General features: G+C 45.1%; 2 protein-coding genes and 4 long non-coding RNA genes across 17 annotated transcripts; 4 read left to right on the top strand and 2 right to left on the bottom strand.

Moving 5' to 3' along the window:
• Positions 1 to 1,731: 1,731 nt before the first annotated feature.
• Positions 1,732 to 31,272, top strand: OTULINL (OTU deubiquitinase with linear linkage specificity like). 2 transcript variants are annotated; one of them, XM_081520840.1, is made up of 9 exons: positions 2,155 to 3,851; positions 15,127 to 15,390; positions 22,751 to 22,910; positions 22,993 to 23,024; positions 23,124 to 23,215; positions 24,146 to 24,295; positions 26,386 to 26,514; positions 27,401 to 27,670; positions 29,469 to 31,272. In XM_081520840.1, the coding sequence occupies exons 2-9, from the start codon at positions 15,240 to 15,242 to the stop codon at positions 29,640 to 29,642; spliced, it is 1,158 nt and encodes a 385-aa protein (XP_081376966.1). In that variant the 5' UTR covers positions 2,155 to 3,851; positions 15,127 to 15,239; the 3' UTR covers positions 29,643 to 31,272. The 2 variants fall into 2 exon arrangements, with proteins under 2 accessions (XP_081376967.1, XP_081376966.1); XM_081520841.1 differs by lacking the exons at positions 2,155 to 3,851; positions 15,127 to 15,390 and adding an exon at positions 1,732 to 1,896.
• LOC145517722 (uncharacterized) lies at positions 30,266 to 60,220 on the bottom strand. Its single transcript, XR_014062288.1, has 2 exons — positions 60,001 to 60,220; positions 30,266 to 32,961 (listed from the first exon to the last, which is right to left on the bottom strand). It is a non-coding gene; the product is annotated as an uncharacterized LOC145517722 (long non-coding RNA).
• Positions 33,730 to 38,121, top strand: LOC145517723 (uncharacterized). The gene is made up of 2 exons (XR_014062289.1): positions 33,730 to 34,566; positions 35,143 to 38,121. It is a non-coding gene; the product is annotated as an uncharacterized LOC145517723 (long non-coding RNA).
• Positions 60,221 to 60,237: 17 nt separating the features above from the next.
• LOC145517721 (uncharacterized) lies at positions 60,238 to 61,659 on the top strand. Its single transcript, XR_014062287.1, has 2 exons — positions 60,238 to 60,459; positions 61,450 to 61,659. It is a non-coding gene; the product is annotated as an uncharacterized LOC145517721 (long non-coding RNA).
• On the bottom strand, positions 61,013 to 71,186 carry LOC145517720 (uncharacterized). Its single transcript, XR_014062286.1, has 3 exons — positions 70,777 to 71,186; positions 62,449 to 62,537; positions 61,013 to 61,883 (listed from the first exon to the last, which is right to left on the bottom strand). It is a non-coding gene; the product is annotated as an uncharacterized LOC145517720 (long non-coding RNA).
• Positions 71,187 to 71,375: 189 nt separating this feature from the next.
• On the top strand, positions 71,376 to 105,598 carry OTULIN (OTU deubiquitinase with linear linkage specificity). 11 transcript variants are annotated; one of them, XR_014062285.1, is made up of 10 exons: positions 71,376 to 71,671; positions 79,629 to 79,893; positions 80,051 to 80,127; positions 85,756 to 85,850; positions 87,981 to 88,124; positions 94,284 to 94,409; positions 97,273 to 97,542; positions 102,078 to 103,151; positions 104,617 to 104,688; positions 104,811 to 105,452. XR_014062285.1 is itself a non-coding variant. In XM_081520839.1 (9 exons), exons 4-9 carry the CDS (start codon positions 80,061 to 80,063, stop codon positions 102,270 to 102,272), a joined length of 897 nt encoding a protein of 298 aa, XP_081376965.1. In that variant the 5' UTR covers positions 71,376 to 71,671; positions 71,947 to 72,121; positions 78,908 to 79,893; positions 80,051 to 80,060; the 3' UTR covers positions 102,273 to 105,598. The 11 variants fall into 11 exon arrangements, 6 of the variants coding, with proteins under 6 accessions (XP_081376965.1, XP_081376964.1, XP_081376961.1 ...); XR_014062284.1 differs by lacking the exon at positions 79,629 to 79,893 and adding an exon at positions 71,947 to 72,121; XR_014062283.1 differs by lacking the exon at positions 79,629 to 79,893.
• The last annotated feature ends 2,487 nt before the right edge of the window (positions 105,599 to 108,085 follow it).

Here is a 108,085-nt window from a genome sequence, read left to right as displayed (position 1 = left end):
TCATAACTTTAATTACACACAACAATTTTAAGTCCTTTAATTTGTATGAGTAACAAGGCTCTATACACATAAGTCATGGTTTATGGCTGTAGAAAGCTACCCCTCTAGGTTAAAATCTCATTTGGATAGAAGGAGGGTTTTTTTTGTTTTTTTTTTCTTTCCCTAAACATGCAGCAGAATTTGGGAACATTTTTATTATCTTCTGTGAATCATGGGTTGCAGAATGGTGGGGCAGTGGAGAGATCAGGCCTAGGTTTAAACTCTGCACTAGCATTTACTGAGCCTCAGTTTCCTTATGTTTAAACTGGAGATAACAAGAGCATCTACCTCACGGGAATGTGAGGATTAGATCAAATAATATGTAAAATGATACATAAAAGGATTACCAAAGTGCCTGGCCTGATGTCAGCTATTGGTAAATGTCCAGCACTACATTAATTGCTGTTGCTCTGATTCAGAATTTTCCTGGAGTTACCAAAGACCAGAGAACAGGGGGAAAGTGGTTACTTGCAGACGTTGCCCTAAGTATACTGGAGCCACCTAAAATGCCAGGGTGTTTTCCACTTCGTTCTTTAGTTACGGAATTTTTCAAAAGGTGCCAAACCATGTCACATGCAAGCCTGTTTGTCTCTGGAATTGTGTGTATTGGAGAAAGAGGAAGTGTTCACCAGGATTTTAATTTTCTTCCTTTTTCTCTGGAAAAAAAAGCCACTAAGTTATCAGGGGTAAAAGATCCTTGTTGTGAGTGCCTCTCTATTGTTGGACTCTTTATTTTTAGTATTTGCTACTCCTTTATTTTTTCCTTTACTGTTAAATCGCTTTAAGAGATGATCAGTTTTGTCAATAACCTCTCCTAAAGTAAACTAAAGGAAATCAGTCCTGAATATTCATTGGAAGGACTGATGCTGAAGCTGAAACTCCAATACTTTGGCCACCTGATGCGAAGAACTGACTCATTGGAAAAGACCCTGATGCTGGGAAAGATCGAAGGTGGGAGGAGAAGGGGACGACAGAGGATGAGACGGTTGCATGGCATCACCGACTCAATGGACATGAGTTTGAGTAAACTCTAGGAGTTGGTGATGGACAGGGAGGCCTGGCGTGCTGCAGTCCGTGGGGGTCGCAAAGAGTCGTACACGACTGAGCGACGGAACTGAAAGTAAACGAGTTCTAAGTAAGCACATCGCCATTCCACTAAGTCAGGGGAAATAAAGATCAGAAAAAACAGCCCAATCTGGTGGGTCAGGCCCCGGGTCGACAGCTGGATTCCAGTCTCGCCCTCCCATCGCCGTGACCGATTCGCGGCTTAACGTTTGCGCCCGGGAAAGAATCCTGCAACCTTGCCACTGAGGTAACACTCTCTCCCACATCATCCCACTCAGCAGGCTTCTTTCCTTCCCACTCAATGGGCCTCCGATATAAAGCGCCAGGGAGGTCGAGGATCCCTCCAGGTGGCACTGCTAGGTTAGTTCCTGAGACAAGGGCCTGCATCCCAGCAGTAGCTGCCCGCATCCCAGCGGAGCACGCAGCGGCTCTCCGCGGCTGGGGCTGGGGAATCCAGAAAGGGGCGGAGGCCCCGCCCACTTCTCCAGACCCCGCCCACTTGGGCCCGCGGCGCCCCCCCCCGTCGTTGCGCGGCCTCCCATTGGCGCTCCGGCGCGTCCGTCGACCCCCCCGGGGCGCCCGGGGGCGGGAGCGCAGACCGCGTTCCCCGCCCCGCGCCTGCAGCGCACACCAGCCAGGCGCCGGGGAGCGAGCCGCGGGCGACGGCCGGCGGCCGCCGCGTCCGTCAGACCCAGCGGGCGAGGTTCCTCGCCCGTCGGCAGCGCGCGGCCGGCATGGCGGCGCGGAAGAGCCCCGCGCAGGAGCGGGAGCGGCCTCGCGACCACGCCTCAGGTGGGCCCCGGGCCCGCGGGGCGGGCAGCCAGGGGCGCGCTCTCCTGGTCGGCGCAGCCTTTGGCGTCAGGAGGCTCGGGACCGGCGGCCCGACGGTTGGGGAGTCCCGAGGGGTGGGGAGGGGAACCGGCTGCAGGGTTGGGGTGGCCGTCGGGGGGCGCATCTCTGTCAGGAGCTGCGCTCTCCCGGGAGGCAAGGCTGGTGTGGGTCTCGAGGCGGTGAGCGACCCGCTGAGGGGGCGCTGGCCGGTTCCCGGACGGAGAGAGCGCGGGCTCTCTCTGGGGTGCGGTGTAACGGAGTTTGGGGGGGCGCCCCGGCGCCGACGAGCGGCGGAGTCCCCTCCGAGCTCTCTTTCTCTGGGTCGTTGTCGGAGGGAAGTGGACGGGTTTCGCGCTTTGCTGGCAGAGGATGTGGTCCACACCTTCGCGGCAGTCGAGACCCGATGAGTGAACGCAGAAAACTCCCGGTTTTTGAAACGAAAACAAACAAACCCAAAAAATGTCACCGGGGGCAGGAGCAGCAGCTGGGTAGGGCCCCAGGTCGCCCGGGTCTCCGCCTTCGCCGGATGAGGGGAGGGGGTTGTCCCTCTCTCCTTTGAGCCCCAAGTTTGGGGAAGGGGAGCTGCCTCTCAGCTTGGAGCACGTTCCCGTTTGCGTGTTTCCCTGGAGGCCACCCCAGGGGTGAGAACCCACCCACCGGTGCATTTGGGGAGACCGCGCGCCTGTTGCAGCGTCGATGGGAAATTGTTAGGACAGTTTCTTAATTGGGGGTTCTTGATCCGGGCAGGAGCTTTTAACTCACACAGCAGACTGTTGGATGTGGTGGGAAAACAGCAGGGTTCTCAGTTAGGACAGGAGTTCTGGACATCTTTCCACCCAGGACCGTGTGCCTAGACGTCTACCATTCCGGTCTTCTGGGTCCTGGTCCCTTAAAACGAAGGCGCTTGGCTAAGCTGATCCATCAAGCCTCTCCCAGTTTAGAATTCTGGTGATTGACGTACCTCCCACTCCCAGAAGTTTGGAGAACGATCTCATTTTTCAACCTTTCTGCACCTTGGATTGTTATAGAATTAGCCAAATATTTCCTGTGGGTGTATTCATCTGAACTTTTTATTATGTGATTTTTCTTCCCTTCTCCATGGCTTATTTTGGCAGAGAGAGCAAAGATGGAAGTGGAGGTAGGGGTACAGCTGGAGAAAGCTACCTGGGGGGGTGGAAAGATGTCTTACTCTGGGCTTAATGGAGTTGCCAGGAATTTTCCCTGCCAACGCACGAAGTTCAGGGTGTGCCAACGCTATGAGCGCAAAGAGAATTCTTTCCTCGGCCCCAGCCCATGGAGACGGCAGTCCGTGTGTCAGTGGAAGAGTGTGATTCAAAGATCAGGTTATGGAAAACTTTCTCCAGAACATAACCTCCACGGACTTAAGATCATATTTTCCCTTCTTTGCTGGTCACGTTTGGGGGTGGGGAACGGGGGACCGACAAAGTTTTAAAACCAGTTGCCAAAGCTAAGGTGGAGACAGGTTTTTTGGCTTTCGATTTTTTTACCTACCATTAAGACTTTTGGTAAGAGACCAAGATTCACTTTTGAGATAATAGTGAATGTTAACAAGTATTATTTGACAGTAATAAAACAGACAACAGCAGAAGAAAACCCACTGAACAGATAGGGATGGAAGGGTTTTTTGGTAGCCATTTTTAACTATTTCTTTTTAAATATTTGGATACTGAGAATCATGAACTAAACATGCGCAGTATTATGGGAAAGACACTGTCAGCAGCAGAATATTAGACCAGGAAGAGGCAGCATGGGTCATTTGCAAGAGAAGATAGGAAGAAGCAGGGAAGCAGACTAAGCTCACCAGTCCCAGCTTCCCCAGGCCGGTCTGGCATTTGAGCAGGGGCTGTGTGCCTGCCACTCCCCGGGACTCCTCTAGCTTCTGGCCACCCTGCAAGGTATTTTAATTTCCTGTTGTTTCGGGCACTGGGGTTTCTGACCGAGGCCCATCTCCATTTGTTTAGCACAAAGGACAGGGGATAAATGAGTTTTCAACCGTGTACTCAGAAGCCACAGGGCTCCCTGTGGTCCCTGGGGGTTGACCTGGGGGACATGAATGTCTGGTGTGGGATGGAGGGGGCCCCAAAAGCAAAGTCCCTTCACTCTAGCTCCACATGAGCCACCTGTGTTTCTTTTCTTGTTTTATATGCTACTCTGGGTAATATTTTGTTTGGCAAAAAGAGTCCAGTGCTAAACAAAGAGTTTAGAAATAATGGTAATGGCTACTGTGTTTGAGTGCTGCTTGTGTGTTTATTATGTATGAAGGGCCTAGAGCCATGCTTGGCCCTAATAAGCTCTCAAAGGTTAGCTGCTATTACAGTGATCATTATACTAGAAGGTAGTTGTTATTTTTATTCTCATTGTATGAAACTGTGTCCCGCACAAACTCGTACAAGATTCCCCCACTTTCCCATTTAACTAACTTTCCTGTTCGTTAAAATGTGTATTCCTCAATATCATGGATTCCGTTATTCCAGAGCCATTCAGGGGTGACCTACTTTATGTTTGAAGCAGGTACATTTTCTGCCCTACACAGTCTTCGGCCTGGTCCCTGGGGTCATCACAGGTACCAGCCTGGGCAGGCAGGCGAGTTTACCTGCAGAGCATCTCTGTGTTTTACGCGAGAGGGCAAATCAGAAGAGCCGGTGACACGACGGCAGGCGGAGGCTGAGGGTGGTGGGCACACCCAGCCGCTCCTCCTAGCGCACTGCAGAGGGGAGCTGAGAACCGGCAGCTTGTTCCACTGCCCATGCCTTCAAGGCCTTTGCTTTCAGGACCAGAACCTCGCACAGAGGACCCTGGGAGGGACCGTGGTGGCAGGGAGCAGAGGAGTGATTGGCTCCTATGCTCTGTGTGGTGCTTGTAACCTTGAAAAGAAAGGTTTCCCTTCCTTAAAAAAACAGTTTGAAGGCTGAGGAAAAAGAAAACAAACACTGCAATTGAAAACATACGCCCACAACAGAAGCCCACAACAGAATGCTTAAAGTGGTCCACAGCTGCTGTTGCTGTCAGCCTGTTTGTGTCCTACTTTTATTCTTCTACTCTTCCGTGTCTCTGTGTGTGTGAGTGTGTTCGTCACTTAGTTGCGTCCGACTCTCTATGACCCCATGGACTGCAGCCCGCCAGGCTCCTCTGTCCATGGAATTCTCCAGACAAGAATACTGGAGTGGGTTGCCATTTCCTTCTCCAGTGTGAATTTTAGTAGTAGTAGTTTAGTCGCTGAGTTGTGTCCGATTCTTGCGACCCCACAGACTGTAGCCTGTCAGGTTCTGCTGTCCATGGGATTCTCCAGGCAAGAATACTGGAGTGGGTTACCATTTCCTTCTTCACCTGGGTTTGCGAGATGGACTAAATACCAAATAATATGTAAACTGTGGTACCATGTGTTTTAGCTGAGTAGAAACTCTTGATTGGCACAATTACTGAATTTGAAAGTGACATTTTTTCCCTGGCTCTCGTGAGTGGGTGGGTGCAGTCTCCACCCCTCAGGCTGTCCCTGCCACAGTAACAGCGGGTATGGTGCTGGGCTCGGAGACACTGCTCATAGAGAGTGTTATGTAATCTTTACAACCACCACCCTGTGACGCCCAGGATGGTCACGGAATTTCCTCAGAGTTTCCAGCTAGTAAATGGTGGCCAGGATTCAAACCGGGCAGCCCGGCCCCTCCCACAACAGATTCTTAACCATCCGCCTGCTTCTGTCTCCTGAAACAGTCAGACTGATACCTGGGAGCACTCTGGTTTCTGAGGCTTGTTGTTGTTGCTCTGTTGCTAAGTCATGTCCAACTCTTTGTGACCCCATGGGCTGCAGCATGCCAGGCTTCCTGATGGGCCTTCACTGTCTCCCGGAGTTTGCTCAAATTCATGTCCACTGAGTTGATGATCCCATCCAACCTCTCATCCTCTGTCATCCCCTTCTTCTCCTGCTCTCAATCTTTCCCAGCATTGGGGACTTTTCCAGTGAGTTGGCGTGAGGTGGCCAAAATATTGGAGCTTCAACTTCAACATCAGTCCTTCCAATGAACATTCAGGACTGACTTCCTTTAGGATTGACTGGTTGGATCTCCTTGCAGTCCAAGGGACTCTCAAGAGTCTTCTCCAGCGCCATAGTTTGAAAGCATCAATTCTTTGGCACTCAGCCTTCTTTATGGTCCGAGTCTCACATCCATACATAGCTATTGGAAAAACCATAACTTCCAAGGTTACCTCATACCAGTTAAGCTGTTCTAAAGTAAAGTTGGGTTCTCATTTTCATACCATTGTTGTTCAAGGAAACTCACAGGTCTGTGTACAGAAGAAGATTATGAATAAGTCACCATTATCGAGCTAAAACTTCCTACGCGTGTGTTTCTTTATACACAGCTTTGAAGTCTCTATGTACCTTTTAAAGGAGTTAATGGACTGGTGTGTTTGACCTTTCTCTCCTGTCCCCTCGAATCCTCTGGTAAATGTTCAGTTACTTAGGACAGTCTGTTCTCAAAACAGAGGCTGTATATACATTTATTGATTTGTAATTAAGTTAATGGAAAAACATTTAAATGTCACTTTACCTTAAGTCAACAGGGAAAAATTCTTGTGTATGTACTCATTTTTCCAGTGACCTTTTATACGAGTCACACTCTTTTTCTACTTTTTCATTTAATCTAGCCAGAATAGACAGGTGCCGTCATGTTTAAAATAAGAGGATAATAAAACGTTTATGTTCATTTCTAGAAGACTGAGGACCATTGTCTGTTAGTACTGTTGCTGAGATTCCCAGGTAATAACAATCCCAGAAACTGTAGCACGTAAAACACTACACTCAATAAATCTCTGATTTAAGAATTTAATAGTAAGTCTTATTGTTGATTTAACCAGGTGACTCTGACTTTGAGTGTATGTGGAATTGTTAGATGCATAGTCATTTAAAACACCTTATTAGCTCTTTCTCTGGCGATGGCACCCCACTCCAGTACTCTTGCCTGGAAAATCCCATGGATGGAGGAGCCTGGTGGGCTGCAGTCCATGGGGTCGAGAAGAGTCAGACATGACTGAGTGACTTCACTTTCACTTTTCACTTTCATGCATTGGAGAAGGAAATGGCAACCCACTCCAGTGTTCTTGCCTGGAGAATCCCAGGGACAGGGAGCCTGGTGGGCTGCCGTCTATGGGGTCGCACAGAGTCGGACATGACTGAAGTGACTTAGCAGCAGCAGCAGCTGCTTACACTGTAACTGATTTTTTTTTTTTTACCCGGGTTATTTTTTTAAAAGTCTTTATTGAATTTGTTGCAATATTGCTTCTGTTTTACATTTCAGTTTTTTGGTGGTGAGGCATATGGGATCCTAGCTCCCCGACCAAGAATGCAACCTGTACCCCCTGCATTGGAAGGCGAAGTCTTAACCACTGGCCGCCAGGGAAGTCCCCTTGTTACTTATTTTTTATTGAATATTAGTTAGGGTTAGTCTTCCTGCGGATTTCCCAGGTGGCACTAGTGGTAAAGAATCTGCCTGCCGGTGCAGCAGACATAAGAGACACGGGTTGATCCCCGGGTCAGGAAGATCCCCAGGAAAAGGGCATGGCAACTCATTCCAGTATTCTCGCCTGGAGAATCCCATAGACAGAGGAGCCTGGTGGGCTACAGTCCATGGGGTCGCAAAGAGTCGAACACAACTGAAGTGACTTAGCACGCACACACAGTGTTCCAGTAGATGGAGAAATAATGTAATTGGAAGTCAGTTTCTCAGGAGAGTCCTCTCTCAATTCAGAGAGAGGCAGAATCCCAGCCCCTCCCCCGAGCACCAGCAGCCGCCCGGATGCCTGGGTTTGGCCTCCTGGGTGGGGTCTCAGTGTCTGCAGCCTTCAGAGCCATCAGGAGCCTTCCCAGCCTGGCCTGGCCCCTGCCTGCAGGGCTCAGGCACCCCAGGTGGACACTGTGCCTTGGGCCCCACCTCAAAGGTCAAGGTGGACATCAGGTGTCAAGCCCAGGCGGCTGTAAGGGACCCAACACACTGGGAGTCTCAGTCTCAGGCCTATCAGACAGGCTGTCCTGGAGGCGCTGCCCTGATTGTAGGGGGTGGGGCGCGGGTGGGGGGCAGGAGCCCCACCCATTTTTGTAAATCTTGTTAACTGTGCATCAAATACAGCTGTCTTAAAAGCCATAGAGCCATGTGTCCTGCATCCTGCCTTCTCGTGTGCCCCTTACGGTGGCCCTGCACTCCTGTTCCCACCACGCCTCGTGGGCAGAGGCCGGGTCCCCAGGGTCTCAGGAGGGGAGGTGGGCGGGGACACAGGCTGTGAACCACGTGTAAACCTGCCTCTAAGCCAGGGCAGAGAGGGTTCCCCGGAGCATTTGATCTCTCAGGTTGAAGAGAAGTGAACTGAACTTCTTCCCAGTTCCTAGAGTAACACCAGGCACACTGGGGGTATATTTCCTGACCTGTGGTTGGTTGCTGAGTTGCTAAGTCACGTCTGACTCTTACGACCCCATGGATTGTAGCCCGCTGGGCTCCTCTGTCCATGGGATTCTCTAGGCAAGAATACTGGAGTGGGTTGCCATTTCCTTCTCCAGGGGCTCTTTCTCACCCAGGAATCGAATCCAGGTCTCCTGCCTTGAGGTGAATTCTTGGGAATCCCATAGGAAGGCCTCAACTATTTTTTTCTTTGCTAAGTTATTTTTGTTTTAATTTGGCTGCACTGGGTCTTAGTTGCGGCCCCTGGGATCTTCAGTCTTCACTGTGGCATGCAGGATCTTTAGTTACGGCAGGCGAGGTCTTTCAGGAGCAGCATTCAAACCTGTCCTTGCAGTGCGTGAAGTCTAGTTCCCTGACCAGCGCTGAAACCTGGGCCCCCTCCTCGGGAGTGCGGAGGCTCACCCACTGGATGGCCAGGGAGGAGGTCCCAGGAGGGCCTCAGCTTTGCTGTGAGAGCTCTGAAGTGCCAGGAAACCTGGGTGCTCTGTGTCCTCCAGGTTGGCTGCCAGGACAGGTGAGAGGACGGGGGAAGTGGGAGAGGTGGCCAGGCAGGCCAGCCTGCTGAGGATCGTCAGTCAGCAACCAGATGTGAAGCGAAGGCATCTTGAAATGCAAATATAGCCAATGGAATTGTTCGTATCAATGTGGCGTCCCTCAGTTTTTGCACCTGAAGCCCTGCAAGACTCGGCTCTATTGATTCCTTCCTCTGAAATCTGAAGTAGAGAGAAAAATCACTTGACCTGAGAGCGAGTTTATTAGATGGGCTCTATCTATGGTGTATCCCTCTGTTTTGTTCCCTAAACAGTGGTTAAATCCCCTTTGGGGTGCTCAGCTGACTGTCATGAAAAGGACTAGTACAGACACCGCTTATACACCTACCTAGTACTGCCCTGTTCCTTGTGCTTTGATATTCCAGCGTCCCTCCCACATAGACCTCATTGATGCATTCAAAGTTTGGGCCCATAACATGTGCAGCTCCAGACCACTCACCCCTGCCCCAGGCTCCTCAAGCTTACTCTTTTGTTTCTTGCTGTGTTTGAGAAACTGGTCACCTCCATGGAGGCCTTTGTGGGAAAGGCTCTGCTCTCAGGTCAGCGTGGAACAGAACTGCAGACCTAGGCGCGTGCGCCTCAGGGCGGAGTGTGTACTGGCATTTGTCAAGGGCTCTTGTGTCTTCTGTCCACGCTCAGGGCATCTTGCCTGTGGTGCAAGTTTTGAGTAATGCTTTGAGTCTAGTTTTTTTTTTTTTAATTAAAAAAAAAAACTTTTATATTTGGAATTAGCCAGCTGGACTCAGTTTAGATGATCCAGTCTTGTTGGCGACATCCAAAGCATCACAGTCAGGAGCCAGTCGAACACAGGCCGTCTTCTGTCCATCAGGCCTGATCTGGGTGTTGACCTTAGCCACGTCAGTGTTGCAGCCTGTTGAACTGGGTGCTTGTTGACCCTGACATCCACAGCGAACACGTGGGTTGTTCTCTTCTGGTTTCTTCACGACTGACTCAGTGGTGAAGAGGGAGTTTGATGATGGCCTAGTGGGCAAGTTTGTTTCTCCTAGGGGTGCTCTCTCGAGGATATTTGGGCCTCCTCCTGAGCTGCAGTGTTCTGGGCTGCCGGAAGGTGGGTGACGTCCGGGTCTTCTTTATCTTGTGGCTGTGGACGCCTCTCAACATGCTTTCTTGGCCTCAAAGCCTTTGCTTTGGCTTCAGCTTTGGGAGGGGCAGGGTCTGCCTTCTTCACCATCAGTGCCTCCTTTCATGAATTAAAAAAAAAAACAAACTCAAGTCTAGCTTAACTTCAGTTGTTTCACAGCTTCTTAAAATCCTGTGCCTTGTGCCGCCGACAGTTCTGCCAGCATAACTCTGAAACACGTTAACATGAAGAGACCTTTGGAGGATGACGGGGAATGGCGGTAACTGGCCTGGCCTCCTTGTGTCTGTAGGGGAGGGAGCTGAGTTCCAGGTTGCTCAGCCGTCTAGGACCAGACCCAGTCAAGTTCCTCACTCCCTGGGGCCTGCCCATTCCTCTGCCTTGACGCCATCCCACTAGGTGACGGCTTCACAGCCTCATTTCCTGTTTTATATTTACATGAGTGTAATTAAGGAAAGGGAAAACAGACTGGTGGCTCACCGTTTCTGGCATGCATGTTACAAGTCAGAAGGCATGGGCAAGATAAAGACAGTTAGGATCAGGTATGGTGGAATAACAGAGCAACCCCGAATAAGTGAATCAAGTTTACTTCTCTCATGGCAGAGCTAGAATAGGCTCCATAATGTCAGAGGCTGAGGCTGCTTCCACTTGGTTTCCACCCTGCGTGGCTTTTATACCTACAGCTCCTTCTTGATCCAATATGGCGGCTGAATGTCATTCATCACATCTACATTCCAGCTGGTAGGGAGGAGAAAGGGCTGGGAGTACATACCCCTCTTTACATGGCTAGACCCACCACGTCGGGAGGGTGGAATGTAGTCTTTATTCTGAGTAGCTGCGTATCCAGCCAAAGTCAAGATTCTGTTTCTGTGGAAGAAGAGAGAACACTTCTGGGGCCGGCTGGCAGTCTGTCCTAGAGACACACGGACTGGATTCTGACTCCACTGATTCATTTTATTTATTCAACAAATATTTATGAACTGTCTACTATGTTTCTAGGGACCTAGAAAGCAGAGCAAAAACAGAAACAATCCCAGTCCTTAAGACATGTACCTACACGGGGAGACAGACCCTAATCAAACACAAACACAGTTGTGTAAACTGTGATGAGTGCCATGAAGGAGGAGGACATTGCGTGCTGTGAGAGAGCGGAGCCCGGGGCTGGGATGGGGTCGGAGAAGCTAGGCCCCGGGAAGTGACCTCTGAGCTGAGAGCTGGAGAGTGAGTAGAGTAAAGAGCATCCCAGACAGGGACGAGCGCATCCCAACGGTGGGTGCGGAGGCAGGGGTGAGCACTGATGGAGGAGCTGAGGGCGGCCAGTCATCTTGGAGCAAAGAGCTTTGAAGAGACGAGAGAGCAGGGAGGAATCAGGGTCAGACCCGGTGGGCCCGGGGGCGGGGAGAGCACCCACCCTGGCTTACCTGGGACCCTGGGCATCCTCGGACGAGGAACTCTCAGCAGTAAGACTGGGGAGGCCCCGGGCAAGCCAGGAGGAGTGGGTCACCCTCCCTGGAGGTCACATTATTATACAGTTGGGCTCCTTTGTTATTAATCACAGCAAAGTTCCTTTTTCGGTCAGCGTAGCTCCCAGCCTTGGAAAAACAGCCCTTGACTGGTAAAAGTAGCCCCTCGCCTTGACCAAAGGGAAAGAGGCACAAAGCACAGGGGGCACTTAAACTTGTTGGATGACATGACCAGTGAGACTTTTTTACCTGTGCAGTTTCCCCTAAGGGTAATTTTGGAGATTAACTGGTAGGTGATGATATATTTGAGCTAACAGAAATAGGCAAGGATGGAGGAAGCCCCGACTCCAGTGTTTCTCAGCACCAGTGATGCATTGGAGTCATCTGGGAGTTGTTTTTTTTTTAAAAGAATAACGCACTGGGACTCCAGCCAATAGATCAGATTCTCCACAGGTAGGGCCAGGGGCAGGGTGACTCCCTGCTCCGTGGCAGCACCTCTGAGGCTTCGGTGAACACATGACTTGCTGGGAATATTGTAGATCACAGATTCTGCCTCCATGGGGCCCGAGGATTATATTTCTGAATGCCCAGGTGATAAGGATGTTGCTGGTCAATAGACTTTGTGTTGTTGTTCATTCGCAAAGTCGTGTCCAACTCTTTGTGACCCATGGACTGCAGCACGCCAGCCTCCCCTGTCCTTCACCAGCTCCTGGAGTTTGCTCAGACTCATGTCCATTGAGTCAGTGATCCCATCCAACCATCTCATCCTCTGCCATCCCCTTCTCCTCCTGCCTTCAGTCTTTCCCAGCATCAAGGTCTTTTCCAATGAGTTGGCTGCACGTGACCAAAGTATTGGAGCAACAGCATCAGTCCTTTGAATGAGTATTCAGGGTTGATTTCCTTTAGGGTTGACTGGTTTGATCATCTTGCGCTCCAAGGGACTCTTAAGAGTCTTCTCCAACACCACAGTTCAAAAGCATCAATTCCTCAGCGCTCAGCCTTCTTTATGGTCCAACTCTCGCGTCCATACATGACTACTAGAAAAACCATAGCTTTGACTACATGGACCTTTGTCGGCAAAGACTTTTGAGTACAATGCTCTGTAATGTTTGATGTTTGTTCTGAAGCCTCTGCTTTCTTTTTAGGAGAGCAGATCTGAAGGACCACGTTAAGGTAGAGGGTTCTTGAGAGGCGAGAGGAGGAGGACAGGGAGGCCCCCGCCCTGAGCTCACGTCACTCGTGGGCCCAGCCCTACTTCTCAGTCGGTTCCAGTGGTGCTTGGGGTCACGTGGTAAGGCCGGTTCCTGGTTCCAGGAGAACCAGCTCTCGGAGGCCTCTGGCTGGGATGGTGCAGTACGCGATGCCTCATTGCCTTCTAACTTGTTTAGAGGCCTTTCCAGCTGACCCCACTGGCTGCCAGGATGTGGGTCTTTCCTATAACTAAGAAAAGCCTGAAAGATTTTTTAAAAATGACATGTCCATTGTGGAAAAAAAAAAATCAAACCAACAAAAGACACACACCACCGACTTCAGGCTGGAAAATGGTGTTGGAGAAAGGAAGCCAATTAGAAGGATTAGTAATCATTAGTGACAGAGGCCAAATGGTTCTGAGGAATGGAAAAATCACTGCAGGGGGGAAGTGGCTTGTCTCAGAGTGTCCCTGTAGTTCTCCCTGGGTCATGTGTTCGTGAACGATGTGTGCTGGGATGTGGAAGACAAGCTTGATCTTTAAAGGTCTAAGAATTGAGAGGGGGACAGGGCATCACAGAAGCTGAGTGGGAGCAGTGAGCTGAGTCCAGTGATGTGAAGTTTAGCAGGGATGTGTGTCAGCTCCTGGGGCTTGGAGAGCTTGCCCCGTGATGTGGATAAGCCCTTGCTTCCCTCCCCAGGTTCTGAACTTACGAAAAGGTGGACACGGGAGTCAGGGATTTTTTTTTTTTTTTAATGTCAGCTGAGTGGTAAAATCCTATGTCTTAGGTGGTGTGGCCAGACGGGCTTGTGGGCAGTGTTGGCCTGAGTTGCAACCAGTGTTGCGGGCCTGAGGTGTGCTCACCCCTCAGAGGTCAGGCCTCTCTCCCAGAGAGATGGCCTCCCCCGGGACCCCTCTCTGCAGGCAGGCAGTAGTGGGTTGAGCTGAGTGGAGGGTCTTAACACCTACTGTCAGATAGGTCTCCTGCCTTCGAGAAAGAGCAAGGGGAGAGGGGCAGAGGCCAGTACCAGATCTCCAGGAAAATTCTTCCACCTGGAGGTTTGGGGACGAGGGGACGAGAACACCTGCCCACCTCGCCACCTTCAGCAGACAGGGAGCAGCAGGTCTCAAGGCTTCAGGTTGATGGCAGGCTGAATACTAATACAGTCATAAGCTGCATTCATGTGAATGGATCATCAAGACCGAGTCTGGTCAACCACAGCTCATGGGCCACTCAATTTTTCTGTCGCCTGCAACCTATGAGAGGTCTTTACATTTTTTTTTTTAAAATAGTTAGGAGGGAAAAAAATCAAAAGAGGAATCCCTTTTCCTGACATGTGAAACTTACATGAAATTCAGATTTCAGCATCCATAGGAAAGTTTTCTTGGGACACCGCCCCGCTGTGTATTGTCCAATGGCTGCTTCCACTTCTCCAGGGGCCGATGTGAGCAGGTGGGACAGAGGCCAGATGGCCAGCAGTGCCTGGAATCTTCCCTCTCCGGCCCTGTAGAGAAAGCTTGCTGACTCCGATGGAGAGTGAAGCAGTGGTCACGTGGTTGATGGCTCCCCTGCCTGCGTCACACCCAGGACCGTGTGTTCCAGCCCACGGTCACACTTGAAGTTGGGGTGGGTCCCCAGAAGCGTCACAGGGATAGTGAAGAGGCCTCCCCTGCCCCCCGCCACCCTGCAGCAAACCATGTCAAGTGAGGCCTGGTGGGGAGAACCGGGTTGTCTGAGCCAGAAGAGGAAAAGGCACCGTGGGAATGACAGCTGCCTTCAGAGTTCGTGCTCGTTAACTGTTTTGAATTCTTGGAAGAGAAGTACTCAGGGAAGGCGGTTGTGTAGTTAATTTAAGGGGCCCTGACCTTGAGTCGGAACATGCGGGTTCAAGTTCAGGCTTCTGTTTGCTTTCTCCGGGCTTCAAAGATGAAGTGCGCGTGTGCACCAGTGGCCAGGTCTACAGGGAATTAAGGCTCAGCTTTCACCTCAGAGGGGCTTTCTGGCCCTTGGGGAACACAGTCATGAATACACTGACCCGGAGCCCACCTGCCGAGTGGACGGCATTGGCGGGGGGTGGGGGTACCGGTGCCGGGGGAGGGATTGGTCCTGCTGAGGGGCTGGTGTGACCCGGGCTTCGGAGAACAAGTAGGATTCCAGCCCCTCCAGCCCAGAGCATCCTGTGTCCCTGTGAAATGGTCACTAATCTGAGAGGCTGTCATGTGGAAGGGGAATTGGACACGTTCCTCGTGACCCCAGGCAGTGATGACACATGTGGTGGTGACAGGTCTGGTCACGCCAGCCTCTTGCTTCCAACCCGGTGGGCGGCTTTCCTTGCTCTTCAGCATCAGCGTCTCCCAAAGGGATGGAAAGGGGCGTCCGGCTGCAGCCTTGCTGGTCTCCCCTCAATTTCCCGTCCAGGTTCTGGGAGAGCCTCCTCCAACTGGGTCAGGTGCCTGTGGTACCTCCACCAGCGTCCTCTGCACGGCCTTGGTCATGCTCCAGACACACGAGGACGGTCTCTCCACGTGTGAATGGATGGAGAAATGGCCAGTCTTTCCAGTTCACCGTGGGAGCATCGGTACCGGGCCCACAGGAGCAGCGTCATCTGCAGTTGTAGAATAATGATAGATCTGCTCGATGGAGAAACACCCCAGAAGAGGAAATGGGCTCCCACCAGAGGGGGTGAGTTGCCACCCCTAGAGGCGTGGAGACACTGATGGTGACCACGTGGAGGGGCTCAGCCGACAGCTTACGCAGATTCACGGCCTGTGTGTTGTGAGCGTGCTGGGGCTTCCTGTGTCTCATCGCCACCCTCCCACATCACTGTTGGTCTCCGCTCTTGGGGAGACTCTTGAGGATGACTCACCTGAGGCCCTACAGCTAGAAAATGGCAGAATAAAGACTGGGACCCAGGCTTACTCCGCCAGCCTGCTGTCTCCAGCGGGGCCAGGCCAGGGAGCCTGCCTGAAGTTCTGGGATCCCTGGAGCTTAGCCCACCTACTGCTTCTGTGTTTTTGCAGTTGGGTGGGTTTTAAGCCCCCTCCAGAAGGTTAGAAAATTTGAGTGATAGGTGGCATTGAACACTCCTAATGATGCGCCCAGTACATGAGCATTCTCAGCTATGATGTTATTAAAAACATGGTACTGTCCTCTCGGTGTTGGCAAAGAGTGTTTCCTGCTGCATTTGCTGAACTCTGGGTTGGCAGGAAGGAGCCTGGGGTGGCCGTGCCTTGTCCCGTGGGATGTGGACCGTGCGCCTAGCTTGAACTCAGTTGTCTGACAGGGCTACGGTCCTGTGAGTCACTGGTCACGACTTTCAAGATAAAAAGCTTGCACGTTGGCGGTTCTCTTCCTCAGTGATACTGATCTTGTCGTTGGTTATAGAACTTTACTAAGTGGAAGACTGTTGTTTCTTAAACAGGATTAATACCTGACAAACAAAAGTGTAGAAAGTCTTTGGACCTCACGATTTCCAAGATTTGTGAAGAGGATATTTGTGCTATCTCCCCCACAACTGACACAGAAACAACCAAATAACCTGTGGTTTTGCACGAGCCTGAGGCTGTGCTGGTTGTCACAAGCCCAGGCTCTCACTCCGCTGTGCTGACGTTCTGAACATCTCCAGCCGTCTCCCAGGGCTCCAGACTATTCAGACACCTTGATGACCTAACAAGATTTGTTCCGTGTGTTAATCATTCTGTTTCCACACTGCTTCATTTATTCCTTTGGACGAACAGACTGCATTTTGCTTTATGTCTCAGAACTCAGCTCTGAGAGGGGTGACCCAGCAGGGCAGACAGCATGAGGACTGTGTTATTCTGAGTCCTGGCGGGGCCCCAACACCAGGACGTGTAACCTGGGGGCCTGGACAAGCTGGCGAGTAGCCTTTCCCAGCAACTGGGCATTGTGCCACCGGACTCTGAACTCCCTGGGGCCAGAGACTCTGTCTTTTCACTTCACTGCCTGCCAGTCCAACTCCCAGCCCAGGGTGGAAGTAGAGTAATCAAGGGGTGAGGGGCAGGAGAGGGGGGCTTCCAGTGTCCCTCCCTGTCCACTGAACCACGTAGCCTCAGTTTACTCCTCCGCTCTGCAGCACCTCCACCCCTCCACCGACCCTGCTACAGAGAGCCTGCAGGGATGTCCTGGGGTGGGAGGCCTTTCCCACCCCCTCTCCTTGGTTGCTTCCTAAACCATCAGTCTCTCTTGGCCAATCTCCTGCTAATTAACCAGAATATGGCCTTGAAGCTCATAGAAGTAGCTGTTGTATTTATTAAGTTTAAAAGTATTTTTGACCTTGAAGTTTGGAGGCTTTTAAAAATTATTTTGTATTGGGGTATCAGTTCAGTTCAGTTGCTCAGTCTTGTCCAACTCTGTGCAACCCCATAGACGGCAGCACCCCAGGCTTCCCTGTCCACCACCAACTCCTGGAGCTTGCTCAAACTCATGTCCATCGAGTCAGTGATGCCATCCAACCATCTCATCCTCTGTCATCCCCTTCTCCTCCTGCCTTCAATATTTCCCAGCATCAGGGTCTTTTCCAGTGAGTCAGTTCTTCGCATCAGCTGGCCAAAGTATTGGAGTTTCAGCTTCAGCATCAGTCCTTCCAATGAATATTCAGGACTGATTTCCTTTAGGATGGACTGGTTGGATCTCCTTGCTGTCCAAGGAACTCTCAAGAGTCTTCTCTAACACCACAGTTCAAAAGCATCAATTCTTCAGTGCTCAGGTTTCTTTATGGTCCAATTCTCACATCCATACATGACTACTGGAAAAACCATATCTTTGGCTAGATGAACCTTTGTCAGCAAAGTAATGTCTCTGCTTTTTAATACACTGTCTAGGTGTGTCATAGGTCTTCTTCCAAGGAGCAAGCATCTTTTAATTTTATAGCTGCAGTCACTATCTTCAGTGATTTTGAAGCCCAAGAAAATAAAATCTGCGACTGTTTCCATTTTTTCCCCATCTATTTGCCCTGAAGTGATGGGACTGGGTGTCATGATCTTCATTTTTTGACTGTTGAGTTTTCTTTTTTTTTTAATTAGTTTATTTATCTATTTTTTAACTTTACAATATTGTATTTGTTTTGCCATACATTGACATGAATCCACCACACACATATATATGGAATTTAGTAAATCGTTAAAGATAACCCTATATGCGAGACAACAAAAGAGACTGTTGAGTTTTAAGCCAGCTTTTTTACTCTCCTCTTTTACTTTTGGAGAAGGCGATGGCACCCCACTCCAGTACTCTTGCCTGGAAAATCCCATGGACGGAGGAGCCTGGTAGGCTGCAGTCCATGGGGTCCCTAAGAGTCGGACACGACTGAGTGACTTCACTTTCACTTTCATGCATTGGAGAAGGAAATGGCAACCCACTCCAGTGTTCTTGCCTGGAGAATCCCAGGGACGGGGGAGCCTGGGTAGGCTGCCGTCTATGGGGTCGCACAGAGTCGGACACGACTGAAGCGACTTAGCAGCAGCAACAGCAGCTTTCACTTTCATCAAGAGGCTCTTTGGTTCCTCCCGGCTTTCTGGGTTAATTGGAGTATAGCCAATTAGCAGTGTTGTGATAGTTTCAAGTGAACAGCGAAGGGACTCATATATATATACATGTGTCCATTCTCCCCTAAACTCTCCTCATCCAGGCTGCCACATAACACTGAGCCGAGTTCCATGTGCTGTTGTTGTTCAGTCGCTCAGTCATGGTCTGACTCTTTGCTCACTCATGGACTGCAGCACCAGGCTTCCCTGCCCTTCACTGTCTCCTGGAGTTTGATGTCTCCTCCATGATGATGCCATCCATAAAGCAGAGTTCCATTTGCTCTATGGCAGGACTTTGAAGTTCTTAACAAGGTGGTCTTACCATGTGATCTGTCTCAAACATCTAAATTAAACTGCCTTTTCTGTCTTGTAGCTCAGGCCTAGCTTCCGCCCCGCCAGGCCCGCTCTGTAGCCCTTGATCTGCCTCCTTTGCTTCGGGAGCTTGTCAGTGGGCCAGGCCCAGGGAGCAAAGGAGCTGAGGGCTGGGGGAGTGACGCCCCGGGGTGACCTGGGGGGAGTGGACGGGGGGTGGGGGGAGGACTGGAGGACCGGCTCAGCCCCGGGGCACCAGCGCAGGTCTCGGAGGCCAGCCAGACGCTGGGGGTCTCCAGGAGAGCGGGCCCGAACCTCAGGGCAGAAGTACTGTCAGTGTCATCACTCAGGCTTCCGGCTCTTCTGTGTCTTTTTAAGTTTTGTTTTCAGGTTTATTTTTTTTCTTTTTGGTTTCCTGTTTGAATTATTTCAGTTTTGATACATTTTAGCGAACGGAAAAAAAAAGATTTCTAAGTAGAATTTTGCCACACACAAAAAACCAGGAGCTTTTCATTTTTTCAGTCGTAGTCAGTGGTCTCAGCGGTCACAGATGGGATGCTAGTGTCAAGATGGCCACACTGTTGGCTGCAGGAGGCTCTGGCATCGTCACCCAATGAGATCACAGCTCCCTGGGTGTTCCTTCTGGGGTCTTGGCAGGTGGTAATGCTGGGGATGGCGGGGTGTGGGGACTGCGTGAGACCTAGTTCACCCACTTTCCAGCATCACAGAAATGCCCCGTGCTTTATACATTACCTCATTTTTAGCTACCACCTTGGTGGTCCAGCCCAAAAGTGTTAAAAAGAAATCTCATTTTTATCTCTTGATGAGTCTTAAAAAGGATCAAATCTGTAATTCCTAGCAGCGCTTTTCTTCACTGCCGGAAGCGCCACCCCTGCCCCCTAGTTCCCCTTGTTTCTGACCCTTGTTCTCCCTCCCCTGTTGAATATGTTGGAAGACTGACTCCCTGATGGTGGGACTTCTTTTCCTGTTAGTCCAGGGCGCACCCCTCGAAGGCCAGCTAAGGCCAGCTCGTTTGGGATGGTGCCGGGTAGTGGAGGGGAAGTGGGGCAGGCGAGTGCTGACTTCCCTCTGGCTAGCTGGCCCAGGGGGATCCCAGGAAGAGTCTGACGTGGAAGATCTTATCCCCTCTCAGCTGCTTTTGGGGAAATGAGATCTGGCTCATGAGATCATCAAAGCTGTGATCACAATAGTCTTCTGCTTGGCGCCTCACTTGTGGTGTTCTCCTCTGTGTCTGTTTGGGGTTGTAATCCTGTTATAGGAGAATTTTTTTTTAATTTTCTTTTTAAAGAGTCTAGATTCCACTTGCTGTAGCAGAGCTGATTAGGGGTCCACTCAGCTCTGTCCTTCAGAGGCAGGTAGGGGAGCGATGCGGCGTCCAGCATGACCTTGGGGGAGTCCTGCCCTCCCTGCCGGGGTTAAGGAACAGACACTTGGGGGTGTGGAGTCCCCTGCCCCATGTACAACAGGACCAGGGCAGGAGCAAATGAGACAATTCCTATAAAACACTTGCCAGAGAGTCTGGCACAAAGCTCAAATTGTAGCTCTTTTAGTTAATTTAATTAAAAACCATACTTTTTCCTACTAAAATACTGTGTTTCCTCTCCTTTCACTGAGAAACCACACTCCTGATAATGTTGGCAAATGAAGTTGTCTGAACACCTCCGGTCGTCTCTGAGCTGCAGGCCCGAGTCCTGTTGGTACCCACAGCAGCGCCCACGGTCCGCTCCCTGGCCCTTCTTGGTCTGAGTTACTGACCGACACCTGTGGGTGCTCTGGGCCAAGTGAATACAAGGACTTTAGGCGGCTGTTCCCATTTTTCCCGAGTGGGGGCTGTTTAGCCCTACCATGATTTTTTCTGATAAATTGATCAGATCGTCCTTTCTCTAAGTTTGGAGGCGGGGTTTAATTTTGAGGATTAGGGCAGGAGGCTAGGGAAGTCCATGCATGTGTGTGTGTAGGTGTGGGTGTGAGGAGACCATAGTCTGCGGTGGGTCCCCATGGAGGCCCTGGCAGCTGCTGAGAGGCCTCAGGCTCAGGAGAAACTCCCATTTCAGGGGTCTCAAATCAAATGCCCCAAGGGGATGGGCAGCACCTTTTAAGAATGCAGTAGGTTGGTTGGAGTCTGTGACCAGTGAGAGCCATGCCCAGTGGAGGCCCCAGCCCAGGACAGGCCCTCCACGTCCACAGAAGACCAGGATGACCCAGTGGGATGTAGGCAGATGCTTTTCAGGGGTCCCCAACCTCCAGGGTCTGATGCCTGAGGATCTGAGGTGGAGCTGATACAATAACAGAAATACAATGCACAGTAAATGTGCTTGAGTCATCCCCAAACCATTCCCCCTCCCCAGTCCGTGGGAAAAAATTCTTCCATGAAACCTGGTGCCAAAAAGGTTGGGGACCGCTGCTCTAAAAGGCTCTTCATGGAAGAAAAAAGGTGACTGTATTACCATGAGAAAAGCATCACCAGTCCTGGGCTTTAGGAAAATGGATGCTCCGTGTGGCGGGAGTGTTAACGGATGGTTTGCTTGAGGAGGCATTTTGGCAACATCTGTCACAGCTCGACGTGTGCACACACCTGGACCCAGAATTCCCTCTTCTAGAAATTATCCTAAAAGACATCAGGAGTCCACAGGACTGGTGGAGGGGAATGTTTGTAAGAGTGAAGAATGCGGAAACAGTGCAAACGCTCATCAACCAGTCAGAGACTATGCGCACATACACGATCTGTCTTTACACTGCGATGTTATACAGCCTTTCAGAGGACACCGTAGCGTTTTTAATAAAAATCTACCTTATAGGTGCAAATGCATTACAGCTTATATTTTTAAACAATTCATTAAAATTTTTCATAAATATCTAGGCAAGAGTAAATATATAATTAACAGCTAATCAATTGTTCTGAACAGATATGCACCCGCTCTTAAAAATGTACTTGTCCATAGTTTTCTAAGATGTTGGCATAGGGGAAACATCTTAAAGGGTACGTGAGGCACCCTTTCTTTATTGAGAATATATATATTTCCTTCTAGAGAATGTATATCAACTTGATTGAGATATCAAATATCCTTATGGTTAAAATTGTAAATTCCAAATCCATGAGGCTTTGACTCCAGTTAATCATTGGACTTTTTTTTTTTTACTAAGGGAGGGAACCCTTTCACAATGAACCCCAAGAGGTTTGGCAACTATTCAAAAGTTCTCTTCCTCATTTGTACTTCGGTATTTTACATGTTCGAACATAATACAATTTGAAATCTGTTGCACATAGTAAAATATTGCAAGTATACAGTTTGAGCTCTCCAGGCCCATGAATTATCCCTCTGGTCACATGAGGAATTGTAGTAGACGATTTAAGCTGCACACCTAGGTCCATGCATGTCTCTTCTAAGTGGCCCCCTTTCTGGAAACGACGTCCCTCTCCATGCCTGCAGTCTGAGCCTCGTCCTGAGCTCAGGCAATGCCCTGCGTCATGGCCCATCATGGCCGAGGAGCATCAGCGTGGGCAGGGTGGGGGTGGCACGGCCTGAGGTCCCCGGGTTTAGGGCTGGGTGCTGAGCAGACCCTCTTGATCATTCTTGGATTTAACAGATCTTCTACGCAGGGTGAGGTGCACTGTACTGGTTCTTAACTAATTTCATTCCCTCATTGTCCAGTGAGGTCAGTATTTTGACTCTCATTTTATAGTCAACACAATCTAGGGTAAAAGAACTGAGGGTCCCCACAGTCACACAGCTGAATAAGCAGGGGCAGATGGGTTTTATATTCAGCTCTGAGGGATTCTGAAACCCATACTCTTTATGTTCCCTATTCCTCTTGAATTTTGTAGGACAAAGATATGTATGACACTGATTACTCAATATTTAGATTGAATTTTTAAATGCTCTAAAAATGTCTATCTAAATCAATGATGACTCTTTACAGGTAAAATTATCCAGTGTATTTTCTTCCCCTTAAATAAAGCAGGCTTGTGTAATTGTAGTTCATTTTTTTTTTATTGAAGTCTCGTTGATTTACAGTGTTAATTTCTGCTGTACAGCAAAGTGACTCAGTTATACACATATATACATTCTTTTATGTATTCTTTTCCATTATGGTTTATCCCAGGATATTGAATATAGTTCCCTGTGCACTACAGTATTATTATTATTGTTGTTACATTTTTGTAGGAAATGACCAAGTTCACTCCTGGACACTAGTCACCAGCCAAGCCTTAGATACCGCGTGGAGAGTGGTGAAGGGGTCGGTGACCTTAGCAGTTTCATTTCTGGTGGCCATCCTCTGCTACTTCAGAAGGCTGCATTTGTATTTAGGGTACCGGCTGAAATGGTATGTGGCTCTGTCAATTTTGAATTTCAAAAATTGCTGTTCAGAATAGAATTTTTATGTTATTATTCCATTTATCTTTTAGGTGGATTGGATATCTGCAGAGAAGATTCAAACGTAAATATTTTCACGCCTGTGTTTCCTTATTTTAAGAGAGGGTTCAAGAAGGGGAAGGGAAGGGAAAATTCACCACCGTGTATTTTCGATTTGGTTCAGGGAACCTCAGCGTGGAGGCGGAAGTTGATTTACTCAGTTATTGTGCAAGAGAGTGGAAAGGAGAGACACCCCATGCCAAGCTGATGAGGAAGGTGTGTGTCTGTTTGTTCAGGTTGTGGTGGATGGAGAATTTGTGTGTAAAAATCAGGAAACCCGCATTCCACTATGCTTTACCAAGTATGGAGCCAGGAACAACTGTGGCTGCAGTTAAAGAGCCAGACAGCTGCGAGGCATCACCTTCAGGCCTTTCACCTAGTGCTGGGGCCTTTGCGGACTTGGGTAAATTAGGCCTGTTATTTCAGGACTCTTGAGCATTGTACCCTTTTCAGCTCTCTCCTGGCCAGGGCTATTAAAGCATCTGCAGGGGCCTTCCCTGGTGGTCCAGTGGCTAAGACTCCCAATGGAGGAGGCCTGGGTTCAATCCTTGGTCAGCGAACTTGATCCCACATGCCACAACTAAAGATCCCACATGCTGCAACTAAGAGCCGGCACAACCAAATAAATAAAGATATATTTTTAATCTGCACATGCTTTGGAGACTTCTGTCCTTGAAGGGATCAGGCACCTTGACATAAAATATTTTGAGGATTTTTTTAGAACTTTCCATCAGACCAGTCTTGGTAAATATCCCCAGCTGTGTTGTCCAACCTTGTCACTAGAAAAAGCCAAAAAAAGTCAAAAGGGAAAAAGAAAAAGTACTTTTCAATTACTCTTTAGCATGGACTTAAAAGTACGTGTAATATTGTTCACTGCAGTCAGGTTGTAGCCATCCTCTCCCCGCAATGAGGTTCCCTGACTCTTGGGCTTCCAGGAAGTTATCAACTAAAATAGCATCACATGGAATCTGTACACACAAAAGTCACTTGAAAATTACACGTGGTCGCATCCATAACCCATACTGATTCTGTTTCTGTTGTCCACTTTATTTGGGAGTAGCGCCTTGCTAAAGATGCCATGAATTAGCTTCCTTTAGTCTCTCGTCCAGTGGAATTAAAAATGGCTTTTTCTTCTGGTGCCAATAGGCTTACGAGGAGCTGTTTTGGCGGCGGCATATTAAATGTGTTCGACAAGTCAGGAGAGACAACTATGACGCCCTGAGGTCAGTGCTGTTTCAGATCTTCAGCCGGGGCCTCGCTTTCCCATCCTGGATGAAAGAAAAAGACATCGTGAAGGTATGTTAGGTCCTCACGCTGGAAATCTGGCAAAAGTCACGCTGATGGGAACTGCAGCACAGAGTCCCGGGTCTTCTGTGGGTGGTTTTGTATTGTACACAAGGTGTCAGGAGATTGAAGGTCCTTTAGCTCAGTCCTCTGTCTCTCATGCCAGTTTGCAAAGAAAGCATCTCAGATAGTCATACTCAATTTTGTTTTTAATGCCAGCATCTGTTTTTGAGAAGGGTATCTGCCTTTTGTAAGTAAAGTGGTCCCTTAATCCATGTTTCTACTCTGGCTCTTCGAGCATTGACAAGCACAGTGTGTAAGCTCCATCCCAAAGATGCCCTCATATCCCTTTTTTGTCAATCCGTCTCTCACCCCAGGCATCCACTGATACATCTTCTGTCCCTTTAGTTTTGCCTTTTCCGGAATGTCAGAGAAATGGAATGATCCATTGTGTAGACTTTTGAATCTGCCCCTTTCACTTAGCATAATGCATTTGCAGATCATCTGTGTTGTTCCATGGATTTGTAGTTTAGTGCTTTTATTGTTGAGTGGTGTTCCTTCATATGAATAGAAGACATCTTGTTTATCCATTCATGCATAAGTTGAAGGACATGTGGATTGCTTCCAGTTTTTAACAGTTATGAATAAGGCTGTTACAAATATTCCAATTCAGGATTTCGTATGAATGTAAGTTTTCATTCCTTTTGGGTAAATACCTAGGAATGAGATTGCTGGGTCACATGATAGGTTTTTCTTCAGCTTTGTAAGAACCTGCCAAGTCTTTTCCTAAGCGTCTCTGCCATTTTGCCTTCCCACCAATAATGCGTGAGTTCCAGTTGTGCTACATTCTCAGATTTTTTGTTTGCTTTTTAGCCATTCTAATAAGGATGCATTTGTATCACTGCTTTTGGTTTGCATTCCTCTAACAGATAATGATATTGAACATCTTTTCAGATGCTAATTTTGCCACCCACATTGCCTCCTTGGATAAGTCTCAGTTCAAATCCTTTGCCCAATTTTTAAAATTGAGTTTTGAGGATTCTTTATATATGCTGAATACAAGTGCTTTATCAGATACGTCATTTGCAAAGATTTTCTCCCAGCCAGTGCCTTGTTTTTTTCATTTTCTTGACAGTGCCAGGCAATATATTCTTGATGAATAACCTTAAGTTTTATTTGAATGTAATATGCCTATTACATAAGTGTGAGCAGTCTAGGAGATAGTGGATGACAGGGAAGCCTGGTGTGCTGCAGTCCATGGGGTCACAAAGAGTCAGACATGACTTAGCGACTGAACAACAACAATGATATGCCTAACCACAGATGCACATACAAGGATGGAGAAGCAAAGAAATATAAAGTATATACATATATATAACTCCACATGCTCTATTTCCTTAACATCTTTTATTTAGAGTTGTTTTATTGGTAGTTTAGTTTAATGTAGCAGTTGTCAAGTGTATGCTTTGTGCCAGCCCTGTTGCTAGTTGCTGAGGACAGAACACAGCCGAGACCCTGGGTGCCACAAGCTCAGCGGGGTGGAAGATGGATCAGATACCCACAATGGATCAGATTCTTACTCATGCTATGATCATATATAATCCAACAAGAATCCTGAAAAATGGATAGGATTGTCCTTCATTTATGGTGGAGGATGTGCTAAGAGGTAACATAACTTGTGCTAATTGAGTAACCTCTCAGCAGACCAGTGAAGAGCTAGGTTTGAACCACAGAATGCCTCCTCCTATAATCCATGTGTTCCCTGATGTATTGGGTTGGCCAATTACTCTAATGCTGTTTGGTTAAAAATAATTTCTAAATGGATATACCTAGGAAGTCTGGGAAGTGTTTTATGTAAAAAGATTGTTTCTGTAGACATAGTGTTCATTCACGTTTTCATCTGTTGTGAAATTGTGGATCAAGAAGGTGATCCAAATCAATCCACAAATCTAAAAAGAGACTATGTTTTACTTAACTGCCATTACAATCTTTTACAATGAAGACTTCTGAATGAGATAAGATTACCCGCTGTGCCATATTCCGAGCTGTGTGTCAGACATGCTGAGATACTGACCACTGTTGGCATCTACTTCCTTTTCAAGCTTCCTGAAAAACTGCTCTTTTCGCAAGGTTGTAATTGGATCCAGCAGTACAGTTTTGGTCCTGAGAAGTATACAGGTTCCAATGTCTTTGGAAAATTACGCAAATGTGTGGAATTACTGAAAACACAGGTGAGTCTCCAGGGGAAAAAGACGAGGAATAAAAGCGTGCGTCCCACACGCAGCTGCTCGCCTGCCGTGTCAGGCATGTCTCTCTGTGTCCCGTGAGAAGGACGTGCAGGCCGAAACACTCATCTTCTAACTGACCATTTCCTTTCCTGCTCTTCGTTCTCCTCCCAAGTAATGATCGAGAGCAATATTGTTCTACACGGTTAGGCCGGTTGTGGCTAACTAGCCCGCCAACCTTAACGATCACATATTTTTGTTTTTCTAGAAAAATGTGGTGTGAGGTCCAGACAAGACACTGGGAGATGCCCTTTGGAATGTACCCTGTTAGTAACTCAGGGATAGCACAGATGTTATCATTTGACTAAGAGTTTTTCCTGCCTTTTACTAGACACAGATTTTAGGTTGTTGAAATGAGTCCTTCTTGGGAAATGTCATTTCAGTGCCACGGCTTTCTGATCTGTAAAACTAATAAAATGAGTAGTCTCAACCCTGTACCATTACTATGAGGATTTAATGAGCAAATACCCATAGATTGCTTTATACTCCACCCTGGCACACAGCTAGTGGTGAAGAATACTAATTAGTACTCTTCGTCACTGGACTATCCTTTGTATAATCCAACATCTTTAGAGGTAGCTTTAGGAGGCTGACTTCTATAGTATTCTACCTAGTAGGCAGTGTATTTTTGAAAAAATATCTAAACTACTTCGTTGTTGTAAAAGTAATCAATACTCAGGGTTACAACAATCAGTGTCAAAAGATATAAAATGAAAAGTTAATGGGTCCCCTCATTAATCCCTGGTTTGTTTTACAAGTACTTTAAAGATTATGCAATGATGTGTGTATTGACCTTTCCCTTCAAAGTTTCACTAAACATCTGTGTTTTTAGTGGGCTGAATTTAGTGGAATTAAAGATTATCACAAGAGAGGAAGTATGTGCAACATCCTTTTTTCTGACGCTCTCCTGGAATATAAACTTTACGAAGCCCTGAAGTTCATCATGCTTTATCAAGTCACCGAGGTTTATGAACAAATGAAGACCAAAAAGGTCATCCCCAGTCTTTTTCGACTCCTGTTTAACCGGGAAACCTCATCTGACCCTTTGAGCTTCATGATGAATCACTTGAATTCTGTTGGCGACACGTGTGGACTGGAGCAGGTAAACGGGGCAGAAGAATCATGTGTCTGATGAAGGACAATGTTGGCAATACTTCAGCATGTAGGTGATTGCAGTTTGCTGTCAGCAGTGATAAAACCAGCTGCAAAGAGTGGCATGCGTGCTGAGTCGCTTCAGTCATGTCCGACTCTGTGCGACCCCATGGACTGTGGCCCACCAGGCTCCTCTGTCCATGGAATTCTCCAGGCAAGAATACTAGAGAGGGTTGCCATTGCCTCCTCCAGGGGATCTTCCTGGACCACGGATTGAACCTGGGTCTCCTGCCTTGGCAGGTGCATTCTTTACCACGGAGCCCCCCAGGAAGCCCACAAAGAAGTGGCGGATGGGTATTACTGCACTCCAGTCAGGAAGAGTGATACAAGCCTTCCTGCCCCACGCCAGCTGCTGTGTCTTCGCAGCTTGGTTACCAGCGAGCAGCAGTGCCAGATGCCTGTCTGACCTTCACGCTGCCTCTCAGGTGGGAATAGGCTCTCCCACTACAGAGGTTACCTGGCAGGAAGTCCAGCTGCAAAATGAGATAACATTTGTGAAACCTTGTGGTTACTTAAAGGAGAAGGCAATGGCAACCCGCTTCAGTACTCTTGCCTGGCAAATACCATGGACAGAGGAGCCTGGTAGGCTGCAGTCCATGGGGTCGTGAAGAGTCAGACACGAGTCAGCGACTTCACTTTCACTTTTCACTCTCACGCGTTGGAGAAGGAAATGGCAACCCACTCCAGTGTTCTTGCCTGGAGAATCCCAGGGATGGCGGAGCTTGGTGGGCTGCCGTCTATGGGGTCGCACCGAGTCAGACACTACTGAAGCGACTTAGCAGCAGTAGCAGTAGCAGTGGTTACTTAATGCAGGTAAACAGAAGTTATTGAAACTTTGAAAGTTCATACAATGCTTTTCTTTTCTTTTTTTTTTTTTTTTAATTTTTTTAATTTTATAAATTTATTTATTTTAGTTGGGGGCTAATTACTTTACAATATTGTAATAGTTTTTGCCATACATTGACATGAATCAGCCATGGGTTTACATGTGTTCCCCTTCCTGGACCCCCCACCCACCTCCCTCCCCATCCCATCCCTCTGGGTCATCCCATTGCCCCGGCCCTGAGCCCTTGTCTCATGCATCGAACATGGAATGGTGTTCTGTTTCACATATGATAATATACATGTTTCAATGCTATTCTCCCAGAACGTCCCACCCTCACCTTCTCCCTCAGAGTCCATAAAATTGTTCTATGCATCTGTGTCTCTTATTCTGTCTCGCATATAGGGTTATCGTTACCATCTTTCAAATTCCATATATATGCATTAGTATACTGTATTGTTGTTTTTCTATGCCCATAGCAAAGGGGCTTTGTTTTGCTTTGCTTTCCTATGAGGTACATACAATGCTTTTCTATGCCCATAGCAAAGGGGCTTTGTTTTGCTTTGCTTTCCTATGAGGTACTCAAAATTACCTGACATTTTAATTAAAAGTTAATTCATTTAAAATGATTCTTTTTTTAAAAAGTTGGAGAACAGAATACTCTTATTGCAAGCATTCCTTTATATTTTTTCCAAACAGCTTGCCTTGTGATCCCCCTACGGAGACCTTTTTCTGTTTGTTCCCTGCCTTCCACGCAGACGTCTTCCATGTCTGTCCCCAATTCCACACCCACGCACGGTTCACATGCGGGCCTGGCCACGAGCCCATCATCTCACGAGCTGTAGAACACTCTCCTCCACTGGAGGGAGGAGGCAGGCATTTGGGAATGTGCATCTGTGACCTTTCTTTCATCTCCTCCCCACAGATTGATATGTTTATACTCGGATACTCCCTAGAAGTAAAGATAAAAGTGTTCAGGCTGTTCAAGTTTAACTCCAGAGACTTTGAAGTCTGCTACCCGGAGGAGTCGCTCAGGGAGTGGCCGGAGATCTCCCTGCTGACTGAGAATGACCGCCACTACCACATTCCTGTCTTTTAAGTCAGGCCGGACTCGACACCAGCTCTCGCCAGTGACAGAAGTCACCCTTGCAAGTAATGTTTCTAGAAAACCAAAGCTGGCATTGCTGCCATGGAAGGAATCAGGACCTCCCTCTCCAGGGGCACAGGTACCCTGGACAGGGGACCCCACGGTGCCTTCCCTTTGTTCTCACTGGTTTCCTCCAGCGCAGCTGCACTAATGGATTGGTGGGTTGGTGGTTTGACCTTGTTTGTGAAGACTCTGGTCACTTCACACACAATAGGGCACAAGGACATTTAGTTTGAACAAGAACAACAACAGGAAAAAAGTGAGAAGAAAACAAGTACAGGAAAAGGACTAAAAGGAAAGAATTTCTTTGGCTATAACCTTTATGTTCTTCATTAGGAATCTTGTCTTTGACTGATTTGGGATCTTCATAAACATGGCCTTATTTGATAAGCATTATCTTCCCAGGAATCTCTGTGGTATATTGATTTTCCAGAACCCTTTGATTAACTTTAAAATTGTGCGTGTGTGTATTTATACTCACATGCATGTATACGTGTATAGTTTTATATATACATGTATAGTTTTATATATACATATCTAAACACATACATACACATAGCCACTACTTTGTAATGTTGTACAATTTGTTTTATATCTCTTTACCTTTTTTTTTAACTGTTGCATCTGGCCAGTTTAATATGTTTTGTATAGATCGAAAAGATACATTCTACAGATTAAGGCAACTGAATGACAATTATTGAACTGTCACAAAAATATTAAACTGGTGTATTTGCATGTGTATTTAATGTGTGTAGGTAGAAATCATGCCCGCCACCCCCCCCCCCCCATATCTGTATTCTAATCCCTGGAACCTGTGAATAGGTTGGGTTAAACGGCAAAGGAGAATAAGGTTGCAGGTGGAACTAAGGTACTAGTCCACTGACTGTGAAATAGAGTGGTCTGGGTTCTCCAAGTGGACCCAGCATAATCACAAGGGTCCTTAAAGTAGAAGAGGGGACTTGGGAGAGGATCAGTCAGGGGGAGATGGAGGAAGAGACAGACAGTGAGAGACCGAGGCAAGGCAGCTGCTTTTCACTGCAGCAGCTCCAAGTAGGACATTACTGCAGTTACACGAAGGAGCCACAGGCCAAAAACCATGGGTGGCCTCTGGAAGCTAGGAAAGGCCAGAGAACACGTTCTCCCCTAGAGCCTCAGGCAGCACGAGGCCCTGCCAACACTTTGATTTTTAGCCCAGTGGAACCCGTGTCAGGCCTCTAACCTAGAGACCTGTGATGATAAACCTGTTAAGTTGCTAAGTTTGTGGTTCATGTTACAGCAACCGTAGACAACTAACATACTCAGGCTCACTAACTTCTGGTCGTCTCTATTTTGGAAATACTTTTCCAGATTATTTTGGAAATACTTTTCCAGTTTATTTTGGCAGTCTTTATTTTGGAGGTACTTTGCTAGTCCTGTTTTGTATTTTGGCAAATACAAAGTAACTTTTAAAATCTTGGCTAATGGGATACTATTTCAAAGTTACAAACCCCTTCTAAGAATGACTTACTTATTAACATGTTTGACGCTAATGTTTTCTCATGTTTCCATATGTTTACTGTAAATAAAAAGGAGGTATGTTAAATGCTGCGGTTTATGAAACTAACATTTAGATTCTTCTGTAATGGGGATACTCACCTGCATGTACCACGTAAGCCAGTGTTGGGCCTGCTGCCATTTTGTTCTCTGGGTGAAGAGCTAAAGAGTATCAAGCTCAGACCCAGGGGCTTTGCAATACCTTGAGAGCCACACGAAGCAGGATCTCTACAGCCTTTCTTGATCTCTATAGCCCTTGCCTGCATCTATGGGTTTTCATAACCCTTGGGCTTCCATGGTGGCTCAGTCAGTAAAAGAATCTGCCCGCAATGCAGGAGACCTGGGTTTGATCCCTGGGATGGGAAGACCCCCTGGAGGAGGGCATAGCAACCCACTCCAGCATTCTTATCTAGAAAATCCCATGGAGAGGAGCCTGGTGGGCTACAGTCCATGGGGTCACACAGAGTCTGACATGACTGAAGCAACTGAGTATGACACTGGCAGCTTATAAGTCTTGTCATGTTATCAGCCCGTGATGTTTATCCTTAACCGTGCTGGGGGATGGCGCAGTGTGGGAAAAGAATTCTTTAAATAGAGGGGCAAGACCAAATTGTGGAAAACATTTAAATATGATAATAATGAAAGTAAAAAATAAGACTCTTCAGTAGTTGCTGTATGGAAAACATTGAAATAGAAGATTTTAGAGGACGAGGTATTGGGTGTTTTTATTTTTAATTCAGTTGTATGATGAATGTAACAAACTAATTAGAAGGAACTACATATAAATTAGCACCATTTTAAAATGCCAGATGGGTTTGATTCCTGGGTCAGGAAGATCCCCTGGAGAAGGAAATGGCAACCCACTCCAGAATTCTTGCCTGGGAAATTGCATGGACAGAGGAGTCTGACAGGCTACAGTCCATGGGGTCACAGAAGAGTCAGACATGACTTAGAGGCTAAACAACAACAGCTTATTTAAACATGGGATGTGTTCTAAGAAGCATTCCTGCAGTACAGAAATATTGTTTCCACTGAAATAGCCTTTTTGTAAACAAAGAATATTTCTTGCTTCTAACTTATAAAACCTCAGATGTAACATCTAGACAGAACCAAATACAGGTTGGTAGTTAAAACTATCAGTATAGCATTTTACTGTTCTGTTTTGCTCACCCTTGAGTTTGAAAAGGTAGAGTGAAGGTCAAACCAGTAATGCTGGGGGGTTTCATGGACAGCATACACTTGACTCCATTGCTCCTTAGCGTACATGAACACGTCTATATGGACAAACCCAAAAGCTTGAGACTTCACTGACCCCATGTTTTGTTATCACTGTCCTCCCCAAAGACAGAATCTGGGAAACAACTGGGGAACCATCTCATGTACCTGCTAGTCTCAGCTTGTGTCCACCTCTCAGCATGTCTGTGGACTTCCTTTGGGTGCTGGCCTCTCTGTTGGACCAGCTTTGTGGGAAGGGCTCCAGGGCTAGATGATGAGAAGGAGTTGGTGCAAACTGACAATGGGGCTGAAAACCTAAAAAACTGCACAAATATCCTGGAACTTTCAGTGTGTGAATCTAAGTAGACACATTTATGACTTACTTGAAGATCCCCTGGAGGAGCAAATGGCAACCCACTCCAGTATTCTTGCCTGGAATATCCCATGGACAGAGGAGCCTGGCAGGCTATAGTCCATGGGGTCGCAAGAGTTGGTCATGACTGAGCACACATACTGTATCACACTATAAATTAAAAAAAAACAGAGATGAGGTGATACTTGGTGAAAATGTTATAAAATATTCATATCTTATAGCTAAATAAGAAAGATAAATATGCGTTTCCCTCTCTCTTATGAGGAGCTGGCCTTGCCTGTAATTAAGCATGATTAAAGGAAAAGCTCAGCACTGGTGTATATTTGACCTGGGTTTAATACATTAGTCATAAAACGGTAAATGAGAGATTAATTTTCCCACTTGGTTTATATTTCACGGGGTAAGAGTGGACACTTCAGTCTGCTTGTGAGACCAGTTGTGTTATTAGTTGCATTTTTGGTTGTCCCTTCTGAGTCCCTGTCTTCTTGCAAGCACACTAAAGACACTCCATGCACTGAACAGGAAGAGGAAATATCACATGATTCTCTTTTTAAAGCAGGAAGTAAAAAGCCTTTTTCCCTTTGAACATTGTGGCAGAGCAGTGTTTGCGAAGCTTATCTGTGGTGAGTGTGATGGTGGACCCTTTTTTTAAATTTCCGATTCTTGGCAGACGGGCATTTTTGTAAAAGTAAGATGTTGCACTGAGGTCAGATCGCTATAAGAGTTTCTCAACACCTGCTCTCAGTTTCCGGACACATCCCTGCAGACAAGCAGAAAGAGCCTGCAGTGTGGCACTGGTCTATAGAACACACTGAAGCATGAGTTTCAGGCAAGAATCAATATATCCGATGTTATTTCTCAGGGAGTTTGGGGTTTTGCCAGAACGAGAGGGCAGTGCTTTTGTTTTGTTTTGCTATTGGGCCAACCAAGGCCGCTGCGTGGAGTTGTCCAGTGTCTGCCTTGCTCAGGACACCTGACTGAAGAGGTGTGTGGGGGCTGGGGTCTCTCTTCTGAGTCATGACCCTCTGCCTGGCAGAGCTCCTTGGGTCAGTCATCAGACAGTCCCAGTTACATTTGCTACTTTTTGAGAAGGCTTCCATAGGTTTCTATGTTCTCTCAACAGAAATCAGCAAGAAGCTCCTTTTGATTTCAGTTCTTTATGCTTAACAAGAATCTTCACGTTTTATTTCTTTATGGGATTTCGAGCTCCTGTGGGAAGGAGTGTGGGTCTTACATCACCGTGATTAGACCAGTGCTCACACTAATAGCAAATGAATTCCAAATCACAAGTTTATAATGAAAGCCATGTGCAGCTGTTAATCTTCTTAAAGAAGCAAAGAATCAAACTGTGATGATTTCCTTCCTTCCTTCCTTTTTTATTGATCCAAAACTTGAAGAGACCAAGTTTTTAGATGGAGTTCTGGGGAGAGAAGCTTCTTGAAGCTAGTGATACCCCAACATATTCATCAAGTCAGAGTGACCTATGAAGTGGCCACAATAGACAAAAGAGGTCAAATCAAGTATGGCTAGCATTTTATCTGCAGTGAGGTTAAAATTAACCAACATCTAGTTCACAGAGAAACAGGTTCTTAAACAAATATGGCTCATGAAAGAACATTATTTATTGGGGTCACGGACTCCTAAGAGCGAAACAGAACCTTAAGATGTCCGGAGAACACACGTCTCGTTTTCCCTCTGCTGTGGAAGAGGCCTGACCCCCGCCCGGACTCCACAGAGCCTCCAGGCAGGTCCCAGGTAGGAGGCAGCGGGTAGGGTGGGGCTGGTATGGCAAACAGGGTCCAAGGGCATAGCAGTCTGAATCCACAAAGCCGTGGCAGGTACACCAGAGCCCTGTATTTATCAAAGTCAGAAGCTGAAGGACGCACCCCTGGGTGTGCACGGCTGAAATCAGGAAAAATGAAGGCCTGGAAGCTTATCACCAGCACAGAGCAGATAACTTCTGGTGGCAAATGGGATAGGAGAGAGTTCTTAAACAACAGGTGGCTTGTAAGGTCTCTTCTCCACCAGACATATACATTTTGTGCCTTGGTTATTGAGGGTCTTCATGCATCTGAAAGACACACTGTGCTCAGCCTTCACAGGCCCCGTGCATGGTGGGCTGAAGAGGGCACAGGCTCAATGTCTGTAATAGGGAAGAGATTTGAGCACATCCGTGAATTCCAATTCTGTGTGGGGTTTTAGTGTGAATGACAAATGTTTATGAGCTTCAGTTGCTGTTTTATGATTAATATGAAATACTGCCCAAGCCTCAGTCAGTCTTGCCAGAAATGCAAGAAATATATTTCTAACATATTTTGTGTTCTGTCCCAGCTGTTTGGTGGTAAGGACAGAAAACCACTTAAGTCAGTTTGATAAGGAGAATCCCACAGATCAACAGGGCAGAAAGTACAGCCAGTCCTCCTGGAAGGCGCCTGGGGCCTGAGAGCCAAGAGTTAGTTTCCAGCTGCATCTCTCACGAGTCACGGAGAGATGGTCTCATCGTTCCAGATTTCCCGCCTCACCCTGTAAGTGATTCTCTCTTTCCCTTCTCTTTGTCCCTCTTCACCTCTGTCTCCCTCTCTCCATTCTTTGGGCACACAAGGCTGCTCCTGCCACTGAAGGAAGCTGCATCTTAGTTCACGAGTTAAAAAAATCTTGAGAAGTAGAATCTGATTGGCTCAGCCTGCGATGGCCGATGAACCACATGCACGGCTCTAGCCAATCATCTGTGACCTGGGTAGGGGGCCCGGGTGCCTGCAGCATAGATTTGATGTTTTCTGGGAATTTGGTGTGATCAGGGCATGCTTCAAACCATCAAATACACATGAAGTTTTTCACGGCTTGGGTGCATAGAAGAATCGGCATTCAGAGCACCTGGTAATTAAGGTTGGTAACAATTAGCATCTCACTAATAGAAATGTTAACGAGCTCTTTGGAGAATAAAGACAAATGTGGTATCAAAGACTAGGGTGACAATCACACAAGGTTGGCCTCATGAGGCAGTTTTCTCAGTGGTTGGAGGGAAAATAGGGAGAAAAAAAAGTAACAGGTGTCCAGAGTAATCCCTTCATGTGCAGGTTTGTTGCTATTGATCTAAATAAATAGCTGAGAAGACACACATGTGCTGCTTTAGAAATGTGACCTGAAGTCTCATGAGCTTTTCTGCAGCTTCCTGATGGAAAGAGATTGGCGGTTCTTCTTTGTCCTCTAAACCTCACCTATGTGCGTTTTTAGCGGAACTTTTCGCTTGCGGTTGGCTAGCTCTGTAAAGTACTCTGGCTCTGGTACTTGAATTCCATGCTGTAAAGGGTGAATTTGACATTGTTTGCTTCCTCCAGGTTCCATGATGACTTCCTTAATTTGTTGTTCTATTTGTGCCCTGGATAGTAAATTCTTACTGGCAGTGGAAATTGGCTCCTGCATTCTGAAGCATAAGCACCAAGGTCAACTCTGATTGCCTGGCACCCCCCAGAATTCCCAACAGCTCTACCACAGGTTAATGTTTACTGTAATGAGATATTGTTTTCCCTATGCTTCTTTTTTTAAAAAATAATTCGCTATTCGTGGTTGACTGGGTCTCCATTGCAGGGCACAGGCTCTTTGTTGCTGCATACGGGCTTCCTGTAGTTGGGGAGCGCACAGGCTTCTCATTGCAGTGCTTTTCTTGTGAAGCACGTGCTCTGGAGCCCATAGGCTTCAGTAGTTGCCGCATGGGGGCTTAGTAGCTGCAACACAAGGGCTTAGTTACCCCGACATGTGGGATCTTCCCAGACCAGGGATCGAACCCATGTCCCCTGCATTGTCAGGAGGATTCCTAACCACTAGACCACTAGGGAAGTTCTCCCCCTGCCACTGCCCCCGCCTCTTATTGCTTCTATTAAGATATTTGTTAACATACAGCCTGGAGCCAGGGGACAGCACAGAGAACCCAGGACCACAGAAGGGTAAATCTGCTGGTTGTTCTCATTGGTCAGATCATGTTTGTGGCTTCCTAGACATTAAGAAAATAAAAACAATGGGAAATCTTTGAAGAGCCTCATGGTGAATATCAGAAAAGATAGCTTGGTGTAGTAAGTGAATATCCACTAAATCTATTTCTGGACCAACCTGTGCTAGAGACATTAAACTTACCTACATTTCAAAGGTTAACAAAACAACCTAACTAAGCAAAGGTAAGTTGGGCTTAAAAACAGAGAGAGAGAGAAGAGGAAATAGTTTCTATAAGCTAATGATTGGCAAGACCTAACGGAATGGGTAATTGTATTGAAGAATGCTGTAAAAATCACAATAACAAGAGCAGTCATACTTAAAGCTTCATTTTAATAACCTCAGACACCAAGTTGAATATCCAAGTGGGAAGAAGCAAGCATCTTATAAGACAGATACTGTTGGTGCTAAACCCATAGTTACTTACCCAGCTCAGGAAGAAGTAAATATATATGGTGACATGATTTGAAATAGTTCCAAGCCATCTCCCTTACTTTACTCTTAAATCATCCCCAGATGATGAGATTTTCAAAGTCAGCTATTGTGCTGAACAAAGGGCAGTGATGAAAAATTGTAACCAAAAGCATTTTCAAATGAGTGAAACAAAATAGGCTTCTTCAAATATGACCTGGAAAGGAGTCTCTCAACATAAAACCATGTAATGACTTTTATAAATTTCAGGAATATAAGCAAAGACATGTAATGAGGGATAGCTACTTCAACAAGTGTACCAATGCCTCAGAGTTGCTATTTGTGGGCTGATGGTCCTAAGAAGATGCAGTCTTCAGTGCCACGGTATCCTAACAGGGACTGGGGAGTTGAACATCATCCATGTGGCAGACCAGAAACCTGTCAAGTCCTTGTATACAGAGAGAATCAAGTGTCACACTGAATTACTGACTTTGTGATTAATGACCCACTGTCTGACAGCCACTTGTCTTTACAGGAGATTTTTGTTTCTCAGCAGCCAGCCACACGTTTGGTCCCTCCATGCAACTGCAGGCAAACTCAATTCCATGTCCCCTCACCACAACTCTTTGGTCTCAAGCTGTATCATGTGGAGAGAGGATTTTATAACTCTCTTAGCAAGGATCTTTCAGATCAAGGTCAAGCTGTGGATCTTTCAGATTATGCCTTCAAGACACCCAGCATCTCTGGGTCTCCTCCACTCAGGAGACCCAGAGGTCACACCTGTATAACTATATGACCTTTTAGGATAAAACCAACATTTTTTTTAAAGGAGGATAGGGAAGTAAAGATACTCTATGACCTAACAACTCAACGTTCAACATCCAAAAAAAAACTTACTAGACATGCCAAAAATCAGGAAATAAGACCCCATAACCAGAAGAAGAAAAAGAATCAATAGAAAAAGACCCAGCAATGACAGAGATGGTGTAATTAGGATGCAAAGACATTGAAATAGCTATTACAAATATGCTCAACATGTTTAAGGATCTTTAAATAGTAGGAATATAGTCAGGAAAGATGGTGAAGACATAAAGAACCAAATGGAACTTCTAGAAATGAAAATTAAGATATCTAAAGGGGAAAAACACACTGGATGGGACTAACAGCAGCTTAGATGTGGGAAAAGAAAACATCAGTGAACTTGAAGATGTAGCAACACAAACGACACGATCTGAAACATCAAACAGATAAATAAGATTCAGTGATCTGGGAATAGGATCAGGTGGTTCATTACATGTTAATTAGAGTCCCAGAAAAGTGTCTGTGGGCAGGAGAGGGAGACAAAAAGATATATGAAGAAATAATGGCTGAAAAACTGCCAAATTTAATTTTAAAAAAACCCAAAAAACTATAGATTCACAAATCTAAGAACCTTAAGCAACCCCAGGTAGCATAAATGCACACGTACACACACATCAGAGCACATCAAAATTGAGTTTCTGAAAGACAGTTATAAAGAGAAAAATCTTAAAATCAGCCAGAGGAAAAAGGCACATGATGTACGAGGGAATTAAGATAAGAATGAGAGCAGATTCCATAAACGATACAAGTCATAAGACAATGGTTCAGCATCTTTAAATTGTAGAGTAAAAAAAATACTGTCAACATAGACTTCTGTATCCAGCAAGCATCTTCTTTAAAAATTTCACCTTAAGATGAAATAAAGACTTACTAAGACAAACAAAAGCTGAGAGGCTTTACCATTTAGCACCACTGTGTAAGTAATGCTAAAGACTATTCTTTAGATAGAAGAAAAATAAAACCAGATGGAAACTTGAATCTGTACAAAGGAATGAGAAGTACAAGAAATGGAAAATATGTGGGTAAATACAAAAGTATTTTTCATTTTAAAATTTCTCCTGAGAGTAATTAACTATATAAAGCAAAAATAACAAACACATTGGGTTCATAGCTTTTGCAAAAATAAAATGTATAACAATGACAGCACAAAGAATGGAAGGGGAAATGGAATTATACTGTTATAAGGGAAATGGGAGTATACATAACATTCAACATAATGGGCTAGATGAAGCACAAGCTGGAATCAAGATCGCCAAGAGAAGTATCAATAACCTCAGATATGCAGATGATACCACCCTTATGTCAGAAAGCAAAGAGGAACTGAAGACCCTCTTGATGAAAGTGAAAGAGGAGAGTGAAAAAGATGGCTTAAAACTCAATATTCACATGTAGACCCATGGCTGATTCATGTCAATGTGTGGCAAAAACTATTACAATATTGTAAAGTAATTAGCCCCCAACTAAAATAAATAAATTTATTAAAAAAAAAAAAAACAACTCAACATTCAGAAAAACTAAGATCATGGGATCCAGTCCCATCACTTCCTGGCAAATAGATGGAGAAACAATGGAAACTGTGACAGACTTTCTTTTCTTGGGCTCCACAATCACTGCAGATGGTGACTGCAGCCACGAAATTAAAAGACGCTTGCTCCTTGGAAGGAAAGCTATGACCAACCTAGACAGCATATTAAAAAGCAGAGACATCACTTTGCCAACAAAGGTCCATCTAGTCAAAGCTATGGTTTTTCCAGTAGTCATGTATGGATGTGAGAGTTGGGCCATAAAGAAAGCTGAGTGCCAAAGAATGATGCTTTTGAACTGAGGTGTGAGGAAGACTCTTGAGAGTCCTTTGAACTGCAAGGAGATCAAACCAGTCAGTCTTAAAGAAAATCAACCCTGAATGTTCATTGGAGGGACTGATGCTGAAACTGAAGCTCCAGTACTTTGACCACCTCATAAGAAGAGCCAACTCACTGGAAAAGACCCTGATGCTGGGAAAGATTGAAGGCAGGAGGAGAAGGGGATGACAGAGGATGAGATGGTTGGATGGCATCACTGATGCAATGGACATAAACTTGGGCAAGCTCCAGGAGATGGTGAAGGACAGGGAAGCCTGCTGTGCTGCAGTCTTTGGGGTTGGGAAGGGTCAGACACGACTTGGCAACTGAACAACAACATATATTAATTATTATGGGTTGGGTTTTTTTCTGATAAAGCCTCTAAAGAAACCACTAGAAAGAAACCACATTAATACATTTGGAAAAAAGATATTGTAAATATAATAAATGTTGCTGGGTGATATGAAATGATGCAGCATGTTTAAATTAAACCTCAAAGAAGATTATAGGCAGGTGGGATGTCATTAAGGAAAAGAAAAATACTAATGAAATTCTGTGCACCACAGAAGAATAGCTGTCTTGTAGATGGGCTTATAGCTGAAGAAAATCACTGAAAGAAAAGGGGTTAAGTAAGGAATCATCATGGAATGTAAATGGGAAGATTTTGCTTTTGAAAATATTTGACTTCAAGATCCGTCTCCCAGCTTCTCAGAATGACAGAGGCTCCTGTGAGTGACTGCTCAGAATGATGCAGTTTCCTCAGAAAGAGAAGTAATTCAGTAATAAAAATACCTTTCATGAAAACAAGTCATATGATTTATTTCACAAATTGTCTTAGTATATCATGCGTGTTTAATTATTCACAAGTGTTAGATAAGAAGATGAAGTTAACAGAGGCAAGTGACTTGTCTAAGATCTCATGTTGAGTGAGTGCCTGGCACATAACAATCAATATATTTTACTAAGTGGGTTAATGAAGTAGCTGATCCTTGGTATTCTGGCCAATTGCTCACAAAAACTCGGCCCCAGAGAGGGCACCCCCTACCAAACTGCAAACAGGCTCCCAGTTTCTAAGCAAAGACTGCCTGAGATCCCGGAGGGTCGACAGCCGCCGGGAGGGTCGCAGCCAGAGACCAGCTCCCCAGAACCGACACAAAGCACACCGGAGCCGGGCGTGCCCGTAAACCGAGGCGGGGACCAGGGAGGTGATAAGCCGCACCGCCCCAACAGGGGAGAGTGCGCTCGCCAAACTCCTGGCCGCCAGAGCAGCTCTGACCGGGAACGGCACAAGCCGCGGGCGAAACCGAGTCTGCGCCTTTGTGGAGTAACCGGGAGCCTGAACCTGAGCGGCTTAGACCTGGGAAGTGCACGCATCTCAGGGCCCACTCCCCGGCCCACTTCCCGGCCGAGCAACCTGAAGCCTGAGCAGGGTAGACGGGGAAAGCACACACGCCGTGAGCGGGGGCGAACCCAGTGCGGCCGAGACACTGCGAGCTCACCACACACACGCCAGGTTTGCAGTGTTCCTCCCTCCCCACAGCACGACTGAACAAGCGAACCTAAAGAGATCACCTCCACCGCTTTGTTGCAGGGCGGAAATTAGATACTGAAGAGATCTCCAAACAGAAGCCAAATAAACAGAGGGAAGCGCTTTGGAAGGGACAGGCCAACAGATTAAAATCCCTGTAGTTAATACCGACTGCATTGAAAAGGACCTATAGATCTTGAAAAGTATAAGCAGGAATAAGGATCTATCTGAAACCGAGCAGATCCCACACTGCTCACAACAGCTCCAGAGAAAGTCCGGGATATATATCTTTTTACTATTATTATTTTTTTTTTTTAATTAAAAAAAATTTTTTTTTCTCTTCTTTCCTTTTTCTTCAAGTCCTCTATTACACCTTTAACTTTCATTTTCATAACCCACTATTAACTTGCAAAAAAAAAAAAACCCTATTTTTGAAGCAAACTACATACATATATCTTATACCCTTTGTGTTTTCTTTTTTTAATGTTTTTTTTCCTGTTTTACTTTTTTTTACTGTTTCTTTTTTTACTGTTTTACTGTTTTTTTTCTTTTTACACTGTTTCCTTTTTTTCTTTTCTTTTTTTTATATTGTAAGTTTTATAAGAGTCTAACCTCTACTCTAGATTTTTAATCTTTGTTTTACATATTTGATATCAATTTTGTACATTTAAGAACCCAATCTTTAGGACCCATTTTTACTCAGGAGTGTGATCACTGGCCTGATTACTCTCTCCCCCTATTGATGCTCTTTCTTCTCCCCCAGGGAACCTCTATCTCCCACCCTCCTCCTTCTCTTCTCAACCCAATTCTGTGAATCTCTGAGGGTGTTCTGGGTACCGGAGAACACTTCAGGAACAGGATACTGCCCAGATCTCTCTCTCCCCTCTTGATTCCTCCCTTTCTACTCATGCTCACCTCTGTTACCTTCCTCCCCCCTCTCTATGTATCTCTGTGAACCACTCTGAGGGTTCCAAACTGTGGAAAGCACAGAGGGAAGTGCTTACTGGCTAGATTGCTCTCTCCACATTTGAATTCCCCTCTTCCCCTCCTGGTCACCTCAACCCCCCCCCGAACCTCATCTCTCCATGTAACTCAGTGAACCTTTCTGGGTATCCCTCACTGTGGAGAATCTTTTCACCATTAACCTAAAAGTTTTATTATTGAGGCTGTATGGAAGGAGAAGTCTTGAGGCTACTGCAAGAATAAGACTGAAAGCCAGGGGAAACATTAATCAATAAGAGACCATCCAATAGCCTCCATATATACACTGAAACCAAGCTCCACCCAAGAGCCAATAAGTTCCAGAGCAAGACATACCACGCAAATTCTCCAGCAACGCAGGAACATAGACCTGAGCATCAATATACAGGCTGCCCAGAGGCACACCAAATCCATAGACATCTCAAAAATTAATACTGGTCACTCCATTGCACTCTAGAGAGCAGAAATCCAGCTCCACTCACCAGAACACCGACACAAGCTCCCCCAACCAGGAAGCCTTGACAAGCCACCTGTCCAACCCCAACCGCAGTGAGGAACCTCCACAATAAAGAGGAACTTCATACTACCAGAATACAGAAGGGCCACGCCTAACACAGCAATCTAAACAAGATGAAAAGGCAGATAAATACTCAGCAAGTAAAGGAAAATGAGAAATGCCCACAAAGCCAAACAAAAGAGGAGGAGATAGGGAATCTATCTGAAAAAGAATTTAGAATAATGATAATAAAAATGATCCAAAATCTTGAAAGCAAAATGGAGTTACAGATAAATAGCCTGGAGACAAAGATTGAGAAGATGCAAGAAATGTTTATCAAGGACTTAGAAGAAATAAAAAGGAGTCAATATAGAATGAATAATGAAATAAAGGAGATAAAAGACACTCTGGAGGGAGCCAACAGTAGAATAACGGAGGCAGAAGATAGGATAAGTGAGGTAGAAGATAGAATGATGGAAATAAACGAAGCAGAGAGGAAAAAAAAAAAAGAATCAAAAGAAATGAAGAAAACCTCTGGGACCTCTGGGACAATATGAAACGCCCCAACATTCGAATCATAGGAGTCCCAGAAGAAGAAGATAAAAGGAAAGGCCATGAAAAAATACTCGAGGAGATAATAGTTGAAAATTTCCCTAAAATGAGGAAAGAAATAGTCACAGAAGTCCAAGAAACCCAGAGAGTTCCAAACAGGATAAACCCAAGGCGAAACACCCCAAGACACATATTAACCAAATTAACAAAGATCAAACACAAAGAACAAATATTAAAAGCAGCAAGGGAAAAACAACAAATAACACACAAGGGGATCCCCATAAGGATAACAGCTGATCTTTCAATAGAAACCCTTCAGGCTAGAAGGGAATGGCAGGACATACTTAAAGTAATGAAAGAGAATAATCTACAACCCAGATTACTGTACCCAGCAAGGATCTCATTCAGATATGAAGGAGAATTCAAAAGCTTTACAGACAAGCAAGAGCTGAGGGAATTCAGCACCACCAAACCAGCTCTCCAACAAATGCTAAAGGATCTTCTCTAAACAGGAAACACAGAAAGGATGTTTCAACACGAACTCAAAACAACAAAGTAAATGGCAACGGGATCATACTTATCAATAATTACCTTAAATGTAAATGGGTTGAATGCCCCAACCAAAAGACAAAGGCTTGCTGAATGGATACAAAAACAAGACCCCTATATATGCTGTCTACAAGAGACTCACCTCAAAACTAGGGACACACACAGGCTGAAAGTGAAGGGATGGAAAAACATATTTCATGCAAACGGAGACCAAAAGAAAGCAGGAGTCGCAATACTCATTTCAGACAAAATAGGCTTTAAAATAAAGGATGTGAAAAGGGACAAAGAAGGACACTACATAAAGATCAAAGGATCAATCCAAGAAGAAGACGTAACAATCATAAATATATATGCACCCAACATAGGAGCACCACAATATATAAGGCAAATACTAACAAGTATGAAAGGGGAAATTAACAATAACACAATAATAGTGGGAGACTTTAATACTCCACTCACGCATATGGATAGATCAACTAAACAGAAAATTAACAAGGAAACACAAACTTTAAATGATACAATAGACAAATTAGATTTAATTGATATTTACAGGACTTTCCACCCCAAAACAATCAATTTTACCTTTTTCTCAAGTGCACGTGGAACTTTCTCCAGGATAGATCACATCCTGGGCCATAAATCTAGCCTTGGTAAATTCAAAAAAATTGAAATCATCCCAGCCATCTTCTCTGACCACAATGCAGTAAGATTAGACCTCAGTTACAGGAAAAAAACTATTAAAAATTCCAACATATGGAGGCTAAACAACACGCTTCTGAATAACCAACAAATCACAGAAGAAATCAAAAAAAGAAATCAAATTATGCATAGAAACGAATGAAAATGAAAACACAACAACCCAAAACCTATGGGACACTGTAAAAGCAATACTAAGGGGAAGGTTCATAGCAATACAGGCGTACCTCAAGAAACAAGAAAAAAATCAAATAAATCAACTAACTCGACACCTAAAGCAACTAGAGAAGGAAGAAATGAAAAACCCCAGGGTCAGTAGAAGGAAAGAAATCTTAAAAATTAGGGCAGAAATAAATGCAAAAGAAACAAAAGAGACCATAGCAAAAATCAACAAAACTAAAAGCTGGTTTTTCAAGAAGATAAACAAAATTGACAAGCTATTAGCCAGACTCATCAAGAAACAAAGGGAGAAGAATCAGATCAACAAAATTAGAAATGAAAATGGAGAGATCACAACAGACTCCACAGAAATACAAAGGATCATAAGAGACTACTACCAACAGCTATATGCCAATAAAATGGACAACTTGGAAGAAATGGACAAATTCTTAGAAAAGTATAACTTTCCAAAACTGAACCAGGAAGAAATAGAAGATCTTAACAGACCCATCACAAGCACGGAAATCGAAACTGTAATCAGAAATCTTCCAGCAAACAAAAGCCCAGGACCAGACAGCTTCACAGTGGAATTCTACCAAAAATTTAGAGAAGAGCTAACACCTATCCTACTCAAACTCTTCCAGAAAATTTCAGAAGATGGTAAACTTCCAAACTCATTCTATGAGGCCACTATCACCCTAATTCCAAAACCAGACAAAGATGTCACAAAAAAGGAAAACTACAGGCCAATATCACTGATGAACATAGATGCAAAAATCCTTAATAAAATTCTAGCAAACAGAATCCAACATCATATTAAAAAGATCATACATCATGACCAAGTGGGCTTTATCCCAGGAATGCAAGGTTTTTTTAACATCCGCAAATCAATCAACGTAATACACCACATTAACAAATTGAAAGAAAAAAACCATATGGTTTTCTCAATAGATGCAGAAAAAGCCTTTGACAAAATTCAGCATCCATTTATGATAAAAACCCTCCAGAAAGCAGGAATAGAAGGAACATATCTCAACACAATAAAAGCTATATATGACAAACCCACAGCAAACATTATCCTCAATGGTGAAAAATTGAAAGCATTTCCCCTAAAGTCAGGAACAAGGCAAGGATGCCCACTTTCACCACTACTATTCAACATAGTTTTGGAAGTTTTGGCCACAGCAATCAGAGCTGAAAAAGAAATAAAAGGAATACAGATAGGAAAAGAAGAAGTAAAACTCGCACTGTTTGCAGATGACATGATCCTCTACATAGAAAACCCTAAAGACTCTACTAGAAAATTACTAGAGTTGATCAATGAATATAGTAAAGTTGCAGGATATAAAATTAACACACAGAAATCCCTTGCATTCCTATACTCCAATAATGAGAAAACAGAAAGAGAAATTAAGGAAACAATACCATTCACCATTGCAACAAAAAGAATAAAATACTTAGGAATATATCTACCTAAAGAAACAAAAGACTTATATATAGAAAACTATAAAACACTGATGAAAGAAATCAAAGAGGACACAAACAGATGGAGAAATATACCGTGTTCATGGATTGGAAGAATTAATATAGTGAAAATGAGTATACTACCCAAAGCAATCTATAGATTCAATGCAATCCCTATCAAGCTACCAATGGTATTTTTCACAGAACTAGAACAAATCATCTCACAATTTGTATGGAAATATAAGAAACCTCGAATAGCCAAAGCAATCTTGAGGAAGAAGAATGGAACTGGAGGAATCAACCTGCCTGACTTCAGGCTCTACTACAAAGCCACAGTCATCAAGACAGTATGGTACTGGCACAAAGATAGAAATATAGATCAATGGAACAAAATAGAAAGCCCAGAGATAAACCCACGCACATATGGACACCTTATCTTCGACAAAGGAGGCAAGAATATACAATGGAGAAAAGACAATCTCTTTAACAAGTGGTGCTGGGAAAACTGGTCAACCACTTGTAAAAGAATGAAACTAGAACACTTCCTAACACCGTACACAAAAATAAACTCAAAATGGATTAAAGATCTAAACGTAAGACCAGAAACTATAAAACTCCTAGAGGAAAACATAGGCAAAACACTCTCCGACATAAATCACAGCAGGATCCTCCATGACCCACCTCCCAGAATATTGGAAATAAAAGCAAAAATAAACAAATGGGACCTAATTAAAATTAAAAGCTTTTGCACAACAAAGGAAACTATAAGCAAGGTGAAAAGACAGCCTTCAGAATGGGAGAAAATAATAGCAAACGAAGCAACAGACAAACAATTAATCTCAAAAATACACAAGCAACTTCTGCAGCTGAATTCCAGAAAAATAAACAACCCAATCAGAAAATGGGCCAAAGAACTAAACAGACATTTCTCCAAAGAAGACATACAGATGGCTAACAAACACATGAAAAGATGCTCAACATCACTCATTATTAGAGAAATGCAAATCAAAACCACAATGAGGTATCATTTCATACCAGTCAGAATGGCTGCTATCCGAAAGTCTACAAGCAATAAATGCTGAAGAGGGTGTGGAGAAAAGGGAACCCTCTTACACTGTTGGTGGGAATGCAAACTAGTACAGCCACTATGGAGAACAGTGTGGAGATTCCTTAAAAAACTGGGAATAGAACTGCCGTATGACCCAGCAATCCCACTGCTGGGCATATACACCGAGGAAACCAGAATTGAAAGAGACGCGTGTACCCCAATGTTCATCGCAGCACTGTTTACAATAGCCAGGACATGGAAGCAACCTAGATGTCCATCAGCAGACGAATGGATAAGGAAGCTGTGGTACATATACACAATGGAATATTACTCAGCCATTAAAAAAAACATTTGAATCGGTTCTACTGAGATGGATGAAACTGGAGCCCATTATACAGAGTGAAGTAAGCCAGAAAGAAAAACAACAATACAGTATACTAATGCATATATATGGAATTTGAAAGATGGTAACGATAACCCTATATGTGAGACAGAATAAGAGACACAGATGCATAGAACAATTTTATGGACTCTGAGGGAGAAGGTGAGGGTGGGACATTCTGGGAGAATAGCATTGAAACATGTATATTATCATATGTGAAACAGAACACCACTCCATGTTCGATGCATGAGACAAGGGCTCAGGCCGGGGCAATGGGATGACCCAGAGGGATGGGATGGGGAGGGAGGTGGGTGGGGGGTCCAGGAAGGGGAACACATGTAAACCCATGGCTGATTCATGTCAATGTATGGCAAAAACTATTACAATATTGTAAAGTAATTAGCCCCCAACTAAAATAAATAAATTTATAAAAAAAAAATGTAAAAATAAAGGCAAGCAAAACTGCCATAATATATGGCACTGTTGAAAAGAATAAAAGGGGAGGAGAAATGTCACTTTTAGGAAACTTTTACAGGATTTTGGTAGCCTTTTGTAAGCTACCTTTGAAAAGATGGCACGTATAGGGAGCTGTCCCCGGTGCTGAACCTATTCATCATGAGGCGAATAGGTCAGAGAATTTTCTGTTATGTTTTAGTCACTAAGTTGTGTCCGACTCTTTGTGATCCCATGGACTGTAGCCCGCCAGACTCCTCTGTCCATGGGATTCTCCAGGCAAGAATCCTGGAGTGGGTTGCCATTTCCTTCTCTGGGGGATCTTCCTGAGCCAGGGACTGAACCCTCATCTCCTACATTGGCAGGCGGATTCTTTACCGCTGAGCCACCAGGCAAGCTAGGTCATAGGATGGTCTTCACCAATTTTGATATATATTTTCTTCTGGAATTCTATTACCAATTACAATACTATCAATAATTTTATTTATATTTTCCCCCTTTTTAAACATTGTAAGGAGTATTTTTTAAATTATAGCTTTGTTGTTATTTAAGGCAAATTTAATACATAAAGTGTTTAATTCAGTAGATTTTTAGTATAGTCACAAAGTTGTGGAATTATCACCACTATCTACTTTTATAATACTTTTATTACTGCCAAATAACCCCCACAAAACCCCTCTCTTAAGCCTCTGGAAAACAGGAATTTACTTCTTGTCTCTATAGATTTGCATATTCTGGAATTTTTGAAAAATGGAATTATACAACATGTGGCCATTTGTAATTGACTTTTCAAATGGCATACTGTTTTTGAGGACTCTCCATGTTGCATATGCATCAATAATTCATTACTTTTATTGACAAACAATAATCTATTGTTATGAATATACCACATTCTATTCATCAGTTAATGAACATTTAATTTATTTGTCCTCTTTAGCTATGCTGCTGTGAACATCTATGCACAAGTTTTTTGTGTGGATATACGTTTTCAGTTCTCTTGCAAATATACCTAGGAATGGACTTGCTGGGTTATATGATCTTTTTAATATTTTGTCAAGTGCTTTTTCAAAGTAGTTGCTCTATTTTACATTCCCACTCAGCAGTGTATGAGTATTCCAGATTTTCCACATCCTTATCAACAATTGTTATTGTCTGTTTTTAATTTTAGTCACCTAATGGATGTGAAATTGTATCTCATTGTGGTTGACTTGCTTTTCTGTAAAGATTGATGAAACTGAACATCTTTTCATGTACTTATTGGACATTTGTCATCTTCTTTGGAGAAATGGCCATTTCAATCTTTTGAATATTTTTTTTTAAAGTTGGGTGGTTTTTCTTTTTATGTTGAGATGAAAAAGTTGTTTTAAATATATCCTGGATACAAGTACCTGGTCAAATACATCATTTGGAAATAGTTCTTCTCACACTGTGGGTTGCCTTTTCACTTTCTTGATCGTGTAAATGACTATTTTCAACACAGTGATCTTTCTGATTCTCCCCAATCTTTCCCTCAGCAATTCTCAAGGGTTTGTTAATAGAATGTAATAAAATTCCAAGACTTAAGACATGACACCTTAACACTCCTAGAAGAGAATGTAGGCAAACATTTTCTGACATAAATTGTAGAAATGTTTAGATCAGTCTCCCAAGCCAATAGAAATAAAAGTAAAATTAAACAAATGGGACCTAATCAAATTTATAAGCTTTTACACAGCAAAGGAAACTTAAACAAAAAGATAACCCACAGACTGGGAGAAAATATTTGCAAACTATGTAACCAACAAGCAATTAATTTCTAAAATATAGAAGCAGCTATACAACTCAATAACAACAACAGCAACAAAAACAACCCAATCAAAAAACTGGCAGAAAACCTAAACAGACAATTCTCCAAAGAAGACACAGATGGCCAGCAGGCACATGAAAAGATATTTAACATCACTAATTATTAGATAAGTGGAAATCAAAACTACAATGAGATATCACCTCACACCAGTCAGAACTAACCATCATTTTAGACGTCTACAAATAATAATTGCTGGAGAGGTTATGGAGAAAAGGGAACCCTTCTACACTGTTGGTGGGAATGTAAATTGGTACAGACACTATGGAAATCAGTATGGAGTTTCCTTTAAAAGCTAAAAATATAATTACCATATGATCCAGCAATCCCATTCCTGGGCATATATCTGGAAAAGAATGAAAACTCTCATTTGAAAAGATAAATGTACCCTAATGTTCACAGCAGCACTATTTACAATAACCAAGACATGGAAGCAATCTAAGTGTCCACCAACAGAAGAACAGATAAAGATGAATGGATAAAGAAAATTCAATGGAATATTACTCAGCCATAAAAAAGAAAATAATGCCATTTGTAGCAATATTGATGGACCTAGGGATTATTGTATTAAGTGAGTAAGCCCAACAGAGAAAGACAAATATCAATCAGTTCAGTTCAGTTGCTCAGTCATGTCTGACTCTTTGCGACCCCGTGGATTGCAGCACGCCAGATCTCCTTGTCCATCACCAACTCCCAGAGTTTATTCAAACTCATGTCCATTGAGTCGGTGATGCCATCTAACCATCTCATCCTCTGTCATCCTCTTCTCCTCCTGCCTTCAATCTTTCCCAGAATCAGCATCTTTTCAAATGAGTCAGTTCTTCGTGTCAGGTGGCCAAAGTATTGGAGTTTCAGCTTCAACATCAGTCCTTCCAATGAATATTCAGGACTGATTTCCTTTAGGATGGACTGGTTGGATCTCCTTGCCGTCCAAGGGACTCTCAAGAGTCTTCTCCAACATCATAGTTCAAAAGCATCAATTCTTGGGTGCTCAACTTTCTTTATGGCCCAGCTCTCGTATCCATACATGACTACTGGAAAAACCATAGCCTTGATTAGATGGACCTTTGTTGGCAAAGTAATGTCTCTGCTTTTTAATATGCTGTCTAGGCTGGTCATAACTTTTCTTCCAAGGGGTAAGAGTCTTTTAATTTCATGCCTGCAGTCACCATCTGCAGTGATTTTGGAGCCCCCCAAAATAAAGTCAGCCACTGTTTCCACTGTTTTCCCATCTATTTGCCATGAAGTGATGGGACCGGTTGCCATGATCTTAGTTTTCTGAATGTTGAGTTTTAAGCCAACTTTTTCACTCTCCTCTTTCACTTTCATCAAGAGGCTCTTTAGGCAAATATATTATGTCACTTATATGTGGAATCTAAAATATGATACAAATGAACATATTTACAAAACAGAAATGGATTTACCAACATAGTAAACAAACCTATGGTTACCAAAGTGGAAAGGGGATGGGAGAGGGATAAATTAAGAGTGTGGGTTTAGCAGATACAAACTATCATATATAAAATAGATAAACAATAAGTATTTACAGCATAGACAAGCATATTCTTTTTCATTATGTGTATATATATATAACACATATAAATGTACAATATATGGTATATAAATATACTATATTCTATGTCTTTTAATAACCTATAATGAAAAATAATATATATAAAGCAATTATATAATATCTGAATCATTTGCTACATAGCAGAAATTTTTAAAAATGTTATAAATCAACTATACATCAAAAAAATAAAATTTAATTTTAAAAAGTTTCAAATACAGCATTTATCCAATACCTACCCCAAGTTGAAAAAATACCTTTCTTTATAACTCTGAGCTAAAAATATATCTTCCCTACATTGGCAGCTTACCATTATATGCTTCAGTTAACAAAATGTTCTTCCTTTTGCTGAAAATCAATAATTCTTATCAGTATAATTGAAGAATCATTCAAGCATTCAAAATTTAATTTGTTCACAAGGGTAAGTGATATTTATTAATACTTATGTTTCAATGCTTATTTTATTGAACAGAAGTGAGATATAATAGTTTAATTTACAAACATCTGAAATTCACCCTTAATTTATGTAGCTTTCGATATGTTTCTCCCTAGTATCTTAAAGTCATAACTGGGTCATGTGAAGTACTTTTTATATGCTATCCAAATAATTCCTATGTAGATTTATATTAAAAATAAATATTTAGAGGGAGTCAGAAGACCTGAGTTCTATTTTTGATGTCATTATGATCTCTAGAAGAGAGTAAACTGCAACTTTAATTAATTTTCCATCTTTTGAGGATGCTATCTGAATGATTAGAATTGACTTTGAACTTTTCTCTGCCAATTTCACCAGAATTACAGTGAAGCAAGAGTTTTTGTCTTATTTTGCTTTGGGTTTTTTGGTTTGGGTTTATTTCTTTAAACATTGTTCATTACTGGATTATGGACAAGTCACAGTCTACAACAAAAATCTTCATATAGAAGTCTTCTCAGTCAAGTTACCACTTCAGTCATTAACCTGCCCTACATAATGTCAGAAAGATGAGAGCCTTATGAAAACATGGGCTCTGTCAACCTCCACTCATTTGACAGACATTTCAGAGCAGGTGAACAAAAGCTCACCTGAAATTCACAGAGCTAAATTCTGGGAAGGATTCACTAGGAATTATTATGACACCTGGAGAACAAAATTTCCTATCATGTGGTGGAGCAGATAGTATCATTCTGTTGGGATGTCAGCAAGGGCCATAGTTATAAAGCCTTGGACAGTCAGGTAACAACTAGACACTCTGAAATTCTGCCAGAGCTAGCTTCTATTGAAAGAAGAAGAAAATTTAATTTTAATATTTTTTGTACTTCAAATGGACCAAACAAATATATGCTTGTTACTAACTCTGGGCTAGGAACCAGGGCAGGTGTGGGCACACAAAGAATTATGGTACAGTCTTTACCAGAAGGAGATCACATTATAATGAAGAGACTAGTGGAAAACAAATATTGATAAAGCTGTTTTATATCTATTGACATTTGGAAACATATAGATGGAGAAATTATTTCCCACTGGTAACTGAAGAGTGATAGAAGTTATAGTTTGGAAAGTAGGATGGATGAAATTGTGACTGTCACATCAATAATAGTGAATGCAAACAGTCATCTGAATTTTAAAAGAGTGACTCGGATGGAAGCGTGGAAAACGGAATGAGATGGAGGAGAGACAGCAGAGGCAGGGAGATCAATGTCTGGGCTTAATGACCAGTTGGATATAGGAGACAAAGAGGAGACAGGAATTTAATAATACTGGGGCTTCTCTGATAACTTATATAAAATAGCATATTTTGTCAATCACTATCTCTTTACTCTGCTTTGTTTGTTTCCCAGAGAGCTTGCTACTCACACTCTCTGCTTCTGTCTCTCTCTCTCTCTTTCACACACACACATACATACATACACACCTGCGTATTTTAGCTATAGTCCATTTCACCAACACAAACAAGATTCATAAGGGAAGGGACTTTGCTGTGTTTACTGTCATGTCCCCAGTGCATATCACCAAAAAGCACATTTGAAAGGATGAATTAAATGGCTAACTTAAAGAGAACAAATGGATTGCAATATCACCAACAAAGATAGGAAATATGAAGTAATGGTGAGATACGGTTTGATACATTTTGATTTTGAGGTAGAATTTTGAGGTGGAATATATGGTCTGGAACTTGGTAGGGAAGATGGGGCTGTAGACTGACATTTGGAGATCATGGGTGCTTGGTGTTGTTGTTCAGTCGCTAAGTCATGTCCAACTCTTTGTGACCCCATGGACTGCAGCACGCCAGGCTCCCCTGTCCTTCACCATCTCCTGCAGTTTGCTCAGATCATGTCCACTGAGTTGGTGATGCTATCTAACCACCTCCTCCTCTGCCACCCCCTTCTTTTGCCGTCAATCTTTCCCAGCATCAGGCTCTTCTCCAATGAGCTGGCTCTTCGTATGGGTGCTTGGGTATCAGTAAAAGAACAAATTTCTAATTGAGGAGACGTGATATACTTTGTGTGGATCTCAGAGTTCTGTGTGACTTCTGGCCATCAGAATCATCATCTTAATTTTCTGCCTCTGGTTCACGGAATTTGCAGGTAATGCTTTGTAGCTGCTGATGCCTCTGGGAATGCTGCTGCCAAGGCCACACCATCCTGGCTATCCTGTTTATTCTGTCAATGACTCCAGTTTGTTTTGGAAGTGACAACTTATATATCTGTTTTTCAATCCTTTGAAAGTTTTAATATTGTCGGCTGAGCATGCCTGCTCTTCCATAAGCCACTTGAAATAACCACTCTACTCCCTAGATACAAAACACACACAAACACACACATGTGCATGACAAGTCATGTGATAAACCTTGAATCTAACAATGAATACAACAGCAATAAGTAAATTTGAAAACTCATAAAAGATTCAATAGCAATGAAGATGTTCCACAGTTCAGTATTTAAGACTTTGGTAGGCAGTCATGACACTTCTTATTATTGAGCATCAAGTAGTAGAGCTCATATATTTTTGTTCTTTAAAATAGCAAGAGCATAGTGGCCTTGTAATAAGAATAAGCCATGTCATCTCCCAAGGCACTTTGCAATGTCACTCTAATTAAAAATTACCTGGACAAGATAAGACAGCTCTCAATTTGACTGCCATTCTGAATATATCTTGAGTTCTCACACTTTTTTCACAGCCATCTGATAAATCTCACATTTCATGAGAAAAATAAACTATAGTAGAATTTACTCCATTGGTTTTTAAACAAATCTGAAGGATACAATGTAGTAACCATTATTAACAGTTGGATATGGAGGATATCAAACTAACATTTGTTAAATGCTAAGACTCCTCTGTTCAAATTGGATGAATTATACTATTTGGTTATTAAATATTTTCATTGTGCTTAGTCACTCAGTAGTGTCTGACTCTTTGCGACCCCATGGATGTAGCCCGCTAGTCTGCTCTGTCCATGGGGATTCTCCAGGCAAGAATACTGGAGTGGATTGTCAAGCTCTCCTCTAGCGGATCTTCCCAACCCAGGGATCGAACCCAGGTCTCCCACATTGTGGGCAGATTCTTTACCATCTGAGCTACCAGGGAAGCTCTGGTGTAATATTTTTATTACACTTCATTTACAATGCATCACTGACTCAATGGCCATGAGTTTGAGCAAACTCCGGGAGATAGTGAAGGACAGGGAAGCCTGGTGTGCTGTAGTTCATGGGGTCACATGACTTAGTGACTGAAGAACAACAGTTATTTCCATGACTATCAAAATGCACTTTCTCAATGACCTTCAGCGTTGTGAGTTTCCTTCAGGAAACGTTGTGAGTTTAGGATAGCCACCTCTGTACTTAGAATAGTATAGTAGTAGTTCTGAATCTTCTACAAATGTCAATTACTGCATCAGACATCTCTGGCTGTCTCAGCTGACACTTTGCTTCTAACTCCTAGACTGCACCCCCTCCACCACCACTTTTGCTGCAGTTGTCAGGCTGGCTGGTTTGACTAAAAGGCCCAGGCCTGGTGTCTCACATGCTGTGTCCCTCCGTAACTTCTGGGCTTGGGTGAAATGCTACATCACACAGAATAGAATCTAGCCTTCCTGCATAGACTGAAAGGCTTGATGACATCCCCCAGTAATATGGTGAGTTAGCTTTCCATGGGGGTGAACCTTGACTAATAGGAAATAGGAGATGGCGGCTGGGGCAGGGACTCAGGCAAGTAGCATCTTCCTAACATGGAATAGTCCAAGATGGGATTATTTCTTGCAGTCCTCTGAAAGAGTCCAATGTGCCACGCATTGACCAGCCTGTTTTTGTTTTTTTGAAGTTTTATATGAAGTAGTAGTAGCCAGCCTGGTAACGCATTATAGCATGTGGCTTTACCTCTTTCTTTGCCTTTGTTATTTTTCCCCTCGTGATCTTTGTTTTCAATTTTCACCTCCTGTTATGGGCTGAATTGCGTTCCCCATCCCAGTCCAAAATTCATAGTTTGAAGTCCTATAACAAATGTGACTATATTTAGAGATAGGGCCTTGAGGGAGGTGATTAAGGTTAAATGAGGTTGTAAGTGTGGGTCCCTAATCCTGTAGGATTGGTGGCCTTTTAAGATGAGGAAGAGGAGAGCAGCCCAGATGGCAGAACAGAAAGACCTTGAGCTCACCTCCTCTCACAAGCACACGACAATCACAACTCGCTGAGGACAACCATTGATGAAAGGCCTACAAGTAAAGATCTTCTACAATCAAAGATGAACCACAGTGAGACAGGTAGGAGGGATGGACTAGTGATGTAATTAAACCCCACGGCCTCCCTGCCGCCCCGGCTGTGCGTGTGTGCTCAGTTGCTCAGTCATGTCCGACACTCAAGGCTCCTTGGTTCTTGGGATTTTCCAGGAGAGAATACTGGAGTGGGTTGCCATTTCCTCCTCCAGGGGATCTTCCTGACCCAGGGATGGAACCCTGGTCTCCTGCATTGGTAGGGGAATTCTTTACCACTGGACCACCAGGGAAGACTGACCCCCCAGCTCTGGGTGGGCAACTGACAAACTGGAGAATATATTGCAGAGGTTCTTCAGTGGGAGTGAGAGTTCTGAGCCCCATATTAGGCTCCCCAGCCCAGCAGTGGCCAACATCAGGAATTCTAAAGAACTTGTTTGTATTAGTCAATATTGTCTAGGTTAGCATTCTCTAAGTGTGGTCTGGGGACCTTTTCAGTGGGTCTTATGGGGTCAATTTCAAAATCGATGATTAAATGCTAAAATATTATTTGCCTTTTTATTCTCAATCTCTCATGAATATATGGTGGAATTTTGCAGAATGTGATAATGCTGCTCTTTGAATGCAGAAGCAGGCCCCCAAATCCAGCTGCATTATATTCAGTTAGACGTTAAAGAGAATTGCAAAAACTGAAATAGGGCTACTCTTCTCACAGTTATTTTTTGGTTTTGGAAAATATAGTTATTTTTCATTAAGATGTTACTATGCTAAAGTATAATGGATTAACTTACATATTTTTGCATTTTCTTAGTTTTAATATCTAAAACAGTAAATATCAACATATAGAACCCACATAAACAAAGGTCAATTTGGGTCCTGTTTCAAAATGTAGGCTTTATTATTACTCAGGTATGGTTAGTTCAGTAGATGATTGTCATTGAAAGGGAAGTCTGTTCCTAAGAGTAGGAGGCCTGCACTGTCATACAGGGCCACACAGGGAAGAACTAGTCAGTCAGAAGGTCGAAGGAGTGAGGGGAAATCATCGCTGAGTCTCATGGTGGTTTTTGTAGAAAGGAACAAGCAAGGCAGGGTAAGCAGGTTTAGGGTTGGCTAGTCTGAGTAATTTCCATGTTCTAGGGTGTAGGCGCTGTCCTAGGGTTTCCTGTATCTTGCCCTGGGGTGAGGAAAGGTGAATATAGGCAGACCTCAGACATACTGTAGGTTTGGTTCCAGACTGCTACAATAAAGCAAATGTGGCCATAAAGTGAGTCACACGAATTTTTGGGTTTCCAGTGCATATAGAAGTTATGTTTACACTATACTGTGTATGAGTAGACTGTGTAGTCTATTAAAGTGTACAATAGTGTTATGTTTATAAAAAAAAATGTAGTCTTTTCTTTAAAAAGTAACACTGCTGGGAAAATGGCACCAACACACTTTCTCAATGCAGGTTTGTCACAAGCCTTCCATTTGTTTAAAAAAAAGCAGTATCTGTGAAGTGCAATAAAACAGCGTATCCCTGTACTGACCCAAAGTATGAGAGTGCTATGAGCTGAATAAAGGGCATGGTTGGGGGTGGTGGGCTCAGGATATGGCTTTGGATGGGTTAGTTTGCACATGAAAGGCATATTCTCAAGGGGGGAGTTTGTTATCTCTGGAATCAGCTAGTCCTCAAAGGCGCAGTCTCTCCTGGGCCAGCAAGCTCCCAGGTACCAGAGCACTGTGCATGCTCGGTCACTGAGTCATGTCTGACTCTTTCTGACCCCGTGGACTGTAGCCCATTAGGCTCCTCTGTCCATGGAGTTTTCCAGGCAAGAATACTGGAGTGGGTAGCCATTTCCTCCTCCAAGGGATTTTCCAGACCCAGGAACTCGTGTCTCTTGTGTCTCCTGCATTGGCAGGGGGATTCTTTACCGGGGAAGCCCCACCAGAGCATGAAGAGTACAGAAAGTAAGGAAACATAGTCAAAACAGGTCCTTCATCATGTGAAGAGGGTACAGATGTTCAGAATCCAAAAAGCTTGAGGACTTCTGGGCTAGGTTATGCACAATAACAAAGATGCCCCAAATCTCCGTGTCTTAACACAGGAAAAAGGTTTCTTCATTGCTCAAGCCAAGTCTTCCCACTTCTGATAGATGGTATACTGTCATCTCTGGGACCCTTGGGGGATTCGTTCCAGGATATTCATTAAAGGATAGCAAACTCTACAGGTGCTCAAGTCCCTTATATAAAATGGCACAGTACAGTCAACTCTCTGCATCCGAGGATATGGACCCACAGAGGGCATCCTATACAGAGAATATCAGAACAGGAAAAAAAAAAAAGTCATAACATTAGAACAAAAGAAAGTCATTTAATTACTTTAGCTTAATGAGAAACTCCCTATATTGTCTTAATTTTCTCAATTTTTCTTCATGAATTAGTGAAATTTCTTCACTACTTAGGAAGAGTTCAGGGACTGGTGCTTGGAAATTTCTGATGTCTGGGACAATTACGGGTGGAGACAATGTGAAGGAGAGGAAGGACCTTCCTTGGTTTACATGCTGGAAGGACCCAACAGAGCGGGGGAAGGTTGAAGAAGTTGGAAAAAGAGACACGAGAGAATCCTGGAGGAGGTGGAAGGAGAGACATCTTCCTGGAAGACTGGTGGACAAGGGGAAGAGGGTGCCCTTGAAGATAAGTTAGTTGAGGGAAGGAGAGAAGTTGGGAGGGTCCACCCTTGATGGCACTGATTTTCTCCATGAACCATAGGCAAGTTAATTGATGAAGTTGAACGGGGCAGAGAATGATGAAGGTTTAGGTACACACCAGGGTTTGGGGAAGGGAGCTGACCGAGAATAAACAACAGGTGAAGGAGCACACCTGAAGATCCTGCTGAGTGTAGACCATAGATAGCAACAGCGTGAAACATGTTGTTTCATTCAACTTCTGAAATAGAGATGGGGTGGGGTGAGTGTAGGGAGCTGATGTTTACTGAAAGGCTGTGTGCTGTGATGGTTAAGAAGAGCACGGCCTTGGAAGCCAGCTGGCCTGAATTAAAATCCTGTCACTTTCCTATTCAGTAAAATGGGGCCAATGATAGTCGTGTGGTGTTGCTTTACCGTGGGCAACAGTGGTATGGTAGAATTGTTTGGAGGACTAAATGACTAAGTATATTAATATGCTGTGGACTTTTTCCACCTCCCTGATGTTGGGGTTAAGCAACCCACCGAGGTTTCGTGGCTTCACACTTAGATGAGTGTTGGGCTCTTGAAAGGGGACTGTCGCATCCCACAGGCCTGCAAGGCCAGTACTGGCCAGCTTAAAGACTGAAGAAAGAGGACTTCCCTGGTGGTGCAGTGGATAAGAATCTTCCTACCAATGCAGGGGACACCGGCTCGATCCCTGGTCCGGGAAGATTCCACGTACCCCGGAGCATAAGCCCATGCGCCGCAACTCCTGAGCCTGTGTGCTGAAACGACCGAAGCCCACGTGCCTAGAGGCTGTGCTCTGTGACAAGCGCTGCAATGAGATGCCTGCGCACCACAACGAAGGGTAGCCCCTGTTCTCTGCAACTAGAGATAAGCCCATGTGCAGCAAAGAAGACCTAGCGCAACCAAAACAAAAACATTAAAACACTGAAGAAAGCCCCCGGGGGTCAGCGACAGAGACATCAATTGTGTTAAGGGAAAGGAGGGCCTTACCTGTGTGAAGCAAGGTCCTGGAGTGACTCCCTGCCATGTGTGTGCGGCAGCCTGCAGGCTGGACATGACAGTAGTCTTCACTACAGGGGGAGGGGAGGTCACCAAAGAATGGAGGAATTGATGTCAGGTTGGCTCATTGGTTACCAGGGAAACCAGCAGAGGAGCAGGCTCCTCCACCATTCCTTTGATGAGCCAGCAAGGTGCAGATTCTGTGAAAAGTGAAAGTCGCTAGGTCGTGTCCGACTCTTTGCGACCCCATAGACTATACAGTCCATGGAATTCTCCAGGCCAGAATCCTGGAATGGGTAGCCTTTCCCTTCTCTCAAGGGGATCTTCCCAACCTAGGGATCAAACCCAGGTCTCCCACATGGCAGGCAGATTCTTTAAGGATTAAAACAATCACTAGTTCAGGCCTGGGGCAAGTATGTAGACATTTACTGAAGAGGGAAGGTCAGTCAGGTGAGTGGGTGGAGGTGATGGAAGGACGGGTCAAGCAGGGGATGTACAGAGAGCAAGAGGACAGCCATCTTGGGTGGCCTGGCCACGTGGGGAACAACGCAGCTCCTCTGCCCTCCTGGCTCGCTTCCTCTGAGGCTCCTCTGTGGTCCTCACGACCCTCTGTGGTTGTGGTGGGGCAACAGGAGGTGGGAATACCTGGGCCTCCCGTTTTATTTCCAAACTATATTTTGGCATAATCACTAAGCCCTACTTTCCGGAAGCCTTTAGTTTTATCTCTCAATTACATGTTTTAGAAGTAAACCACACCATGCCTCTTATGTGTGTTTTACTCTAATAATCCTAGTCTATCCATTCATCCACTTGCCCTCCAGAGAGGTACCTCTTGGTCACAGGGAGAGGTCACGTATGTGGAAGATGCAAAAGATAAAAGCATAAAAATATGTCTTTTAAAAAAATCTCTTTTTATCTACTGCCTCTCTTAATTCTCCTGTGGGCAGATATTTTCATCCCCTAGAATACCCAGTGCTGATGCTCAGAGGGATCAATGATGTGCTCAGGGTTACACAGTTGTTTATTTTTTTGTTTTTTGAAACATTTTACCAGTTTCAGTACAAGTTTTTCTAGGCCAGTAGAATTTTTTTTAATTACTTAATTGGAGGCTAATTACAATATTGTAGTGGTTTTTGCCATACATTGACATGAATCAGCCACAGGTGTCCATGTGTCCCCCATCCTGAACCCCCCTCCCTCCTCCCTCCCCATCCCATCCCTCAGGGTCGACCCAGTGCACCGGCTTTGAGCACCCTGTTTCATGCATGGAACTTGGACTGGTGATCTATTTCACATATGGTAATATACATGTTTCAATGCTATTCTCTCAAATCATCCCATTTCATGCATGGAACTTGGACTGGTGATCTATTTCACATATGGTAATATACATGTTTCAATGCTATTCTCTCAAATCATCCCACCCTTGCCTTCTCCCAGAGTCCAAAAGTCTGTTCTTTACATCTGCACAGCTGTTTATTATCACGGTGACAATACACTTCTACGCCGATGTTCTTCCACTGGGTACTCTGCACTGTACGGCTATTGAAGAGAAGCTGGACACCACTGGTGTGAGGGACACTAAGAAGCGCAAGTTTCAGCTGTTTGAGTGAAAGCTGAAAAATAAATCTGATGCCAGAGTCCTTTAAATGTTTAAAGGGATCGTGCAGTTGAGAAAAGAGTAGGCAGGGGCCAGGGCAGCAGGGCCCAGAGCTGGTGCAAGGCGGGAGCCTCCCCAGGAAGAGGAGGGCTGCAGAGGCAGAAAAGAACCTTGGTTTCTAATTGAAGCACAAGGCAGTCCTCATATGTGACTCTGTACGGTCCTCCCAGCAATCCGATGAGAGGCATATACAGGGCAGGAAAGAGACGTTCTCCTGGAAAACCAGATGCTAAACATCAGCATTGGGATTCAGACCTACTCTCACTAGATTCACACTGGCTGTAGTTTGCCCTGAGAGCCTTGTTCCTCTCTGTATGATTCAAACTAGATTAACTTCTTAAAAAGAACACGTATAGACTCTACACATAAAAGGAAGAACATTTCTCTAAGTTTCACCCTAGCTTCTGTGCTAAAAATCTTTAGCACGTTTTCAGGCTGTAAATGGTGAGAAAGGGCGGTTGGAGTGTCAGGAACTGGTGCAGGTGAGGCTCTTTCTTATGATGCCACCTAGTGTCTGTGACTGGACTTACAAAGCTACACATACTCTGAACAACTATTTAAGGAAAATAGCAAGTCACTGATTAATTTTGCAAAATAGACATTAAAACACCTGATATTTTCTTCTCCTTGCCAGCAGACTTATTAACCCGGTCTCTTGATTACTCCAAGAGCTATTCCAATGCACTAAATTATTTCACTGCATAAAACAAATGATGACCTAGTGAAGTCCAAGGTTATCTTAAAATGAACACTTTTCACTATACCAGTTGATCTAAGACCTTAAAGATCATGAAGCTTGGATCCAGAAGTGTCTGAGGCATTCAGGTCTTCATTCAGTAGGATGATGTAGACAATGGTGCTTCATAAGCTACAAAATGTGAAAAGGATTAGATTTAGCTATTATTTCATGAATATGATTCCATACCCGTGACACACCTCCCTTCTGAGCCTCATAACATATTTATAAGAGTTGCTATCTAGACTACATCTGAAGAGGCTGAGGCTCACCGAGGTCACCTGACTGGCTCAAGGCCATAGAGCTGACTTTTTCTCTGCTATACTATTAATACAGGGGATGAGATGGTTGGATGGCATCACCAACTTGATGGACATGAGTTTGAGCAAGCTCTGGGAGTTGGTGATGGACAGGGAAGCCTGGTGTGCTGCAGTCCATGGGGTCACCGAGTCAGACACGACTGAGTGACTGAACAGAACAGTTACTATTGATACACTGTCACGTGATATTGATATAAGGATTTAACCTAGAAGAAATTTATTATTCCATTTGGTTAGGAACAAGGAGTATAAAGATTTATGAGTGTTGGGAAATGAGTGTTGGTGTCCAGCTAAAGTTAGTAGGTTGAAGCCCTAACCCATAATGTGCATATTGGATGTGGGGCCTTACAGAAGTCAAGTTAAGTGAGTTGTAAGGTGTCAGGATACATTTAACAGGAGGCTTCCTGTGTGCTGTTTTCAGTCTTGCATGAATTCTATGTTCCTTAACAGCACCTGAATACAGGTGCCCGAGAGCTGGCAAGCCGACTTTCGGGGATAATAGAAATTCATGTTATCTCATTCATATGGAAATTCCATATGGTGAACAGCAGCCATTTACAACTCTCTTCCCTTCTGATATGTAAAGTAACTTTTACAACCCCCTCTATTGAGAATGATTCTAGCCTCTGGCTTTCTGGATGACTTGTTAGATTTTTGATCCCTGTCTCTGCTAAAAAGGGCTATCTTGTAAAAGAGTATATATATGCCCACAGTATGTTAGATAAACACCTTTGTTCCATCAGAGCACCGGTCCCGAGTGTCTCTCTCTCTCTCTCTCTCTCACCCCTCCCTCTGTCCCCTTTATGTGGCTCAGCCTCTTTTCTTCCTTCTTTCATTTTCTTATGGTCGACTCTGTACCCCCAAGTTCCGGTCCATTAAAGGACCACAACAATAAGGGTACGGTCCTGATCTGATAGGATTATGTCCTGAAGAAGAGGAAGAGAGACCAGGGCTTGCTTTCTGTCAGTGGGCACGTGCAGCCAGAACCATCAACAGCACCCGACCATGTTGGCACTCTGATCTCGCTTTCAGCTCCAGAACTGTGATAAAATTAATTTTATCACAGCTGTTTAAGCCATGCAGTGTATGGCATTATATTTTGTCATGGCAGGGCTTCCCTGGTAGCTCAGCTGGTAAAGAATCCACCTGCAGTGCAGGAGACCCAAGTTCAATTCCTGAGTTGGGAAGATCCCCTAGAGAAGGGATAGGTTACCCATTCCAGTATTCCTGGGCTTCCCTGGTGGCTCAGACAGTAAAGAATCTGCCTGCAATGAGGGATACCTGGGTTCCATCCCTGGGTTGGGAAGATCCCCTGGAGGAGGGCATGGCAACTCACTCCAGTATTCTTGCCTGGAGAAACCCCATAGACAGAGGAGCCTGGTAGGCTACAGTCCATGGGTTCACAAGAAGTCAGGCACAACTGAGCAACTAAGCACATGGCAGCCCAGCCCCAGCCAACTAAGGCATGGCAATCTACTCCCCCCAGGCAACTTCCAGCTTTGCTAGGCCAGTCAATTGTGAGATATTAATAAATCACAATCCAGCTTGCTGAGATAGGCGTATGGACACCTCCTATTTCTAAATGACTGTTTTAGGGAATTTCTTGGTGGTCTTGTGGTTGGGACTCAGTGCTTTCACAGCCAGGGCCTGGGTTCAATTCCTGGTTGGGGAACTAAGAACCCACAAGCCAGATGGTATGGCCCCAAAAACAAAGATTACTTTAGAAAGAATCCTGATGACAGGTGGTGACAGGCTAACACAGATGTCAGACAGCTCTATACTCGTCTCAGGGATGACCTCTTCCTTAGAGGTACCTCATCATTAATAAACATGGACTTTCTCACAGAACCCTGTGTGCCCTCTGTGGGTAAGAGATGGAATGGAGCTGCAGAGCCAGGGACTGAATGTGGCTTTGGGTTCTGGCTCACACAGTGATAAAACAAAAGGGTGTTGACTAGCTATAGTGAGGCGGTCATCTGAATATTTTTGCCCACTTTATGTGAAATGCCAGACTGGATGAAGCACAAGCTGGAATCAAGATTGCCAGGAGAATTATCAATAACCTCAGATATGCAGATGACACCACCCTTATGGCAGACAATGAAGAGGAACTAAAGAGCCTATTGATGAAGGTGAAAGAGGAGAGTGAAAAAGCTGGCTTAAAATTCAACAGTCAAAAAACTAAGATCATGACATCTGGTCCCATCCCTTCATGGCAAATAGATGGGAAAACGATGAAAAACAGTGACAGGTTTTATTTTCTTGGGCTCCCAAATCACTGCAGATGGTGACTGCAAGACATGAAATTAAAAGATGCTAGATCCTTGGAAGAAAAGCTATGACAAACCTAGGCAACATATTAAAAAGCAGAGACATTACTTTACCAACAAAGGTCTGTCTAGTCTAAGCTATGGTTTTTCCAGTAGTCATGTATGGATGTGAGAGGTGGACCATAAAGAAAGCTAAGTGCCGAAGAATTGATGCTTCTGAACTGTAGTGTTGGAGAAGACCCTTGGGAGTCCCTTGGACAGCAAGATCAAACCAGTCAATCCTAAAGGAAATCAGTCGTGAATATTCATTGGAAGGACTGATGCTGAAGCTCCAATACTTAGGCCGCCTGATTTGAAGAACTGGCTCATTGGAAAAGACCCTGATGCTGGGAAAGACTGAAGGCAGGAAGCGATGACAGAGGAAGAGATGGTTAGATGGCATCACCAACTCATGGACATGAGTTTGAGTAAGCTCCAGGAGTTGGTGATGGACAGGGAAGCCCGGCGTGCTGCAGTCCATGGGGTCACAAAGAGTTGGACAGAACTGAGGAACTGAACCGAATGAACTGACTTGTCCCTAAAAGAGTTTTGAAAGACTTTGAAACTGTTACCATATTTGGAAGCTGACATCTAAAATTTTCCATTAGAAATTTAGTTCTAAAGGATATAATTTCCACTGTATTATAAATATTGACATTTAAAAATAATCATGACTCTTATTTCTAATACCATCTAAATAATATATTAGAAATTCATATCATTCCTATAAAAACATGCATTTCACATCATTTCTTTTTCTTACTGAAATATTATTTTCACTCCATTCTCCATTCCCAGAATTTTATATAATGCAGAGTGCATATTTTTGTTTGAAGGTCTTTTATTACTTAAAATTACCTGCAAGTTTTATTATTATAATTAGTAGTTAAATTTTAAAAAATGTTTTAATTGGAGGGTAATTGCTTTACAATGTTATGTTGGTATCTGCTGTACAACGTAAATCAGCTGTAAGCATATATATGTGCCCTCTCTTGAACCTCCCTCCCCTCCCCTCGCAATCCCACCCCTCTAGGTCATCACAGAGCACCGAGATGAGCGCCTGTTGCACAGCAGCTTCCCACTGCTGTCTGTCTTACACACGGTAGTGTATGTATGTCAGTGCTACTCTCACAACTCGGCCTACCCTCTCCTTCTCCGATTGTGCCCCCAAGTTTGTCCTCTACATCTGCGTCTCTATTCCCACCCTGCAAATAGGTTCATCAGTACCATTTTTCTAGATGCCATTTATATGCATTACTATATGACATTTGTTTTTCCGACTTATTTCATTCTGTATGGACACAGTCTGATGAGTCTTCCTTTTCTTATAAGGACACCAACTCATGGGAGTTTCCTTTTCCCCACACCCTCTCCAAAATTTATTATTTGTAGACTTTTTGATGATAGCCATTCTGACTGGTGTGTAGTGATACCTCATGGTAGTTTTGATTTGCATTTCTCTAATAATTAGTGATGTTGAACATCTTTTCACGTGTCTGTTGGTCATCTGTATGTCTTCTTTGGAGAAATGTCTAGATTTTCTGCCCATTTTTTGATTGGGTTGTTAGTTTTTTGATATTGAGCTATGTGGTATTGTTGTTCAGCCACTCAGTCGTGTTTCTTTGTGACCCCATGGACTGCAGCACGCCAGGCCTCCCTGTCCTTCACCATTTCCCAGAGTTTGCTCAAATTCATGTCCATTGAGTCAAAAATACCATCCAACCATTTCATCCTCTGTCATCCCCTTCTCTTCCTGCCTTTAATCTTTCCCAGCATCAGGGTCTTTTCCGATGAGTCAGTTCTTCACATCAGGTGACCAACGTATTGGAGCTTCAGCTTCAGCATCAGTCCTTCCAATGAATATTCAGAGTTGATTTCCTTTAGGATTGACTAGTTTTATCTCCTTGATGTCCAAGGGACTCTTAAGAGTCTCCTATAACACCACAGTCTGAAGGCATCATTCTTCAGCACTTAGCCTTTTTTATTGTCCAGCTCTCACATGCGTATATGACTACAGGTAAAACCATAGCTTTGACCTTTGTTGGCAAAGTAATGTCTCTGCTCTTTAATATGCTGCCTAGGTTAGTCATAGCTTTTCTTCCAAGGAGCAAGCGTGTTTTAATTTCATGGCTTGCAGTCACCATCTGGAGTGATTTTGGAGCCCAAGAAAATAAAGCCTGTCACTGTTTCCATTGTTTTCCCATCTATTTGCCAAGAAGTGATGGGACTGGATGCCATGATCTTAGTTTTTTGAATGCTGAGTTTTAAGCCAGGCTTTTCACTCTCTTCTTTCACCTTCATCAAGAGGCTCTTTAGTTCCTCTTCACTGTCTGCCATAAGGGTGGTGTCATCTGCATATCTGAGTTTATTGATAATTCTCCCGGCAATCTTGATTTCAGCTTGTGATTCACACAGCCATCATTTCCCACAATGTACTCAGCATAGAAGTTAAGTAAGCATGGTGACAACATATAGCCTTAACATACTCCTTTCCCAACTTTGAACCAGTCTGTTGTTCCATGTCTGGTTCTAACTGTTGCTTCTTGACCTGCCTACAGGTTTCTCAGGAGGTGAGTTATATGAGCTGTTTGTGTATCTTGAAAATCAACCACTTGTTGGTTGCATTGTTTCCAAATATTTTCTCCAAGGCTGTAGGCTGTCTTTTCATTTTGTTTATTATTTCCTTTGCTGTGAAAAAGCTTTTAAATTTAATGAGGTCTCATTTGTTTATTTTTGTTTCCATTTCCATTACTCTAGGAGACGAATAAAAAAAAAATCACTGTGATTTGTGTTAGCGTTCTGCTTATATTTCCTCTACCTGTTCCTGTATTCTGAAAATTATAAGATGCTGGTGAAAGAAATTGAAGACAACACAAACAGATGGAAAGATTCACCATGTTCTTGCATTGGAAGAATCAATACTGTTGAAATGACCATACTACCCAAGGTAATCTACAGATTCAATGCAAACCTATCAAATCACCAACAGCATTTTTCACAGAACTAGAGTGAAAACTTTTAAAATTTGTATGGAAACACAAAATAACCTGAATACCCAAACAATCTTGAGAAAGAAGGACAGAACTGGAGGAATCATGTGCCCTGACTTTAGACAAGACTACAAAACTATAGTAATTAAAACAGAATGGTACTGGCACAAAAACAGATACTAGATCAATGGAACAGGACAGAAAATGCAGAAAGAAACCCACACACTTAATGATCAATCAATCTATGACAAAGGAGGCAAGAAAACATAATGGAGAAAAGACAATCTCTTTAATAAGTGGCTCTGGGAAAACTGGACAGTTTTATATAAAAAGAAAGAAATCAGAACATTCTCTAATACCATATACAAAAATAAACTGAAAATGATTAAAGGCCTAAGTGTAAGACCAGATACTCCTGTGACTCTTATAAGGGTACTGACTAATCTCATTCATGAGGGCTCCACCCTCCTGATTTCATTTGATCCCAACTGCCTCCCAATGGCCCACCTCCTAAAACCATCTCATTGGAGATGAAGGTTTCCACACATGAATTTTGGGACGACACAAATATTCAGCTCATATCACCAAATACAGTCATATTGGCAGGTATGGCTTCAACACATGAATTTGGAGGAGCCATGATTCAGTACATAGCAGATATTAAGGTTCTAAGGGTATGGAATTCCATTAGAGGCTCTTCAAATAATTTAAAATTATCAGCTGCCTGAATTACATGTTTAGGATGAAGTTCTATTTAGCTGAAGACAAAAGACTGGTTTAATATTTTCCATAATTCCAAGTATTTGTACAACATCATTCTCTGTCATATCCTTATGTATGAAATCGTTTCAATTTCATGATAAAATTTCATTGTGACACACACTTCTCCCAAGAAAAACTCTTGGGTACAATTTTGGGGGTTTCCAGGTAAACTATTACTAGTACAGGATATTTTTAATGAACTATTTCCCCCATTTTTTCCTGTAAAGTTATTTATTCTAGTCTTTTGAACTGCAAAGACACAGCAGCCCCTACCCCAAAGTCCCATTTACAAATAATGAACATTCCACAATCAAGAAGCATATTGGGTATTCCTTGATGGGCCAGTGGTTGAGACTTCACCTTACAATGGAGGGGGTACAGGTTCTATCCTTGGTCAAGGACCAAAACATAAAGTAGAAGCAATGTTGTGGTAAATTCGATAAAGACTTAAAAAAAAAAATGGTCCACATTAAAAAAAAAACAAAAAACCTAAAAAAACCCCAAACATGCTAAAAGTGGGGGGTCTTCCAAATAAATACTCAGGTATTCCTAGAGTTGTTAATTTCTAAATGGAACTAGAGATGCTTGTGGCTACTTTAGAAACTGATGTATAGAATACACTTGAAGTCTATTTTTGATAGCTGTGATATTGGGGAATTCCACAGAGTAAAAATATAGGGTGTTTTCACTTTACTGTAAAATATGAGCTTTTGGTATTGAAGAGGAAGATATGCATCCAACTGTACTAAGCTCCTTATAGAGAATTTAAAAAATCAATCACTTCAACAAACAAACAAAAAATACCATGGCTCAGGAATATGCTTCATGAACAGTAACTGTAAATAAGGGCTGAAGTATTGAAAGAAAAGGAACTCAGAATCTTTCATGCATTAACTATTCTAGGCAAGGCAATGAAAAAACAATGTTAGTTTGAGATGGTTCAAAATATAATTACCAAGTCAAATTATAAATGTCATTGTTTTAGTTACCTAATTTAGGAATGTTTGATTCTAAGAGAAAGCTGGAAACTAACTGGAATTGTCTCTAGCAATGTGATTATACAGGCTTTTACTTAGCTTATAGATTTTTCTGCTATTATTTATTCATCTTGATGTAAGAATAGGCTAACTGTAATTATATCACAGTTCATGGGCTTACATCTCACAACTCCAAAAAACTCTGATTTAGTTTTTGAGTTTAGTTTAACACACTTTCTCTCTAATAATTTAGTTCTGTAATGTTAGTAAAAAAAAATTTTGTGAGACATTATACACATATACATTAAAAATACATAAAGAACCTATTTCCAAATAAGGAGGATGACTTTTAGGGGACACTAATCACCCTGCTACAATCGCTTAATAGTCACACAGAACTTACCTGTATATTCTTTTGTACTGCTATGCATTTTTTAGCATGTACATTTATTACTTTTCCATATAAAATTAAAGGGGGTTACCTTAAAATGCAAGTATTCTTTCCATCGTTTCTCCCTTTGATGCGGACTACTACTCAGACTCCCTGTCCTGCCTTTTCCCAATCTTTTCTCTAACTGCACACCACAAGATCTTTCAAAATAATCTCTTCCTTCCGATCTTTCCAAGAGGATGAAACACAAGCTCCCTAGTTAAACGAAGGAGGCTTTTTCAAGATCTGGTCTCTCTCCAGCACCCTTATCGGAGGGAATAGTGGAGCTGCCACTATATATTATTGGAGGTTCTTCTTTCAATAAAACCCCGTTATGAACCCGTTCTGCCCTAGAACTACTTGGGTTTCCGAATTGCCCAAGCCATTCTCTTCGCCCATACTTCGGCCCAGCGTTCTTTGCCCCTTGCATCTTTAGCGGCTGCCCCACTATTTCCTCCCCACTGATGAAACATTTTTGTTTTCTTATCTTTGAAATCTGTTAATATTTTCCCTTTGCTCCTCGTATATCAAATCTATCGAAAGAATGTCGTCCGAGAACAGACGCTGTGCTGCGCTGGCTCACCTGTGGGGTTCAACCACTTCCCACTTGTCGCCCGCACGGAGGAAGAGTCGGTGACTCCCAGCCCTGGAGCCACAAGCCAGAGCCCCACGGCCCGCGGGGCTCCGGGCCCGGGGGCGGGTGGTGACGGAACTGTCACCAGGGTCCCCGCTGACACCCACGCGGCCCCCATCCCTCGCTCTCCAAAGGAAACCCCGACGGCGGAGGGCGAAGCTCCGAAGCCCACGGCGACCCTTAGGCGCCCAAACAGGATCGGGGCCTGTCACGCCCCAGACCGGCCTTCCTTCTCCTCACGGAGGACGCGTCCCGCCGCCGGTCCAGGGCTTTCTCGCCCTCAACGCCGGGAGACGCCACGACAAGGCGCAGTCTGCGACTTGAAAAGCGCCCGCGGGGCTGCTCCGGGGCGGGGCGCCAGCGCGCGGGGGCAGAGCACGCGCAGTAGCGTCCCGCGTGGGCGGTCCTCCAGTCTCCTGCCTCTACCCTCCTCCCCGCCCGCGCGGGCGCATGCGCAGGCTCGTCGTCGCGGGACTCCCGGCCGGCGCGGGCCGCGCCCCCCCTCGCCGCGGTTCAGAGGTCAGGGGGCGGGCGGCGGTGACGCGCGCGGAAGCGTCCTGGGCTCGGTCGCTAGCCGGCGGGCAAGCGGCGCGGCTGTGGAGGCGGCCGCGGCCCGGGCGCCCCGACGGGAGGGGCTCCGGATCGCTGGGAGGCGGCCAAAGCTCTGCGGCGCCGCCGGCTGCGGCGGCCCCATGAGTCGGGGGATGATGCCTCAGCCCGGAGCGTGGCCGGGCGCTGGTTGTGCCGAGAAACCGGCATGGGAGGCGGGGGCCGCGGCTCCTGAGGGCGGGAAGTCTGCGGCCGGCGGGCCACCGCGGGTCGCGGTGCGGTGCCCGTCCGAGCAGTGAGTGAGGGACGCGGGGCGCGGGGCGCGGGGGCGGGGAGGGGGTGCCGGGCTGGGCCCCCTGAGGGGAGCCTGCGGCGAGTTTTGGGGGGTTGGGGGGATGGGGGAGTAGCCGGCGGAGGGCCCTTCGCATCTAAGTACGATCGTCGGAAGTAGAGGGATTCGTAAGACCCTGTATCCAGTGTCCCAATTACAAAAGTTTTTCCGGAAGGCGCGTCTTAAAAGTTCTGGTTATGCAGTGTCCCCCCCCCCTTTTTTTTTTGATATCTCCATAGCTCTAAAGCTAAAGAAAGCTCCAGAAACTTGGCAAACAGACTCCAGCAGCCTATATTCTTATATATCTCACTCCATCAGATCTTTCCTCCGACCTGCAGCCGGAAGGAAAATAAGGTTGTCCCTTGTCCCCCACCACAGGAACACCGCACCACGCGACGTGTTTGTTCTTGGAAGGCAAGTCTCTGCTTGATGAGCTTCCCACCTGTTAGACTTTGGACGGAGTTTGACCCAGTTGTTTTGGCCGCCAGCTGCTTATTTAGTTGTCCCCTCGCCCTTTATTTTTAAATACGGAAGGCAGTGCTGGTTAGTGTGTCTGTCGCTCAGTCATGTCCGACTCTTTGCGACCCCATGGACTGTAGCCCACCCAGCTTCTCTGTCCATGGGGATTCTCCAGGCAAGAATACTGGAGTGGGTTGCCAGCCCTTTCACCAGGAGATCTTCCTAACCCAGGGATTGAATCCAGATCTCCTGCACTGCAGACAGATTCTTTACTGTCTTAGCCATCAGGGAAGCCTGATCAATTCTTTATTGAACTGTATAGAAGGTGGTGTAAATCGCAAGAGTCTGGGGACAGGGGTGGAAGCAGAATATAAACTTGAAGGCTGAACCTTTTTTGCACTTGCAAACGCCAGTCACATACAAATGCCTTTGGAATGCCACAATTCCACTCAAAAAACCAGTTTAACAGATTAGCGGGAAAGTACCCTGTGCTTCCCACTCTCCCCCCACCCCCATTTCCTAAAAAAAGGGGGTTCTGGGTGGGGAACTGTTATTACAGATAATGTACTATAATCATCTGGCTTGCATGGTCCTTTATCATGGACTGTGACATTCTCATTGAGCACCCAAACCCCTTGGGAGAGTGTTAGCTGCACTTAATGGCCACTGGGAAAGATTGAGAGCAGGAGGTCTCAAACTCCTGACTCCAGGAGCCAGCCAGGTCACCTGAGTGAAACTGGCCAGGTGTAGACCATGGGTTCCTGGAGAGCTGAGTCTGATGGAGGTAGAATCCACCAAGTTCCAACCCGTGTGTGTTAGTCATTCAGTCGTGTCTGACTTTGTGATGCCAAGGACTACAGCCCGCCAGGCCCCTCTATCCATGGGATTCCAGGCAAGAATACTGGAGTGGGTTGCCATTTCCTTCTCCAGGGAATCTTCCCCACCCAGGAATCAAATCTGGGTCTCCTCTATTTCAGGCAGATTCTTTACCATCTGAGCCATCAGGGAAGCCCAGCCGATAGTTGCTGGATTTTCTGTAAAGAATCCAGAGATTCTGACTTTTGTTTGAAATGTTCTTTTTTTTAAATTTTACTTTATTTTAAAGATTTGTTTATTTATTTATTGGTTTTGTTTTGGCTGTACCGAACAGCATGGCATGTATCAGGATCTTAGTTCCCTGACCTGGGGTGGAACCTGTGTTCTCTGCAGTGGCCACTTGGAATCTTAACCACTGGACTGCCAGGGAAGTCCCCTATTTTATTTTTTCAAAACTGCATCCACGTGCTTTATTTTTATTTTCTATTTTTATTTATTTTTGGCCATGCCACAACACTGGCAGGATCTTAGTTCCCTGACCAGGGATCGAATCCTGGTCCCTGGCCCACCCAGTCCTAACCGCTGGACTGCTAGGGAATTCCCTTGATTTTTAAATAGTAGCCTTTTATTTTATTTTTAAATTGAAACGACTGTGCAGGCCCATGTGTGAGCAGCTGTGACCTGTGCTTGCAGTTTTGCTCTGGACGTCCGAGCCCTCCTTCAGACTTGGCAACTGATAAAGTGGGCGTGGTCTTTTGCTTCTGCCCCTTCGCAGCTCATGCTGGTTCCTACCTGCTGCTGCCAGGCTAACTGCTGCTCCCTTACTTACTCCCTGGTGGTCTGAGCCGTGCCCCCACCTGCTGGCCCTGGCCCTCAAACGCTGCTTCTCAGCCTCAACCATTTCATGGTCCCTCCTGGGAGACGCAGCAACTTTGAACCAGTGTCCTCGAAATACAGAGTTATTTGGCAAGTTTTTCTGCTGATGTGGTTCCCAGAGTCTGAGCACCTGGGGAAGTGAGTCTTGGTGCAGAAGGAACTTTTCTTTCCTGATGCACAGGTTCTGTGGCACAGGTGTCTCTTCTGTCTGCTATCAGCAGAGCTATAGGTGTGGAGCTGAAAGGAATCTGAAAACCCCAGTCCAGGTTTGTCACCTGACATGTTAGGAAGCTGAGCTGTAGATCGGTGCAGCTTGGCCAGGGAGGTGCAGGGAGTAGGTTCCAGGGCTGCTACGTCCCCTGATGTCTGGGTGGGGACACCCCCCCCCCCCAGTCTTTCTGCCTTTCTCAGCAAAACTGGGCAGAGAGGCATGACTTAAAATGACTGCAGACTTCACTTTTTTTTTTCTGGAATAGATGTTCCAGTTTGCCTTTTAAGTAATAGCTTAGTTTCTTTTTCTTGCTATTTTTGTTGTCTTTGATGACCTCATTCTCTTTTAATTCAGGGAACAAAGGGAAGCAAGGGAAAGGAGGTGAAAAGAATTTCAAATGGCAGCTTCTGAACATCACATTTCATGTTTTGGGCTTTCCTATTTGTTATATGGGCAGTGGGGCTGCTTATCCTGTGTTGTGATACTTTCTTAAGGGCCAGAGAAACTGCTGCATTGCATTGTCCATTTTATAGTTTGCAATGTAACGCGTGCCGTTCTTACATGATGACACGTGCAGCCTAATAGTTGAGTGCAGAGGTAGATACATAGTGGAATGCCTGAACTAAGTCCTAAAATGGTTTTTTAACCTTGTGTTTGTCTGTCACTGGAGCCAAGTCCCTTCTTCCCACCCAGAGAGTTAAGTTTGATCTGCACAGGAATTGAGTAAAGTGCTTTCACCTGCCAATACGAAACACCATAAGATGCAGATGTTTGGGGACATCCCACAGAGTCATTTTAATTCATTCAGTGGATAGAAATTATGAATACAAATCACAACCCAACTTTTGCAGCCTTTGTGCATTCCGAATATGACTTTGAGGGGATTAGTGATGAGTCGGCAGAGGGATGGCTCATTTCCTAGGCTGTCTAGAGGATACAGATTCCTTGTGACTGGGCTCACTGTGATTTCCCCCCAGAGAAATCGTGGGGAAGACAGACACAGAGATCTTGTGGATAAGCTGCATTCTGAATCGCCTGCCTTCCCTTCCTTCATTTGAGAACTGTGGTTGGCTGGCATCCCTTGGACAAGCCCCAAGGAAGGCTCACACGACGACGTAGGGTTCCTTTTGAGGAAGTATTAGGTCAGACCCAATTCAGTTGACTTTTTTGGAAACTTCCTCACTCCTCCTGTCAGCATGTCTCCTATCCTTCATCTCCTGCTCACCTGACCCATAAAATGGAAACTTAGGGTGGGTCCACTTCTTCCTTTCAGCTAATACTCCGGCCCCTGAGGACCAGGGTGGCCCTGGACATGGTGTGTGGCCAGGCTAGACGTGCTTTGGGAATTGAGAAGTGAGCCTACTCCATGGTCCTTCTCTGTCTGCCTGAGGAGGGGACAGGGTTTAAATCTGGGGTCCACAGGCTCGCGGTGTGTAGAGGGCAGCATGATGTGTCTGTGTACCCTCCTGAAATTGAAAGCAAAATTGTATACATATTTATGTCTTTCTGGACTGAGGTTCAGAGGAAAGCTGTGGATTCTCAGAAGGGCTGTAACTAACAGTTTGTGAAGCCCGTGCTCTTGGGTGGTGCTAAGTGTACTGTCGAGCGAATGTGTTTTCCCGCCCACCTCGCACCTTAGCGGCTCCTGGGGTGCTGTCTCTGATGGGGTAACAGCTACTCCCTCCTGGTCCTTCCCCTACCTGAGGGTAGAGCCTGCTTCCGAGCTGGGCTGCTCCTGAGAAACCTTAGGCTGCAGGGGTCTAGGTTGTCCCCACACCCCTCTGGGAGTCACCGAGCCAGTCATGGAAAGTCCACTTGTAGAAAGGAGGTGGAATTTTGGCCTGGGCGCCGGTACTTTCCTGCATTTGATGTGTGGCTCACTCATCTTAGACAACCGCTGAGAGGTGGAGAAAGGCTGGGTAGAGTGATCTTGGCTTTTCCTGTGCCTGTGTGGGACGGTGCCCGGTGTCACGGTGGTTGACACTGTCTCACCGACACTGCCCAGGCTGTTAGTCTTCTAGGACAGGCCAAATTAAGCATGATCTGCAAATCCAGAGAGCTGAACAGAGTCATACTCAGTTTAGCTTTTTTAGATAGCTAAGGGGAACTTGGTGCAAATGTCCACAACAGTGAGTGAGTGAGATGCTGTCTTGTTAGCTTTGCATATATGTTAGAGTTGGCTTTTTACATATTATCTGTTTACTTGTATCAGAAATTGAAAAATTGGCTTCACAGAAATGTCTTCTGCTTTGCTGAGTTCTGTGTTTTTAGCTTATATTATAGCTTTTGTTTGGAGGAATAGTATAATTTTGTCTAAATGTAGTCAGCATTTTTAAATTTAATTTCAAACATTTCTTGTTATCCAAGTCTTTGAACAGAGCAAGAGGAAGGTTGTAACTTAGCAGACAGTGTCATGTAACCTTCTCAGTGGTGTACATTGCCTTAACATTGAGAGTAAAGTGTTTCATCTCAGAGAAAAGTGGAACTTGAAAATACACACTTTAAAATAACATTATGGTGCTAAACTAATAATTTTCTAAGCAGGAATTATTAGCATTTTGGTTTTAAAATTTTAACTGAGTATGGCTCACATGCCATGGTCCCCAAGAAATCAGGTCACATTTAAGACTTTTACTTTTCTTCATTACTTTTCTAGCAATTTGTATATTTTCTGGAAGAAAAATTTTTGCTGTAGTGATCATTTTGAGCCTATGGATTTCAGTGGACTCTTTGTGCTAAATGGTGAACACCTCTCATCCCAACCCCAGCTTCACACACACACAGGATTGCCACATTTCTGAAACTGGCCAGCACAGAGGATCTGATCTTATCAAATAGCCCCTTTCCTTTCATTGTTTCCCTGTCTTCCTTTCCCAAACAAAAATTTAAACCTCCATCTATTTCAGATTCCCGATTTTAAATATAATTTCTTTTTGCTGTTAAAAATATCAGTTCCTTTTTGATATTTAAAAAAAGTTGAAGGTTTTGAAGTATTTTCTTAAATAAAATTATTTTAATTTTTCCTGCTTTCACACATCTCTGTTTCTAGTTGGCGGTCCTCATGTTGGATGAATATTTCATTTTGGCTGTTAAATGTCTCATTTTCTGACCATATTGATTGAGCTTTATTGCTTGAACTTATAGCTTCTCCCCAAGGAAATACAGTGGCCTTTAAAAGCCATATTACAGTCTCCCTGGTGGCCTTGGCAAGTTAGCAGATGTCCTTGGCTACATGTCCTTGGTGGCTGTGGAAGCTCGCAAATGTCTGTGCCCAGAATCTGAATGAAATAGTGTGGCTAAAGTGATTTGAATACACTCTGGGCCTCCCATTCATCAGTTTCTGCTGTGCTTCTTCTGTGTGTCTTGAATCACCGCATTTCTGTCTCCAGTAACCTCCCTTTCTTCCCGTTGCACTCAGTTCTCCTGTAGGCTTCTCTTCGTTCCTCTGCTGTTGGTCTTTGTGGGAGTTTGTATTTGCAGCTCTTCAGAGAGATGCTAGTTTAGAGAGCCGCCTCTGGGCCCTGGTGTTGCCGTCCCTCTTGGTTATTCTGTAGATAAGAAAGGCAGGAGACAAGAGTGGAGGCAGAGACGCCTGCCCATAGCCACAGAATTCGCGTGAAGTGAGAATAGCTTCATAGTCCGTTAGAACCAAGAACTGGAAGAGGAACTGCATAGATCATTTAGATCTTGTCCGGTCATCTTGTTTTGAAGGTGAGAAAACTGAGGCCAAGATTAGGGAAGTGGCTTCTGCAAAGACATGCTTCTGATAATGGTATTATGAAAACGATTCACTTAAATGCCTGTTTTATACGATCAGAATTTCTCTCCTATTTGATAAAGCTAGTAAGGAGGCCTAAAGATAACATTAAACTATTGAAAGAAGAACTAACACATTTAGTCACTTTTTATTTTAAGTGTTTGATGTATGGTCCCTACGAATCTGGTTTCTGTTTGCTTTTAACCCTGGCATGGGCTACATGGGTGACATCACACCTTTTACTTGAAATCTCACTGAGGTTAGAGCACATGGAAAGTACCTTTTCCCTAATATGTCCCCCTCAATCCCGCAAGAACAACAACAACAAAAGACAGGTGCACACACACCATCACTTCCATGAAGAGAGAAGAAAAGGAAAAAAGGAATAAGAAATGATCATTGGGTGAATCGTCCATCCCTACTTTGCCCAAATGGATAGATACGAGAATTAATGAGGCTAGCTAACTTTTTTGACTATCGAGTGCCTGCGTGTCTTATTTTCAGAGCAGTCTCTTGTGAGTACTCTTAACTATTATTTTTACAGGTGGATAAATTTAGGTGCTGAGAAGTGTGAGTTCCACGGGTGACGCACGTGGTTGACGGGGACTGGAGTGAGGAGTGGTCACACCCTGGCAGTCTAACTCCAGCCTGTGGCATGCCCCAGCGAGGCTGCCCACACAGCCTGTGCCCTGTTGGGTGGACAGTGAGCTGTTCATGTGGGGGCGTTAGCGGAGCCAGTCACAGGTGTAAAAGCACAGGCTGGGCCACTCAAGTGTCTGGACTGAAGTGTGTGTGTGTGTGTGTGTGTGTGTGTGTGTGTGTGTGTAGGGCTAGCATGGTGGGGTGGACTGAAGTGTGTGTGTGTGTGTGTGTGTGTGTAGGGCTAGCATGGTGGGGTGGACTGAAGTGTGTGTGTGTGTGTGTGTGTGTGTGTGTGTGTAGGGCTAGCATGGTGGGGTGCATCCAGATTTAGACTTCCCCGCTTATTTGGGAGCCATTGAAGGGTTTCAGGGGTGGAGGGTGTGTTGGTCCCCACCTCAGTCTGTTTCTCTCAGCGGCACCCCCTTCCTCTTTCCTCCAGCTTCTGAGCCACGCATGGGGCGCTGGGGAGCTCCCGGAGTCGGGCATGCGGGAGCCGTCCCCTTAGTTCCTGAGTAACTCCTCTTTCCTGTGTGCCCCGGTGCCTGGAGCCTCCCGTCCTGCGTGAGGAGCCGGGGTGTGCTGTTGTGGGGAGTACTGGGAACTGGGGAGTCTGTTGCTTGCAGCCCTAGAGGTCTCCTGTGCCCCCGCAAAGTTCTTGGTGTACCTCCAGTTCCTGACCTTTCTAGGCCCTGCATCGTCTGCTGGTCTCCCCTTCCAGCAGACACCGGTCCACGGGCCTCGAAGCTTCTCCCGTCCTCCGTGCCTTACTGCCCCTTCTTCTACTTTTGGATGGTTTGCGCTTTCACCTGTCTTGTGTTCTAGCAAAGACAGAGTGGCATCTCTGTTGCCCATCACTGTGGTGCACCTTGAGGGGAACAGGTGTTGTCTTAGAACCCAGGAGTCCCGTTTGCCCTCCTTGTCCAACAGCCAGTGAGGTTTTCTCCTTTCCAGGACTTAGTAGGTTCTTGTTGGCTCACTGAAGGAGCCCGGAGACTCTTTCGGGAGCTGCTGTGTAAGTCCCAGCGAAAGTGTGGGGGATGGCGGGCACGTGCCCAGCAGAAGGTCAGGGGCTGGTTTCCTGTGGGCATCAGGGAGCAGGAGCGCCTCGGGGAGCTGGTGTGGCCCTGGGGATCCTGTGAATCTCCTTCTTTTTCGAGGAGCTCTTGGAAAATTTAATTTGCCTGTGATGTCCCAAAGTTGGCGGTTGGCCTGCGCTCCTAAATGCTTTTATTAGCACCATCTCCATGCTTGAAACCTGAAGAGTCATGAACAGCTTCGCTGATGAGCATAGATGAGCCTGCTAAGATGCTTATGTGTGTGGTTGAGGCATTAAAGACATCACAGTTGAAAAGGCCCCAGAGCCGCCTAGCCAGTGGAGTGGTGTACAATGTCTCACTTCAGAAAGTCTTAGTTACACAGTTTAAGGTGAGAGACCCATTTTTTTTTATCAGACTGTCATCATGTAATGTAAAAATGTTAAACTTTGCGTGTCTTATAAATTTGTAAAGCAGCTGCATGTTGTGATAAGAAGGACATGTCAGTGCCACAAATTTTTGAAATGTCTGATTTGGTGTGATTTCAGTGAGGAGGACATGTATCGTGCGGCGGATGAAATAGAAAAGGAGAAAGAATTACTTATACATGAAAGAGGGTCATCAGGTATGTTTGGAATTGTTTTCTTTATAAAGAGTTCTTGCTGCTTATATAGTATAAAATGTAGTTTAATCAGTATATCCATTTTCATAAAATATTGAGATACACTTTCCTAGGAAGATGGACTTCCTAGGAAGCATTCTTAGGCATTTGGTCTTACCTCCATTGGGTTATTCATTTTGCTGGGTAAAAGTATTTTGGGTATATTTGGGGACTGCTGTTTCCTGAGGTTTTAAAATTTCAGTACAAGTACTTTGCTTGCATTCCTTACATTCATATCGTTTTTGCACCCGTGAGAATTTGTCTAACCTCTTGACACCACTCTCTCTTAAGTTCTTGGCTTCCTTATTTTCATAGAGGGAGAGTTGGGGTTTGAAGTACATTTTTCGTTTCAAGTGGAAGGATTTACTGAGAAGCTGACCCTCTGGGTCTTTGTGTGCAGAAGGCCATGTGAATTTGATTTGACTTATAAGAAAGAACAGTTATGGACTTGGTAGCTCTTAATTCTCCCGTCATGTCGTGACTTCCTGTCCACTCTTGTGCTTAACCGTGTGCGCTCTGTTCATCCCTCAGCATCCATCGACCCCTGGCTGCTAGGGCGAGCCTCTGCTTCAACCATGGCCCACGGGCCGGGTGTGGCGAAGCACCTCCTTCCTCCCCAACTCGCCCCGGGCAGGAGGCCAGGGAGGGGGTTCCATTTGGGGATACCCCACAGATGATTCAGACTGAGGGCAGGAGGAGAAGGGGCCGACAGAGAATGAGATGGTTGGGTGGCATCACTGAATGAATAACGTGAGTTTGAGCAAACTCCGGGAGATGATGAAGAACAGGAGGCCTGGCGTGCTGCAGTGCACGGGGTCGCAAAGAGTTGGACACGACTGAGCCACCGAACAATTCACAAGCGGCGTTTTCCTGCGCGCCACTTGTGTAATGTTCTGGTTTAAGAACCTGCTCTCATTTACGGTGCGGGTGACAAAGTGTTAAGATGTGTCATTAAGAACAGAAGATACCGGGTGGGGTCTCTGAAAATGGTTCTCGACTCTTCCTCACAGGGAGTTGGCGGAACTCCTCCCTGTGGTAACCAGGGAAGATGATCTCTGTTGTGGTCCAGCCCCACGGGTTCCCGGCCCCCACAGCCTTCAGAGGCGCCTCAGGGCCCCAGCGGCAGTTGCACACACTTCACCTCAGCAGTAGGACTCAGCAGTCCTATCCTGAGGAGAAAGCGCTTCCTCAGCCCTTGTCTGTTCCTGCCCCGGCTGCAGGGGCCTCTGGCCTCCTCGCTTGCTTTGCAGGCTCTCTGTTGGGGTTCCCTTCTGTCCCCAGAGGAGCCCCACACAGGTGCTCTTGCTTTTCAGGGATTCTTGTCGCTTCCAGGTCTGGTCTGAGTCAACACGGGTCCCTTCACACCCTGCATCTCAGTCCTTCTGGCTTCGTTGCCCTCCCTCACATAACATCCTGTGGATGGGCCTCTGGTGAGCAACTCCGTTTTGTGCGAAAATGTCTTGATTTCACTTTGTTTCTTGAATAACCTCAGGCGAATAATACGTTTTCTCTAATTTTCCTTGAAGATTTCATTCCACTCTCTTGTCATTTCTGTCGTAGTTGAAAACACTGCAATCAGTCCAACTCTTGGCAGTCTGTCTTTCCCTGTCTTCTCTCTGTCTTTGATGTCCTACAGTTTTTCCTCAGGGTTTCTTAAGTATGGATTTTATTAAAACGTTTTGTTAGGGATTGTTTTTACCTTTTAAATCTGAAGATGCCTAGTTTTCATCAGTTTAGGAGAATTCTCAGCCATTATCTCTCTAAATACTGCCTTTTTCCTATTCTGTTTACTGCTTCCAGAGCTCTAAATCAGGTGTTTGCTAGCTCCCATTCAGTTATCCAGGGCCCTCAGTTACACACCTTTTCAAGTGTTTTCTGACTTTTAGCCTCCGTTGCATTCTGGATAGTTCCTTTAGAAAGGTTTTCTCTTTCTCTTTTGGAAAAGATCTGTTTGCTTTCCAAATTTGCTTGGTCTTTTTGGATAATGTATTGCTCTTTGCTCAAGTTTTTATTCCTTCTTTTATTCCTTTAAGCATTTTAAACATACTCTTCTGGACCTGATAATTCCATTAGCTGAAAATCCTGACAGGTCTATTTATGCCAGTTGCTATTTTTGCTTACTTCTTGTTTCTTCAGAGTTTGGTTCTAAGTTCAGCTTTTGTGTATCTGTGGAGAGATTGTGTAGCCTGTCTTGAGTGTGAGGGAATTTGGCCTTGTTTCTGCCGTGCACCCGGGAGTCACCTGCCTTGGGCCACATCAGGTGAATTTCTAGCTTTGAGTTCCCAGGGTGTTGCAGCTGGTGTGAAGTCACACCCTGTCCCTGTGTGAGAGCTGGCCTGTGGTTATGAGCTCTTAGGTCCTCTCTCCCCAAATCAGAGCCCAGGTCAAGGCAGAAAGTTTTCTCATGCTCTCTGTTCGTCACCTAGTCCGTGCACGCAGAGTCGCCTGAGTCATGTCCTATTCTTTGCGACCCCATGGACTGTAGCTTACCAGACTCCTCTGTCCACAGGATTCTCCAGGCAAGGAGCGGGTTGCCATTTCCTTCTCCAGGGTATCTTCCCGACCCAGGGATTGAACCCACATCTCTTAACATCTCCTGCATTAGCAGTCAGATTCTTTACCACTCGCGTCACCTGGGAAGCTGACCCCACCTAGTCCAGGGGTCAGCAAACATTAGCTCCCTGGCCAAAGTTGACATGCCACCTGGTTTTGTAAATAAAGTTTTATTGGAACTCCTTAGTTTACACATCACGTGTGGTGATTATCATGTATAGTAAGTTGAGTAGTTGTGACAGAAACCTTATAGTCTTAAAGCCTACGTTATTTACACTCTGGCCCATTAGAGAAAAAGTTTGTAATTCTCTCCCTGGCCTCTTGATTAGAGTCCCAGCATTCTGGAGGGGTTCAGTTTTAACTTCCCATCCTCCAAGTGTCTGAATCCGTGTTTTGGTCACCATATGGTGGTTAAGGAACAAAACCTCTTGGTTATTTCAGCTTCTGGTGACCACTCTTGATTTTTAGCTTCCCCTTTGTGTTTTTTGAATTTGTTTTTGGTGGAGTTTATTTGGCCGTTAGAAATGTGCATTGCTGGGGCAGTAAGCAGCCTGTGTTGGATGCAGATAAACAGAGCAGGAGCTGACTTAGACTGTAAGCTGCCTGAGGTCGGGCTCAGGCTGTCCTGCGTCTCCAGCTCCCAGCCTGCAGTGGCTGTTGGAGTCCTCCTCCCAGAGCCCAGCAGGATGGGACTGGGAGTGCACTTCTGATGCCAGCAGCTGTGCGAGTACCCATTTTCCCACCCTCACTGCCTCACGCAGACCTCTGACTCATCAGAGGACTGCGGCCTGTGGCCTGGCCTCTGAGCCCAGTCAGCCTCCTGCCTCCTCCCCTCAGTCCTGAGGTGGGGCCCATGCCGGCCTGCGAAGGGCCCTTTCCTCCTGCCCATAGGAAAGAGGACCGCGGGTGAGGAGAGCGCCAGGGCTGGGCTTTCTTCTCGGGGGGCCCTTCCCGAGGTGGAAGCTGCTCTGCTCGTGGCAGAATGTGTCCCAGTGAGTGTCCTCAACTCTGGCCATGTGTAGCTCCTCGGGCTTTCTGAGGAGGTGAGTCCAAAGGCGATTAAAGGGAACTCTTCCTTCCACTAAATAGACACTCACAGAGTGTTTTTGACTTTAAACAGTGACTGCTCTTTATTTGAGGGTTGGCTGTGCAGCTGTGGTATTTGTGGTCTCTGTGGATTAGTCTCCAGGACTGGTTCACCTTTAAGCCAATCCCGACTTAAGCACAGGTAAATGTATCTGTTACCTGTGTGTGTGTTATCTTCCCTTTTGTATAGAAGGTTCATTTTCCTTATGAAAGGGTTTATTAATGAGATTTTTAAAATAGGCAATTCTGATATTTTATGTCTTAAAAAGTTGTTTTACTTATTAAAGTGCAGGAAGGGCTTAGGGGCTCCTCTTGTGCTCCTCTATCCGTCATCCCACGTCCATCACATCTTGCACAGTCAGTGCCTGCGGTCCTTTCTTCTTCAGTAGTCTCTAAACCCATTCAGGACCGAATCTGGGCCTTTATCATCTTCATATCCCCCCACTCCTAGCTTGGTGCTTGGCACATATTAGACACACAGTGTTTGTTGGATTGAGTTGACTATACCATCTTTAGTTTATGTACAACTTCCTCTTGAGTAAATATGCCATGAGGTACTTCTGTGTTTATATCCTGATTTCTTTGCTAACATTTACTTCTTCAATATTTTAAAAAGGAAGTCAAGATATGCCTGGGAATTTAGCTCTCTTTCTTCCCAAAATGTACAAAGACCTACACATGTGCGTGCATATGCCTAGGCCACAAAATCCAACCCCAGGCCTCATGTGTTAAACAAGGAAAATCTGAAGACCATTTTATTTTTTACTGTAACATCTGTCTGATCATCAGTTATATCTTTAATTTGGGGGGGTATGTGTTATTAGAATCAAACAAGGCCTGTGTTTCAGCTCGCATTGAGATCTCCATTAGTTTCTGGCTGATTATCAACAGTTTATAGCCCTTTCAGATCAAAGCAGGATATAACGAAATAAAGATTATTAAATATACACCTGTAATAGAGGTGTTATCTCTTTGTATAATGGATGTGAAAAAATTACAAATCATTAGCTGTATGGTCTCATAGCTTAGACTACTGCATGTTTGAATGAACATTATTCAAGGATACCTAGGTCAGTGTGGTTGCCAGTGCTGAGGGGACAGCTGAGAAACAGACCAAGCCTCTGCCCTCAGGGAGCTCATGTTTTGCTGTGTGTGTGTGTGTATGTATGTGTATGTGTAGGGATGGGAGAGGCAGCATACAGAAAAATATGTAGCTGTTGATCAGCGCCAAGAAGAAAAGCAGAATCATGTAAGGGGAACAGAGTGAAAGTGTGTGAGCGTAACTGTGTGTGTGTGCGTGCATGTGTGTGTGTGTAGGGATGAGAGAGGCAGGGTACAGAAAAAGAAATATTTCAGGTGTAGATCACTGCCAAGAAGAAAAGCAGAACCATATAAGGGGAATAGAATGAAAGTGTGTGAGTGTGTGTGTGTGTGAGAGTGTGTGTGTGAAATGTTTTGACATTGGATGTCAGTGTCAGAGGTAAGCAGAGACCTGCAGAGAGTGAGGAGCAGGTACTTCGCAGGTAGGGCAGGAGCTTTCGTTGTGTGTGTGTGGGGAGCTGAGACCTGAGAGGCAATGAGGGGCCAGGGCAGGGGAGCCTCTTGTAGGGAGGAAGGGAGTGGACTCCCAGGTGTGATGGAAGGCCCTGGAGCCCAGCTGCGATAGGTACATCTCACTTAGGTTTTTGAATGCACCACTTTGGCTGCCGTGCGGAGGATGGCTGGGAGGGTCTGGTGACAGGGAGGCTCAGTGGGAGACCTCTGTGGTCATCTGGGAGCGAGGTGGTGGCGGTCTGCACTGGGTGGTCAGCAGTCTTGGGACGTCTAGACGTGGGGGGGACTGCAGTGAGCGAGAAAGGAGCTCTCAGGCGAAGCCGTGCAGTTATTCTGATCATGCTTTGTATCCTTATTCCCCCTCCCCCACCCCACCCCTCTTTTTGGATTCTTTCACAGAACCTAGATTAAGTGTAGCTCCTGAAATGGATATCATGGACTACTGCAAAAAAGAATGGAGGGGAAATACACAAAAAGCAACATGTATGAAAAAGGTATGACACCTGGATGCATGCATTTTGAGTTTTTCCAATAGTCTACCATAGGTAATTATTTAATACATCCTTTTGTATGTTTTAGATGTTATAGTTATGACAACTGCCATTAGACTGTGTTACTATTGGGGTTCTAATTGTAGAGATGAGGAGACAGACTGCAAGATAAGGACCGTCATAGTGTTAATACAGAATCATTATCAGTTATTCAGTAACTTGATTTCTTTGAAAAACACATAAATGACTGTGTGCTGTTCCAAGCTGGGCCAGCCATGGGTTGGCCCCTTGGGGACATTTGACTGTAATGTCCTTCTGGCCTGGTGAGGTCACAGCCTTGGGTGACCTACATCTGCCATCCCCACTTGGGTTTATTTTCACATCCTCCAGTCCTTGGGGCCTGGACTCTACCGCACACCCTTAGCAGTGGGACCTAGAGCTCCTGCCTTTATTTAGGGCGCCCCAGGAGCTGTCCCCTCTCAGTCCCGTTGCATAGCTTGGTGACCCGAAAGTAGTCCTTCCAAGGCTGTGGGACGTCAGGGATTCCCAAGACGTGGCCCTGCTGGGGTTGTGAGTGGGCTGGGTCACTGCTCTCACTGCACGGTAGTCAGACAGCACCCCTCTCGGTTCCCCCTCAGATGGATCCTGAATCCAACATTCCTCTGTAGGTGGAGATTGCTCCTATAGTTGACCCTTGTATACCAAGGTTTGGACTGCTGGAGCCTGCTTCTCTGTGCTGATTTTTTTCATGAATATGGACTACAGTGTACTATATGATGCCATGAATGATTTATGCATTTGGAAAGGTTCAGTTGCTGTTGAACTAGTATCTGGGACAGCTGGGGGTTCACCGTAGCAAAGAGGTACATTTAGTAGGCATGAGTCTCCCCGATGGGCCTTATATTGCAGTGGTTGGGCCACTGAACAGAAATGCAGCTCTCAGAATTTTATTATTGGAAAGAAATACTTTCATATCCACTTCGAACATCATCCTGTGACTTGAACCTTGAAAACAGCTTACGACAGGGTCCAGTGCTTGGACACAGGATGACTGTCTACGGGGTCCCCACCCCAGGAGGGTGCCACTTCTTCCTTTGCGTACGTGTGTGTTGGAGGGGGGAACAGGGTTTTGAGTGGCTGTCGAGGAAGAGCAGGGCAAGCAAAAGATCTACCTGGTCAAGGGGGAGTGAGATGAGAAAGCCTGAAAGTTGATGCCAATGCCTGAGGACTCAGTCGGCTGGGTGCCTGGACCAGCTCCCTGGGATTTCATGGTGTCCTTTTAAGGGGAGTGTGCTCAAAACGGTCCGTTTGGATGGCTGTGTTTGAGTGACTGATCATGTCACCGAGAATTTTCATTTCCTTGTTTCACTTCCAGGCTGAATAATAGTGACACTTAAATCCACTTTTTGAAAAACAGAATTTATCCAGGCACCTCCAAGCATATAGTCTTTTACGTATTTCATGGAAATTTGGGGTATGGGGTGTTACTTTTAATATGGAGACATAAGCCAGGTAAAGAATCCACCTGTCAACACAGGGAGACGCAGAAGATGAGGATTCAAGCCTTGGGCCAGGAAGATCCCCTTGCATAGGAAATGGCAACCCACTCCAGTATTCTTGCCTGGAAGATCCCATGGATAGAGGAGCCTGGTAGGCTGCAGTCCATAGGGTCGCAAAGAGTCAGACACAGCTGGGGGATTGGGCACATAAGCTGGGTACATCTCTCTCTCCGTTCGTCTCCTTATTAAAGAGTTTAGGGTCAACTTAAACACAGACCAAAGCCTTCAGACTGCTGGTTATTAATAAGTGAGTGTTACAGCAATTGCTTAGAAAGGGACATACGACTTCAACTTTGGGGGTAACTAGCATTTTAATGATACTTAGTGTCCTATTCTATATATTCTAGTATGTTGCGTCTGCTGCATATGCTGATATTTTGTATGATACTAAAGTTTTTTAATTTCTTTTGATGAATAAAAAAAGAATTAAAATATCCTACAGGAAAGACTTGGCCATTCTTCCACTGATCGGGGCGGGGGGCGTGGGGGTCACATTTCTTCCACACGAATAAAATTCTCCCCACTGTCCGAAGTCAGTAACAACCATTTGAATTCTTTGATGCTTTTTGCACAGGGCTACGAGGAGGTGTCTCAGAAATTCACCTCCATCAGGCGAGTCCGCGGAGATAACTACTGTGCGCTGAGGGCCACGCTGTTCCAGGCCATGAGTCAGCCGGCGGCGCTGCCCTCCTGGCTGCAGGACCCGGAGCTCACGCTGGTAGGCTGCCGCCGCAGGTTTGAGTCTGCACTGTTTCCGTCGTTTCTGCAGCAAAGACTTCCTTGTCTGCCCTGCGCTGTGTGCTGGTGCTTGCCTGCAGTGCGACCCGCATGTGGGTTTCTGCAGCTTTCTGTGGCTGGGATGACTTTGCATAGTAAAGCGACCGAAAACGATTGTTATTTCCCGGAGGAGAAAGATGATAAAATTTATTTAGCACCTCAGCTGAACTAGAGAGCAGGGGTTTAGGGCTTGCACAGAGCACTGAGGGCAGTTTGACTTCCGGGTCGGAGTCTCCACCAAATGGGCTATATATTGTACTGTCTGAGAACCTGCTGGAGTTTCCAAAGGCACGTTTCTGGGCTTCTGGCTCCAGTTCAGGGCATCGGCACTGTCTGGAGAGTGTTAGGAGGGTCATCTGCTTGGTACGCAACAGAGCAGCAATACCGGCAGAGAGAGGGTTGCTGTCAGCTGGGGGAGGCTTCCTGGGGAGGTGAGGGTTGAGGGCTCTGTCCCATGCCTGGCCCTCGGTAGTTTTAAGTCTGCAGCCTGACAGGGACACTCCAAGAAGTCACGTTATCTGTGTGTCATGTATCCATGACGGACATCAGCTGAGGTCACGATAGGTTGGGTGATAGACCATCCCTAGAGAGCTTGGTGAGCAGTCATGATTGAGTGGAGCTCACAATATGACGTTAATTGGAAGAAAATTGGAAATCTTGGGCTTGTCTTAACCCCCCAAACCAAAACCCAAAGTGCCGTCTCTGGGAGATGTGCCTCACCAGCAACTTAGGGGAAGAAAGTCAGGATTTTAATGGATCACAGGCCCAGTAGCAACCCACAGGTGTGTGATGGCCACAGTGATGAGGAAGCTTGTTTTATAATGAAAGGGATAGGTAGGGAGTTTGGGATGGACATGTCCACACTGCTATATTTAAAATGGATAACCAGCAAGGACCTGCTGTACAGCACAGGGAACTCTGCTCAATGTTATGTGGCAGCCTGGATAGGAGGGGAGTTTGGGGGAGAATGGATACTTGTATATGTATGGCTCAGTCCCTTCACCGTTTACCTGAAACTCACAGCATTGTTAATTGGCTATACTCCAATACAAAATAAAAAGTTTAAAAAAAACAAAGGAATGCTTCTAAACACAGGCAGTGACAGCCTGTCTTGAACTGGACTGGTCGGATCCCATCTTAGGGACTGCGGGCAGCTCTGTGCCTGTACCCTCGGGACAGAAGGGCGTGTGCCCGAGGCAGTCTGTCTCCTTCTGGGAACAGTTGAAGGAGCTGGGGTATTTGCCTGGAATAAAGACTTGTAGAGGATACTGGCTGGCAGCTCAGCTAATTGCAGATCTGTTAGGTGGTCAGGGTGTCACATAGCCTCCAAGCACAGCCAGGACCAGTGAGTGGAGGAGATCACCTATCTGCTTGGTGATTATCCACTCTATAAAGCGGTATGAAAGTGGCACCCTTGTGTAAGCTGTCCAAATGACATGTGTGAAAGATTCTCCTAATCAGAGATGGGTCATCTTAAGCAGATTTCTCAGCATTAGCTTATTTATTTTTTCAATAAAGAAGCAAAAAGAAATTGATACAGGAGGCTATTTTTAGCTTTGCAGGTTATGCTAAGTATTAGGACTGAAATATCTTGGAGATGTTGGTCAGCCTGCCTGTGGACCTGAGCCATTGCTGGGGAAGCAGACATGGGTTACCTCACTTGGTTTTGCTTTAACTTCTGTTTGCTAACCATAGTTTAAATTACAGCTTGTGACATAAAGTGCTCCTCAAGTGTAGGCTGTTTTCCTTTGAACTTTTTACTTTAAGAGGATGCTTAGATTTATGAATTTAATTGATGTAATGAATTAGAATTCTTTTACTTTCCAAGAAACTCTGGTGCAAATAGTGCTCCATGTAGTTAAGCATATAAAATACTCCCCATAAAAGTAAAGCATGAGGTCCCTTTTGTTTTACTGACAGGATCCATCTGGGTAGGGTCATCTGTCATATTAAAAATAGTCTTAAGTAGTCTATGCTTGGTTTCTGATTGGTATGAGAATATGTTGTGTGTGTGAGCTGTGGGGCTTTAAGGTGGTTTTCCTGGCTGAATTTGAGTCATGTGGAAATTCTCGAGCATTCTAATTTCTTCCCTTTTCTGTATGTATCAGCCAATCAGAGTTTTTCTCTTGGGAGCATAATCTAATTAGTTAGTCACAGTGGTATTATTTTTGTCATCTAACCTTTATTGAATACCAGGAGGCCTGCGTCAGAAAAAACCTCATCATACCTGCCGGGGGTGTCGTATGAAAGTCTATGAAACTTTTCTTGCTCTCCTTCAGCTAGAAGACTTGTCCCTGTGTTGGCTTTTTGGCCCCCAGCATCTTCCCTTGATTTAAGCCTTTTCTCGGCAGGGTCTGTTTTGTGATGTCTCTGGAGCAGGTGGCAGGTGCACCTCATGCTTCTTATTTGAGGTGCCAGGGCAGGAGGGGCATGTAGACTGGGTTGCTGCCCTTGCCCAGCGCAGGAGGGGCACACAAACTGGGTTGCTATCTTTGCCCAGCACAGAAGGGGCATGTAGACTGGGTTGCTGCCCTTGCCCAGCGCAGGAGGGGCACATAGACTGGGTTGCTGCCCTTGCCCAGACTAGTCTCTCACCCCCTCCCAGCTCTCCCGTGCTCTCGCCTGTGGCCACCATCCCATCCCTGTTCTCATCCCGGTCCTTCCACTTGGTCCTCCCTCAGGAAGTCCGCCCTGATAGGGATCTCGCTGAGTGAGCAAGAGGGTGGTGTGGTGTGACTGGAAAAAGTGAAGGTGGAACCAAGTAGGAGCACAGGTGGGTGGTGAGGCCCACAGAGACTGGCCGTGTGCACCCGTGGCGGTAGGGCACCTGGACCACCTCCCCCTGGAAGTGGGGTCTCTCCATCACCAGATACTACTGTGTCACTGTAGTAAGGAAACATCTCAATATTTGTTAACACACATGCCTAAGACAAGCAGATCAGCTGATACTTAACTCTATCTACCAAACAAGAAAATCTTACAGGAGTTTTGCTATGAAAGTCTCTGACCGTTTCCTGTCCATCTTCCCACTGCGTTAGAATAACTTTTATCCAATCATATGAATTAAACCATGCTTGCTGTTAGAACTTGGTATAAATGATTTGCGTTTAAAATGGGGTGGGCTTGCTGTTAGAAGCACAATAACCATCTGACAACAAGTCAGTTGGAGAAGGAAATGGCAACCCACTCCAGTATTCTTGCCTGGAGAATCCCAGGGACAGAGGAGCCTGGTGGGCTGCCATCTATGGGGTTGCACAGAATCGGACACGACTGACGCGACTTAGCAGCAGCAGCAGCAGCAAGTCAGTCTCCTCTTCCCCTGATCCTTGAATCTCTGAATTGCCGAGGACCTCTTTTGACCACCACCACCTGGATCGCCCTCCTCAGCACTGCGAGTCAGACAGGTCCTGGGACACCTGAGCTTGTATGTGAATCTGTAGACCTGGAGCCAGCTTCAGCCCATAGCCTGCAGGGCACTTGCTGTGCTAAATATCCCTTGACCTCAGCATGCATTTATCTCATCAGGAAATCGGGGCGGTGAGCCCAGAGAAGCCCTACGCCCTGTAGCTGGTGATATCTGCTTCCACTCACATCTGGGGGGAGGCGCTGCACAGCCCTGGGCATCGTCCCTCGCTCCTGGAACACGCTTGGTTTCAGAACATGACGGGGCAACAGGAAGCGCAGGACCGAGACCCTCCCTTGGTGTGAGCTCGGTGGAGGGGGGCCAGGCCGTGCTTCCTGCACTGCTCAGCTGCTCTGGCCTTGCTGTCACGGCCAGTTTTACAGTCTGGCCGCTCCTCTCCACCTGTTGTTGAGTCTGGGCTCCTTGTGTGTGGTGTCTACCTCCATCCAGACCCCAATCTCTGTGGTGTTGACTGTAGTCAGATCATCTGACCCTGACCTTGACCCTGACCTCGGATGTGGCTTGCTCTGGCTCTTCTTAAATTTGGGCAGCACCTGGGCCCCCAAGAGGAGGTGTCCTTCGGGACAGGGGTCTTGGGGTTCGTTAATTTTTAGAATGTCTCTGAATGGGTGGGACCCGTGACATTTTTGCTTAGAGTACAATAGACTATCAAAACTCATATTATGACAAAGTTTGGGGAAGGACACATTTTCGTTATTTGCTGTCCCTTTAGTCATAGTACTGATTTCAAGGATTATGGACATTTGCTAGAGAAAATGGGCTTTTTAAAAAAATACTTCAGTCACAAATGAAATTACATCAAAGCTAATTGCCTACTTTGTTAAGTATTTACCATCGTTGTTTCTTGTTTTTAATTTTGTTTCTTCCTTAAACCTCCTTTAGCAGAAGTCCAGTCTCTGAGTGTGTAGTGTAAAAGAATAGCCTTGTATGTGTGTTGTGTGCCTCGTGACCCCCGACAGCATTTAAACTTATACGCTTTCTTTTTTTGTTTTTAATCTGAGTAAAGGATTTCAACTCTCACTATTCTTTCTTCATAGCTTCTTTTCACACCTCAATTTTGGGGATTTTTCCAGGATCTCCACATCTCCCAGAAGTATACAACCCTGGCTTTGGTCCATGCATGGAAGGAGTGAGGGAAAGGACTTTTATTTGGGTCCTCTCTGTAGTTAGGTCTTTGGGGTCTCTCGAGTACTTGAGTGCTGTGCCTGCTTTTTAGGTTCCTACACAGTGTCATGTGATGCTCACGTGCTCTCCCGGGCTTCCCTCCCCCCCATCTCCCAGCTCGCATCTGTGCGGCCAGTACTTTCTTGCTCAGTGCGCTTCTTTGTGACCAGTTGTGATTTCAGCTTGTTGCCACTTGAGGGCATTTTAGGTTCTGGTGACAAACCAGAGAACCTAACAAGGTTTGCAGGAGAACCACCCACATGTTGCTGAAATGCAGGACAGTGTGGGTGCAGCGCTGGGCTCCTCTTGGGTGTGTGTGGGGTCGTTTGTCATCATGATAAGTGAGAACGCAACCCCCCCCACCCCCCACTAACGAGTAAGTGTAGACGGCCTCACTGTGGTGACTAGCTGAAGAGGAGTTCAGTCCCTGTTGTGGTTTTGTCTCTTTGGAGAGATGAAACCACCTTAGTTTCTCATGATTGCTGTGGATGGAGAAGGTAAAACTGAGTTACTGTTCATGAAGGGTCTTCAGTGTCTTTGATTCAGGAGAACAGAACATTCGGCCGCATTTAAAACTGTATTTATGATTGTTGAGCTCTAGTTCCAGGGAAGAATTCATCATTCTCTAATAATCTTTTGACTTGCAAGTGAACTGTTTTTCCTTTCTGCATTTTATAGCACCGAAGTGGCATGCCCGTGCCCAGCCCAATAACATGGATTTCTCCTGACACACCCAAGACTCCTAGGAGAGTCTGGGTTCCCATGCTGACATCGATTGAGTTTTGTCCCAGCTTGCCTTTCAGACTCCAGATTCTGCTGATGATGAGGGGAAAACAAAATAACAGACCCTCCAGGAAAAAAGGCAGAGTAATAATAGTTCAGCTGTCTGCTCTTTAATGAGCCAGGCCATCCTGGAACCCTTAACCCTTGCCTCTTATTCTAAATTGTAATTTTTATCTTATTTACACTGATTAGGTACTTAAACTGGAGAGCACCTTGTTTCTTTTTAACATTAAAACTATGATGATAGTGTAAATATTGGAAATTAGGTTTTATTTTCCTAGTCAGAAAAGGAGCAAGTTTTTGCTGTATGTGGACCATCTCATTAGACCCAAAGTGCCTTCCTGAGTCAGGGATCAGGGAGTGGTAGGGTGGGGGCCAGTGAGCCCAGCTGGCCCCCCGGGTGGTTTATGCCAAGACGTGTGTGTACACTGCCTTCACATACCCTTACACAGGGCTGTGGAATGTTCCTGGCTGTGGCGGGAGCCCAGCAAGGTAGATCGTGCCTTTGGGTCTCAACCAGAACCGCCATGTCCCTCTAGCAGCCCTCCTCAGGGTGGCTGTTTCTGACCTCCTGACTTCTAGATTGAGGTCCTCTGACAGATGTGCAAAAATTAATTCTGGAAACAAAGGTTGGTCTTCTAGGTTACATTGTTTCTTACAGCTTGGCTCATGTGATAGACTGTTTGGAATGTTAACCTTTTTTCTCTCTCTGTTTCTTGATAACTCCAGTTACCAGAAAAACTCATAAGCAAATACAGCTGGATCAAGCAGTGGAAGCTTGGACTGAAATTTGAGGGGAAGAGCAAGGACCTGGTGGATAAAATTAAGGAGTCCCTCGCTTTACTGAGGAAGAAGGTTTGGAACATGTCGTTTTCTTTGTCTGATAAGTATAGACCTCTGACTCCCGGTTGCCCCAGCGCACCACTTCTTAGTCCTCACTTAGTGGGTTACAGGCTGCCCAGGTGGCTCAGTGGTAAGGAATCCGCCCGCCAGTGCAGGAGATGTGGCTTTGATCCCTAGGTTGGGAAGATTCCCCTGGAGAGGGAAATGGCAGCCCACTTCAGTTTTCTTGCCTGGAGAATCCCATGGATGGAGGAGCCTGGCGGGCTACAGTCCTTGGGGTTGCCCTGAATCAGACATGACTGAGCGACTGAGCAACAACAGTGGGTTACCACTTGCTCTTGGCTGGATTTTACACAAAGTAGTTCTAAACAAACACAAACTCTTCCTCTGAGGTATTTGGTAAAACGAAGAGGTATCAACATCATGCATTCTCAGAGGAGATGACATGTTAAATGAAATGTTTAATTTTGTTTAAAGCAAACCTTACAAATGTAGTCTTCTAAGTCATACTGATAGGTTTCAGGGATGTCATTTAGTCCGTATCTCTTACAGTATTATCAGCGATATGAATTCTCATTTATTAAATTCTTCCCAGTTATGTTCATGTTTTAAGATACTCTCCATATTTATTAGGCATGTTTTCTTTTACGACGATTGTCCAGTGCAGTAGATTTAGTAACTTGTCTTTTGAAAACTGTCCTCAGGGTTTCTCTGAAGCAGAATTGTGAGAAGGGACTTGGTCAGCTGAGCCCCAGTGATTTGGTCATTAAACCCTCCCTCTCCGTGGCTCTCCACTGTCTTATGTGGGTGGGGTATCCTGCTTGCATGCTGGCCTGTAAACAGCCTGTAAGCTCTCCTCACCAGGAACCCTGGACAGAGGGCCTGTTGGTTGTTCCAGGCTTTGTAGATGGAGTAGGGAGGACTGTAAGGAGGTGTCAGGCATCGTCATTCAAGACTTCTCCTAGCACACACCCCAGGCGTCAGCCTCTTAACTGTAGCCTGCTGCCCCCATGAGACTTGCAGCCTCACGAGAGACTTACACATTTCACATGTGCCAGGCTGTACCCTGAAGTTTTCTATGTTATGTAATTGTCACAACCAGCAGGGCGTTGTCACTGTGATCATCCCCGTTTTACAGATGGGGAGATCGTCCTGTTCATTCTTCTACAGCCAGTGCTGGGCACTGAGCCTCACACACGATAGACATTTGGGAAATACTTTGTTGAATGAGTGGAGGAACCTGACTTGCTGGAGCCTAGTTTTTTATAAAAACGAGAAATGTGTGCTGGAAAATAATACTGTCAAAGAAGGACTAGTGACAAAGACATGGGAACAAGAGAAGGACAGAGGGGGGTCTGTTCTTGTTGCCTGTTGAAGCGGAGCACAGGATTAGAGGGGCTGGAGGCCCACGCCGTCCCAAGCAAGCCCTGGGTTAGCAGCGGGTGGAGCACAGGGCTCTGGCCCTGGGGGAGTGAACAGACTTCAGCATAGCCACTGGTGACTGTCCATTTTCACTCTTTTTAAGTTTTTGAGAAATCGCTTTATACACCTAGTAAAGACACACCTAGTCTACGGTAACTAGATCTTGGTTTGGGGGAATGTTAGTGATTCCAATTTATAATTATTCCATTAAAATTATTCATTAATAGAGCCAGCGCTGCTGACACCCATAGATGCTAGGCTGTACACTAAAGTTTTGTATATCATGTAATTCTCAAACCAGCAGGGCATCCTGGCTGTGGCTGTGCCCACTTTACAGGCGATGAGACTAAGGCCCTGCAGGGGCCAGCGGCTGCTCGGTGGCGAGACCCTTGTTCCATCCTGACTCTGACTCCAGAGCCGTGCTCTCACCTGCCAGCTTGGTCTCCTCCTGGAAAATATGAGATGTTGTAGCTTTCAGAGTCCTATGGCACAGTTATTACCATTAAAATTTACTCTTGAATTAAAAAATGTAATGGTTTTGCAGAGGAGCAGTAGTTACTGATTATACACAAGGATTAGTTTTGTGTTGGCATCTCTTATTCGCAAAGAGATTCTTATAACCATATAGTTATAGGGTTTTCTTCTTCACTTAAAGAGTAAGCCTGTGTTAGCTGAATACCTGATCATTGTTGTTCAGTCGCTGTGTTGTGTCCAACTGTTTGTAACCCCATGGACTGCAGCACCCCAGGCTTCCCTGTCCTTCACTACCTTCCAGAGTTTGCTCAGATTCCTGTCTATTGAGTTGGTAATACTATCTAACCATCTCACCCTTTGCTGCCCTCTTCTCCTTGAATACCTGATTCTCTCCTTTATTTTTAATCAGAAGTCAATATGAATTTCCTGAGTAGATTTGTTCATTTAAAACTCAAGTAAACTTTTAAGAGGTTAGAACAGTAAGTTTAGTAAATAGGTATTCAGGAGATGCCACAGTCTTCCTTGGCCATCTTCACGTTATAAGGTTGGCTTGGTGTTTCTGGATGGTATTGGCTGCTGTAAGCCCCTTTAAGGGGAGGGCTGATTTCAGCTAAGCTCCAGGGCATCATCACACCAGGTCTCTCAAAAGCGTGTTCGCTCTCCTGCAAATATTTGTTTATTGACTGGTTCCATTTCCTTGCCTAGGAAGATATGAGAGTTGAAATTTCCATTCCGTGATCCCAGAGCTTCTCCTTAGTGCAGTATACTTTTGTTTCAGATTACCGGGGAAAGAGCTGAAAAAGGAAAGTGTGTAGTCTAAAGAGTACAGTTGTTTGAGCTGGAAGTTTGAACGCTGAGCGTTGGTACATGACCTGTGTTCGCCCACCTATTCTGAAAATAATTTTGTGCTCATAGTGTGGGGTTTTACCAGGGACTTTCAGAACAACAATTTAATTATTATGTAACTTTCTTATTATAGTGGGCAAGCCTGGCTGAACTGAGAACTGCAGAAGCAAGGCAGATGGCTTGTGATGAACTGTTCACAAATGAAGAAGAGGAGTACAGCCTCTATGAAGCTGTAAAATTCCTAATGCTGAACAGAGCCATTGAACTCTATGATGATAGAGAGAAGGGAAAGGAAGTGCCATTTTTCTCTGTGCTTCTCTTTGCTCGGGATACGTCAAGTGACCCTGGTCAGCTGCTGCGGAACCATCTGAACCAGGTGGGACACACTGGCGGCCTTGAACAGGTGAGTCGTGCCTTTGGGAGGACATTAGCCCGGAGCAGCAGCGTCAGCCATCAACCACTGCCTCAGTTTTTGTGGGTCGGGAGCTCAGGAGCTGTGCAGTTGTGTGGTTCTGGCTTAGGGTCGCAGGAGGGTTGCCGTTGAGTCTTGCTCAGGGCTGCAGTCTCCGGAGGGCTCGACAGCGGCTGGAGGGTCCACTTCCAGCGTGGTGCACACTCGCCTGGCTGTCGGTGGGAGGGCTCAGTCCCTCACTGGTGGTCAGTGGGAGGGCTCAGAGCCTCGCCATGTGGGGCTTTCCATAGGGCTGCTCCAATGTTCTCCTGACATGGCAGCTGGCTTCTCTCAGAAGGTGGTCCAAGAAGACAGCCAGGACGCCCCCGTGCCTTCTGTGACCTCATCTTGGAGTCGCTCACCGGCACTTACACTCGGCTCTGTGTGTTAGAAGCAGGGCATGTCATTCTTCCCACACTCCAGCCAGGCATGCTGAAGAATATGAGCCTGTTGTTTTTATTTATGTTTAATTGGAGGATAATTGCTTTGTAATACTGCATTGGTTTCTGCCATACATCACCATGAGTTAGCCGTAGGTATACATATGTCCTTTCCCCTTTGAACCTCCCTCCCACCTCCCGCCCTTCAAGGGTGAACCTGTTTTATACCCACCGTAGTTGCCTCAGCCTGGGCTTTCTCCTGTCGTGTGGTGGATGGGACCAGAACCCTTGGCTCCAGAAAGAAACCAAGCCCTGGGAAGGAGTCCTCTGAAGGGTCTTGTTTAATCTTGGCCCCTATCACTGTATTAGGTAGCATCCTTTAAAAATAGAAGTGGAGTCATTTTAGCTAGGAGAGCCAGCCTGCTCTTGGATCTTCAACAGATAGGCTAAGTTTGGAGTTTCACCCAGAGACACAGTGTGGTGCTGTCCTGTGGGTCACCCATTGACTCACCACACTCTGCTATCTTTCTTTGATGGGTTCATTACGTTGCCCTGAACAGCCTAAGGCCTTCTTTAGTGGAATAGCCAACCACTTGAGAAGCATGGTTCGTGACATTGTACAGGAGGCAGGGATCAAGACTATCCCCAAGTAAAAGAAATGCAAAAAAGCAAAATGGATGTCTGAGGAGGCCTTACAAATAGTTGTGAAAAGAAGAGAAATGAAAAGCAAAGGAGAAAAGGAAAGATATACCCGTTTGAATGCAGAGTTCCAAAGGATAGCAAGGAGAGATAAGAAAGCCTTCCTCAGTGATCAGTGCAAAGAAATAGAGGAAAACAGTAGAATGGGAAAGACTAGTGATCTCTTCAAGAAAATTAGAGATACCAAGGGAACATTTCATGCAAAGATGGGCTCAATAAAGGACAGAAATGGTATGGATCTAACAGAAGCAGAAGATATTAAGAAGAGGTGGCAAGAATACACAGAAGAACTGTACAAACAAGATCTTCATGACCCAGATAATCACGATGGTGTGATCACTCACCTAGAGCCAGACATCCTGGAATGTGAAGTCAAGCAGGCCTTAGGAAGCATCAGTACGAACTAAGCTAGAGGAGGCGGAATTCCAGTTGAGCTATTTCAAATCCTCAAAGATGATGCTGTGAAAGTGCTGCACTCTCTATGTCAGCAAATTTGGAAAACTCAGCAGTGGCCACAGGACTGGAAAATGTCATTTTTCATTCCAATCCCAAAGAAAGGCAATGCCAATAATGCTGAAACCACCACACAATTGCACTCAACTCACGCGCTAGTAAAGTAATGCTCAAAATTCTCCAAGCCAGGCTTCAGCAATACGTGAACCGTGAACTTCCAGATGTTCAAGCTGGTTTTAGAAGAGGCAGAGGAACCAGAGATCAAATTGCCAACATCTGCTGGATCATCAAAAAAGCAAGAGAGTTCCAGAAAAAAACATCTATTTCTGCTTTATTGACTATGCCAAAGCCTTTGCCTGTGTGGATCACAATAAACTGTGGAAAATTTATGAAAGAGATGGGAATACCAGACCACCTGACCTGCCTCTTGAGAAACCTGTATGCAGGTCAGGAAGCGACAGTTAGAACTGAACATGGAACAACAGACTGGTTCCAAATAGGAAAAGGAGTACGTCAAGGCTGTATATTGTCACCCTGCTTATTTAACTTGTATGCAGAGTACATCATGAGAAACGTTGGGCTGGAAGAAGCACAAGCTGGAATCAAGATTGCCGGGAGAAATATCAATAACCTCAGATATGCAGATGACACCACCCTAATGGCAGAAAGTGAAGAAGAACTGAAGAGCCTCTTGATGAAGGTGAAAAGAGAAGAGTGAAAACGTTGGCTTAAAGCTCAATATTCAGAAAACTAAGATCGTGGCATCCGGTCCCATCACTTCATGGCAAATAGATGGGGAAACAGTGGCTGACTTTATTTTTTGGGGCTCCAAAATCACTGCAGATGGTGATTGCAGCCATGAAATTAAAAGATACTTACTCCTTGGAAGGAATGTTATGACCAACCTAGATAGCATATTAAAAAGCAGAGACATTATTTTGCCAACAAAGGTCCATCTAGTCAAGGCTATGGTTTTTCCAGTAGTCATGTATGGATGTGAGAGTTGGACTGTAAAGAAAGCTGAGCGCTGAAGAATTGATGCTTTTGAACTGTGGTGTTGGAGAAGACTCTTGAGAGTCCCTTGGACTGCAAGGAGATCCAACCAGTCCATCCTAAAGGAGATCAGTCCTGGGTGTTCACTGGAAGAACTGATGTTGAAGCTGAAACTCCAATACTTCGGCCACCTGATGCGAAGAGTAGACTCATTTGAAAAGACCCTGATGCTGAGAAGGATTGGGGACAGGAGGAGAAGGGGACGACAGAGGATGAGATGGTTGGATGGCATCATTGACTCGATGGACATGGGTTTGGGTAAACTCCGGGAGTTTGTGATGGACAGGGAGGCCTGGAGTGCTGCAGTTCCTGGAGTCGCAAAGAGTTGGACACGACTGAGGGACTGCACTGAACTGAGCTGAGAAGCATTGAGGCTTTCCATTCAGAGTGCCCCTTTCCTGCGTGCATGGCTGACTTGGAGCTTGCCTTTTACTGGTTACACAGGAAAGAGCAAAGATGGCGGTCACTGCTCAGTCAACCAGGGTCGAAGATAAACTGTTTTTAAAAAGTTGTTTGTACTCGAAATGTAAGTTACTTAGGTCTCCTGAACTGCTGCAGATAGCTTGCACTAACAAGCCAGGTAGAGCATAGTTTGCGTATTAGACTTCTGTTAGTCCTTTCTGAGTCCCCACAAGTCTGCTGTAACATGTTTAAATAGCAGTTTTGTTGAAATATGATGTACATACCAATTTACCCCTTTGAGGTGTGTAACTCGGTGGACTTTAGTATGTTTATAGAGTTTTGCAGCCATCGCAGTCTAATTTTAGACCATTTTATCACTCCTAAAGGAAACCTCATACCCTTATTCCCCTTTCTCTAGCCCTAGGCAACCACTAACTTACTTTCTGTTTTTACAGACTTGTCTATCCTGGGCATTTCATGTAAATGGAATTTTATAATATGTGGTCTTTTATGACTGGCTTCTTTGACTGAGCCTAATGTCTTCCAGATTCATCAGTATTGCAGCATATATCAATACTTCATTCCTTTTTATTGACAAATAATATTCCATTGTATGGATGTATCACATTTTATACATCCACTTCGGTTGTTTCCACGTTTTGGCGATTGTGAATAATCCTGCTGTGAACATCATGTACAAGTTTTTTGTGGGACATATGTTTTTAATTCTCTTGGGTATATGCTAATTTAGGAGTGGAACTGCTGGGCCACATGGCAATTCTTTGTTTAAAACTTTGAGGAACTGCCAAACATTTTAAAAGCAGCTGCACTCATATCCCCACCAGCAATGTTTCAGAGTTCCATTTCTTCACATCCGTACCACACTTTTTTTTTTTTAATTGAGGTGAAGTTCATATACCAGCAAAGTAACTATTTTAAAGTATACAATTCACTCACTCTCTGTACATTTGCAGCAGTGTGTGACCATTACCTGTGCCAAGTTCTGAAACAGTGTTCTTCCCCCGAAAGAAAGAAAACCTGGTGCCTGCGCGGCAGTCTCTCCCCGCAATCATCTGTCGATTTGATTGTAGCCGTTCGAGTGGGTGGGAAGTGGTGTCTCATTGTGGGTTTGATTTGCGTTCCCCTGATGACTTTGCATGTACTTAGTGGTATTTGCATGTCATCTTCGGAGAAGAATCTATTCTATTCAAGTCCTTTGGCCAGTTTTTAGCCTGGTTATTGGCTTTTTTATTGTCAAGTTGAGATGTTCTTAATGTATTCAGGCCACCAGTCCCTTATCAGACATATGACCCATCTTGATGATATGTTTGATTATAATGGCCCATACATAATGGCAGGACCCACACAAGCTGCAGGACTGGACTGGGTCTGGGCCACAGGAGGAAGACGGGCTTGGGTCAAGCCACGCTGTGCCCCACGGGGACCCCAGAGCAGAAGCGGGTGGCCAGCCGCATCCTTCAGCCTTTGTTCTCCCCACAGGTCGAGATGTTCCTCCTTGCCTACGCTGTGCGCCATACCATCCGGGTGTACCGGCTCTCCAAGTACAGCACTGAGGAGTTCATCACGGTCTACCCCACCGACCCCCCCAGGGACTGGCCAGTGGTGACCCTTATTGCCGAAGATGACCGGCACTACAACATCCCCGTCAGAGTGTGCGAGGAGACCAGCCTGTGAGCCGCGCTTGGACCCCCTGGCGACGCAGCCGAGGGGCGCAGGTAGCCCCTCGCCTGGGCCTTGGGCGTGCAGGTCCCCGAGCCCGATCTCTGAGGACGCCTGGGCCCTATTAGCCACGCCGGACTGGAATGTTCTGGAGACTAGCTTTGGCAAATCAGAAGTAACCGCAATTTTTTCCCCTCATCTATGACGCAGTATGTTTCTGTGGGGGCCTTCAGGACACACCTGTTAAAAGGTGCAAACTACACCTCCTCCATAAAACGCACACTTTTATATCAGAGGAGTCGCGTCCTGGACAGAAAAGTGTCCAAAGGGCGCTCTGATAGTAAACTGGCTTTCAATTTTTTTTTTTTTAAAGGGGGTAATTTTTGTTCTGGTGGTCACGGCATCTGCGGTGCCCTTTCTCTACATCTATGCAATCGATTCACGCGGTAGAAGTCAGGGGCAGAGCCTGCCAACAGCCCGGTATCCTCTGCTAGTCTCACCCAGCAATGCTTTGAATTCACATGTTCATTAAAGCTGTTGTAAGCCGAGTGTCTAATAGAAGAATCAGAACTTGGTCTGAAAGTGAGCTGCTTAAAGGCTGGAGAAGGGGCTGCAGGAGGAAGCAGTGGCCCCAGGACCTTGTTGCTCCGCCAGGACGTGCCAGACGCCTGCGGTCGCGGACGCCCCGGCTCAGGAGCCTGGTGTGGGGGTGGGTGGTCAGCGGGAGAGCCCCTGGGATCAGGGGCTGTTCCTCTGCAGTTCCACAGATTCACCATCATCTAGTCAGAGTCAAGCTTAGACTCGTCTGCTTTTTTAGTGGAAACCAAGGCCAATTGATGAGTTTCTGGAGAGTGCCTCCATTGCCAGGTTCCTGTCCCTCATCTGTTGGAGGGGGTGAGTAGCCAGCCGCAGAGGTTCTCCGGTTTTCGTGAGTAAGTTTTCAGTAGAAGCACGTGCTAAACACTGACCGCAGAGGCATGGCCGAGCTGCACCTGCCCTTGGTTGGGTTTGGGATGCCCGGAGGAGGCAGCGTTCTGGCCACGAATGGTGGCCTGCCTAGTCAGTCACAGGCTAGGGTGGTGCCTGGGGGTCTGGGGTGGGCTCGAGCAGCCCAGCTGAGCCTTGTCTGCATCAGGGCCCGAATCCACATGGCGTATGGACACCTGCTTCAGACTGTCAGCGGCACCTGGATTGGCTCAGTATTTGTGGAGATGGTGTTACCCTGAAGTACCAAGCTTTATTCTATAATAATTACAATCTTTATGTGGTTTAATATAATATAGTTGATAAGCTATCTAATCTGTTCTCCCTTCCTCCACCCCACCCCCAAGGACAGAACTTTTGTGAAAATGTAAGTTTTGCTTTCACTTAAAAATCAAAATTTTCGGTTGAGAAAAAACTCAGAGGACACATAAGACTATGCAGACTGTTACACGAGTATTCTTCCCATTACCTCATCAGTAGTATTCATGTTTTGGTAGATACTTAACTCATTCGGGTGTTTGAATCGAATTTTACTCTAGATGTGTGTGAATGTGTTGGAGAGGCTTTGCCTTTCACTGTGAAACGCAATGGTGCCTTGAACAAGATTAAGAAGGTACCTAGAAGCCAAATGAAAATAATGACTTCCTGTTGGCTTGGATGCTTCATTTTATGTAACTTGATTTTCATGCAATTTACAAGAGGAAATGCTTACCAGTTCATTCTTGAACATGTTTAAAAGCACAACTTCAAACACTTCAGTTGTACAAGGCAGTTAGTTGGTGTCTGTGTCCATCAAACTGCTGGTAGATCGCCTCTGTTGAGTTTAATAATACTAGTGATCTCTGCATTTTTAAAAATGTTCTAGTTTTAGTGAACTTGATCTGGGCTTTCGGGTAGCTCATTTACATTTCATACTTGTTTCTTGTTCCCGTGTATGATATTGTTAGAGTGTGTGCAGAAATTGTGGTCTTAACCACTCCATTGATAAAAAACTCAAAAATGTGCATTTAAGTTGCTTTCTGTCCCAAGGCCATATTAGACTCTACTCTCAGACCATGATGCAGGTTTAGAGGGATCATAGCATCAGAGAAGTAAAGCTTTCAAAAAAAACAGTACTTCAGGAAATGTGGATGATCGACGAACTTTAAAAATATATTTTTTTGTTGCAACATGCAACTACAGTTGCCCAGAGTTTTGATTCCATTTTTCATTCTTGCTCTTGGCCTGGTTGGGTGACATCAGTAAAATTGAAATTGAGTTGAGACCAAAATGGATTCAGGAGGATAATTTACTTAGAGGGGATCTCTAAAATGGTAAGTGTTTCCAAGAAAGGAAGGTAGTAGGAACTACACACTTTGCTTACTTTCTATCCCAGGATTTATTGCAAGAATTCAGTGGTTTTGGAGCCCTCTGGTCTTAGCAGAAAGAAGATACCTGCCTTGAACAGGTGTGACTTATACCTTTGAGTTCATTTAAAGTGCATTAAACCTAAAAAACATTTCCCTGTAACAAGTTCCGTGGAATTAACACTGCTCCTTCCTGTCTTCCCCTCCTTACCTGCATTTACAGCATCCATTGATTTCACTCAATTAGAGGAAATCGTGATGGTGGCAGTTGAGAACAAGATGCCAGTCTTTCTCTTATCTCTTGGCGTGTGGGATTTGATCTGAAATGTCAGTTCCTCTTCCTTGGAGTTCGTCATATCTGAAAATGCCTTAAAGGCACAGAACAGGATTGACCCTGCTCTCTACATACAGCCATTTACACTTCTGTTATACTGTTGTACATTCTATTAATGTCTGAAGTTTTCTTTGACTGTGGAAACAGACATCCGCTTGGTATTCTTTCATTATTCTTTTTCCCTCCAGTTCTAGGGCTTGTCAAGTAAAATCTCAGACCCCTTGAATCTCACCCCTCTGTCAGAAAAAACACCTTTGTTGGTTTTTGTGTGCTTGTTTTTTCCTTTGTTTACTTTTTACGAGGCTGTGTTATCCTTCTGCCCTCTTCACCTCAGGGTGCTCTTTTACCCAAGAGTTGGTTGTCTCCTTTTTGAAGAGCTTCCAGGTGGTGACTGTTAGGTGCTGTCTCACCTTTGATAATCTAGCTTCCTTACATTGCAGCATAGAAGTCAAACAGACCTCCTGGCTTTATCTCCTTTGTGGTGTTAAAATAAAGTTTGATCGTGTTCCTGTCTCTCTTTCTAAAGCAAAACTTTGCTGGTGCTTCTCCTTTGAAAGCCAGAAAGTTATTTTCAGAAATACAAACCTCTAGGGAATTTTACTTGTACGCATACACAAAAATACATGGATGCCTTTTTTTAAATCATCTGTATCTAATTAAAAACCAACAAGAATGTGTTTGGAGTGAATCTGAAATGTGTGTGAAAGATATGAGTCCTCACATAGTTGAGCAAAGTCAGGGCACAATATCAAGTAATTTTACCAACTTACTGACCAGAGACATTTCAGTTTTACTTAGATAACAAATCACTGGCCACAGGCGTTAGTTTTTGTGAAACTAAACTAAACCCCAGTCAGTAATGTGTTAAAATGGCTCAAGAACAGTAGGAAGTGAGCTGAAGAGGGACGAACTGATTTTAGATGAAAAAATGCCTTTTAAAAACAAAATGGATGCCTAACAGACCTCCTCAGCTTAAGTTAATAAAAGGATAAAAATCTGAACCAGTGCCCACCACTTTTGTGTGTGGATTCTGCAGATTCCTTTTTCTAAAGTTGAAGCCCCTGTGTAACAGAAGTAGACTGCGTAATGCTTAACTCTTGGAAAACCTTCTTGGGGTTCTCTTCCGAGGGGCTGGAGAGACCAGGAAGCCAATGCTGAATCATGCAGTGAAGTGAGACAACGGGCAGCTGATGATCAATACTTGTAACTGATCCAGGGAATAACTTGGAGCCACGAAAAGCACAAAACCAAACTGGCTTGGCTGCCCCCAGCCCTGGTGGCTGTAGCGGCCGGGTAGGCTCGGCCATGACCAGAACAGGCGGGGGTGTGTGTATGAAGATGCCTGCTCACTGGTCTGCACTCAGATCACGATGTTCTGTGTGCAAGGTCACACAGCCTGAGACCCTGCAGGTTTGGGAGGGTGGAGGTGAGTTGTCCCTTTTGCCTTTTTTTCCTCATGCTAAGTTGAAATTTATTACTGGAAGTAGTGGAGGATGTTAGTAGATACATCATTAAATACTCCAGAGTGGTCATGAAGTCTGGAGATAACATAATTGTATTGAAATGTCTTATCAATAAACCACTTACTACGTTTATCTCTGTTTCCAGGGGTCTTCCCTGGTGGCTCAGTGGTAAAGAGCCTGCCTCCAATGCAGGAGATGGCAGGTTCAATCCCTGGGTCAGGAAGAACCCCTGGAGAAGGAAATGGCCACCCAGTATTCCTGCCTGGAAAATTCCATGGACAGAGGAGCCTGGTGGGCTGCAGTCAGTAGGGGTCACAATAGCGTCGGCACACGACTTGGGGACTGAACAAGGCAAGGCTGTTGACCTCATGGCCATCTGTATATTTCCATACCTTGAGTGCTCATTAATAGCCAGGGCTTGTTAACAGAACATTGATGAGAGCTTTATCTCATTCTTGATTTCTCTGGTGAAGATGTGGGTCACAGGTGAAATTGCCAAAACACAGGTGATCTAAGGATAGGATCTGGGACCCTAGATTAAACCAGTCTTGGCAGTCTTTTCCCCAGTAACCAGGGGTGGTTGAGTTCAGTTCTGAACTTCAAAATTTTGTTTCGTACTCAAGACCTTTTCTATAATGAAAAAATGCCTTGACTTGTCATCTCACAAATGGTGCTAAACTACGGTACTCCTTACAGGAGCCAGGGCAGTCTGTGGTAACGTTGGTTACCTGTGAGTATTTCGATGTGGGAAGAAAGCCAAACTGAATGTATGTAGTGAGCTCCCTTCTCGTTTCCATTGTCTGTAAACATGTTTTGGTTTCGCCGCCCACATTTTCGCAGCCTCTGACTCTGTGTTGTGAATTTGGAGGGGATACCGACCCCTTCTCTGTCCGTAGCGGCCGTTTTCCTTCCAGGCTGCCTGGGGAGGGCAGATAGGAATGCGGTGTGAACCTGGCCACCTTGTCTGTCTTGGTTTGTTTTCGGAGAGTGTCCAGTTTGCGCTGTAAGATGTCAGCGTTTGTCAAAAACCACATCTGCTCTAAAAACCGTGCCCCTGAGGCTCCCGTCGGCCTGGGACCACGGTCCCACCTGCCTCCTAGGCGGGGGTTTCCTCAGTGACGCGTTGAGTCCTCATCTTTACTGTCAGAGGCTGAGCCAACTCGAGCTTTGCTGCCGATCCCCTGTAGCAAGCCTGGCCATGAAGGACTGTAAAAACAACTAAAAATAAAAACTCAGAGAATAAAACTTGGAAGCCTGGCTGTGTTGCTCTGGTTAAATGCCTGACTTTGAGGACCTGGGAGATTGGGGTTTGGTGCTTTAACTTTCTAGCACCCCCAGGACAGACTCGTGATGCCCGATGACTTTTTGGTGCTGAACTCCTAGGACATGATCCCTGCCCAAATTAGGTTTGGTCTTGGGCCTGGATTCAGGGAACAGTCCCATCATGCGCTACTCAGGGGCCTGGGCTGGTTACCCCACTCCCTCATCTCAGTCCTCACCTCCATGCCGCCTGCTCTGGGGTAGGGGTGAAGTGAGGTGCAAGCCCTTTGCAGAGGCTTCAGGTGCACCCCCTGGGCCTGCAGGGCAGGGCTGCAGGCACCATCCAGACCCAGCCTTGGCTGAGTGTTTGCCAGGGAGAGGCCCACAGAGTGTGTAGCATTCTTAGGCATTCAAGAACCATCCAGACTGGTGGATGGAAAC

This window comes from Giraffa tippelskirchi, chromosome 8 (assembly GCF_054371585.1).
Source record: "Giraffa tippelskirchi isolate mGirTip1 chromosome 8, T2T-mGirTip1v1.2.pri, whole genome shotgun sequence".
Classification (NCBI taxonomy): Eukaryota; Metazoa; Chordata; class Mammalia; order Artiodactyla; family Giraffidae; genus Giraffa; species Giraffa tippelskirchi.
Note: the sequence above shows the minus strand (reverse complement) of the source record. Positions and strands in the feature narration are given on the sequence as shown.

What these genes read in the sequence shown, in the direction of transcription:
- OTULINL (XM_081520840.1), top strand. Translation starts at nt 15,240, where the DNA reads ATGGATGGAGAAATGGCCAGTCTTTCCAGTTCACCGTGGGAGCATCGG. An exon ending in ATGGGCTCCCACCAGAGGGG is followed by an intron (nt 15,391 to 22,750) that starts GTGAGTTGCCAC and finishes ACATTTTTGTAG; the next exon opens with GAAATGACCAAGTTCACTCC. An exon ending in AAGAAAAAGACATCGTGAAG is followed by an intron (nt 24,296 to 26,385) that starts GTATGTTAGGTC and finishes TTCCTTTTCAAG; the next exon opens with CTTCCTGAAAAACTGCTCTT.
- OTULIN (XM_081520833.1), top strand. Translation starts at nt 71,520, where the DNA reads ATGAGTCGGGGGATGATGCCTCAGCCCGGAGCGTGGCCGGGCGCTGGT. An exon ending in AAGCAACATGTATGAAAAAG is followed by an intron (nt 85,851 to 87,980) that starts GTATGACACCTG and finishes CTTTTTGCACAG; the next exon opens with GGCTACGAGGAGGTGTCTCA. An exon ending in TCGCTTTACTGAGGAAGAAG is followed by an intron (nt 94,410 to 97,272) that starts GTTTGGAACATG and finishes TTCTTATTATAG; the next exon opens with TGGGCAAGCCTGGCTGAACT.